The 144179-nt window shown below is 42.8% G+C and overlaps 1 protein-coding gene across 1 annotated transcript; it reads left to right on the forward strand.

Moving 5' to 3' along the window:
- Window positions 1–31095: 31095 nt before the first annotated feature.
- Window positions 31096–86922, forward strand: UBL3 (ubiquitin like 3). The gene is made up of 5 exons (XM_084224482.1): window positions 31096–31993; window positions 76781–76889; window positions 80428–80514; window positions 84694–84771; window positions 85167–86922. The coding sequence occupies exons 1-5, from the start codon at window positions 31967–31969 to the stop codon at window positions 85217–85219; spliced, it is 354 nt and encodes a 117-aa protein (XP_084080608.1). The 5' UTR covers window positions 31096–31966; the 3' UTR covers window positions 85220–86922.
- The last annotated feature ends 57257 nt before the right edge of the window (window positions 86923–144179 follow it).

Consider the following 144179-nt stretch of genomic DNA (forward strand, 5'->3'; position numbering starts at 1 on the left):
CCTGCAGGCATTGTGGTAGCCGGACACAGAGATCAGCTCTGGCTCCTCTCCATGTTTAAATGAACTTCCCCTCATTAGGGGAATTGCCTGTGCTTACACTTCTGACAGATCCTCCCTGGAATTATACTCATAAACTCCTCGCGCACTGCTGCACACCAGCCCGGCGCGGGGTGAGGATTATCCCAAGCCCCTGGACAATCCCGCCTCTGCTGTGGTGGCCACATCACTGCCCAGGCTTCATGCCCTTGTACCCCCTCTCTGCTCACTGTGCTCAGCTCTCACCCCCTCTTTGGCTGGAGAAGTGCAGGTTCTTCTTCCCCCATCTCTCAGTGGTTACCCTAACACCATCAAAGCCATAACCTCACACCTAAATGTTATTATTCACCAACCCCCACTCAAATCCCTACAAGGCCAGCTCATTAAACTTCCCCTACCTCCCTTTGCTAAACATGCACAATTTTTAGGACACCTTATGGAGGGACAGCTTTAGGAGTCTCTGCATGTTCATATTATTTTGCCACATTTTTTGCTCAAACAGACTTTTGGGATACGGCAAAGACAGTGCTGCAAGACAAATTAAGTCTGGGGAAAAAAAGACAGAAAACCAAACAAATTAAGCTTGTTAAGCTTTACAGAAAACTACTGCATGGCTGAAGCAGGACTTAAAAGCTGGGGTTTTCAAAGGGCCCTGAGGGAAGCAGCCCTGGGACTGGCACTGAATTTAATTTGCTCTATGCTGAAGGAGGAAGATTTGGAGAAATGCCCATATGCATACTGATTCCTCCAACAGACACTTTACCAGGTTTAGCAAAAATTAGGAGCTCCAGAGCAGTTGGGGAATCCTCATGATGAATAGAGAACAGAATCCAGAGAAAGGGTCCCTCTGCCTTAGTGAGGTCTTCACAGAGCACCACGACTTTTCTTTTAAGGGACATTACTTTTGCTCAGGAGATGTAATGAGAATTTATCAGTGTACACTGACAAGAGAAAACATTTTCAAGCTAGAAAAAAACCACCCCAAGCCTCCACAAATTGCAGATGAAACCTGTGTAAGAACAGGAAATAAATTTTCTGTTAATAATCCTTAAGGTTAACAAATTCACAAGAGTCAGACAGTGAGAACAGTGCCCAGCTCTGACACCTGCCCTCCAAAGGCCTTTTTATTTTGTGTCATTTTTTAATTGAATGGATTTCTCTTTTTCTGTTCTTTGTATTGCAGGCAATGCTTTGGATGGCATAAAGAGACACTGAGCCAGAACGAGCTGGAATTGAAAGAGATCAGGGGGGAAAGTGGAGCTTGCCTGGCTTGAGGATATTTCTTTTCAATGCGGAAACAGACCAACCAAACAGGCGGAGTTTCCTACGAAGGAAAAGACACCAAAACCTAATTCAAGTCCTGGCTTCAAAGCCTGGTTCCTTATCTAAATGGCAGGACTTCTCATCACAAGCGCAGTCACACAGAGAGAAATAGAATAATAAGAGTGAAAATGTATTTAGTGCTTTTAATACAATGTTGTCAATCTGATTTATTTCATCTTGAATTCCAGTGTCTGGAGCTTTTGTTAAGGACCAAGAGGCTGCAGTTGCGTAGCTTTAGCAGCATTGCAACTTTTTGTTACATCATCATCTTTGTCTCTTCTGCGTGAAAGAAGAAAGCTTGAAACTTCAAATCCTGAAGATCAGGCTTCAAAGAGCTTGTGACAGATGTTTAGTTTCTGTGGTTTTAAAGGGTTTACAAGCAGGATGAAGATTTTGGAGGTAACCAGGTGAGCATCTGGGACCGGTCAGCATGAGGCATGCACCATAACCAAAAATAAAATGAAAGAAATTGCCACCTACATGATTGTTTTTTTCCAAGTAGCAGGATCTAATGCCAACTTCATAGTGGGAAGGAAATGGACAGATACTGACAGCTGGATATCCTGCCTCTACTTAGATGTGCCCCAAAACCAAGATGATGCTGAATGTGTTGGGTGTGACTCTTAAACCTGATAGTAAGGTTTGGCCTCCATGCAGGAAGAGAGGGAGTGTGGCATGTCCAGCCTCAGGCAGATCTTTGTGACTCCCCTGATAGCCAGACGCTGTTTTTATGGTTCTCTCACCCATAGAATCTCTCTGGGTAATGATGTCTCTCTGCAACAGGCAGGGCTCGCGAGCTGCCACACAAGGCCTTTGTTTTCCTCTTGAGTACTTTTGCCCGTGTTTGCTTTGTGATTGGATCTTTGATTGGTGGCAGAACTTACTTTCTTTCTAAATTTGCCTGGGACCTAACCCAGTTCTTCCGAGCTCCAGCTATTTGCAAAGAAATACCGACGTCCTGGGTTGGAGTGACTCTGGGGCCAGCGATGAGATGGGCAGCCCTCCCTCCTGGCTGGCAGGGCAGGGCAGGGCAGGGCAGGGTCCCCAGCGAGCACAGCTTTATAGTGTCAACACACTGGGGACACTTCTCAGAGCCACCGAGCAAACAAGTGCCCAGAGCGTGCCGCAGGTAGGCGGGCTTGCCAAGGGCTGCTGCCTCCTTCCGCAGCAGCGGTGTTTAGCGAGTGCATGGCTTTGTTTAAACAGGAAAACACATTAAGAGGCACTTCATCCTTGAGTGTTCCTGTCTCTGCTGCCTGCATTCCTGGCTGGGGTGTTTAATGCACATTAAGTGCAATGTGCTCGTGGGACCCTCTGATTAAAATACCAGCAGGCCAAGAGCGCTGGAGTAATCAGCATGGCTCCTTAACTGAGAAAAGACCAGTGCCATTCAGTTTTTTCATCAGTGTTTCCTTTTGCTTAGGTTTCATGTCCTCTGTCTGATGGTCTGTATGCTTCCCATAGAGTTCCCAGCGGCCACAGCAATGGGACCTAAGAAAAAATCCACAGTCATAATTTTCAAGCGTGACCTCTGGTCTTGGGGTTGGGTTTCTTTAACGTGCACCATATGAAAGTTTCCTTCAGCCTCAGCTGAACATCTGTGTTTCTTGTGCTGCCAGGATTAGTGCCCAGTCACTGAGCCAATGCTCTCCTGGTGTCTGTTTTCCTGTGCTAACCATGGATAGACACAGGATGGCTTACAGAAGAGGGATGATGCTGCATGAGGTGAATTTCAGCTGAGGTTGCTCTATTTGCAGATGCTCAGGTTGAGGGGGGTCAAGGTGTTTGTCCTCTGTGACAGAGCTCAGCAACAAATCTGGTGCTATTAAAGTGTGAATTGAGCAAAGACACTAATCATCTAGCCAGGCCCTCCTCCTGGTTACATCTGTAGTGTAAAATCTGGTTCTATTCTCTTCTGCTCAGTGTGGTAATACAGATTTACAGCAGTGCAAGTCTTGCCCAAATGTGAAAATTTGCAGATGTAGTTGTTCCAGAAGAATTACATCTAAACTGGTCCTTGATTGTTACTCCAAAACCAAACACAAAACTATATTCCTCCATGATATCATGAGGTGGATACCTTGGCTGAATGCAAGAAGGTGTCACCTTGCTGAATCTGGGTCCCCAAAAAGTGGACCCAGGGTCCCACAAGCATTTTGGTCTGCAGAGATGACAACAGAGCTGCTTTCTGTGACCTGCCAAGCATGTCCTGGGAAGGGGTTCTGTCTACTCCACCTTCATCTCCAGAGGACCCCCTGCCACAAGCCCAGTGATCACTGATGGCCCTGGATTCACTTTGCACTAAGAAAAACTCTTCCAAGAGCTCCCACTGCGACAGGCATGGAGAAGGTCTCAACCAATACCCTCTGAGTTTAGCATTAGGGATGAGACACAGATCTTATCTGTATAAAATTTTAGAAGAAGAAACAAGTAAAGAAAACACAGCCACCGATTCTTTTCAACATCTTTTTCCTCTCTTCCCATGAACTGGGATCATTTTCTCAAACAATAAGGTTTTCCCACCTCCATCTGATAATCTTTCACTCAGACCAAGACACTTCTCACCTGCAATCATGGTTTGGTTTTTTTCTAGCAATCAAACAAATCCCTGCAGTACAGAAGGAAGGTTATTTTACCTCCTTCTCAGTAAATAAGGTTGCTGAAGTGGGTTTCCATTGGATGCACTGCACCAAGCACTGAGGTTAACAACTGCTCCTGTTGGTCCTTCAGCTTCCTCCCAGTTGTCAGAGACCTCCTGCTGAACCGGTCCAAGGCTGATCTGGTTCCTTGTGGGACACCAGGGACACAGCAGTTTAAGAGACTTGCCAGAAACCTAGGCTGTGCCTCAACACTTCTCCCAAATGATCCCAACACACGAGGTATATTGAGCTAAAATTAGGGGGGAAAAGGGCACAGAACTGGAGGTAAGCATGCCAATAGTTACACCAAAATAAATAGCTGGAGTAACTTAACAGAGCTTGTCCTGGAGCAGATGGAGAACAATTTGCTGAGTAAATTCCCAAGAGGACATAAAGCTGGCCAGAAACGCCCATTTTTACATTTATTTGGGAGATGTGTAGGGAAATGCTTTGGGAATAAGGAAGCTCTATTTGCTTGTCCTGGAAAGATAAATATTTTAGTGTTTGTGGTTCTGATTGTCAGCGCCTCACCCGAAAGAGCGCCCAGAGGCCCATTTGCCAATAATAATGATCAGGTTACAGCATTATGAGACCCAACCCATGAGAAAACCAAGCAAGGAAGTCAATATTGTTCGGCACCTCTCTGTGTGTCCCTGCAGCTCTGGCACTGCACAAACACTGCCCTTGGTTACAAGAGCAAAGTGCCCCACAAAGAACCAGCACCTGAAGAACCAGTTGACCAAGGAAATGGAGGCTGCTTTAAGAAGAAACCTGATGTTTGTGGTGTACCCAAAGGAAAGCCAAGAGGAGATGTCACTGCCCGCTGCAAATTCCTGAGAGGGTAGGGAAGGCTATTTAAGGTAAATTCTGGCATCAGAAAGGAAAAAATTATCACCTGTCTCCACGACATCTCAGGTTGGAAGGGAATATCCCTCACCAATGAAGTGATGTCTTGTGAAGTCCCTGAGCTCCCCAGGGCAGTCCTGGAGGCTGGAAACCCTTTGGTAAGCCGCAGCCCAGAATAGTTTGAATGCAGCAGTCACTGGCGGGCAAGGGCTGGAGGGTTTTCCCAGCCGTGCTCCTTCCAACAAGGGAATTGTGGAGCAGAGCAACATCTGCTTCCTGCACTGAACAAGCAGTCATTGGGTTGGCATTCTGCAGGGATCCCCAGGATAAGCTGCTGGGTGAAACCACATCCCGGAGACTGATGATGCCTGCAACGTCCATCAGACAATGGCACCAATTGATCTCCTTTCACAGAGGGTGAGAAACCTAGAAGAACTAGGCCTGGGAATTTCACTCTTTACCCCAAGCAGAAAGGAGTCTCGTGGGTGAAAATAATGTAGCACAGCCAGGGCTGGGCAGTTGGCAACACTGGAAGCCATGCTGGTCTCATTAACAAGGAGGACCAAGTGGGGACAAAGCCCAGAAGATGCAGCTACCAGACACACTGCATCTGGGAAAGCCTAGTGAGCTAGGTAGCCCCTGAAGTTGTCAAGGGTGCGAGCAGAGAAATGGCAGCAGGGATCCAGAGACCTCAAAGACCAGCCTGAAGCACTGGTTTGGGATGGTGGCCACCTCCAGGCCAGCAGACTCCCAGGGAGGGGAGTTTCCTGCCCACCCATTGGATTTTTCCTCCACCTTTCCTCAGTTTAAATCTGGTTTTATATTGACAACTGGTATAATGGTCTGATAGCTTGCTCACTCTCACCCTAGGATTTCTGGTGCCCCAGATACAGCTGTTGGAGGAGACTGCAGTGACCCCATTTATTCCTTGGTTATCAGCAGCAAGAATGGCACGTCCATGTCAATTCAGCTGTATCCATACCTGCTGATAATTTTTGTTTCTGGAGGAATGTAAATATTCATCTGTCCTTCCCCCTAATGAGGGGTTTCTCAGAGCAGGGATAGCCTCACTGAATTCCACAGTGTTATTGCTGGGTTAGAAAGAAAAAGTCCCAAAGAGGTTGGCCGTGCCAGGACTTTCCACACCCTCCAGCTGGTTTGCATGACAGGAGTTGTTTGGGTTTTGACTGCATGTCAGTGCTGGGGTTTGCTCTGACATGTGAGGGCTGCTCCAGCCTCGGGGCATGGCAGCACCTGCAGGGAGATAGGCAGGTCTGCTGGGAAAGAGCCTGCCAGAGCTGTAGGAGCTCATCTGCTGGAGCCCACCAGGCTCTGCCCGGGTGGAAAGAGCCTCCAGGTCTCGGGACAGCCTCCTCCAAGCTCAATGTGCCGCACACCAGGGCCTGAGCTAGGCTGGCTAACACCTTCTACAGTGTGCCAGCAGAATATGATTCATCTGTTCGTGAAGTGGTATAAGACACATTATTTACATCCATTGTGATTGTATACCACCAGATACATTTCTTTATTAACTGATGTATTGTGTTTTCATGGCTACAGAGAAGGGCTACAGGGCCTCTCTGAGGAGATGGCCCATGTCTGACAGAGCCAGAGGGCTCTAAGAGAGACCTGCAGCTGGCCAGAGCCAAGCCTGCCAGGAGGAGTGGTAGTGCCTCTGGGATAACAGGTCAAAGAAGTGGTGGAAAAATGCTGCACATCAGCAACTGCAGCCAGACAGGAGTGAGAAGATGTGAGAGGAACAGCCCTGAAAACACCAAGGTCAATGAAGAAGATGAAGGGCATTGAGGTGCTCTGGGAGCTGGAGCGGAGATTCCCCTGCAGCCCATGGCACTCCCTGGGAGCAGGTATCCATCTGCAGCCCAGAGAGGCCCCCACACCACAGCAGATGGAAGCCCACTGCAGGCTGTGACCCTGTGGAAAGCACCTGCTGGAGCTGGCTCCCAGCAGGACCTGCAGCCCCATGGAGAGAGGAGCTCACAGTGGAGCAGGTTTGTTGGCAGGAGCTGCGACCCCGCTGGAGACCCATGCTGGAGCAGCCTGCTCCTGAAGGATTGCACCCATGCTGGAGCAGTTTGGGAAAAATTGCAGCTTGTGGGAAGGATATTGAAGAGGTTTATAGAGGACTGTCTCCTTTGGGAGAGGCTCCTTGCTGGAACAGGGGAGGAGTGTGAGCACTCCTCCCCCTGAGGAGGAAGGAGTGGCAGAAGCCAGGTATGATGAACTGAGCACAGCCCCTATTCCCTCTGTGTTGCTGGGGGAAACAGGTAGAGAATTTGGGAGTGAAACTGAGCCTGGGAAGCAGCAACGTGTGAGGGTAAGGTGTTTTCAAGATTTGGATTTATTTCTTATTATCCAGTTTTTTGATTTGATTGATAATAAATTTAGCTAATTTCCCAAGTCAAGCCTGTTTTGCCTGTAAAAGTAATTAGTGAGTGATCTCTCCCTGCCCTTACCTCAACCCACAAACCTTTCATTACTTTTTCTCTTCCCTGCCCAGCTGAGGAGGGAAATGACAAAATGGCTTTGGTGGACACCTGGCATCCAGCCAGGGTCAACCCACCACAACTAAATAAAAGACTGTGTTTTCTTCTAATTGAACTCATAACCGTTCAGAAAATGGGTGAGATGAGGGCAGCTAATGAGCACATTAATCAAAAGGGTGCAAGAGTCCTTCCAGGCATTCATTTACACAAACTAAGAGGAGGAAGACAAAGGAGAAAACAACTGATAAAACACTGAGGAATTAAATTAATTGGTACTAAATAATAACTGAGATCTGACTTTTTTTTCAATAATCAACTTATCTTTAGAAAAGAAACTTCCAAGACATGATGAAGTAGATCATTGGGATTTGAGGGATTCAGTTTCTGGAGCTCCTGAATCCGGAGTCAGATTTTTAAGGTCTCTGATGCCACAATGAGGAGTTACTTTACAGAAAGAGCTGTACAAAACAAAACATTTCAAGGCGAGTGTACCAAACAAAACATTTCAAAGAGAGTGAGGTTATAAGGGGCTTGGCTTGCTCAGTCAGGGCTGATGGACATTGTGAAAGACTCACCACCAGTTTATTACCAGAGGGATTGCAGCAGTCCAAGGCACTGTGTCAAATGCGTGGGGAGAGCCTGGAGGTTTTGAAATCTGAGCAGACCTACACAGAGCACAGAGGTGAAGAGACTTGCCCAGGGTCAGAGTGCAGGCTAGAAGGGCAATTAGCTCAGATGCCCTTGGCACTGTGTGTTCTCATTGCATGTACAGTTAGGCAGGACTGCCTTAGGGCTCTTACCTACTGCATGCATTTCTGGCCTGGTGGCTGCAGACTTAAGCTTTGCATTCTATCAGCACCGTGCTTCCCTCTGGTACCCAAGCAGGAGGTTCTTCCTTTCACTTCTTCTTTCCCCAGCTGCACACAGCCTTGGGCAAACGGCCAAGAATGGAAAGTTCTTCTTTGCAGCTTCCTCAGCCCAGTTAGGCAAGAAATAAAACGGTTCGTGCCCCCTCTCCTGTCCCCATTTTCTATTTGACGATTTTATGCAGGGTATCTTTCAATCAGAGTTAATCAGAATTAACAGTCAACGTAGAGGGTTGACTGCTGGCCAAACGCCACACTGATGGTGATCTCTGGAGTGGCTGACCTCCCATCCCAGCTCCAGTGCTGCAGATATGGTGCTGGAGCAGCCTGGCTGTCACCACACTCCAGTCCTCACAGTCCTCAGCACAGCTTTTTGCAGAAGTCACAGCTGAGATGCTGCTGTTTCACAGAAAGCTTAAGTGGTTGTCTTCACTGAGTGCCCAAGCCACTGCCTGCCTGCCCTGGAAGAAGCTGTCACCACCTGACACGCTTCCTCTCACTTTTCTGAGCAGCTATCCCAGCTGCCAGGTGGGAGCCTGTTGTCCTTAATCACAGCCATACCAATGAGAAAGGGCAGTAAGAAATTGAGGGTATTTTAAGACAGAAACTATTTTCTTATGCTTCCTCTTGACATCAGCTGGTCTCTGCCCAGGCATGAAACATCACTTTTCTCTTCCCTTTCCTCTGTGCCACCGTGATCCTGGGAGGGTGCTGGCAAGGGCAGAACCAGGCGTTCCGCTCCCAGGGCTCCAGGAGCTCAGAATGCCCAAACTGTCTCAAAGCCATTGTGAAAAGCAGCAGGCTGGTGGTCAGGGGCACGCACTGCCCTGCTGTGAGGGCACAGCACATGGGAGCCACTCAGTGGGTGCCTGCCCTCTGTCCTGTGCTGGTGCCTCATGCTCCAGATCCCCTGCAGTTCCATTTATGACCCCACAGAAGAGCGTGGTGGCACTGCAGCCACCTGCTCTGGTGGCACTGGCTGCACAGGGCTGCCTGCTCCCCTGGCTCTGCCACCCCACTCTTTCCTACTCTCTCATTCAGCTCTGTGGTGTTCAGTATAAAGCACTCCTTCAAGGTGAAGGTCTCTTCTGAGAAGTCTGGAAGAATGACCCAGGATTGTTTTCAGCTTCCACCAGAGATGACAGCCCTTGGATAACCCTCTCAAGAGTTCCTAGGTTTGCTTTGGGGCTGACAGCTTGGCCACAGAAGATTTTCTGTATGCACTTAACCATCCAATCTTTCTTTCAGAACTATTTACTCCGAAGAAGAAGCTGCAACACTTTTGCTGTGCCAGAACGTGCCTCACCCCACAGCTACAGCTCACGGTGCACTGCACAGGCTTTGGGAAGGCTCTAGGTGCCAAGGCATTGCAAACTGAATGGGATCAAATCTTCCTTAGCTCTTCAATTATTGTATTTCCCTCTCCAAGCTCCATCTTACACTTACCTACAGTTTTTAGCAACACACTCTGGTCAAAACATTTGGGCGAGAGGCACAACCAAGCCCTCCCAGGGCAAGATGAGAGGTGAAGCCTGTGCAGCCCCAGCTCTGACCCTATGTGTGTGTCTGGGCAAATAATGCACAGGCACATGAACTCTGAGGCAGCACAGGCTGCCTCTGGCCAAAATGATCTGGTGGCCAGAGAGTACATTGCATGGTTCCTGCGGTCTTTGGGCGACTGGAGGAGAAGGTGTGCCCACGGGACAGGAAGGGCCCTGGCACAGACATGCTGCTCACCTCCCCTTCCAGCACAGCTGGTGCAGGCGTACAGGAATAACCTTTACAGCTCCTGTGAATTCTCAGAGACATTCCTCTCCTTGTTGCACATGTTTTGTAAGTCCAGGGAAGGGCCCCTGTGGCTGTTGAAATTGCTGCCCTCTGCTAAGACAGCCAGACACAGGAGCAGGGAGGAGCGTGGCTACGCTGCCGAGTGGGCAGCACACCTGTCACGGCACGAGGTTCATAATTTCCACACCCTGCTTCTGGGCTTGTCTCTGAGTTTCTCTTTGTATCCTTCTTTGTGAGCAACTGCATTACCACAGGGGACCTCAGCTGCTACTGATGCAAATCCATATGTTAGGGGCTCACAGAGGGGGAAATTTGGGATACATCAGCACAGCGCTTGTGGAAGTGTCCGAGCAGAAAGAGCATCCTCCTGCCCAGCATCCCCCCTTTCCCACCAAACCCAGACACACAGTATGACAGCACATGTACAGACCTCTGCTTCCCAAGGGATTAGTCATTCCCGTGGGGAGCACCCGTGACACAAAAGGCTGAGCATCCCTCTCTGCAGCCTCGCACCGGGACACCCACCCTGTGTCACGGCTGAGCACCTCATTTTTTAAAATCATCACAGTGACACCAAAGGCTATGCAGTACGAGCTGCGGGGACGCGAGGGGATCCGGCTTTCTGTCGCCAGCAGATGGCATCGCCACTCTCAACGCCCTGGCCAGGGAAACCAAAAAAACCCGTCTGCTTTCCTATTTTTTTTTCTCTGTTTGTTCAATTTTTGATATTTTGGGTTTTTTTCGTTTTGTTTTTGTTTTTTTTTTTTAGGTGCGGATGAGCCCAGGGCCGCAAAGCACTTCATGGGTGAATTTAGAAAATACATCTATAAATACTGATTTTCTCTAAAGATCTGTCCTTGCTAAACCTAATGAAGGAATGCTGCCCTCTTTATTCCCGGGAAATAAACGGCTGCATGTACACTATGCCGAGCATCCTTACATCCTCCTGACCTGAGGAGCTGAGGGTACTCAGTGCCTTGGCTCCAGGATCACACCTCTTAGGCAGCATCTCTGAGGCCGGTGAGGTGACAGAGAAGCGTGCAGAATGCTGATCCCAGCCTGCCTGCCTGCCAGCTCCTACATTTCACCCTGCAAAGCACTGCCCAGGGAAGACAGGCTGTGCCTCCAAAAGCTGAGTCAGTGAGTCAGCAAAATAAGGCTGACTAAGCACTTCCCTGCCTGATGCTGGACATCAACCACAAAGCATGAATGACTTTGCATTTATTAGGCAGAATTACTGAAGTGGCTACAAGCTAGCAGCCTTAAAATAACCAATTGCTCCCTTTCAAAAGCAACATCCTTACTAAGCTCAGGTGATAAAGATTTCAATTCTTTCCTTCCCACAGCGAGGCAGATTTTTCTGGGAGGAGCATAAGCCAATATATCCTGTCATCTCCACTTACATGCTGCTCCTACCACGTCAAAGGGTCAAGCATGTTATGTTTTGCATGTACCATTAATGATTAACTGTTTTCTGTGGAGGAACTAGTTTTTCTCTTGGCTTTTAAAAAAATAGACCTTGAAAGATGAAATGGAAAACTATCCTTGGCTTGGTTCCAGTATTTATGATCATGGCATTGATGGTATGGAAGATTAGAAGGCATTTGGAATCTCAGGTTTTTTTGGTTTTTTTCTCTGATCTGTTCCTGGTAGGTTTGAAAATGGTTAGAAAAGCATGCAAGAAAAAACAGGCTTGTGGCTGGGGCACATAATTTCCTGGTCTGCTTGCCAAATCTGTGACCTTGAATGGGTCACTAAGAGAGCAAAGCACTTCTGTTTTAGGGCTTTAAAAGTTGAAGTCTAGCTCCCAGAGAGAGAAAACCTAAGTCAGGATCATCCCCTGAGCCAGGCCCTACGAATACCACAGCTTCTCCCTACAAGTGATGGAGAGTGAATCATCCCACATATCTTGGGAGGAGATGAAGTGCTTTTTGGGACAACCTACCAAAAAGAACATTTTAAAAAACAGGTTCTCAGCTTGGCTTGGCTGTTTAATTTTGAGATGGCTGAAGGAGATTAGGGTGAGTCCTAGCCTTATCCTCCTCAGGGCCTCGCCTTGCAGCTGCACTGGCTTGTAGGCATGTACCTCATCTGGCTGAGGTCAGAGAGCTCATTGGTGACACTCCCATCTTGGTGGCATGGATTGGGCAGTGGCTCCTGAGCCGGCTGTGCTGGGGTGAGGGGTGCCCTGCAGGAGAGTGGCTGCTGCACACAGCTCTGCCATGGCCATGGAATGCCCCTCCCATGGACAGCAGAAGGACCACAGGAACAGCCACCTTCCTAGAGAATCATAGAATAGTTTGGGCTGGAAGTGACCTTTAAAGGCCATGTAGTCCAAACCCCCCTGCAATGAGCAGGGACATCTTCAACTAGATCAGGTTGCTCAGAGCTCCATCCAACCTGACCTTGAATGTTTCCAGGGATGGGACACGTGTCACCTCTCTGGAAACCCACCTCTCGATCTCAGCTTTCGCATAAGTATCCCCTGATGATAAAGGAAAATAAAAATAGTTATGACTAAGTTATTCTTTTAAAGACACCCTCTGGTCATTGAGGGAGAGATGGAAGCATGAACAGAGAGTCACAGATCAGTCAGTTGCTGTGCACAGAGACTGTATTGATGGACATGTTAAAAATATCTGCACGGCTGTAAGCCAGAAACCATTTTCTAAAATGGGATTTCATTTCCTTTTCCTTTCTTTTGTTTGTTTTTTTTTTTTCTGTTCCAATTTTTCTGAAGAACTCTATCCACTATCACTATGTTGAAGCTTCAAATTTTGTTGTGAGTCAGGGAAGGCTTTCTATCTGCTAAGGAGCTCACAACAACATTTTAAATAGTGTGAGATAGACAGACTTGCAGATAGAATCGTGCTTCACTGCTGCAGAGCTCACTGCACTGGTGAGCAGAAAGATCAGCACATGGCCTCTCCCTCCAGCTCTGCAGGGAGCTGGTCTGTCCTGGGGAAGAACAGAGGGTTAACATATCATACCAGAATAGGACAGGAGCTTCTGGGAATTGCCAGCTGTGACTCTCCCTTGAAAACAGGGTCTTAGATTGGATTTTCCAACTAGTTAAGCACCATCATAGACATCCACTGCATTCTCTGTTATTTTCCAATGTGCCTTTGGAACTGGGAGCAAAATTGCACCAGGCTCATGGACTCCACAGAAGAGTGTAAGAATCCCACTCCTTGCTCAGCCAGCTATGCCCTTGCCAGTCCAGCCCAGGAGATGGGTTGCTTTTGCTGCTGCAGGAGGCTGCTGCTAACTCAGATTTGTGAAGCTGCACTTCTGCTGCTCAGAAATCATTCAGGAGGCTGATTTCAGTGACAGGTACACAGTAACATGCACGGATCTGCTTGGGAGTAAATGTGCTAAATAATTGATACATACTGGGTACAGCACTACAGCATAATCTATGCTGGATGCAACAAGAGTGTCGTGAAACAAGCAGAGGAATGTAGGGACCTTTTGCCCAGGAGCTTCAAATATTTCAAATTATCATCCAGGGAGTTAAACCTTCTCTTCAAAGCTGCCAGATTTATTTCAGCATATAAATAGAATGTATCCCTCAAAATGGATAACAATCAGAAAGCTTTTATCAAAGGTCCCCAATTAGTTTCTCGCAAAATTTCAAGACATTGTGTGCAGAAAGCAGGTAGGTTTTCTCTGGCATAATGGTGGTCCTTTGTGAGACATGACAACGGACTCCCTAATTAATCTCCAAAATGTCAGAGCCTGCTGGAAGTAATTGGGCCTGACAGTTCAAGGGCTAATTAACTTTAAACCTTGAATTTTCTCCTGCTTTCTCCACAATTCAAGGTCACTTATTTTCTTTATTTTTATACAACTTCTATTGTTCTGTAGTGTGTTCTGTTCATATCTGCTTTTCTGGACACGGAGATCAAGACTGAAGGTATTAGGTGGGGTGTGTTGCACTGTATGAATCCTCAAGGAGTTTCCTGACTTTACAAGAGAAAAAAGCTGATGTGAGCAGAGGGCTGGTCCCTGGGGAGCAGCTCACTGTGGGAGATGCTGCCTGCAGCCTCCTGAGACATGAGCAGTCTCCAGCAGCAGGGAGCAGGCAGTGTTCCTCTGGCTGGGCGTCCTGCGGAATGGAGCCAGTGCAATCCATCATCACCGCTGTCCCAGGCAGGCAGCAGGGAGCAGTTTTACAGGCCCAGAGTGCTGCAGTTTCACTGCTCAGCTTTATGTGAGCAGCACTATGTGTGCTACGACCTGCTGGCTCGGCAGCCTCCACTGGCGTCCTGCATCAGGTCTCCTGGGGCTGGTGTCCCATTTGTTTTTCTTGCTCTGCAATCTCACTTGACCCTTGGCTGAAAAAAAGATAAAGGACTTTTGCAGCAGAGGCTCCAAATCCTATCTCCTGCTGCCCGTACCTATGTTGAATGACCTTGTGGCTATTGCTAGAAATGCATGAAAAGCCTTTTCTCTGGTTGACAGGCTCAGTCTCTGGTCACTCATGGATACAGAGCACGTCTTCATGAGAGCAGTGTGTGCATAGACTCCTGAGTTGACCCCTGCATCTCTTTGGTTTCCACATGGCAAATTAACAAGGACAAATGAGGCAAAGAGCTGTTTGAGAGGCAATCCCTACAGGTGTACCTGAGCTGGGAGCTATGTGTCCCTGGCAGTGGGGGCAGGGTCCTGTGCCAGCTCCAGAACCCTGCTGGCACTGAACAGGTCCCCTCCAGGGCACAAGGATGGGCAGTAGCCTCCCTCCACTACCTCCTGCTACTGGCAGTGAAAGTCACAACTGGCAAGCGATTTTTGTCTCTTTCTGCCTCAGACATAGCTGTGCTAATTACATTTGCCTTCGGTGCAAAAGACTGTGAAGAATGGGAAGGAAGCTGATTATACAGCAAACTATTTGGGGGGAAAAGAGGGTTTTCATCTGTCCAGGTCTGATCAAAACAAGGCTGCAATTCTGGGTGACTGAAGTCAAACCTCAGCAGCAACCATCTCCCATCCAGCCATTAACTTCAGACACACACAGCTCATACCTGAGAAGAATCATCTGCTCCAGAGATCAGGGGCTGGAAAAGCTGTATCTGATTTCCTCACTCTTTTTTTTTATCCTCATTTCCTCTCCACTAGGCTTTCTTACAGCTGCTGCACAACCCTCTCTCTTCAGACACTATCTAATCTGTCTGTCACAGGCGTATCAAGATGTCCCTTGAGTGTGGTACCTAGTGATGACTGACAACTGTCATTAAGCACTACTCCTCAAACGACAAGGCTCATTTTGTTAACAGGATTGCATAGATTCAGCCTGCAGTCTCAGAAGGGGAAAAAATGCCATATGTTCACATGGGATTTATATAATGTCTCCTTTTGCAGTCCCTGTAATTTAGTAACCCAACAAAATTAAGAACACATGATGATACTAACCATGTATTTCATATATTTTTTGTTGGTTTGCTTTTAAGTGTTCCATCAAAGAAAAGAATGTTTGATCAGATTCAGTCTGTTTTCTTTCACTAAGTGTTATCCAAGTCACTTCAAGTTGTCTGAGCCAGTGAAATAGAGGCGAAATGTCAATGGAGAATAGGTTTCTGAAAAGTTACTATCTTACGGTAAAGGAGTGATGGTGGTGGTGGAAAGCAAATATAATGATCCAGAGAGCAAATGGCAGAATGAATCTTTTCCATACAGAAATTGCAATTTTTCCTCTAAAGTTATGGCTTCTTTTTGTTCACACTCTTCTAGGAAGGCCATATGAAAGCACTATTAATTTCAGTTTTTCCTGGTCACCTTCCTATCCTGTGTTGAATGATGCTGTGATGACAAGACTTCAACACCACCAACTGAAATCAGCTCCGCTATGAATTAAACTACTTATTCAAGTAAGGGAAGTCAGGGGTTCATCAGACACAGGAATCCAATGTCAGAAGTAGTAAGTCTTTTGTTCAGGCTTGAAAGGATCCAGAAATGTAAGGAAATCACCTCCACCAGCTTCCCTTCCCCGGTGTTGCAAACAAGGCACATGGTGACATGTCAGGAGCTGGTGCTGCTGAAAGAGGGGAAATGACTTTCAGCAAAGAGCTTCTCGCCTCTGTTTGCATGGCTGAAGCTTACATTTATCCTTGCTTTGGTCTGAATACCCTCCATGCCCTTGCCCCCAGCTGTCCTGCCTGGCTCTGGCAGCCAGGACAGCCTGGAACCTCCTTTGTGTGGGTAATGGAGCAAACCCACATTGGATGCTCTCATGCAGCACCTCAGTACATTGATTTTTTTCTGCCTCATGGCCGTGTCCTTTGTTTCTCTGCACAAACTGTGCCACACGCAGAGATAAAAGTCAAGAGAGGAGCATTTCTCTGCAAAGATTTTGGTATTGGGGTGGAATGCTGCTAGAATAAAAAAAAGTAATTTGTTTTCCTGAATGAAATCCAGCTCTGATAATCTGGACTCTCCAAAACATAAAGGTAGTTCCAGCAGCTGAGATTAAGGAATTTTATAGGCCTTTGGGATAATTTTCTTCCTGATTCTGTGTGAAATAGTGCTCACACTGAGCCAGCATTCACCTTTGGGTTTAGCCCTATTATTCTTCTGAAAGAAGTTGTTTCTCCCCTCCCTGTCACAGATGTGTTGGGAGGAATTAGGGGAAAGATGAGGGTATCTGTGTGAAGATAAGTGTGAAGTGTGGCACACTAGTAAGTCCTTCCAGGTACAGATAAGCATGCTTTGAGCTGGCTGCAGTACAAGTTTGTGCGCTCTGGAAATAACCAGGGAAGAGAGCAGCTCTATGATCATGTCTCCAGAAGCATTGTGTCTACAGGGATCTGTGTCTGGGCGCTCCTACATTTTCTTTCTTTGCTCTTAATCAGTTCCATGAGATTTTGCTTCATCCATGAGCAGAAACAGATGATTTTCATTGTGCATGCAGCAATGAGTGCGACTGGTAATATTTCCTCTGCCTGTTGTTTCTTTCTCTGTTTTGTAGAGCATCCCTGAAGGAGTGTAGGAACAGCAAGGGACCTTCTGCTGCTGTCTCCAGAGAGAGGAATGGTTTTGCAAAAACATTTTGGCTGAAGGAAACCCCAGCATCGCCTGTAGTGCTGTGCACTCACTTTCTAGCAAGGGGCTCAGACAATAGTCTTTTCCTGATGCCAACACAGGTTTGTCCTTTCCCTCTCTTCCTGCAGCCCAAGGACAAGTCTGAAGGTAACCAGAGAAGGCTTTCTCCTCTCCATGCCGGAAGGCATTCGGGGACAGTGCTGGGAGCCAAAGCCAGCATGTGGCCTCTCTGGGTGAGATGTGAAGTCCAACATCAGGAAGAAAATCCTCGTGGGTTCCTGTCCCTGGGTCTTATTACGAAATTAAGTCATTACATTTTCTGCTTTCTGTGTGTTTTGATTTTTAAAAGGCACAAGCACTTTCTGGTTTCAAAGTGAGAAGCAGTAAATACTATGCTACAAGAAGTGGCTTTTGAGTGTTACTGTCTTTATTTTCAAGCAGAGTATTTTAGCCTCTGTATAAGGATACCTTGCCAGATTTCACTATACAGGATATAAAAGCTACCTGTGGCTCTGCACCGTTGCCTTCTCTCTTACTTCACTGTGTATAGGTGAATAGGTGAGACCATTATTTTCACTGTGTACAAGTAAAAGCTTATTGGTACAGTGAGAATTTCCAGTGATTAATGCTGGAAAGGTAAGACATGGATCCCTTGATGAGATACCACTGTGCTCTAGCAACAGTAATAACACTCTTTGCTATTGTGTGCAAAGGGGTTTGTTGTTCTAAGAGCAGTAAAGTGTTTTGTTGTTCAAATATTATGAAGGTTGTTTTATTCAGATGTACTGGTCAAAACCACATAAGCACTTTGCTGTTCTCAGTCCCAGTCTCCTCACTGCTCAATGTGCAGCTGGAGGGAGTATTTTTTTTTCATTAGCTGCAAAGCAGGAATGATCTGGCAGCAGAAATACCACAGCACCACACCTCAACTGAAGGGCAACCAGTCTTTCAAATTGATCTGGCGTGACATGAAGCGCTTGAATTTTTGGAAAAGGAACAATAAACTCTGTTGGGGCACCCACAGCCACTCATTTTGTCTTAAGATTAAAAATTTAAGGTTGGGACTTTCACCACTTAAATTTAGCTTTTCAGGAGTCAAGCATCTAATCTTAGCCAGCCATGTTGGCAGCCTGTCTGGTCAGAGAAGAGATGTATTGCCAAAATATTCACCCCTCTAAAGACAGCTGCTGGGTAGATGGGATGGCTTGCCCTCTGCTCCTGCCTTTTTCTGTAGTTCATTTGAATCTTAAGGTAAACACCAACCTTTCAGATGGCTTTGAGGTGAATCCACTCTAAAGTATTCAAAGTTGCTGTAGAAGACTTTTCTCTGAGGTGAGGAACTGATATTTTCTCCATGTGATTATGTTGTTGGGGTGTGTTTTTCTGACCAGCACGCTTGAAACAAATGTGAAACCTGTGAAGAAACTAACAGATGGGGTTTTTTTCTGGCTTGGTTTGTTTTCTTCTAACGTGTGTCAGTATTTTTCAAGGGAGATGGAAATCTGAGACAGGCTCATGTGCCAGAAAAGGTTTGCACTGATTCTGCAGAACACAGAATTCTGGTTCCCCCCCAGGAAAGAGAGGGTGGTCACAGACCTGAGAGCAGGAGGGTCAAAGAATAGAGTCTTGGCATGTCCTCTGACATTTGCTGTCCTCTGCCATGGGATTGACTTAAAAAAGTCTACCCAATACTTAATTTGGTAGATTAAGAAAAGAATCTATCCCTGCAAAACTGGAAACAATCTTCCTTATGCCACTTGCCAACAAGTCTCTACAGGACCTAATTTAACATATTCATTTGCTCACAAAAGTGCTTGAAAAACAACAAACATGTCCTCTACAAGGACAAAGAAACACCCTATTCCCATACTTTGTCAATCAAGATAACTGTATCCTTCCTTGTTTTATTTGCACATGTATATTTTATTCTGTATGAGTGAGAGTACCCATAAAACTAACTAACTCTTAACCAAAATACCCCAAATGTCTATCACAGAAGACCCCACCAAATATGCCAATTAATTCTACAACCACACAAAATGTCCTGTGGGCCAAGCACCAGGTAATAGCACTCCCAGGCAACAGATATGGGGAAAAGAAACAACTGGCTTTACTCATGCACACACACATATATTTCTATAAATATATATTTTGATACATGTATTTTTTTATGCTCACCCTTCTGATCAGTACCTTTCCTTGGCTGCAGAACAGCTGAAGATCTCCTGTTCCCAGCAGGAGGAAGTGGATGCCCAGACTCTCTCAAGAGGATTTAAATAATTCAACGCATGACAAGCGCATCCATCACACATTGCTTTACCTTACACAAATTCCAATAGTGAGCGACGTTCACAAATGGCAAGAGATTATCCCCATGAGACTTCTGACAGATCTGGTCACCTAATGCGTGAGAAAAGGGATAGGGGTGTTTCAGAGTCCCTGTTCTTCACATCTGCAAAGCCAGGACCAGTCTGAAAATGTGAGGGAAAAAACCAGACCTGCACCCAGACCTGCCACACTGCAGATCTTACAAGCAGACACCATGCTGAAACATCTAAGATGGACTTAAACTGATTGCCTGAGCTTGACATGCAGAACAGACCACCTGAACAGTTCACTAATTCCTGAACTTAGCTGTCAGAGCAGGTGCTTAAGCCTGATTTTCAAGGCCACTCTGTGCATGACCTGATGGCTGCCTTACGGCCACAGGGAGAGGTTGTCACCTCCCCACCCTTGGCCAGAAGAAGTCAATCCCACACACAGAGCACACAGCACAGACTTTCCCAGGATAGATGGATTCCTAGGGGATGTGTCCCTGGCTGTCTCAGCACAGGCCAATAAAGTACTGAAAGCTGTCCTTAGTTTCCACACGTGAAGATCCTGGGATTAATGATGTTGTTGGGATTAAGCATGTGCAAAAATATTTTGCCTGAAGAAGGAAAAGAAAGAGTGCGAGAACAGAGGCCAGTAATGAAGAGACAGATGCACACTCTGCTAACTGCTTAAAGAAAACAAAATATTCAAAACAAGATTAGACACATGCTGCCCAAACTATTGCTCATCAAGCTGTAAAACATTGCATCAAATCCTATTAAACCAATTGGAAAGTATTTTTAAAATGGGAAAACTACTCTCACCTTTTAAATTTCTTTTTCTAATAACTTCCAAGTCTATAGAGATCTCACCTCTACTGTCACTTTAAGTGATTATTTATATTTGTTAGCATGCAAAACCATTTTAAGAAATCACCTGTCTTTAGCTTAGAGGGTTGAATAAAAGGCTTAGATGCCAAAGAAAACAGCACATTCATTTATTTGTCAACATTCCCTGATACAGCAAGTCTGAGATGCATCACTTGGATGGTTATTGTGGAGAAGGAATGGCATCACAGACTGTGAAATGAAACTGAATCTAACAATACATACCAGCAGGTTAAAAAAAAAATAGCTTTGCAGAAGAATTCATAATCAAACTCTTTAAATTGTTTCTTCAAACTAGTACAGGTGTCAGCCACCTTCTTGTTACTCTTGACACAAGCTGCTACAGGCTGTTATTTATTTAAGGGTTCAACTGCAGAAAAGAAAAAAAAAACAAATGTGAAAAGAAAAAGAATCTCACCACTTCACACACAAAAGTTCAAATTCTACAAAATATTGCCAGTGGCTTAGAAAATATAGTTGACACAATGGTGGCTCATGGATTCTCATGTACTTTCAGGAGGCATATGTTGCTGCTGCTGTGGCTCACCTGGCAGGGGAGGGACAGTCCAGTGCTGCTGAGACCCCTGCAAACACATAATGCTCAAGTCTGCACTGATCATCTTTCACCTCTGCACCTGTCTCAGTACCTGGGTGGCACATAAGGACTAAGCCAAAACCAAACGTTAGAATGGGCAGGGTAGTGTTGGTAAATGGCTGCATTTTATTGAGAAAGTATTGCCTTAGTCCCTGAGCTTATGAATTGCTCTGCTACATGTTCCTCTTTATTGCTCTTCTCCATCCTACAGCCTGCAAGCTACTCTTAGTTAATACTCTTGCACTTCCCTGCTCACACTGTTATTCCTCATGTCTTTTCTGGCCTGACTCATATTTTCAAAATTCTACCCTCAAATGTGATTAAGAGTCACCAGATGGTATTAGTGGAGATGGCTTTGCTGATCTTATTTAAACTGGCTTATTTGAGACCAGTTCCTTCCTGAAAAAATGTTTATGGCTAAGTGTGACACATTGCCAGTTTCAGTTGTGAAGATGTTGAAGAGTAAAATATATTCTGTGCAAATTAGGTTGTTTTTTTCAAGACTGATATGCGGAGTTTTGCCTCTTGGTTATGTCTCTGCAAGCAAACAGCCAGGAGACTTGTAAATCCAAAATCAATCTTTGGAGAAGTTTGCCTATATTATTAAATTTGCTAGGATCCTAGAAAGAATTGTAAAGGTCTGATACTCTTGGGAGGAGGAAAAGTCAAAGCAGCGTGAGAGCTCTGCTGGATCACTGACAGCCTACAGGAATGTGCTGCTTTGAAAATCAGTTCTTTATCAAAAGGTTTGCAGGCATATATTGCCTGCAAAAGCGAAAATGGAAATGCATTTTTTGTTTCATCATGCTACACACAGTAATCAGGAGTGGAACAATTCAGTCTGATGAGAGTTTTCATTCTTTTTCTTTTAGGGAAAAAAAGAAAATCTGAATGGCTTTTTGTTTTTCAGTGCTTGCCTTGTTCCACCACTCTAATGTACAGCTTTCACCCGCTCTCTCAACTGCCACTTATACACTTTCTAAAGCACAGGAATATTAGTTTTTTGTACAAAAGGGAAGAGGTGTTTCATAAATAAGGAAAAGCAGGAGTTCACTTTTACTGCAGTCATTTGTCACAGAAAGGGCAGGGTGAGTGAACATGATCTTTGTTTAGTGGCATTTTTAATACCCTTGAAATACCCTAATATTCTGCGTAACCCGTCTCTGCTTAAGAAATCTGCAGCAGTGAACTAGGAAGCATACATTACATGCCATATTAAAGCTATGAAAAAAAAGAGATCTAGGCATATTTTCTCCAAGCTTTCATGTCCTCTTCTTATTCTTTTTCAACAAACCTGTAACAATCAGCTCTCTCACTGTGTCCTTGGTGTCCTACATAAGGATTTTTCTGGAAAAATGAAAGGTTTTCAGACCTGATGCAACTCTCACCCGGGTAATGGGACTGCCCATACAGTTTAATAGCAGCCAGGCTGCACCCCAAGGACTTGATGTGGCAGAATCCAGAGCACATGCTGTGATCACTGAGTAGCCTCATTTAGCAGAAGGGGCGGCCCATAACCTTCTCACCTCTCTCGGGAGAGCACTGAGGCGTTTCAAGTGATGCCATGATTGTAACGCTTCCAAAGTTACTCCATCATTCATCAGTTTGCAAACCGAGTTAATTAAGTGACAATAGAAAGTGTTGTGCTGCAAAGGAAACAAAAGAAGAACATTTTCTTGCCTTGAGGTAATTGTTATTTAAGCCTTGATCCTGCCAAAGTTTCTGCACCTGCTTAAGTATGTAACCAGTTCTGCTTCTGTTAGGTAATTTCTTCAGCCTGTGCCCACTGACTCCAGCCATGGTGGTACTACTTTCATGCTGAAGGTCTGGCATAAATGACTGCAGCCTTCCTGGAATTGGATCTCAGCACTCTGGAGCATGAACAATGCCAGGGTCTGGGTGGGTTACTGAGGAACAGCCCTGAGCATCAAATCATGGCTAACTTTCCAGCTGAGCAGAGTGGGGAGCAGAAAACACCATGCTGGTGGAGAGAAGTGAGAGAGATTGGAGACAATTCACAAAGGTTATCTTCAGCTGTATAAAAATTAAGCATCTAGACTTTTAAAAGCTTTCAAAATGGTCAATAGAAGGACATCAAGAATCTTATCTAAAAGGTCAAAGGGATGGATGTACCTTGCTCCACTCATGACAGAGGCTGCAAAAGTAGTTTAGATATGATATTCAGTATTTCTAGAGGACTAGATTTAGATGAGTTGAGCCCCACCCTTTGAGTTATGCTAATCTGAAAATGTGGCCCAAGTTTTTGTGCATGGAAAAGAATTGACACTATTGCTCCTCGTTTATCTGTTGTGCCTGCAGCTGGCACCCAAGGCACCAGCCCACTGCCAATGACACACACAACATAAGCAAGCAGTGACACTGCTGTCTGACAAAGCCTCCTTTTATTGAACTTTTCATTAAAATAATTTCAATAAATTAATAAAGCTACAATTAATAAAAACAAATAAAGCTCTTTCAAAGAAACTACATGTACATAAAACAAACTCAAACATGGTAAAACCTGTCCACTCAGTCTTTCAGATTCTGTTGCTCTTTTGCTGATAGTAAACCAATTAGAAGACTTCTAGTGCTGGCTATTTTGGGAGCAGTTGTCTCTGCAACACAAATACCTATTACTGTCCACAGAAGCCTTGGAACTGGAATGACAAAGGGAGACAAGAATGAAATCAGGCTGTCTTGGGTCTCATGCTCATGATGTACAAAAGTGAAAACAGAGAAACAAAAAATCAGTCCCAACACTGGCAACATTCAGGACCCAAGTGACTGTAAGCTTGGAAGTAACATGGAATTCAGCTTCCTATTAATTTGCCCAGTCCCTAATATTATATTGTAAGTCTGGAATCATTTAGATTATATCAATGGAGTCAAAGTCATATAAAATTATTGTAAGAACTTAATGCAGCCCAAAGCCTGTAAAAAAAAAAATAAAAATCCTATCCTCAAGACTCTACTCCCCAGAGCTACTACTTTTTTTTCTGTACTTTCCCCTTTAAATCTGAAAGAAAGGGGGCCATTCATCAAAACAAAAAGCAGTTATTCAGTGTTTCATATACTGACAACATTCATCCTCAGGAAGTCTTTGTCGATTGTGCCTCACATGTATAGTAATAAAGTAAAAGGAACACAAAACTGTGGTGTCTCCATATCCTATGGATGACATGAGACTGTTGTCCCATTATGTTTAAACAATGCGCCACCACTCATGGAGAGTCTCCCCAACAACAGTGACCAGTTACCAGAGGTCAACCAATCTCTTTAGCCAATTAAAAATAGCATTTCTAGACACTGCTTCATTCAGATATTGTTTCTGATCTAAAGGCTAATGAATGATAGAAAATAAGGCAAATAAAATATTATATTACATTGACATAACTTATGTAAACAACAATTAACTCAGTGCAGATTCTGGGTTGGGTTTTTGTTTCAGTTCAAGTAGTATACAATTAGATTTGCATGTAATCTATCTGAGTGCTTCAGGTAATTTAAAAAGTGTTCAGAGTATTAATATGTATGTGTGCATACAGATTGAGAGCTTTGTAAGCATATGTTTAAGTATATATACACATGCATATAAGTAATAGCCTGTAAGTACAAGCATATGAAGGTGCTAAAATTAAAAAAACCTCAATAGTTCTAATGTAGTACAGATAACAGACATGAAATTCAAGGAAGCAAAAATTATTTCTTACTTCAATTTAGTATTTTTAGTACTAATTTTATAAATAGGAAATCTGAGCTATAATGGGAGCTCACCAATGTTTAGCTGCCCACTAGAGACCCTTACTGTAAAAAATAAATAAAAAAAAAAAGAACTTAGCTGCCTATTAGAGTAAAAAAATAACCTGCTGCAGTCAGCAGGACAGAGGGATGATAAAACACAGTTGGTACCCCAGGGTCCCTGCTGATTCTGGCTCAGCACAACTAATAGGCTGCACTCAGCCTTGGGCTGCTGCGGCTCATGTAAGGCACAAACAATAGCTGGGGTCCTGGCAGCACCAACAAACAATCTGAGCTTTGGCCTTCGTGTTTAACAGTTTTACATCAGTTTTACAAAGCCATTCTCCTTTTACATCCTTGATTGGTCTGAGACTGATACCTGGTGCTCTTCTACTGTTTCTTACTGTTCTTACAGTTTTCTCTTTCTACTGCTTTTTCTTATGGTTTAGTGTCACACTACCCATACATTTTTCTCCATTTTTTTTCTAGACAACTTCTTTTGCAGCATTGAGTTTTGAAACCGTCATTCCCCAAAGCTGCAAATTCTTGTTCCTTTTTCTGCAGAGCTGTCATTTAATTTGATATGGCACTTTTTATGATCTTTGACCTCCCTCTTCTCTGGAAAATTTTATTAATTTTTGCCACCATAACTCTTGCAATTAGTTGTGTAGGACTTCTTAATTTCCACATATTTATTTCATGATATTAAAGAGCATTTTACTGTTATGTTTTGTTAAATTCAAGTTTTAAGTTCAGAGCTGTAGTGTAACCTCAATGCTCCTCCTAGTTCCCCCTCGTTGTCAAGAAGCTGATCCAGGATGGAAGCTTTTCTGCTAAAATTTCTCCTTCCTGTTTCTTATATATTGTAAAATAAGGGATCTGTCCCAACTGTTTTCGGGGTTATTTTTCTGTATGAACTGGACAGATGAATCCATTTATTCCTAGGTATACGGATAATTAAACCACCTCCAGAACTCTGGTGATTTGAATACTCTCTAAAACAGGCTTGGGGACTTCTTGCTCTTATTCCACCTTTGTAACCTCTTATTTCAGTCCTCACCTCTGCCCTTAGGAGTTACCTGACATAATTTGTGACACCAGTAAGTGTAACACCACTATGCCATATCTCAGAAACACCCACTAGAGTGGCAGAGTATGGGTCCTGCCTGGTTCAGCTGCATCAGGAAGGTAAGCAATAACCTCGGGCACTCAGTGTCACTGAGTTGTTTCCTATCATCTTCTGTTTGTACATGAGTACTGCAGATGTGAGGGGAGAAAATAAACCCTTAAATTGGGGCATTCAGAGGAACAATGTGAGTTGGTTTAAACTGGTTCTGTGTTTTTATTTTCCGGCAAGATCAATCTGATGAGTAACTTAAAAAATAGATAAATAAACCATGATTCTGCCTGGCAGTGTGTATTCCAAATGCTACAAAATCTCAGAGGTCCTTCTGTTGCCTTCCTGCTGGCTCAGAGAAAGGTGAGGACCTGAGGAATGCTGTTCCCAGAAGCCTGCTGGCATTGACGGAGAGGCTGATAGGACCCACATGCTGGTTTGGCTCCACACAGGAGCTGCAAACAGGCAAAAATCAATGTTCTTCCAAGGGGAAAGGAGTCAGTTTAGTTTAAAAAAAAAAATCTGAACACAGAAAATAGGAGTTTTTTGCGGCAGCCAGAATGAGAAACCAGCAGAGCATGGGGGCAGACAGCGGGTGGCAAGCATTCTGTGGGATCCAGCCCTCATTTCCAGTGCAGCTTTTTGCCTGAATACTTTGTTGTAAGGTGCCTGAATTCAGTGTGTCGGAGTCATACTGAGTTGAATGCAAACTTGGCTCTGTAAGAGTTAAAAAAAAAAAAAGGCCACATGTCTCTACAAAGGTATTAAAAGTATCCTGTTGAGTAACCCGGTGTGCTCCTTGCTGCCCTGGATATCTTGCCGCTGTGGCTGCCAGAGAAGGAAAGAATCCTGATCTGTCTCACAGCCAAACCCCAAAGAATTAAACCTTTTGTCTTGGGGGCCTTTCACCTTCTCAGGGTGCTCTGAAAATCTGGAGGCAAATCAGAAATCGCCTTAAGAGAAATTTCCTGATGGTGTGTTACCTCTCCTGAAGATGCTCCTGTCCACAGTCTGCCTCAAAGGGATAACACTGGAGGACAGTACTGGGCTGAAAGCTTCTAGTGTCAGTCATGGGATGTAGGCTTGACGTGATCTCCAACCCCAGCAATTACAACACTCGGGAGAGAGTGCTGCTCTTCTGAAAAATGGCAATCAGTCTCACATGTCAGCAGTGGGTTATGCTGCCATTAAGGCTATAAATGACATGAAGTTTTGTGCTCCAGGGCATAAACTAGCCCCTCTGGCAGCCTTAGCAGCAGTGGAAACTTAGCAAATAAGATAACTGTAACGTGATTGTCCACTGTGGGGGTCTGTGTGTCCTTCTCTGAAGCATTTGATGCTGGCCACTGCTGGAGACAGGATATCACATTGGCTGTACTACTAATCTGATTTAGTATAACAGACCTTTTATTCCTATTAAGCACGTCTCAGTACAGAGTCAGCTTTCAACTAGTACTGATGGCCATGACTTAATCCGCAGCTCAGTCTACTTGTAAATACCTGGCACAATTCTTCTCTAAGGGAATACAGAATGGCCAAATTCTACTTGTGTCAGGTCATGTTTTTCAAATAAGGAATGAAATATTAGTTGTATAATTCATCAATTTCCCCCATAAATTGCCAAATAGTGATGATGAATGATTTTGTTCCTGGATGCCCAAATTCAAATGACAGTTCTGCAAAGGAAACTTAATGGAAATAAGATTAGTGCATCTGAGTACAGGATTAGGCCCCCAAAACCGAATAGCCTTTTAAGCTCCCTATGTTGCTAGCATTCCTTTTGAACAGCATTTCCCCTTTTTTTCCTTGATCTTTGTAAGTGGAAAAGATTTGTTTTCAGATGTGTATGCCTGTAGCACTTGCTTGGGATTTATCTGCAAGCTGATCACAGACTCAGCCTGTGGTTATACTTTTGCAGTGTCCCTTGTTCCAGACAACTACTGCTGACCACAACTCTCATTTCCTCTCTCTGCAAATGTGAAATAAATACTATCATAACAGCACTTCATAATACATGCCAAAGAGAAAAGATCGTTTTTCTGTTTTATATTTGACCACCCTGCATTTCAAGTATATGTGACCTCACCTCTACAAAACTGGTAAGTTTTACCCCTGTCATCATATGTAGTGCAACTTCTACCAGGATCATCATTCAGCAACTCTTCTTATTTATTTGCCCATCACACAATCACCATGAAATGATCTCCAGCATGTAACAGTTGTACTAGACCCTCCATTCATTTGTGCTTGGTCATCACAAATAAGAGCCAGGGGAAAAAACAATCATTTGAATGCGACATAAGTATCAGCTGTTGGGCAAACCCAGATTCATGAAACTTTCAGGACAGGACATGGTATTTACTTGTACTGTGCTGTGCCTAATACTAGAGCATTCTGGCCAGCAATCATAACTGTAGATTCAAATAGATGGTAATCAAAATAATCATTAAAAAGGTAATTGACATCTCTTGGTCAGTACAGGTGTGCATCAAAGAGAGGAGATGATCTTCATTAATGCAACACTTGGCAGAAAAGTTGACCAAGTCAACTGCATACACAAAGCAGAAGAGACTCATAGTCAGGACTCCTGACTCCTCCTGTACCCCACTGCTTCACCAACACATGATCCTTCCTCTTATTGGACTGCTAAAATAGAGCCAAAAAAGCCAAACTCATAGAATCAGTTTCTTTCCTGAGTTTATCTCCTTTGGATGTGTTTATCATTACGCACCACCGAAGAGTTCCTCCATCTGAACATTAGAAAGAGCCATCTCCAGTGCAGCAGATGTGCCCTGCTGCTGCCTGTTTGCCTTGCTGACCCTGCATCCAGTTTGCCTGTGCTTGCTGCTGTCCTTACTCGCCTGACTTGCTTGGGCACATGGATTTCTTGATGTTCAGTGGAAGGGTATTTCCACCTAGTCTTTGGTAATCCACCCTTTGAGCTGCAAAGGATTACAAAGCCCCACTGTCTTCGTTGTCTGCTTGTAGCAGGGGAGGTAGGAAGGGCCACACACCTCAGCAGTCACAGAGTGACACCATTGCGCTGTCACCAATTCTGGTTTACATCAGGAGACAGCTGTGATGTGCAGTGCCTATAAAGCAGTTGTGGTGCCTGTTCTCTTGCCCTTACTCTAAGAGAGCTAGTGGGAAAAGTATGGGCAGGGCACTTCCTAAATTACCTGGATCACCTCAAGGCACTGGTACAGGGCTGCTGTATGAGAGGAGTGAAGGACTGGTCTGCAGGATGGCCTTGGAAGAGATCTTACAATCCTGAATAAATTTAAGCTGTTGTCTGTAACTTTCTTGGGGTTTTTTTGTTTGTTTGATTGTTTTTCAGGGAAAAGCCCACATTAGTACGGTTCTAGGGATAAACTCTACGAAGCAAGCTCTTTTATAAGTCCTTAGTCTGTCACTGATTCAATCAGAAAGTCACAGATACCAGGAATGCACAATGTTTGATATAGAGAGCCATCTATCAAGTCTCATCTCTTTGACTCCCCTTCTTGTACTTTCTCTGTCCCTCAAGGATACCCAGCTGGAGAGAGAGTTAGTGGTGCTTCAACAGCTTGCTATTCCCACAAACACAAGACCTTTTATCCTGTTGGTGCCTAGAAGGCCTGACTGAGATTGGGGCTGTCACTGACTCCCAAAAATGTACTATATAAGCAAATTTGGCTGAGAAGAGAGGGAGTGACATGCCTAAAGTCACACAATGTGGCAGCACAGAATACTCACAAAGATCACACACGTAGGGCCACTTCTGTTGGCCCCCCAACTCTTTTCCCAGGCATCAAACAGGGCTGCTTGCTATCAGATCTATCTTCTGAAGTCAGAAGTTTTGAACTATTTTGGGGCAGGATACAAAGTAAAGAATCATAACCCCTGCAAGGGACAGTGGGTTGCCTTTGCAGCATGAAGTCCTACAGAGGAAAGGCAGACTCGAAATTTTAGAATTAAAGGGAACAACTCCGTCTTAATTTCCTGTGGTTTTACATGAGATTTGTCCACAAAGGAACCATCTGTCACCATCTGCTTCATTTTCTTGATTTATTTTTTTTTTCTTGGACAGTTTCACAGTCTTGGTATGTGAATGTGCCTATCCACACCCCTCTCAAAAGGCCAGCTCATTTCTTAAGTAGATATGTGCCTTGCGTGGATTTTTTTTTTTTGGTATGTATTCGAGCTGCAGTGCACTTTTCATCAGGCACTGCCTTTCTTTGTTGAATGCTGGTCTCCAGGAGCTGCCTGGAATAATGGATAAAACACCAGTTGCTCACACAGTTTCTGATAACTTGGGTCCATAAAAAAAATGCAGAGCTCTTCAAGAAGCAAGGTGGCTTTTGAAGGGGAATTTGACATGATGAGGGAGTTTCCTTTCTCAGAGTGCTTCCAAGGTGGCAGTCATTGTTTGAACTGTGAATCTTACAGGTGCTTTTTTTCATTATTAAAACTAGAGAGTTTGGGAAAAAAAAACCACACCAACATTTCAAATAATTTAAATAATTTAAAAAAACCAAACTCAAGAAAAACCAAAAGAATGAGAAATAAAGGTGATTTACAGGCCCAGACTTGAAGATCTGGGGTGCAAAACAATTAAAGCAATAACATGAAAATGTAGCATATCTACAGCAATCTGTAGAGGGAGTTTTGTCAGGAACTGCAATGATAGGACAATGGGTAATATGACAAGGAGTAATGAGTATATACATAATGAAGGAAAACACAGATATTAGGAAGAAATTCTTTACTCAGAGGGCAGTGAAGCACTGGAAAATGTTGCTCCGGCAGGTTGTGGATGCCTCAATCCTGGCAGCGCTCAAGGCCAGGCTGGATAAGGCCTTGAGCAATCTGGTCTAGGGGCAGGATGGGTTAGGACTAGACGATCTTTAAGCTCCATTCCAAACCCTTATCATTCTAATTAGTTGGGGGTTTTTTTAGGTTTTTTTTCCGTCCAAGAGGACAGCGCGGGCCCACCCGCCAGGGACAGCACTCGCTAGGGGAGTCAGGGGCTGCCAGGGGAGCGCCAGAACGCCCCTGAGGGAGCTGCAGCGCCCGTGGGAGGAAAGCGCCGATTCACGCGGAGCTCGGGGCGTCTCTGCTGCCCGGGCAGGCAGCGGCGCCGCCGGTGCCGCGGACCCCCTCGGAGCCGCCCCGACCGGCGCTGCGGGAGCCCGGCGGGGCCGACGGGCTCTCGGGACGGGGCGGGCCGGGCCCGCGGAGGGCGTGTGGCCCCGCCCCGGCGGCGGAGGGCCCCGGCCGCCTACAAGCCCCATGGTGCCGCGCGGGGCGGCGGCGTGTGACGCGGCGGGAGCGGGGGTGGCGGAGGCGGCGGCGGAGGGTCCGTGTCTCCCCTGCCGCGTCCCCTCGCTCGGCTCGGCGGGCGCCATGTTGGCTTGAGCCGAAGATGACAGGGGGCGGCTGCGGGCGAGGATCGCGCTGAAGGAGCGGCACCTCCGGCTCGCAGCGCGGCTCTCGGGGGCGGCCGGAGCCGCCGGCGGACGAGGCGGGGGAGGGAGGGAGGGCGGGCTGAGGAGGCGGCGGCGATGCGAGCGGAGAGCTGAGGCTGCGGGAGGCGGCCGCCGTCGAACGCCCCCCGGCCCCCTCCGAGCGCCGCGGGGGAGGGCTCTCCCCTCCGAGCGCCCTCCCTCCCTTCCCTCCCCGGCCCGCGTCCCCGCCGGGCGCTGTTGGATGCCGCACACCGCCTAGGGGGGCCGCAGCCCGGCGTCCTCCCCAGCGGCCCCGGGCCCACCCCGGCCCTCCCGCCTCCCTGCCCGCCGCCCAGGGCAGGAGCCAGGTCCTGCCTGCGCGGCCGGGTCGCCTGCGCCGACTGAGGAGGTGACTTGGACGCACTATTATCCCGCGTGAATCATCCCGTCGTCATTTGTCGAGGCTGGGAGAGAAGGCAGAGGGCGAGAAGGGGGGAAAAAGCCCGCACGCAGCTCATGTGGCGGTGTAGTCCTGCTGCCTGGTCTACCTGGCACCGCTGGTGCCGCTGCCGCTGACAGGGATCTGCTGCCATCTCTGGTCTCCCGCTGGCTCCTCCTGTCCAGCCCGGCACCGCTGCCCCTGGATATTCCTGCTCCTCTGCCGGCCGCCTTCTCCACTGCTTATCGGGCACCTCTTTCGCGTAGGGGACGTGGAAGCTGCTGCCTCCGATACTGACACCGGTTTTGCATCTTGAAGATCTCCAGCGGGCTGCTCTTGGTGCTGCTGCTTTTTTCTTTTTGCCTTTTTTTTTTTTAAAGTTGATTTTAAGCCATTTAGGGTAACATCAAAATGTCCAGCAGCGTTCCAGCTGATATGGTGAGTGTTGTACTGCTTATTTAATAGTTATATTATAGAATAACGTTTATTTCAGCCTGGTTTTGACAGAGATCATGGAAACAAGAGGGGCGTGGGAAGAAAGAAAAGGTCTTGGTTACATATTTAAGGAACATAAAGTTCCCAGTTAATTACCTTCCCCCTCCCGCTCCAGATGCTGGTTCTGCTTCGCTTTTTGGTGATGGAGTGGGAGATCTGCAGCGTCGCCTCCCGTGTAGCGAGGGAAGGGGGATGCCAGGCTCCCTTACCTATGGCAGTCAGTACCTGAGTGATCCCGCTTGGGTCGTGTAGCACTGCTCTTCAGCTCCGTCGAGCGTTTTTGGGGGGGAGATAAATACGAAGCAGAGTATTCGAGATTAATTGCTCGACCCATTTCTTTCTTTCTTTCTTTTTTTTTTTTTCCTTTTGTTTCTTTCTAAACCTGTTAAACTTGGCTTGTGTCTTGACAACGCTTTGTCTTCCGATGTTGATGGGAAGTTAATCTCTTCACTTGCTGCCGGCTCAAGAGCAAGAGAGAAATTTTCATGCGCTTAATTTTCATGGCGAGGTCCTTTGTGCACTAGCTGCAATCTGGACATTTTTCAAGGGCACTCCTAGTACTTCTTATGGCGGACTGTACTTCAGCTTGTATTGGATACTCGGCTCGGTACATTTAAATCAGGAAGGTATAGCAGATCTTGAGGAGGTAGGGTGAGTCAGGTCTGCTAGGTAATCTTCCGTTCAGCACGACTTTCTCCATTTGTATGTATTTCCATAAATCAAGATATATTTTCATAAGTCACTTAATTGGAAAAAACACCCACGAACTTGTAGCTGCAGTTTGGTATGTTAATTCTTTATTCTTACAGCAGAATATTTTCACGTATCTCCACATGGCTGTTCACATTTAAAGGTACTTTTTTTTACCTCCCCAAAAGCAGAGGACTTGGCTGTGCTTTTGGGTTTTTTTTAAATTTCAGGATGAAGTTCTGTTTTGTGGGTACAGCCTGCCCCGGCAGTGAGAACAATAAAACTGACTAGCCCTTGCTTAAGTCATTGATGTACAGTTAATTGGGATATGTATGGCAACTGGGTTGTTGAAATAATGGTATCTGTTTAGTTGCTTGTTTTCTGTATTTCCTTCATAGCTTTTGTACAGCAGTCACAAGGAGTGAATTTTGACCAAAAAAAAAGCAGAAACAGTAGGGTACAGAGGATGATCAAACAGCTAGTTACAAGCTTACAGGTTTTTTCTTTTCTTCCCCCTGCCTTTCTCAAATACTATAAATAAATTTTGCCTCCCCTGGATAAAAAGAGTGATGAAAGGATTTAAACTCAGAGGCAATAAGCTCCCCAGCTATCAGTTTTCACGTATTTCTTTTTAGTCTCTCTCTCTCTGACTGGTAGAGCCTTTTGAACCTCCTTCTTTCCTGCACGTGGCTGTCTAGCGTTATATCACAGAAATCCTCGCCTGGGCCGTGGAGGATTAGGTGCAAATCTCTTAGTGCTGCTTTTTAAGTTGCCTGGAGGAGTCCCTTGACTGTGACATGAAACTCACTCCTCCTCCCTGTCACCCTGGGCTGAGCTGCCACCTCTGTGCTCCTCCTAGGGCCTGCCTGCCTGGGAGTCCCGCTGCTGCCACTAGTCTTGTAATGCTTGACATTTGCTACAAAGTACACAGATTTTAAGATAGGCAAAATACAATTTTTTCTACGAAAACTATTTCCTTGTGTTGTTATAGTGTAATGAGAATACCACTGCTGGGGGTAGCTGGGCCTAATGCTGCTCTGTTTATTCAAATCAGGAAGAAGCTTGTTATACATAGTGGTGTTTAAATACTGAGTCATTACAAAAGCATTTGAATGAAGATGTTTCCAATGTCGGTAGAATTTAACTAAATAAATAGATATTTTCTGGCCTGTCATGGGATCATTTTTCTTTTAGTGTCTGTGTTATTAGATGCAGTTTCTCTCTGAAAGTTTGAAGTGTGCTGTAGAAATTCCAGTTATCAATTACAACTAATAAATATTACTTTATGAAAAGATTGCTTGAAAACTCATTTTTTGTCTCCTTTTATTGGCATCCTCCATATTTGAAAGGAGTTTGTTCAAGAAGGAAAATGGGATTGCCATTCCTTAGCTATTTGAAGACGAGCCCTTACCAGGCTGTCACCATGTTTATATATGTTTTTATTTAGTGTAGGATTTTGCAGTTTGCATTTCTCTTACCCACCCACTGTGTAATTTGCATTTGCAAAAAATTGATTTCCCATTTCTGTAGGAGCTGGCAGCAGTGTGATGGAGTGTCATTTTATGAAGACTCCATTATACTTAGTAAATCTGCTCTGAATTACATAAGTATTGTAATAATAATATTTGAAACTGTTTATGTCAGATTCACAAACTAACCTGCTCATAATAATAATAATAATAATAGTATTATTATAATTGCTGCTTCTTAAAAATGTGTTAATTTGTCTTCCTGTCACACCTTTGAGAATGATCTGCTATACATAAATTAATAGGAAATTACCTGATTTCCAGTAAGCTTTAGATTTTTGAGTAGACATAATTTGACCCAGTCTCCTGCTCTCTGAGATTGAGTTGACTTGTTTTCAGAACTACTGCAGTTTTTACCAGCTAACCATTTCAACATCACTTCCTAAATAATTAAGACAGTACTTTATCATTTGCATTCCACTAATAAATTGGATAGTGACACACCACATTCCCGGTGTTGTAAGTTTGTGGTGTATTATTCCTTAACAATGTTTCCTTATTGCTTAGCATTATTCCTTAAGCAACGGCTTAAAACTCCACTCCTGGAATGAAACCTGCTAATACTGACCTCTCTACCTGAGTAGTTTCATTAACTTTATAAAGACTAGATGTGTCTGGGGCAGTTCTTGAAGACTAAACTGCATATCTAGAGCCTAATTTTGCCAATTTTTCACATATGCACTGATGACTGTAGTGGCAGCAGGGCATCTCTGATTATGTTCAGTAATTTAATCAGGTAATTTATCAGTTTTACCATTTGGTAGCAGTTAGAGTTTGACTGTGAATAACAGCGGGGCTATTTGCAAGTTGTGTTTCTTTTGTAATGATAAATAGACATGCAGTGGTTTATGGACTTGTGAAATTAATCACACTGGCTTTTTGAGTGGATGAAATGAAAATGGGTTGATATTTATTTAAACACTCTAGCTGACAATTTTAAAGCGAGCTATGAAAAACTTATGCTCAGTCAAGAAGTTCTTACTCAATTGAATAATCCCCTTTATTTTAGTGGAGTTATCAGAATCTGGAAAGCTTCCCCTCTGTATTCTGTGCGCCTGTGATACTTCTTCTGACAGTTAGAATTCCTCAGGGATTTTAGGAGTCCGCAGAAATCTGCCTGCCTAAACGACTAAAAAGTTTTAACAGTGTCCACCGTTTCCGTAGTCCGTGTGTTTTATGTCGGTATGAAAAGGCTCTGCCAACACTTTCTTTCTGGGCAGTTCTTTGCATGCCCTCTAGGAGATCCAATTCCTTTTCTGCCTGAGCAGTAACAGAGGGTGATGCTTTTGGCTCGTGGCGGGGTTTTTATTGTTGGTTTGTTTTCTTGCTGGTTTGTTGGGTTTTTCTGCATTTGGTAAACAGCAAAATGTTGGAATCTACCAAACAATTAAAGGTTTTAATTTTAATGTGCACAGCTCTTCAATCTATGTGCTATACTTAAGAGATGTAGGTGGTATGGGAGCGATTATTTTTAAGAAAACTGAATGTTTGGTGCGAGACATTTGCAAGCGTAGAAGAGCATGGAGTGTATGGTTATATGTGGTCAATGTTAAAAGGGGGCAGTAGGTGGAAGAAGAATAACAAAAAGAAACCCTGCTCAGTTCACTCCTTGTTAGAGTTAACATCTTTAGTGGAAATCTGTATGTGCATCTTCTTCTTTAGGAAAATTTAATATAGAATGTTGATGAATAGTTGAACATATATAAGGACTTTGTTTCTAATACATATTAATGGAGGGTAACAGTGGAGAAGGATGGACAGAAACTGATGCTACATGAGTAAGAGAATTTTGGCATCCAAGAATAAGGTTCAGATATGGGAGACTTAAAGGAGTAGTTGGTTGTATGACATCTGAGTTTAGTTGTCCATCACTCAGTTTGAAAACTTATTTCATTTAAGAATAATAGGTGTAGTAGCATTATAATACACTTGGAACATAGAAAATAATTTGTTCACTATAGCACTTTAATGTATCAGAACAAAATGTGAGAAGTCCTGCATCTCTGTTGTTCTGTTTTAACTGCTTTTTCCTTTTGCCTTCAGTGGATCCTTTTTCTGGTTTTGAAAGTTATTGTAGTCCTAGTAGCCTTTGTGCATAACAGGCTTATGTCAGTCCCTTATGTTTCTGTAGCAATAGAAATATGATTACTTCTCTGCATTTTTGTACCCCCCCCACATGTTGAAAGTTCTAATTCATTACATTCTGTAATAAAAATAGCTAATTGAGTTTTTCTGTACAGGTATTTTTTCCTTCCTTTTTAAAATTTTTTTTTCCACAGTTGTTTCCTGATTATAACAGAAATTAGTAGCCTATCTTTTGTCATTCTCAATGTTTGTTTTGGGTTTGGAGAAGGAATTGGAGGTGGGATCTGTGTTAGAATGAAGAGCTTGGAGAAGCTTCTTTCTGACTCCTTATGTACTGAGCCAGTATATAAGGCAGTTGAGCCTTTGTAGCATATTGCAGTGCTTCTTGTAATGAAATGAAGAATCTTTCTCTATTATTTGAAGCAGTGGCCAGGGATAAACTTACTAAAGCTCATCCTCGGTGTGTATATATTTGGGTATACTCCGAAATTATTTGTATTTATTGTTTCTCTTACCCACCTTTTTGTTTTGTTTCACAGATTTAAAATGTATCTAATGACCAAAAAGAAACATCGTAGCAACCACTGACATTTTTTTAGAAATGCCATTGTAGGAGAAACTTTGTAACATATTAATACAGCTGACATATTCTGAAACAATGACCGTCATCTCATTTTCTTTGGGGATGAGCAGCTGTAAACTGTGGTTGGATTGATCCTTACTCTAGGCTGTGGTGCAGCTCTATACTACAGATAGAAGTGTAGGCTGATGATATAAACTGTTCCTTCCTTCCTGCCATCCAGCCTTGTTGTTGCCATTACCTGAACTGGTTTCTTTCTGCTTTGTTGTCTAACTTCATGAAATACTGGAGGGAATGTATACTGAAGGAGATTTAACTCCTCCCACGTTGGGAATGCTGGAAAGTAGCTGCTGGCAGGTTCCAGCAGGACTGAGAGGCAAAAGACAAATGTTGAGTATATGTGAGTGTAGGAAAGCAGTCATATCTACAGCAGGAATGCTCAATTCTGCTTGTTAAAAAATAGCAGACATCATCTGGTAACTGGACAGGTCAGTCAGGGCCTGAATGGGAACAAGTTACGCCTCTCAGATGTGGAATTAGGGATAATGTCAGGTATCTGTAGTCAGTGTTTCACCGTGGGGCTTGTGACTGCTTTGTGCATATCTTAATCTAAACTTTCGATCATTCAAAGCCCATCTCTCACTTCCTTGGTTTGGCTTAAGGCTGCAGTGGGAACTTGGGCTTTTCTGAACGTGGTCCTTGCTGCGGTCTTGGGAAGAAATACTTTCATGATACTTTGAGCAAAATGACTAAAGGCATGCTTACTACTTTTTTTAGTTGAGAGTTCCTCCTAGGTATAACTTTTGTGAATGTTGAAAGCCGTGGCCACGGTATTTGTAATCAGTGGGATTTACTTGTTTTATCCTTCTGGTCCGTCAGCTTTGTTGCTCAGTAAAACTCAGAATGTAAACTTTTGGCGATGTCTCTATATCTGCTTATGCAATAGTGAGCAGAATGGAGACCTCGGTTCTGACTCAGCCTGAGAGTGCTACACTAGCTTGCAGGAATCCAGAAATAACTGGAATGTGACTAATCATTCTTGTGGTTTTATGTAAAAGAGAGAATTCAGCTTATTTTCAGTCTCTTCCAAGTACAGTACTGGATCCACTAGGTTGGTTATTTCTTATTCTGAATATGGTGAAAGACATTGCTGCTGATCAGTAATTTTTTTCACATTGAGTCTGTTTTTGCAGCCATTAATTGAGCCTACTAAAGTAGCAAGCCTTTCCTGACACGATTTTGCATGGGTAAACTTAATCTCATTGTAATTATTAAAGGAATATGACTGTGTTGTTTTCATTTTAAAAACATTGGAAAATGAACAGCATGTCAATGCACTTCAATATCTGACAAGAAATTTGAAGTAGGAGAAAAGTTGCTCTAAAAGCTTTTTAACAATGTAGATAAATTATTTAGGAAGTCTGTTTGGTTTTGAGAGCAATACTTAAAGAAAAAGTTAAGACTTTCTTATTTGTACATTTGCTGAGCCTGAGAAGTATAGTTCTGCAGAAATACTTAAATGTTGCAGCTGACAGCTCTGATATATTTGTGGAAATTTGGTGTATTTTGTGGTCACTAACTGGGATTGTGTTTAGCTCCTTGACAGAGGATAAATTTATAGCTGCTTGTGTACCATCCTCAGTGAAGGCCTGCTCTCAATTTGTAGTAAGACTCTGCACGTATGGTAAAATGTGATTAAAAAAATAATGTGCATTTTCCACAGATAGAAACTTTGTGTAAAATGAAGATTTGGCAGATTGCGCAACCGACACTGCCATCAGCGTCTTGGAGTTTTTTTCCTTACTTTCTGTAAAGAAATTTGAAAATAGCTTGCCAGTGACAGGATTACATTTGTGGGTTTGTTTTGGTTTGGCTGCTTTCTTTAAAATTAGTTGAGAGATTCAGTTTAAAATCAAATGGAAGGCTTGTGGCGGAGTTTAGCTGAGACTTTATTCCATGACACTGTCGTTATGGAGACAGAAGCAAGCAAGAAACTCCTTGAGTTTTATGTATCCCATAGAAATTGGCCAAGTAAAACCAGAGATTCTGTCTGGGAGTTTGGTAGGTTTGTTTTACTACTGCCTAACAAGAAATCTGTGCCTTAGTGGGATGGAGGTGCCAAAATGATACTTGTTGTTCACTAAGGAGTACAGACTGGAATTGTTTGTGTTGGTGTCTACCTGCTGTGATGGTTTCAGTCTCTTTCAGGGCTGGTATGGTTCATGTCAAGGGCTTGGACCACTGCTGAGGAACAAAGGTGGTCTTATCCTGGGATGCTCTTTAGCTGCAGCTGCAGTATTTTAGTCGGTGACTCCTTTTCTTCTTTTCTTTTCTTTTCTTTTTTTTTTTTTTTTAATTAGTCCTGAGTTTTTCTCTAAGCTCTTCTGTGGTCTTCATTATGCAATATTAAGTGTTTTAGGTTGCATAAGAAATTATCTCCAGCACTTGATAAAAATGGGATACCAATTTCAAAATAAACAGAAGGAAGCTATGTGTGTTCTTCTTTGAGACTGAAAAGAACAGTGTATTTCATCTCAAAAAGAACAGTACTTCGCAGCCATTGTTGGTGTCTCCTCAGCAAAATTGTGATGTTGTAATGCTCTGTGGTTTGGCAGAGATCCACATCACCATAATCTGTTTCTGATACTTAATATATGCTCTAGATGGTACTACCTAATCTGTCCCCAGAATCTGACATATGTTTTTAATATAGAGAAATAATGGAATAGTGATGGAATAGTGATAAAGTAGTGAAGTGCACAGCTAGTCAAAAATCTGTTGTAGCTGAGGTTATAAATTCAGGATTCTCTTCTTGAAAGTAGATTAGTGCCAATCTATATGTAAATATTTGTGGCATATACTAGTAGGTCTCAGAAAACTTACTATAAATTACATTACTATAAAATACTTCTTCTAAATTAACATTTCTTTTCTGTATTTCTTTGGAGATTAAATATTGTGCTAGAGTTTTAATGCATGCTTACTTTTTATATGCTATAAGAAAGTAACTAGAAGCCTTTGTGTGCTTTTAAAGTCCGGAATGCCTGGTTGCAGTATTTTCTTTTATTTATAGGATTCTTATTTTTATAGGCAGTAACATCAAAATAATGTAAATTTTTGCAATAGTGCTTGGTGGCTGTATTTGATACACAACACATTACTTAGGGCATATGTGAATATTTATGTCATTTTGCCTGTGAATTTACTTTTAATCTGTGCATCATAACAGTTGTGTGGTGTGACAGTGAAAGCTTAGCTCTCACTTCTGAATCCAGGGGTAGATCTGGATAATGCAAGCAAACTCTATTGGACTTGCAAGTTTCAGTGATTTATACTCTTTGCATACTTATATAGGTATTTTTTTGGCAATCAACCCCAAACTTGCAAAAAGATTTGTTAAAGTATTTTACATGGGGGGAATAAATCCACATTTGCTAAGTCCATATGATTCAGTGGTAATGATGTTAACATGAGGTCCCAACACCACAAAATTAGTATCTTTCACTACCCATATCACAGCACATAAGCGGAGTAATGTGTGACATGAATATTCAAAGATTTTGTACCAAAATGTGCTGTAATGTGTATGCTTCATGCTGTGGATTTCCAAGAAAAGGTGTTTTAGAGACCACCTGTATAATTTAAAGTCATGTCAAGTATTTTTTGTAAGGTCAGCTCTATGCAAGTTCATTTCAATCTCAAGAATGTAGGAAGGGAAGCTCTTATCTCAAAAAAAAAAGATTATGCTAATGGGTATTTCTAGTGTTCTAGACATAAGACTGAGCTTTTGAGTGCAATAGCTTAGGTCTGGCACCAAGACAACAGTTTGTTACTGACATATTTGACTCTGTTTTGAGGATCTCATTTTCATAACTAATGACAAGATAGCTAGGAGCTCTTAATAAAGAGAAACTGCAACTGGGTTTGATTTCTGTCTGCTTACTGCATCTGACCAGTATATTTCTGGATAAATCAGGATTTCATGTAAGTCTGCAAATGGATACGTTTTTTTTTTTTTCAAATTACATATGTTTGAAATTATTTGGAGGTTTTAAAGTAGTCATCTTAGTGGGTGGAATGATTGGTAAACTGTGAGCAAGGTTGTAGTGAGGGCTCTGGTGAAAGTGGCAGCAGGTATTTGCAAAATTGTTTTAATTTGGAGAGGGAAATTTTTGACTTGCTTCTTCTCACTTGGAGGGGAGAAGGTGGTTCAAGGGATAGCCAGGGAAGTCCCTACAGAGGGCTGCAGTGCAGTTGCTCAATACTTCTTGTTCCTGCATTCTCATGCAGGCACTTGATGATCCCAGCATATGTGCTCCTTGCACTTAACTGCAGGAATAAGGAGTGGAAAGTTTTTAAGGGCAAACTTTTGGTGGGGGTGGACACCAGAAGTGCAGCTGTAACTGTCCCTGAATTAACTTTGAGGACTGAAATATCTCTCTGCAAAGAGCCTGGCATTTTTAAGCTTAGATTGTCTTTCAGTACAGATTTTGTGGCCTTCAGTTTTATCTAGTGTGTTCGGCTGCTGTGAGTGTGGTGTGCGTACCATAGTGCTGTGTCATACATGGAAACCCCATATTGGGGAAACTCCCTCGACTTGCTAAATGAAGTACAACCGGTCCTAAATATCTGACTGTTCAACAATATTTATCCATCCTGTGGTGTAAATGCTTAATTGTCTCTCTTCTTCCAGAATCATGTGCTTTTGCCCCTCCCTGTATTCAGCACCTCCTCATTGTTCAGAGACTAGATCAGTGTCTTATCTCCCTGCACCGTTCAAACTTTTCTTGGAAGATAAATCCTAATCTTCAGCCTTCCTGTGATTCTCGTCTTCTTAACAAGTACTTAATAAAAATCCATCTATTTTTTGGGAATAAGGTTATTACTTATAAAAAATGGTGGATGTTGTGGAAATGTAGTTTCACTCAAATGTACTTTTATGCTAGGTAACTGTAGCAGAGCTGCAGGGAATAAAATCTTAACCGTTTGAATTGGAGTGAGTCAAAATTCAAAGTCTTGATTGAACAAGATCAAGACTTTCTTGTGGTTTTTTGTGGTTTATTTTTTTAAATGACATTTTTATTTTAGTCAAATTCTGTTGAAATTTCTCAAGCCAGCTTTGCTCTGGTGCATCTTCTGTGCCTGTCAATCTCGGTTGTGCAGAGCATGACTTTACCAGCATTTCAGTTAAGCCAGCATGCTCTGTGCTGATGTGAAGGGTTTATTTCAAAAGACTTGTGGAGAGCGAGTTAATTAAAATCAGGCAAAAGACAATGAAATATTTATACATTGAGAAATGCTCCCAAGAACATTTGGAGAAAGGTTGTAACTGTATTTGTTAATGAGTTGTGAAAAGCAAGTTTTGAGGCTAATGAATATGGGGAAGCTGGTTTTTAGGGTAATGTTAGTATTTCTTTCCACTCTTGCTATTTGAGAATCACGTGATTTGTTGATGTGTTTTTGTTGATTTTTCAATAAAGTAGTAATTCTGAGCTCTTGATTGTCAACTATTGATTAATATATCTGCCAATTTTCATGTTCCTACTTTTTAAATAGCATTCCCTCAGTTTAAATCTGGAACAATCTCAGGAGAAGAAAAAAAATCCAGAGTAGTTCCCAGTGTTCAAGGACACAGGGATTTAGTTTTATTCTTAAATTATCTCCTTTAAATTCTGTATTAATTTTTTTTTCAGGAAATGAATGTAGGAAAGACAGCTTGCCCTAAGCATAGAGCACAGAATTATTATATGATTATCAGTCATTGCGTTTATCTCCAAATGTGCTGCTTGGTAAGTTTCAAAGTCAGCTTTTAAAAAGCCCACAACCAACAGACAAGCACCAAAGTGAATAATTCAGTGTGCTGAGTAGTGCCAGATAAGGCAGAGTGTAGGTAAATAGTTTGCTGCCTTTCATACTTGATTCTGCTCCTGCATGTCTGTCCTGACTTTGATGCTTAAATAAGTGTCCCAGGTTATGAATTTTATTTATAATGAACTTGTGGTTTGGAGGTGATTTTGTTCCCCTTTATTGTTCTCTTCAGGAAAGGGAAAAAAAAAAAAGAAACTTCTTGTTTTATCTTGCAATTCTTAACATATAGAAATGAATTCCATTTGAAGAACAGTTTTGAAGTTGTTTTTTGTTTTCTTTGATTAGGTGTTGATTTGCAGGAAATGGAACGTAGAGAATTATACTTGAATGAGCACAGCATTTTCTGCTGTGTTTTGTATCACATCGTAGTTTTTCTTGTAAAATTGGATTGTAGCATGTTCCAAAAAATAGGATCCAGTTTTTAGGAAGACCCATAGCTCTTTGTTGTAGCAGTTTAAAATTTTCTATACAGAAATCACTTAAAATCTGAAAATAGAGTAGTCTTGTCCTTTTGTCCTGTGTTTAACTTTTGGATAAAGCCAGCAGTTATTCTGTGGGACTCTGTTGGAAGCTGTATTGGCTAACCCCCCAGAGTGTCTTTGGAGCCATTGGGATAGGGAAGAGAAGTCTTTTGAATTGCTTCAAAGTAGTTCTTGCTGGGTGGCTGGATAAGATGGCATTCACTTGTCAGTGGAGGCATTTTGGAGTAGTGTAGCAGTTGGTAGGATGGGTGGTGGTAGCAGCTGAAAGGACTTAAAGGGAAAGACAAATCGAGATTACACAATCATGTAGTGATAAAGGTACAGACACTGAACATATCAGTGTCAAAGCCATCAGGCTTATTTATGGACAGTGATTTGCTGTACAAGCACAATGGGCTGCAAGAAACAGCCAAGGAATTATAATGAATTTCTCTTACCATGCATAGGTTGTACTTGGAGCGATTAAATTCCATTTAATTAAGCTATTAGTGTGTCAAATGATAACAGGTTTCTGATGAAGAACACCCTTGCTCTTCCTCTGCCTTCCAGACACAAACATATCCACATCCATCACTTAATATTTGTATTTTCAGTATTGCTGCTGAGTGGAGATAGAAAAGCATCGTGTGTTACTTTGCTGGGTGGAAAAACTGTTGAGAAGTGTCCATGTAAACATTATCTCACCTTTTGGCAAAAGTAAATCTTACCTTACCAAATACAGGCTTTACAGCAATAAAGCTTCAAGCACATGATTCAGTTGCCTGAACATGGCATCCAGTGGCAGTGTGCGCACGCCAGCATTCTCAGGATGGCCAAAAAGGGCAGGCAGCAATGACACATGAGCTGCAGGAGACCCATGCCCTGCAGGAGATGCAGCTGCTCTGGACAAAGGGAATATTTCATGACACCTGGAAATAGCACTAGATGTATATTTTTAGGTATTTCTTTTGAGCTGTTGGAGCTTTGTAAAGCCTCTTTTCCCATCCTTTTATACTGCTTTTTGGTAGGTTGGCTTTTCCTAGCTTAAATTCATTAAGTAGTGTTTCAAAATCGTTAAATGGTTCAATTTGCAGGTAATCACAGCTCTACCAACTTTGTTATTTCCTACAGAAAACTCTCACATCTACGGATGCAAACACTCCAAAAGAAAGAAACTTTTCTGGGTTTCAAAATACCTTGCCACCATTTGAGTGTAGCAGATCTTCTCCTAACTACAACAGTATGGAAATATTGTACAGCTGCTTGTGGTGGTGAAGTAGGTACAGTGTGCCTGCAGATCTTTGCTAAGCATGATCCCACCTAAGCTGTTGCATACAGCCTGTTAAAAAGGAGAAAAAGGAATTTTATACATGTTATCACAGTAAATTTAAAAGTAATCTAAGTTATCGAACAAATAAAAAACGGGTTAATTTAATTTGGGGTAATTCTGAAAAAATTTAAAGAGCATTATCCATTCTCATCATTATCTATTGTATAAAGTTGGACTTGAATGGTGTGTTCTTAAAATCACAGCAGAAATGTGGTGTGCTTTTGCTTAGGTGTGTAATCACACCTGTGGAGTAGGAGAGAAAGATCACTGCCTATACCATTGCTATGTTGCTTTAATAACTGAACCTTTTATAATGGAATCTTGCAAAGAAAGATACGGATTGGTTTGGGGGTTTTTGTATTAGATTAAAAGAAAGAGGCTTACTGCTTGAAGCTTGACAGGTCTCTCTTGACATTTGGCCTGAAATGTTTGCAAGATATTTCATATCCTCAGAGCAGAAATGAATATGAGTGGGTTGAAAAATTATGCTTACATAATTAAATAATGAGGATTCTTTGGCATTATGTAAGATATAAATGCAGGGAGATTTGTTATCATTGCCCTAGGAATTCAATGCAATTTCTCCAGTTGGATACTGGAATAATTTTACACTTACATTTTGATGAATATATTTTCCATTTAAATTTTGGAGGATAGCTTTTGATATCTGTGTATTGCTAAAGATTAACTTACAGATTGAGTGAAGCCTTTCTGGTGTGTTTCATATTAGCACTTCTGTCTGAATTGAAGTTTTGAAACATTAGTTATGTGTATGTGGTGTTTTTTGTTGTGTTTTTGTTGTTGCTGGTTATGCTTTGCTTTTTTAAGTTGAGGTAGAAATCTAATGGTCATAAATGAGACCTTTCCAGTATAAATTGCCATGAAAGTTACTTTGCTTATACACTTCTTCATGTTGTGAGGAACTTCATGTAGAGGAATCCTTACATGGTAACTGTATAAATAGTTATATATCCAAATATAGTCTTCATTCCTTTGACAAAAGTAAACTTTGTAGTTTTCTTTCTAGCAGACTTCTTTTGCATGACCAGATTCCATTACTAAAAGGTCAATGAAAAATTGACAAAGAATGTGTGGATCGAGAACCCTGGAAATAATACTTGACCTGAAGAGTCAAATTTTTTTTTTTTAATAATTTTAAATTACAAAGGAGCAAAGAACTATCAGCTCACAAATATATTTGTTCAATTCCATCCCTTTTCTCTTGTGGATACATGGGCTGTTACTCATTTAGCTTCTGTTTGAGGATGAGTGTATCATAATTGTTGAATGAAGGCAGATTTGTTTAAATGACTTTTTTATTGTTCAAACAAAGCTGAAAATGATCTGTAAGGTAAAGCTGTGACATAGTTCTGGACTTCCATCCTTTGGAAAGCATTAAGCTGCCAAATCTCTGCACGTGTATGTCTATGTTTAATTTTACTTCCTTGTCTTTGAAGATTGATGATGAATAAATTATTTTATGTTTGGGAGTTACATGTCTATTAATAGAATGTGCACAGTGTTTTATTAAATGTTAAATTTTAGGGTTAAATTTTAATGTGAGGAGAATGTTTCATCCAATGTAATATATTGGAGAGGTCAGCCTACATAATTGATGTGGGCTCCGGAGTAAGTAGCCTGCACATTTGTGGCATCAGCATGGTACATATTTGGGGAGAATTGACTGCCCAACCTGTAGTGATAGGTATTTGAATTTTGGAAGTCTGATAATTACAGAATCATGGACTATATTAAGTTGAAGAAGACCTGTAAGGTCAAGTCCAGCTGTTAACCCAGCGCTGCCAAAGCCGCCACTAAACCCTGTCCCTCAGTGCCGCATCTACACGGCTTTTAAATACCACCAGGGATGGTGGATGACTCCACCACTTCTCTGGGCAGCCTGTTCCAGTGCTTGACAACACTTTCAGTGAAGAATTTTTTCCTGAAATCCAATCTAAACGTCCCCTAGTATGTATTCACTTTTCTTTTTCAAGGATGGTCAAGTCACTGTAAATCAGCACATTTTTTACTTAGACATGTGAAAATAGAGGTTTTAAACATTAGAATAAAAATTGCAGTTAAGTAGTTATGTTCTGTGTTTTGCTTTCCTTTCAAATGGATGAAATGTGGGGCTGTGCTACTAAAGCTTGTTTTTTGTGGCATTAAATTTGGTGATTAAGTTCACAGGATTGAAGATGTTTATTTGCAAGTTTAAGAATAAACCCTAATTTAAACCAATATTTTTTTGAGAGGATACATTCATTTTTTCCTACAGCATGTGAAAAAGTTAAGACTTTGATTTATGAAGGAATAGAACGGAATGAGCTTTGTTATTTATAAAAAACAAATCTCTTTTTCTCCTGAAATCCTGTGATATAAAGCAAAGATAACAGCTCTATTCTTTTCTCTGTGAAAATTGCATGTTGTTTCATGGCATTGCATTCCAGAACACCTATGTAGAAAACAACTTGGTAGCTATATGAATGAGGGGAAAATTTTAATTGTTTGTAATTTTTTTTTAAAATAGTATAATATTTAGATATAAGAAAGTCACCCTTAAGTACTCACATTCGTGAGCACAGATTTTTTTTTCTCAGAAAACAGAAATGTGGACTAGGATATAATCTATACACACATGCACTTCAGTAAGGGCTTCGTTTTCTTTCATCTGAGAATTATTCTAAGAGTGTTTAAATATTATATCTCAATTATGTTAAAAATAATATTTGTAGACTGAAGCAAAGACCAATTTCATAACCTGTGTCACCATCTGTTAAATACACCAGAAGCTTATTTTTTTTTCTGGATGGGTTTAGCCAGCTGTCCATTTTATAATGTTGCCTGGATGGAGGCGTGCATTTAAGAATAGCACAGTAGGCTTTCTATGAGTTGACAAAAAGCTTTTTTATTTTCATCTGAAACTCCCCTAGCTTGTCTGACACTTCCTTATATTTAGTCTCTGGCTGAGGAATGTGTTTGAAACCTTTCCCCTGCTGCACTCCTCTGGTTTGTGCTTTCATCTTCTCCCACTGCTGTCTGGAGCTGCCCCACAGGAGGAGACTTGCCTTCGCAGCGACCCCTCTGCCAGGCTTGTGGACGTCTTTGCTCGCGGCAAGCAAAGTCCACTCTAATCCTATTGACATGCAGCCCACGTGGCGGTCACTTAATCTGTCCAGGGCTCCCCTTGCTTTATCTGACCCTGTGAGATGATACAGCTTTTTGTAACTTTATTTTCCTTTACATGAGTGACTTGGGATGGTCATTCAGGCCACTAGAGTTTGCTGAAATCATTCTCTGAAATCATTCTCATTTTGAGTGTTGTCTTCATGATAAAAAGGATCTATTCTGTAATGGTGTCAGGGTGACCTGGCAGATTTTAGTGTTATGTTGTTTGTGTACTCGATTATAATTTATATAAGGGATGATCAGACAAGGAAAGAAGTCAGTATTTACAAAAGCCTGGGAAGACGGTTATTGCAGGTCAGGTAATCATTCTGTTCTGCTGCTCAATTTGCAGCAAAACAACCTCGATTCAGGAAAAAAAAATGAATTGCCGAAAATGGTTTAGAATTAAAAACTTTTTGCTGACTGCAATTTAGACCTGGCTTTAAAACTTAGTTTTAGAAGTTAATTTTCTGATTCCACAGGACTTTTGCCTTTTTTAAATTGCAGAATAATGCCTTAGTAAAATTGAGCAGAAGTCAGTTGAAGAAGCTACCTGAGGCAATGCACTGTACTTGCTGATTTGGATTTCTCTGAAATAAATTGTGTGCTCTGTCTGATCACTCAGAGTGGCAAAGCTCCTTTCACGTTGGCTCACTCTGTTCAGTCAGGATGAGACTGCTGTGCTGGGAAAGATGGAGGTCCTCGTTTGTTTATTCTTCATCACTGTGTTAGCTAGACGTGTTTGTACCCCTTAAAAGCATGGAACCTCTCAAGTCAATTTTGTGTATGAGTACCCCAGTGTATTCTTGTCCTGTCCAGCTTCATTTTTGATCTTTTCAGAAGAGCAGCACTGTTTATGTTCAGCTTGATGGAGTAGCATTTTGCTGTTTCTCCAAAGTGTAGATATGCAAGAGAAATGAAAACAAGAATTTGTTGCTATTATATGGAGTACATCTGGACTACTAATCAAGCTATGGTATCAAAATACTTGAAATGCTTGGGGCTTTTTTATGCGTATGTGAGTTGGATAAACTGAACTTGAGAATTAATTGCATCCAGTCTCTGCCGTTTGTACATGGTTTGCTTTGGCTTAACTTTATTGGCCCAGCTCATCAGAGGCTTATTCTAGGAAGATCAAGGACCTCAAATCTATGCTTTTAAAATCTCCTTTGCCCCAGCCCTTGTCTTCAAAATCTCACTGGAAGCTTTGTAGCTAAAACCAGAGTATATAAGATGATTGTAAGATGGTCCATTTATATGTGTTCCTGGCAAGTGGACAGCCAAACCAAGCACCTCTGGAGATCATCTAGTCCACCCCCCCGGCCAAAGCAGGGTCACCTAGTGCAGGTTATGCAGGAACACATTTGGGTGGATTTTCAATGTCTCCACATGAACCCGTAGACAAAACTGCTGTAAGCTCTGGTTCTCCCTCTGCCTTCCCATCTATTCATTATGTCTGTACACAATTAACCATTTAACACTTGCCCTCCACATGTCTCCACCTCATTATAGTAGGACTGCTCCAAGAGCAATTAGCCAGCGAGTGATTTGAGGGAGCAGTAATCTACTAGAAATTCCCCCAAAACTTTTCCATAGGTCCAGCTTAAACCCACTCATCTGGTGATAGTAGGTCATTAGATCTGACCCCAGCAAAGGGGAGAGAGTGGGAGCATCCCTTTTTTTGATAGCCTGAGTTACCTCATGAGAGGTAACAGGAAATGCACACTTGTCATGAAAAGACCAGCAAGCTGAATGTTAGAGATCCAAGCCTGCTTACATTTATGTAACCACCTCTGTTCTGAGACAATGCCAGTCTCCAAGTCGGATCATAGCAGTGAACATAGCTTAAAGGATTAGTTGCTTGTCAGGCAAAACAGAAGCACTCTTCTGATTTTTTTTAATCTCATGAACTGAATGTAATAATAGTGAAAGGCAGATGAATACCTAAATAGTCTTTGTTTTAGGTAGTTATTGCTATTGTAGACTTCTGATGGAATTGAATAACCCAAGAAGAGAATTTAGCAAATAAACTTCTTTCATTTTAATTCCTTTTTGATAGAATATTTACTCACTCTCTTCTCATATTCCTGGTGCCATATTCATCAGACGTTAATCTCCCAACAGGTTCTGGTTTGGGAGAGGGGGGAGGAAGTAAGTCAGAGGAGCAGTGAGGAGTCTGTAGCAATAAAAGTCCGTTGGTCTGAGAGAGGACTTTTAATACATTACAGTTTTAATAAAACTGCCATGTGCATCTATGTGAGAGGCATTGGGAATGTTCACCTATTCCTGTAAATTTTTTTTGTTTGTTTAGCCCTTCAGCTATCAGTTGTAGTGAGGCAATAGTATAAAATGTTAGGGCAGAATAAAAGATTTTTTTTTTTCATTTTAGTTCTTAGAGTCTCAGAGAAAAGTTTTAAGTCAGAGTTTGTTATGCAGAGATATAGTTCTAGACTCATAATAAATAATTTTTCCAGAACTTACTAGCTGGGCTTAGTGAGTTTATTAGCTTGGCAGCTGAGGCTGCCAGACATGAACTTTAAAGCTCTATTCAGTTTACCAGTGCTTTGATATATGCATTGTGTTTAATACAAATGCTAAATAAAAGTAATAAAATCTGTATTTTTAGATGATTGAGTCTTAAGATTAGAAGAGACCTCTGCAGTTTGTAGCCCAAAGCATAGCTAGCTGTGATGGTGGTTCAGAGCAGGGCTAACCTCAGACTTAGATCATGCTGCTTGAGCCTTTTGCATTTGAGTTCTGGCTGTGTCCAAATATGCTGATTCTGCTGCCTTGTAGGGCCAGAGCTCAACCTGCCTTTACTGGGAAGGTTGTATCTGCATGGGCAGTGGGAATTTCCCTTGCTGCAGCTTGCCACCATCGAGATGGTAAAAATGCTCTTAGATACTTTGCTCTTGGAAATCAACCTACATCAGAATTCCTTTTATTTTGAAGTCCATGTGTGATTGATCTGGCATCTGTAGCAGATAAAGATTATGCCTGTACATAGGAGTTTGAAGATATATCTCTGAAGTTTTACCAAAATAGCCTGTCATTCTGCATTCCTCACTTCATTTAAATGTTTGCCCCCATCTAAAGATGGAATAGTTGTGATTGTGTAGATTTGTCTTGAAAATCAAGCTTACCTAAAATACCAACTAAAAAGGCCATCTCACTTACTTGGGTGGAAGTAGGAAAAAGAAAGTAAATTTATTTTTTTGGATTAAGAGCGACTTAAAAATAGCAAGATACTTCAATTGAAACTAGATAGATAAGAGGAACAAAGAAAAGAATTCTTCCCAAATGTTAAACAGGCTATTGTGTGTGTGAAGCTTTGGAGAGGAGCAGTTGATCAGATTTTTGTACGGCAAAAAAACAATAAACAAGGAAAAGTTTCTTCTCTTTTTGGTGTTTGTTAACAGGGAAAAGTGCTTTAAAAGTGTATGCAAAATGTTATGTTCTCCCATCCAATCTTCTGGGTCAGAAGTTAACCTTTTGTTCCTTGCATGTATAGTAACCTGTATTTTGTTCACTTATATACTTCATTTAATGTGTTGGAGGCATTTTTTGGTTGCTTGCTTGCTTAGTTTTGGTTTTGTTTTAAACTTTATTTTAAGCATTTAGGCTACTGAAATAAACAGAAAAAGGGGGATAAGAAACCAGCAAATACCTTATTTAATCTAAGTGGTGTCATTGATACTGAAAGATGTAGAAATTGTGTTTTAAGTTGTTCTCTGAAATGCTTTATAGCATGTGTTTCATAAATTTTTGAAAACAGATATTACAAGAGTTGTCATCTCTGAAATATGTATCCTAGTGGAATTTGGTACGAATTACTGGAAAAGAGGGAGATCTGGAGCAGAATATTGCTCCTAGCTTTTGTTATCAGCTAAGAAAGGGGCCTCAGTTAGTGATGATGTCTCTGTCTGGTCAAACATGTGATGTGTGTTTCACTGTCCTGTGCTTCACTTGAATGTCCACGCTGTCACTGTACCTTGCTATTTGTAGATAACAAACTTTTTCCTTTGAGTGTATGCTCCCCTGGCTTTATTTCTGAAAAGCCCCTCCATTTTCTGAAGTGATAAAATACAGCAGTTTAATCCCGCAGGGCCACTGGGAGCTGTGCCCCTCAGGATAGTGTCACATTAGATGTACAGTACCTTCAACTGAGTGCTATCAAGCAGTGTCATCCTTGCAGCAGGTTGTGTTGTATTTTAGGTGGCGTGACCGTATACTGAGTAGTGTTTTTCACTCTGTCACTGGTGTGTGTTGCTCTCTCATTCCGGTTCCAGGTGTGAACAGGCAGTGGCTCAGTGAAGAAAAGCGTGTTTGTAGCGTTTGAATATCAAGGGAGCGTGGGTGACTGCTTATACCTGGTGACTCTTTTGATCCTTTCAGATATAAGAAAAAAAAATATGTGCCTGTCACTCTAAGAATTGCAATACTGGAAATAAAATTATGACCTAAGGAATTGTCAAACCACCCATAAAGCTCTATAAAGGGTTTGGGTAATATTCTAAGAAAGCGATGCTTCTGAATATCTTAATTTTAATGAAAATGACACTATGGGGTTTTTTTTCCCCTCCCTTCAAATATGGGCCATGAAGGGAGAAGTTCATGCTGTTTTAATTAATTAAAAATGACCTTTTTGTAGTCATAGTAGTGAGAGGAAGAAATAATAAAAAAGCACAAAAAATACCTTCAAATACCAAATTACTTTCTGAACAGATATTTATTCTCTTCAATATGTTTGTCTTTCTAAAGAGATCCAAGGATTGGTATATTAAATGTACATTTAATTCTCAGTGCCAAGGGAGGATTATGAATAAAATGAGAATAATTTATAAGTAGGTTTATATACCAACAATTGAAAATATTCTGATAAGACATGCCTTTTTTCCCTGGACTTTTGCCTGGCCTGAAAGTCCTAGCATTTGTGGTATGGTTGTGGGGAAAAACTGTGTTAATTCAGGTATTCTGTCGACAGACATATGGTAGGAGAAGAAACAGAAGGTTTTTTTTTTTTTTTAATTAGATAATGGTGGAGATCCTGTAGACTGCAGCATCCTACAGTGCCAGCTGGAAACTGTGCCATGCCCCTTGCCAAACTGCTGAAGCTTCCCTTGTCTGAGCTTGCTTTTTGCAGATTCCACTTGCTCTAAGCGCAGAGATAGTCTATCCCAGGAATGGGGAGAATGAAGAGAGGAGCCTGTAGGCTGGTTGGTTAAACATGGTTGTATCTTTAAACTTTAGAGGTTGTGCCTAATGTTTGGTTTCCATCCTGCAGTTTGGGTACAAGCAGACCTGCAGGGCTCTTGTTGTTGGACCAGATTATTTAATATCTTTTATCAGTGACCTGGAGGAGGAGACACTCCTGCCTTGTGAACTCTTGTGAACACCAAACTGCGGGTGCAGTGACCTGCTGGAGTTGCATGGCTGCCATGCAGAGACCCAGCCAGCCCAGGGAATGGACCAGCAGGAACTTCAGGCAATTCAGCAAGAACAGATGTCTTGCACCCGGGGCGGACTAAGCTCTAGAATGATGCATGCTGGGGACTGATTGACTGGGAGCCAGCCATGAGCTGCCAGGGCATCTTGGCAGGAGTGAAGGCTGACAGCACCCAGGTGATTCCAGCAGGAGCATAAACTAGGGAATTAGGGGAAGTGAATGTTCACCTTTACATGGCGCTCAGTAGACTGCATCAGGAATACAGTGGCCAGCTTTGAACATTGTTTCCTGTACTGCACTGAAAGAGGAAATGTGTCCATCAGCTGCAGCATGTTCAGCAGAGAGCAGTGAGGTGGAGTGCTTCTGTGAGGGAGGCTGGGGGAACAGGGCTTCTTCAGCCTGGAGAAAAGCTGGGTTTGGAGAGACCTTACACCAGCCTCCTTGTAGCTACAAGGAGCTTGTCTAAAAGCTGAAGCCAATCTTTTTACTAAATTAAAAGGGTGAGAGAATGAATGATAGTGGTCGTAAATGGGAACAAGAAAGGTTTTGAATTAGGGGATGGGATGGGGGAATACTGGTGGCAAAGGGGGTTTTTTTTTGTTTGTTTGGTTTTTGGTTTTTTTTTGTTGTTGTTTGTTTGTTTTGTTACTTTTGCATTCATCTATATGAAATTTTTTTTGACTCATTCATAAGCTTGTTTCATGTCCTTAGTGTTCAGGTTTACTTTGAAATTATTTTTGCTTAAATCTAGGTTTAGATAAAATTTAATCTGTCCTACTGTATTTATAATATTTCAAATAGAAAACATAAATGATGTCAAGAACATGACTGCAGAAATGGAAGGGAAGGTCACAGTTAACTCATTTACATTAAGATTGAATCTGGAATACCTCCCTCTTGTATCCAGATGGTTTACCATATTTTATTTCTTGAAACCCACCTTGACAGGCATGCTGTCTTTTTGTGTTGTGTTCCATATGTAGTTGCTTCTCCTGGAGCCTGTTGAATTTTTTTTATCTGGCTTTTAAGTCCTGAAAGGTTGTGAACTTGTTTAATCACTTCCTTGAAGTATCTTAATATATACTTCTGTCAATATCTTCTGTTGTGTTAATACAAGTACTGTATTACTTTCCTGAAGATGGAATTGCAATTTTATGTGGTATAATTTGCAGTTGTTTTTGTCCTAGTAGGAACAACTCAAAAAGACTCAAAACTTCTTGTTCCAACTTCTATGCCCACTCTAGTGCCTGTAAATCCTTGAGGGAAATGTCATCTTCAACTACATCTTATGCCAATGTGTCCAGTGTTCATTAAATAATACACTTGTTACTAACCTCTAAATGAAATGTGTGCACATATCTCACTATTGGCACTAAATTACAGCCTTGGGGTTAGAATGGTTTTGAGGAAGTCCGTCCCTCAGGAATACTGTAACATTATTTTCTCTTTTCTTTTTTTTTTTTTTTCAGTATCTTTATTGCTTTAGATGGCTCAAACTCTTTCACTCCAGTCTTTCTTGAGAAGGTTTCAAAACACACTGTCCTTGGTACTTTGCTCAGTTGTGTTTGTGTACCCATCTTTGCTCTGCCTCACCTTGCTATGACTTTCCCAAGCACTTCCTTGTTCACAAAGAACCATCTGCTGCCAGGTTTGTGTGTGAAAGCCTCTAGTCCAGGCTTGTCTTTTGGTCCCACTAACATCTCTGCCCCTCTGATAATCTTCTATTAGCTTGAGCAGAACTGGGCCTAAAGCTGTTCTCTTTACCTCTGTTCTGGTTACATGAGCAGCATCAGCTTTCTGATCATCCCTTGGGCCTGTAATCTGGGTGACATTTTTGAATGGGTGTGATTGAAAGGCCTTAATAAGATCTTCATCTAAAGCTTTCAGATTCTTCTTTCATAGCACATGTAAGTAACTTACATTTTCTTAACCCTACAGCTCGTACTGTCCAGGTTCTCCTTTTTTTTTTGAGTTTGTGCCGTATTCTTTTCTCTGAAAAAGCTCATTTTATAAGCGTTCAGAATGATCTGCAAAGATAATACATGTAATGTTTGCATTCTTAATATGTCCATTCACTGTCTCTTTCTTCCCTAGTTCATGGAAAAATATATTGCATATCTTTCTTTGTATTATGATAGTCTATTTGCTGCAGGATTGTTTGTCTCTCACTGGCAGCTGCACGTGCACTTAATGATTCAGTGAGTACATCTTGACCTTTATCCCATAGTGCTCTTTCTGTTCAGAAAGAGTATTGTGTATGTCTGTTGCAAAACTAATATTTTCCTTTTTTTTTACCCCTTGAATATCTTTTGCAAATTTCCACAAGGATTTTGACAACTCATAGGTGTTATTCTAAGACCACTGAGCATAATAATAGTCAGCAGTGCTCTCTTTGTGGTTTGTCTGTAGGGGTTTTGTTGAGTTATAAGGAACAGCTTGTTTATTCTGGTAACAGTTAAGTGTGCTAGACTTGGATTTCTAGGCAGTATTTTGATTAAGATAAGTAAGGAGAAGGTGGACAGTGTCTGTCTGTGTTTGTGAGGAGCAAATGAAAATTTTAAGGTGCTCCTGAGTGAGTGCTGGCCAGCAACTACTCACATCAGCCAGAAAAATGGGAAAATAGTAGTAAGTACAAGTAAGAATAGGTACAAGTAGGAAAGAGTTTGAAAGCAAAACACAAGCTTACTTTGGATGGTGCTGAGACTAAGTTACCTGCAGAAAAAATGGATTGTCACATATGTAAGTGACTAAATTAAGGGAAAGTGCTTCAATGTGTAGTGTCAAATAAATGTGTGAACGCAAATTAGTCACCTTTTATTGGGTGCAGATAATGAGAAAACAGTGCTGAAGGGGGGAAAAGTTAGGAAAATAAGTAAGGAAATTGATAGGAAGCTGAAGTATTGTAAGAGGTGGAGAGAGCAAAGAGCATCCAGGATCACAGCAGATGACTAAGGATTAAACAGTCATCGGAGTGGTTTCTTGCTAGTTTTGTTCACCTTCTGGGAGTAAATTGGTTTTTGGCTTCTTGACAAGTTCCAGTCAAACAGGAAAGGTGAGGTAATCTATGTTTTCCAGTGATTTGTACTGTTTTTCCCAAGGAACTAGAACTCACCCACCTAGAAAAAGTAAAGTTAGTTGTATAGGATGATTCCTGAGGGAAGCTGAATATGATATGGAATGCTTATAGAAAGATTTCCTCAGTGTTACCCACTTATCTGTATTGTTGTGGATGCTTGGTCTCTTGGATAGTATTTACTTCTTCATCTAGGTGCGTTTAGTTCACTGTGAGCTAGGAAATAAACCTAAGCTACAGACAGCAATGTGGGCCAATTAATTAATTACCAGAAAGCTGTCAGCTAAAATGACATCTGCAAAGATGACTTGTTGCAAAGCTTCCCTTTAAAATGTAACTCTTCAGGAAAGACTAAATGTTGTTGTGTTCTGATACAGTTTTCAAGATAACTGTAAACAGCTTAATTTTCTTTTCTTGAGTTAGAAGGTAGCTGCATTAGATAATAAACATTAAGGGGTTGGAATGGGCTTTAAAGATGATGCAGTCCCAGCTCCTTGCCATGGGCAGGGACACCTCCCACCAGACCAGGTTGCTCAAGGCCTTATCCAACCTGGCCTTGAACACTGCCAGGGGTCGGGACATTCACAGCTTCTCTGGGCAACCTGTTTCAGTGTCTCACCACCCCCACAGTGAAAATTTTTTTCCTAATCTCTAACTTAAGTTCCCCTTCTTTCAGTTTTCATCCATAACTTCTTGTCCTGTCAGTTCCTGAAGAAGAGTCCCTCTCCAGCTTCCCTGTCGGCCCCCTTCAGGTACTGGAAGGTTGCTTTGAGGTCTCTCTACACAACCTCCTCTTCTCCAGGAAGAACAGCCCCAAGTTTCCCAGCCTGTCTTCATAAAGGAGTTGCTCCAGGCCTCTTATCAGCTTTGTGGCTTTCCTCTGGATGTGCTCCAACAGCTCCATGTCCTTCTGTTGGGGACACCAGAACTGTAGGCAGTTCTCCATATGAGGTCTCACGAGAGCACAGTAGAGCACATGGTGCACATCACTCGAACGTTACCACTGGGCATTTAGGTTCCTTTCCATTTGTATTAAGACAGTTGTTTCAAACTTTAATTTAAATTTTAAAAGTTGCCTTTTAAAAAGTGGAAGCACTTCTCCTTTTTCCTTGTTTCTTCACTTTTTTCAGAAGCAATTACTTCATTCCAGCCCTCCTTTTGGACATAGAGAGCAAGCTCTATCTTAAATGAGAACTAGTGTAGAAAATCTCAGTGTCACAGATGTAGGTCTGAGAATATTGAGTGTGATCAGTGCAGAAGGTTTCAATGGAAAACCTCAGTAAGTGTTAACTATCCCTTTGCTGCTAACATTGTATGTGTTAGTAATGCAGTGAATGTGGGCCTGTTTGTCTCTAAAAATGTTTTTCTGGAAAGATTGGAGTCATATGTACAACCTGCAGTTTTATACAACAAAAATGTAATTGTGCTGTTTCTGAAGCAATTAAAATAATTGTGGCCATTTAAAAGCCCTAGCAACTCTAACCCTTTATTTTACATAGAAGTATCTAATCTCTTAAAAGATATGTATTCACAAGCACTTAATGCTTTTCTGGAAAGGGAAGCAATCAGTGTTATTTCAAGAAATTAAATATTTGTTCTGTGTTTTGTACTGCTTTCATACTTGAACCATGTGCAAAGGAGAAAACATTTTGGTTAGTAATAGAGTTTCTATGCTAGGGCGCACTTTTTAAGTGTCACAAAAAAAAAAAAAGAAAGAAAAGAAAAAAGAAAAAGAAGCTACCACATAAATATACTTAAGTTCTTGAAGTACTGTTGGAAAAAATATTAATTGTTGTCCTTTCTGAGCACTCTGGATCAGAAGTCATAAGGTCTTTAAAATTGTTAATTTTGGAAGCCAATGGTTCAGTTCCCTCCTCTGCACATTGAACTGCTGCCTGTGGAAGACTGGTAAAAAAAAAATGTTGTTCTTTCTCTTAATCTCAAACTAAGAGCATGTACTGAGGATGGTACTTTTACACCCCTTTCCAGGGACATTATGTCTAACTAAAACTATTTCAAGTGTGCACAGATACGGCACAGTTTTCAAAATGGGAATGGAAACCTTTCTCAATTTGAGGCTTATGCCTTTGGCCTGTTGTCATGAACTTATGCTTCCAACTGTTAATCTTGCTGGTTTGCCTATAGGATAATTTTTCCCCATATGTATTTCCTAGTGTTTCTGTCTGCACTCGTTTATGTGCAGGAGACAAATCATATGACAGGCTGTGTGTGGTTTTGGAGAGACAGAAGGGAATGGAAGGGGGTCCATTTAGCAGCTTGTCATCTTTAATATTTCTCTTTGGTTTTCTTCTTAATGCTTTTCTACAGAGCTGTAACAGCTCTGTAGGAGAATCTGTTTGGCTTCAGCCTGTTGTTAGGAGGCAGCAGAAGCAGCAGCCTGGGGAGCTGCAAGTCAAACTTCAGGTCATCCCCACCTACAATCACATGAAAATGCTCTAGAGGCCACACTTGTAACTTCTCCTGTTGAATCAGTGTCAGTTGGACACTCAGTGTCCATTCAGAGCTTAGTTTGTTGAGAGAGGGGAAAAAATAATAATTAAGAGTCCTAATGACTTTGTCTCTTGTGGTTTTAACGTCAGTTACGCCTCCTGCCTTGATGAAACAAACAATATAATAACAAGGAAGTATTATTTACTGTTGTATGTTCCTTTGGAAAGTTTGGAAGTACTTAAATGAGTGTCTGTGAATGTAGCTTGTGAAGCAGAGGAGGATGAAATACTATTTTGATTTATGTCCCTGTAGTAATTTAGCTTATTGCAAGTACCTTCCCTCTGTGCAAGTTCCCTCTGTTACCGAACCACAAAAGAATTTATTAGTAGGCAAGAAACATTTGAGTTTATGCTGCAATTTGCAGACTTGTTAGGAAATGTGTTTTCTCTGTATGTATGTGCATGTGGTTTTTTGGTAATGATTATCACTATTTAAAGAAGGATCAAAGTTAATGTTTTTTCAAACCTCCCAGTGTGCACCTTAGTGCACTTGTATTTGACTTGAACTTTATCTATATGTGGAAATATCATATTATGAATTATGTTAACTATTAAACATTAACTGAGAAAGTAATGGAGTCTGAGTAGCTATGAATTGTTATTAACCCTTAAATTTGAAGAGAAGTGAGAAGTTCATGTTTATTAAAGGATAAAAATGCTGGTTTGGGAGTGAAAGTTACTTTTTCTTGATTAAATACAATGCTTCAAAATAGACCAAAATTGGGTATGCTACCTGCTGAATTTACTTCCTTTTTGGACATGAAAAACATTCTGAATCCCCCTTCTGAGGTAAAAAAAGATGGGAAGTGCTGTAAGAATTAATCACCATATAAATTGTCTTTGGACAGTGAGGGAGATTAATGTTCAGATTCCAAGAAAACAGAGGATGTGCGGGATAAGTATTGAGTGGAATTTACTAGTTTGTTTTAATGAGACAAAAGATGTAATTTAGTAAGAATCATTGTGAAAATGATTGTCTTGATTTGCGTCAAACAGGGCTGTTAATTTTCAAGGCCCAAAACCAGTCGTTGAATGCAGGAAAACATTCTTCAGTTATGGCACAGTGGAAATGAGGCTCTCCATAAAAATTTTGCTCCTTTCTCTGAGATATCCAGAATAGGTTTGTGATAAAATTAAGCTCCATCTGCAAGTTCATATTCTCCATAGGTAGAATTAGTACTGAGAAGTAATACTATAATTAATAATTATGGAACTGCTTGCTAGTATATGGAATTTACTGTTGTTTATTTGGCAGAGTTTTTAATGGGGAAATATAGAGGTACCTTTTGGAAAAACACTAATATTTGAGTTGCAAAGAAATAGCTCAGAAGTTTAAGAGAAGTTTAAACTTGTGACCTGACAAGCATTCTAGAATGTAGGATTGAAATACTGCCTCAATTTTCTTTGTGAAAGCACAAATTATTAATATTGTATGTATTATTAATATTCTCACTATTAGTGAAACTAAATTCTATGGGTAGTTTATCTTAATTTTTCACAGTGACATTGCATGGGAGTTATTGTTCTTATAATGAAACCAGATTGACTCAGGGTGTGTGTAATGCTTAGAAAACTGGTGGGTTTTAGCAACACTAGTCACATTTTTATTACTTAATCTATTCTCTTATGTGCATTCCTGTTTCTTCAGTGTTTTGAAGTTTCAGATTACATCCTGATGGAGACTTATCTTTTGTAAAGACTTACTCTTGTTTCCATACTTAATATGGAAGATCGGTTGAAGATCGGTTCTGTTTTGCTAATCTATTATACTTCTATTATAACAACCTATAATTAATCTATTACATTGCTATTATATTTTTATTAATATGTTATATCTATTATATTACATTTATATAATGCATATAAATGTGTAATGTAAGTAATATGACATTTATTAATGTAAGGATGTTATTTTATTATGGAGGAAGTCCATTTTCTTCACATTTAAAGAATGGAAGATGGATCATGGAGCACAGGTGTGTTCTCAGTTCCAGAGTGTGGATGGGTACAAGAGTGCAAGGTCTGTGTTGTATAACAGCAATCACCGACCTTTCCTATGTTGTTTTGAGATGGCACCAAGGCTTTTGAGATTTGGCTGTTAGCAGGTAATCATGATAATGGTCTCTTCTTCAGAGAGCAAATAGCACCCTGATGACTTTACTGACGCACTTGGGGAGGAAGGTGAATATGATCAGCTGGTTCAGTACTTGCATAAAAAGCTAATTAAACTTCTGAATCCTACCTTTGAGGCTTGTATTGGAAAGGTCCAAAATACCACGGGTTTTGAACAGGGGAGATTTGCTTATGGTCAGTTACAATTCTCTGTGCTGCAGTTATTAAAATGGGAAACATGTTTTTGCCGGGATAGAATATAAACTCTGATACTTTATTAGAAGTCTCTAAACATTTGACTCAGAGGAACTTTGGCAAAGCTTTTGTGTGGGAGATACCACGTTAGATGTATTCAGCTGCTCTTTCTTGGAGAGGTGTGCAACTCAGGAGACTCAATTGATTATTGCCTTGGTTTTACTTATTTTTAATTGCTTGGCCATGAATATTTGTGACCAGTTACTTTTCATGGCTTAGAGCCTCATAGGCTTTAGGTAGCTTACAAAGTTTGTAGCTGGTGGCCATCAGTTTTGTTCCATGTTGTGTTCATCATCACTGTTCTTGATTTTTGTCCTTTTGCTGCTGTTCTGTTTCCCTTGCTGATGTTATTCCTGTGTTCTTTGCAGTCTGGAATTGAGTTGGGTTTGGGGTTTTGTGGGTTTTTTGTTTGTAGTTATTTTCTGTTTGTGTTTTGCTTTGGATTTGCTTGTTTGGTTTTTTTCCAGGGAGACAGTTTCCACGTTCTACAAGTTTTTGTAGCTGTCATCTTGTTCCACTTCTACATTTGTTCTTCCCCTCTGTGCTGCCTTGTGTAGTTGCTTTATAGTGGTTTCAAGCTTTATTAAAAAAATCTTGAATTAAAAAAAAAAAAAAGGTTTTTGAGCATCACTTACAGTACAGATTAAAACAGAACTGAATTGTCCCACATGGTACTCACCTGTCAGATAGCTGACACAATAACAAATGTTCCCGAGATGACAAGATTGAATGTTTGTGTAATGTAGTGATGTTTAGATCCTAAACAGTATCCAGCAGTGTATGCTTATTCTGCTTCTCAGATCCTTAATTTGTTGTGTGAATACTGCACAGTGTTCCTATAACGCTTACTTGGTATGATCTGATGCGCTGTTTCTTGCAAGCCTTGCTTGTTGAAGTAATAAATGGAATAGTTATATGCACAGCAGAATTCATTATATTTGCTGAAAAGTAATTTCTGAATGAGGATGGGAGTGTGGAAAGCAGATGATGCCATAGCTGTGTCTGGCACAGTAAGGGACAGTATTACTTGTCGCAGGTTGATGCTGATTGACTCTTTGCTGAATACTCGCCCAAGCTTTGCGTGACTTAAGACAATAGTTTTCTTGATAGCTGTTTTGTATGACAAATACACTTCTCTTTCTAAATGCCAGATCTTCCTTTCAGCTTTGTATAATTATTTGTTTCCCATACTGATAGGGAAGAATGGAATAGATCTGACTATGTGGACCCTCATTCTCTTCCTATAGAGAGCAGCTGTATTTTTCTAATCTGTCTTGTGTCTGTGTGCTAGACCCCTTGTAAGAAGTAGTTACATCTACAATTCTACTACTGTGCTGTCATTTTGACTTGGTAATTAGCTAGAAAATCATTTGTCTGATAAGTGGAAACTTTTGAACCATAATACTGTTAGCATCAGGTTGTATGTAGAGAATTGACATTCAGCAAATATACATATGTATTTCCCAAAAAAGATATTTATAATAATGGATGTTGTGTCTCCTGACAGAGAGGGCTTCTAAATTCTATTCTTATCCAATTCTCTTCAAAAGCATGGTTCCATTAACTTTATTATGTCATGACAGGAAGTGCAAAACTATAGCATTTTTCTTCTCTCTAATGAAAAGATGCCTTGATATATTTTTATACATATATATATATGTAAAAATGTATTTTTGTTAAAGATTGGTCATTGTTGCTGACATGACGTCTGTCCACAACTCTTGAGCTGAACACCAATAAGAAAGATAATCTTCTGGCTTGTTAGTTTTTGGGAGAGGTTATTCTGTTTCTTGTAACATCAAAGAAATGCTTCAATGGAAATAAATACAAAAGTTTAATAACTGTGTAGGGAATTATTCTTCTCTAAGTATAGCTGGTTATAACCAGTGGTGCCAGTGGGATTTTTCATAACATGGTCAGTTGATGCTATCACTCTAGACTGTCAGGCCTTTTCCTTAATGAAAATAGAGGGTTAGAGGGTCTTTGAAACCCATTATGGCATTTGTGGAACTATTAATATAACACTCTTAATTTTAAATCAGCATCTATCCTGTAGCCTGGAAGTAATATTATATGTCAGGCATAACAAATAGCTATCCTAAAAAACTTAGCTGTCTGAGTACACAAGAAACAGAAATGAGGAGAGAGGGTCAGGTTGTCTCTGATTGGATCATCTCCAGGTCTCGGAGGACTTGGGCATGCAGAGGTGGCGAGTACTGTGTACTAGCTGTATTGATCACATGCAAAAACATGAGGACAGGCAAACTGAGAGTTTTGGAATATGACTTAGGGGTAAAATTATTTTATTCTAGCAAAAGTCACAATGTATGAGAAGAAAAGCATGTTAAATTATGTATTCTGCTGTTGCCTGTGTATATAGTTTCAAACAAATTAGTTCAGGGAGGTAATACTAATTCCTTTTTATTTTAAAGGTAAGAATCATAGATACTTGGGGAGCTGTCAGTGACATACTTCTGTGGTTGTCCATACCTAGTGTTTTGTAAACCATAATTAAGATGCAAGCTAGAACACATGTTGCCCCAGATTCACAGAAGCCAACCTTACTCACTGCTTTGACACAGAGCAGATGGCTTGTTATAATGTAGTTGTTGATGCAGTAAGAACTGAGAACTGTGACTGGTGTTGCTTATAATCACTACTGATTAAAAGATTGTATTGCCTTCAAGAAGGCATCACTGTTCTCTCTTTGCGGTAAGGATTTAGTGAGATCCTAGACCAAGAGGATATTTATGCTTAGAAGATGCCAGAATATCAATTGGGTCTTAAATGTGTGCTATTTGTATGAAGACAGATTTTTCTGAAGGGCTGGAACAAAGCATTTTTATGTAATTTGATGCTTTTAGTGTAGACTCCAGGCATATAAGACAAATGAAGATAGAAGAAAGCTCTGAAAAGCTTTTCTTATAAATCTTTTTTTTTTTCCATCTTCACTAAAATCTGTTTTTCTTTGGAGAAAACTCTTGTGCGGATGAAAAAAGTTAAGGTACCTTCCCATGCAGACACACTGTGGTGGCAAGTACTTCACAAAGCCACACAGTAGTCATAAAGGGATACTGCATCAGAAACTAGATCATCCAAGGAAGTTGAGTGGTAAGTTAACAGCTGGTAAATTGTATGTTTCTGACTCTACAGAAGTCTTTACAATTCTGTAAAAGGAGGAGACCAAAATGAAAGGGCAGCTTTAACTCTTTTAGTCATTAATAGGCAGTCTGGATGCGCTGGTGCTCTTCATGATGGAAACAGGATAAGAATTACTCTTAGAATGAGAGCTGGTTGGAACAACAGAAGCACTTGACTGGCTTCAGAGGGGAATAAGCTGTGCCTTTTAGTGTTCAACAGTGAATGCAGAGCACAGTAAATAACTGCATCAGACCTTATTTGTGATGTCATTCCATTAATTCAGTCAGTTGACTTCAGCAAACTTAGCTTGGGGGTGCATTAGTGCCATAATGTTTAAATAGAAGAAAAACATGTAAGCTTGCTATAAACATGGCTTAAATTTTTGTTGAACATTAAGGGTAACTCATTGAGGAAGGAAAAAAAGGAAGGAAAGTGTGTTCATTATTCTATTCTGAGAAGTGCAGCAGAGGTCAAAGTCAAGCTGTTTGCTCTTGAAGAGTTGTATTCTGAATAAATTGGCAACAGCATCAAAATCCTTGATTTTTATCATGTAATTTAGTGTTTTCTTTGGGCTATTTTAAAAAGGAAAACAATTAGAAAAGGTGGTGTTCTCATTCATATCTGAGTTGCTTGGTTTTGCTAGAATAGAAGAGCTCTTTGGTCATTGAAACATCCATTTTGATTAAAATATGAACTATATTTTGCATCAGAGACAAAAATATATAATGTCCTGTCTCTTGCCTTTAATTATCACAGCTCAGTGATTTATGTAGTGCTTTGGAATGGCAAAACTTTGGCTGACTGCCATGATACACAGTAAGCCCAGAGAACCTAGGAATTGGTAGTTATTAATAAAAATTTAATTTTATGGTATGCCCACCCAAGTGATCTGAAATATATCTCTAAGTCAAGGTGCAACTCTTTGCCTCTTTCATGTTTTAAAAGATTTTAAAGATTTTTTTTCTATTTTGTTTTTGATACACTCTCTCAAGGCCTGAAAAATTTCATACTTTGGTGCTGACCAAGTTAAAGGACCTGTCAGCAGTGTCCCAATATGACTGTGAAATGAGAAGCCACAAATTTGACCTCCTGTTGCTGGTATTTCCATTGGGATCTAGGTCCTGAAAAATCCTAGGGAAGTTTTTTGGGTTTTTTATTCATGCAATTTACTTATTGATAGCTCAGAGTTTATATGAGGGGACTTCCACAGAACTGTGTCACTATTTATCCTTATGGAGTGACTTTTTTTTCTTAGGAGTTTTTCAAGCTGTGTTTGGTTGAAATGGAAAATAGTATTTTTTTAGCTGTAATCTCCTACTTAGTCACAGTGTGATGTTTTCTGTATTGCACAGTGAACTGTATTAAATAACATATAATGCAACACTTATTGCAAGAGAAAAGAGAAGATAAAATTGGATTCAGAAGGTTGGGTTGTTTCCTTGCTCTTGTATTATTTTTCTTCTGCTCTAAATCAGACTGTTTTTGTCCGTTTTGGGGGGCCTGAAGAGTAGCACATTTTAAATACAAGCTTTGTGTTGGAGATCAATTTGTTTCTGAGGAAAAATATAATCTCATGCTGTAATCTTCATGAGTAAGATTTTATGAATCTTTATGCTCTCATATGTAAGGAGTAGACCATTCATTTCCAGGACAGTGGGGTGATTTTTTTTGTGGATTTGTATGTGGTTTTTTATGTGTGTGTTTTATGTTTGGGGGTCTTTTCTTTTTAAAGAAATGCTTTTTTTTTTTCTTATTGAAATATTTCCCAAGATTTTTTCTGAATTGGCTAGTTACTTGTGTCTTTTTATGTATATGTTCATGTACCTGAATATACACACTGAAGTGATCCTTAGTGTTCCTGCCTCACATGGTAGAAAGAGGAAGCAAAGGGAGGAGCAGTTGGACTTCTGCAATAAAGTCTAGCTCAAGAATGCAGAGAGCCCAGTGCATCTTTATTATGTTTAGGTAACTTAGTATGAAAAATCATGTTTTAAAACTTAATTTAAAAACAAACAAATAACATTTTAAAAAACCCAAACTTTTCTTCTGAAAATTAGGATGTAGAACTAGAGGATATCCACAAATATGTGCTGCTTGCAATTATAATTATTTTGATTGCTCCAGTAATTAGCAGGTCCCTTGAATTGTCCATTTTTTCAATGTGTTTTTAATGTTTTCATTGTGTTCACTTTTTTCCTCCCCAAAGAGCTTTAGTTTTGGTCAAATTGAAGCTGAGGTTATTGTCATCCAGGCTGTAAGTGGAAGAACTACTTTGACTTTTGTCTATGGTATGACCTGTGTGGGTTATAAAATTGTAGTATCTCCCAGTCTAGGTAATCTTCTAGGTACATGGTTAAATCAAATTGAACCCTGCAAAGTTGGTTTAAAGAAAGAAAAAAATAATTGATTGGGGATTATGAAGGGATAGAGAGTATCTGTCTGCCACTTCAACTTGGAAAAAGTAGCTATGTATGGAACTGGTTCCATGGAATTGTATGTTCTCCTTTGTTAGCAGCAGTGGTACTATTCACTTCAAACTGGAGGTGTTAGGCATTGAACAACATCAGTGTTCACAGACTTGGTGGTCTTGCATCGGTCTTCTAAAAGGTGCCACTGAACTGTCCTAAATAATATTTTAAAATAATACACAAATATTCTCCCTACAGAACACAGTAGAACAATTATTGAGTTATATCAGAATTAAGTCCAAATTTAAGTGACTACAATTATCATTAATAATATTTGTGGGATTGACTCCTAAGCTTCAAATATCAGCTTAATAGGAGAGGATGAAAACAAGGTGTTGGGCTCATCCAGGGGCAGCTCTTGAGTAGAGATGGCAGAATGGTAACACAAATGGTACACGCTGATTTCACTTATGCATTCTGGAGTCAAACACTGGGATGTGTGTCATTAAAAGATATTTTTAGGGAGACAGAGATTGAAAATATAGAAACAGACACCTTCTTCTCTCTCTCTCTCTCTCCTACTCACACTCTTTCCCACTTCAGAAAGAAACCCTGGAATGCTCTTCTATGCTATTATTATATCTAAGTTCTGAAGAAGGCATACAAATGCCTGTGTTGGAGCTTCAGCACTAACTCCATGCACTACAGGCCAGGGACCCTGGGATATGTTGCAGCAGGATGGCCTGGTTCCTGTTTTACAGGTCTCTCCTGAGAACAGGAGCTGTAAACCACCATAGTTACCAAACCACCTCCCTGTGGCCCTGCTGACCAGAGCTAACTGGTTCAGCCTGCAAGCAAGGACTTCCCTTGTGGCCACTGATGTTGGATGCAATTTTACTGCTGTTTCCACTCTTGTGTTTGGAATTGACTGGCTCAATGTGGTATACCGATGGCTAAAATGGTCTCTGCCCAAATTTCATGTTAATCTGAGTATATCAGTTTCAGTGTTTAGTGTTTTAGTCACTTTATTCCTCAGTAAAAGTACACTTATTCCAACACTGAGTTGAAAGGATGAACTCTGAAAATAGCAAACTTGAATGCTACTTTCTGTATTTTTTACTACCTATTTATACTAAATCTCCTGGTCTTCTGACTTGTGTTAAAGACAAGTTAAAGGTCTTCTGTCTTGTAATTTGCACATTAGGATCATGATGGACTAAGACAATTATAACATGTGAAGGGTGAAACTGCCCTGACTATGGCTAATGAGTAATTAGAGTAGGTCTTTGAGTCTTCTCTGTCAGAGTGAATTCTTCTGGGAGGCAGCAGGAGACAGTTTATGACTAAAGTATGTACTTGGGATACAGTGGCCAAAATTCCACTTGACGTGAGAAGACCAGGTACTTGATCCAGGTAAAGTAGTGCCTCAGCTCTCTTTTATTGCTGTGAGACAAATTATTCTGTGTTAGAGTCTTACTTAATTAAATAATGAAAAAAGCTTTTGCCAATAGAACCAGTATGTTGTAAGAAAAAGTTATTCTGATTTTCAAGTTTTGTTAAAGTTGATTTTTGATGAAAATTCTTAGTTCTTAATTAGCTCCAGCAGACACGTTTGTGTGTTGTGTTTACTTCATCCCTCTCCACAAAACCCCAAAAAACCAAGCCAACCCAGAATTGTTTCAGGAATGCAAATAGTCAGGATAGTACAGGAAACAGTATGTAAATTTGACTGAAATCCATTGTATTTTGCTGGCTGTTTATTACAGTGACTGTATTAATTTATTTTGAAGAACAGTGTTTCCTAGATATTTCTTCTGAGAACATAACCCTGGAACTCATTGGAGGATATTGCCATTGTTCCTGTGTTACTTGAACTGAAGTGAGGAAATGGATGAAGTGTAACCAAGCACTAGGATTTTAAGTTCAAGAGTGTCATGGTTTCCATAGAAACAGCTAGTTCTATCATAGCTACTGAGTTAAATGCCTATAGGATTTTGCTTTTTTTTCCCCCTTTAAGTAAAATTTGTTTATGCTCTTTTTTGGTTTTCTCTTTTCACTTCAAATTTCTGAAATTTGCTAACTAAATTTTTTTGCAGTGCAAAGCACATAAACCCATATTTGTTTCACTTTGTAGTAATGTAAAGGTGAGTGTGTCATTGGAACTGGTGTGAAGTTCACCTTAGCCCTGAATAGAGTGACGCAGGGTGCTGTCACATTTACCTGGTGTTGTGCTGGGATTGCCCTACTTTCACAAGTGCTGTGCCTTTGAACAAGTGATGCAGCTGGCAATGGATCTTCAGAGCTTTGTTCATTCACATGGACAATTTGTTTCTTTTCATTTTCCATGTCAATCTTTTTTTCATAACACAAAATAAATTTATTACAGGTACTGCAAGGTGCTGTAGAGGTAGAGCAAAGCTAAATACAGGGGTTCTGAGGGTTGCCAAATGTAAATTTTAGGTGTTCAATTGAGGAAGTGTGTAGTTACCTGTATTTCCTATAAAGTATCTGGTGAAAATAGGTGTCTAGAAGTGTGATTCATGAGAACTATAGTTTAACTTGTTTTACCAAGTGACTCTTGAAGAAGAGTTCAGAATGAAGGATCTCTTCTCTCTCATTGAGAATGCTTGCATGGTTGGGTTACAAATTTATCCTTTTGCTCTCTTTCTTACCTTGGGCACCTCAGTCCCTCTACCAGCTAGTTTCTTGGCTGAGAAGGAGTTAATACTATTATTCTATATGTGTCTCAAATTCCCAGAAAGTTCTGGAAGTCTTCAGAAGGCTGCTTGGGTAGATGATTTCATTTCAATACCATGAGCTGATACAGTTAAAATCAAATGGAAGAATAAACAAAGCAGGAGTATATGTAAAGCTTTGGATTTCAAGGAGGCAGATGTTGATTAAACTAAATGTAGTGGGTTAGTATTTAGGAGTGTGCCTGAGGAATTTGCATGCTTGGTGTTTCTTCAGGTTGAAGAAATTAAGTTATAAAATATCTGCATGCTAGTTGAGTGAAAAGATGTGAAGAGAGACTTTGAATTTGATGAGTAACCATCTCGGGAAGGATGCTGAGAAGGAGCAGAGAAAAAATAATGGAATAATATTCATTATTTCTATTTATCCAAATTAGATCATGACAGATTCATCAGCCAATTTTCTGTGGAAGGAGAGTGTTTTCCACATAGGGGAAATGCAGAAGAGGTGTAATCTGCCTGGACTTCAGTGAGTAGTTGATGTTGCATAGCAAGGGATCACTTGGGGAAGGCAGGGTTTGATTGAGTGTGTGACTTAGGTGGAGAAGATGGTAAAGTACAGTGTTCAGGATGTGTCAGGCTGTCAGTTATGCTTAGTGGAATTCCTTAAAGATAATTTTGGGACCAGCTGTCTTTGTATTGTTTTCATTTATGCCTCTAGAACAAGGAAAATCAGTATGCTGATGAAATTTGTTGATGATGCATAGTATAGAAGATGATTGTGGTGTTGTCTGGAGATGGGATTATATCAAAGACAATTAATAGGAACAGAATTAGTCAAATTACAATAAAAATATCCTGTACATTATGGATGGTTAAAAGCTGTATTTTGAAATGCAAGCTTGAAAGTTTATGTCATAGAAACAACTGGGCTGGAGAAGAGCATTGTGAGTTTACTGCATTACAAATGTAAGACAGTTGTGATGTTTGTAATTGAAAATGGAGAGGTTTTTGCAGTCAGTTTAAGGAGGTTCTAGTATTATTTTATAAATTTCTGAAATACTATGTATCATTCTAATTATGCATACTTAAGAAGGTTTAAACAAAACTAAAAATATGGATAGGCATTGAAGTGGATTGTGGAATTGTTCACTTTGGAAAGGACCTTAAGGAATTTTCTAGCCCAAACTCCTGCTGGAAGCAGACTCACCACTGAATTCAGACCAGATTGCTTGGGGCTTTGTTGGTTGGACCTTGAAAATCTACAATGCCAGAGCTTCCAGAGCATCTCTGAGTGACCACTGTTTTGAGATTCTCAGGGTGAAAACCTATTACCTGATCACAGTAAAGAGTCTCTTGTTTCCATTTATGACCATTGTCTGTTGATCTTCTGTCTTCGACCTCAGTAAAGGGGTCCTTTGGTAATTTAGTCATGGGAAGGCTGCTAATAGGTCCCCTTCAGCCCTATGAATCCCAGTTACCTTAATCTCTACTGATGTGCTTCAGCATTCTGAAGACAGTGCTTCCACCAAGGGCCAGGCTTTTAATGAGGAGAACCTTTGCCTTTTAATTTTGGCTAAGTGTCTCCTTGTCTGCAGATGCAGAAGAAAGCCATCAAAACCCTGGGGTTTTTTTGGCTAAAGCATGATGTGCATGTGACATCAATGAGTGCAACTTATTCAAGAATAAATTTAAGCTGGGAATGAGAAGAAAGCACTCAGTGAAACACCTCAGCTTCTACAACAGACTTGCAGGATATGTAAAAACTGAAGTTCTTCATTAGATTCAGGTGGATGCATTCCAGGAGTGACCTGGTGTCCAGAACCTGCAGGTCCCTGCTGACTTGGCTTGTGTGATGCTTAGATTGTCATTTGGGCTTTGTTCAACCTTGTATGTAAATCTGGTGGAATTCAGTCACTGTAGTGGGGCAGGGAGGTTTTTCTCTGGCCTACAGCCATTAGGAAACCGTAATGTCTTTAGAGAGCCAACTTACTTCATACATTAGTGAACTTGAACAAGAAAATAAGTGTATTGGATGTTGAGGAAAAAATTGTTTTGTGTATGTATTTCAGTCTTAAAACAGCTAAAGAAAAGCAGTTAGTTTAAACTTGGGGCTGCATATGATGTAGTGATATGACACTTCTCTGCATTTGAATTGTAAGTTGGGGAGCAATCTTAAGCTGCTACTGGAGCATAAAATTGATAACCAACTAGCTTGTTTAACTGAATAGCTGAGGAGTCAAACATTAAGAAATGAAATTTCAACCTACACAATGCTTATTGATCTTAAAGTGACTTCCCATTTATTTAACATTAGCTGTGAAATTAGAAGCACTGTGGCACTAAGATATTTTGTAGGTATGCCTTAAAGAATGAACAAACTTTGCAGATGCCTAGAACAAAGAAAACACAATTTACTCTACATCAGCATATATGTGACCCAAATTTCTCTTCCAAAAATTGTGGTCACAGTTGTTACTATAATCTTTTCATAAATACAGTTTTATTTTTGGGTGGTTTTCTGTTTGGTGGGGGGGTTTGTTGTTGTTGTTTGGATAATATAATCTATGCTGAAAATTTTTATTGTGTATGCAGTGCAACTGATGGGGTAGTTACTGGAGCTGTGATTATGAGATTGGGGTGGGGGGGAAGAGGGTAAGATTTGCATGCTTGAGATCACAAACAGAATGTGCTATTACATAAGTGTGCAGAGGGGATGTAGACTGCAAATTATATTTAATCCTTCTTCTGATACTCTGGCTGCCCTTGACTGCTTTCAACAGTAACGTTGCAGTTGATGCTACCATGCAGAAGTGTGAGGATATGATCTCTGTCGCTTTGTTGCAGCAAAAGGCTGGAACTCTCTTTGGTATCCTGAAAAAAAGAAAAAAAAAACATAATCAGGATAATTGTTGTAACATTCCCAGTTGAAGAGCAAAGTTGTCAGGGCTATGAGGATTGCAAAAGTTTTTTGTGACCAAGACACTTGACAAGAATAGGTGGAGGGGCTTTAAGCATACAAGGAATACAGACACAACCTCCTTGGCAGTTTTTAATGTAGGAAATAGGATAGCTCAAATTGCTAAGAATCCTTTCTTAACTTGGAAAATAAAAACTTGATGCTTTTGTGTCAAAATTCCTCTACCTAACCAAGAATTTTTTCTTCACTTTGAATAATTGTGTATGCACATATGGGTTTATCTTTTTCTTTCTTCTTTTAGTTCTGAGGTTTCTGGAATTTTGCCAGAAATATTTTTTTCAGATCCCCTATAGTTTGTTTTCAAGATTAGGTGGTACAGCAGTTGCAAGTTGTTACATTTACCAATATTCTTGAGGGAAATGAGATTGGATTCTAAATTTAGAGGCAAGTTTTAGGATTATTTGCTTCAAACCCTTTGGGGTAGTGTGATAAGCAACTCAAGACTAAGATTCATTCAAGCCAAGATTAAGAAACATATATATATAGAGTGAGAGAGAAACATGCAAACTAAATGTGTCAGTGGCATGCTGTACTATAAATAAGAAAATACTCAAACCTTTCATTAGGACAGCTCTATCTTTGCACTTCATGTAACATCTGCTTGACCGATTTAATAATTCATTTTGGGCTTCTGCTGATATGTGATTTATTATTTTTTTAAATGAAAATATTTATCCTGTGTTTTACACATACTTTGTAATATACCCTGTAAAATTATTATCTTATCTCAATGTGCCTTTTATATTTCAAAGTAAGACTATAAGAAAGACCCTTCAAAGTAAGACTATAAGAAAGGCCTTTCAATATCAAGAACCTTACCCATCTTGGGGAGGTAGAGGGAAAGAAGGATCTAACATTTTTCACTCTTCCCCACCACCCCCCCACTCCCACTGTCACCCCCTCCCATATTGCTTTTATTGATTTTATGGTGTATATTAACTGCAGAGTTATGACTTAATGAATTTTTACAGGAAGCCAAGTTAGTTTTGGTTATTTTTTAGTGATATTAATCTCCTTTCTGTATTCATTTTAGTGTGCCTGGTGATCTCAAAACTCAGTAGTGAGAATAAATAGAAATGTATCTTCCTAATGTTGTGGCAGAAGAAGAGTAACTTCACTTCCATGTTAATGTAGTGCCATAACCATACAGGGCTAATCTTTTGGGGTTTATTTTAGTCATCTTCTTGGAGGACCCACTCTAGGGAATGGATGGTTTGGTGTTATATCTACTGCTTAGGAAAGTGCTGTGGTCTTAAAACCAGGTAACCCCCACCACAGCTAAATTACACGCAGATGAAGCAAAATAATTCCTTAGATAAATGATATAAATTCAGAGTTTGGGAACTGCTTAGCCAGAAGGAGGGTTTCTCATAAGCCATTTAGAGTATAGGAAATAGATATGGAAATTGGAGAGGCAAAAGGGCTGCTGGTGAAGAAGCTAAGGTAGGCACTGGTGCTGAAAATTTGGGGTTGGTTTGTTTGTTCTTTTAAATGGGCAGCCCATTCCAAGCACAAGTAACAGTTTGTGATGTGGTCTGAACTTCCTAAATTTTTGGCAGTATGCCAGTATTTTAAAAAGGTGCATTAATGCTTTAAAAATAATTAAAAATAATGAGGTATAGAGAGAGTGGAATCAAATACAGTACACCCCACGTTCAAAAGCTGAAGTGTGGCAAACTGATGAAAAGAACTTATTTTCTATATGCATACTTTTATATTGTCATCTGAATATGTACTTAATAACTGATGTGGTGGTGTTTTGCAAACTGTTGGTTCAACACAAGAGAAATTAAAAAGTATTAGAGAAACTGTGTGTCTGTGAGCCTCATATAAAGGACCTGGCTGAGGGGGGGAGGGCAGCTCAGAGAGCTTTTGTTATTAAATTCATTATGAAACAACTGTCAGATGAATTTTGATGTTTCCTAATTCATTTAATGACAAAGGTAAGGGTAAAAGATGCCTGGCTGCTAGAATTCATTGATGACATGAAGTTTGAAAATTACTTGTAAGGTAGAGAGGAAGAAGAACTTTGGGGGATTTCTTAGGTCCAATGCCCAGACATGGGGTAAATCTGAAGCATCTTTGTGATGCAGAATACTTCTTTACACCTAGCCTCCTTTCTCTCTGAGGGATGGAGTAATAGGAGTGGGATGAAATTTGTAGCCATGTGCTTTAGGGTGATACAGCGAAAAGAAAATCTTGGAGGCTGAATAATTGAAAGGATCAAAGTAGAAAAGGGTGCAAAGTAACCGAGCAAACAGCGTGGTGCAGTTATGAAGAAGGCATATGTGTTCTTGGGACACAGTCACAGATGTTACCAGTAGACAGAGGAAATTACTGGTGGTGTTCTACAAGCATCTGGTTAGACATCATGTAGTATGCTTCAGAAATTGTCATTTGCTTGAGGAGGAAATAGAAAAAAATGTGCAGAGACAGGCTCCGAGGATGAAAGGAGAAATAACTGTCTCACTAGAGAAAGCTTGAAGAGCTTAACTGGGGTAGTCCAGCTAAAGAAACTGTGTATGTGAGTGTTGTTTGTACATACACAGGTGGAGACAGTAAAGGGGGGTGAAATATTGAAACTGGAAGACAATATAAGCAAAACAACACCTGAATATAGTCCAACTTTTTGAAACTGTGGTTTCATCACAGTAGTCACGTTTTTGGAGTAAACATAAACAGTAAAACTTGATCTGCTTTTTCTGCTAAATGTTGGTGAAATTTGAAAATAATTCTTTAATCATTGTGGAAATTCCAAAGAAAACAATATTGTGTATAACCAGATATATTCTGAATTTTATGAAGAATTGTCTTTGACTAAACAGCATTCCCTCTGTTTCTCTCTTTCAAGTTTTTTTGTCATTTCATCATATGCAATGATGCACTTGGAGTGGCTGTGGTGCTTTCTCAGAGACAGCTACCATTTCCTTTCCTGGGCTAATGGGAGAACTTGTATTTTCCAAAGGGTGTTAGTGGGAGGACAGGGAGGAGAACTTAGCATTTTATGCTCACTCTTTTTATACTTGCTACACTTTGAAATAGACACTGAATTGCTTTTAGGAGGGGTCATTTACCTTCATTGACCTCGCAGTGTGTTGGATGGTAGAGATTGTAATTTGGATACCTCCATTAGGTGCTTAAAGATAGGTGGGATGAATCCAAGCCAAAGCATTCAGGAGGGAATAGATGATCTGTCTAAAGAGCTTCTGAAATAAGTGGAGAGTAGGTAGCTGAGGCAGAGCTCTTATGTTCAGAAGATGTGCTGCACTAAGATCTTTTTCAAGAAGTGTAGAAAACTTGGACTTCGCTGTAAATTTTGCACTTGATATTTGATGTAGAAAACAGTATGCTGAATTCCAACAAAGAAAGCTTTGTTGCAACTTACCTAAAGTGAGAGCCACAGCTTGAGAATGTGACTTGGAAAAAAGTATCCAAGCAGTTAGTCTGCTAAAGTCTCACTGAAACTTGATGAAATGTGGGCTTGTAGGTCAAAGTACAACAGCAGCCAGACTCCTGCTTGCCATGGGCATTGCTAAGCGCTACCAAATGTATTTTGTGACCTTGCTAACAGTCGCTTGAGGAGCCAAAATTTAATCTCTTTTGCATTGTAAATAATGTCATAGTGAGCTCTTTATATGTGTTATTTTAATGCTATATGGAAAAGAAATTATATTCAGTAGTTTGCAAATAGAAGAGAGGAAAATTATGGCTGAAGGTGCTGGTGGTTATATGGAGGAAATTAATGAAAGAAAAATTATGGTGTGATGTTATTGCTGTGTTGCATTTGGACCTCACTTTGCTTGTGGTGAAAGACAGTTGTGGGACAAAGTTTTGGATTCAGAAGACTGGCAGATGGATTCAGGAAGGCAGATTTGTGGCAGCTGGGAGCAAGGAAGGATGCTGTCTAACTCTGGCATTTTGCAGGAGATGCACTGGCTGAGATCAGGAGGGAGCATTCTATGGCTTTTATTTAGGTTCATAGGGTATTCAGGTGCAGATTTTGATATTTTAATTCTCTCTAAGTTAATTTTTCAGGTTTATACTTTTCCTCTTCATTCAGGAGCTATGTTGCTTATGTGTCATTGCTAGAGTATGTTTCTATCGTATTGAAAGCTATTTTTTACTGGCAGAGTTGATTCAATCACTAACAGAATCTTCTGGTGTTTATAATCAAAAATACCAGCTGTTAGAATTTAATCTTCCTAGATTATGGATATGTGAACAACATTTTATTGACCTCTTTGACCCTCTTTTTAACATATGTTAACATGTTAAACTGTTTTCTCAAATCATTTGGATCAGTCTTCCAAAACCAATGACAGTTTTTAGTAACTGTAAAAAATAAATTATTTAAGTTGTCTCTGTAAACTTTCCTAATACTGATATTTTGGGTTTTTTTACCAGATAAATTTGCGCCTCATCTTGGTAAGCGGGAAAACAAAAGAGTTCCTGTTTTCACCGAATGACTCTGCTGCAGATATTGCAAAACATGTGTATGACAACTGGCCAATGGGTGAGTAGCAGTGTGGCTTTGGCTTTTTAACTGGTGAGCAAGGAGAATCACTGTATATTCAGACTGAAGTGTCCGTAAACTGATCTCTTGCTCAACGTTCAAATTAAGTATGTTTATTCACTATCTGGATAAAGATTTATGTAGAAATACAGGTGTCCTGCCTTCTTTTTCACAGTTCCTTCAGTTGGGCAGATTTTTGATGTCAGGACTGTTTCTTACTTTATTTCTAAAATTTGCTTCCCCAAATTGAAGTACTTCTTTCTCCCTATCTTAAGACACTTTATCAATCGATTTGGAGGATCTAGTAAGTGTGAGGAAATGTCGGAGGTATAAAACCTCTTACGTGAGAACAGCTAAAATAAAACATGGGAAGTCACAGGAATGCATTAGTGAAATTGAGTCTGAAGTACTTTTTCCTTACTGCCTTATCTGGGAAAGGATCTGTAATACTGATATTTCTCCAGGAAGAAAACAAACATAGAAGCTCATTTTAAGAGACATTAGAAGACTGGGTGTTGTTTGTGTAAATATACTTGGTGTCATACAGGAATACTGGCTTTGGAAAATGGACTTGAGAACTTAAGATGTGTACTCACATATGTGAATAGCTCCCCAAAACAAAGTGCTTCTGTTCTCCCTGACTATGATTTCATGGGAAAATAGCCAAAACCCAGACATAGCATTACATACGATGAAAGAAAATGCTTCTTTTGGTACAGGACTTCATTTGGGTTACTGTTTTGATGTTAAAAAGACTACTATTTAGACAAACTAAAACATTGCACTATCTGTTTCTGTGGTGCCTTTGTCAAAGACATATGGTGGATAATAGTTTATGCCAAAAAGTTAAAGGTGATAATCAGTATTTTAGGCCTTAAACTGGTCTTTGAGGTCAGGAAAAAAGTTTGCTGTTTGATTTGCTGGGATGCAGTATTATGTATTTTGTAAAATATGTAATGAAGGAGGAGGTTTTAAATCCTCTGAAGTATGAGTTACAGATGTAAAATGCTTAAAAAAAATAGGTTAACATAGCTTCTGTGCTGTACATATTCTAATGTACATAATGCACTACATAGTTGTCATAACCAAATGTTCTTTGTGTACACTTATCTGAATTGGTAGAGGCAGAACTGGATTTTTTTTCCTTACTCAAGTCTGTGCCTGTGAACACGTGTTGTCGTGTTCACAGTCTTGTGAAGAGCTTGAAAGTTGCAGATTCTGAGTTTAGAGTTGGGAAGAAACCCAGACCATAAAGTCTCTTCTTCAAAAAAAAAGTAGAACCAGACATGGAAATCTCAGTTCAAATATCTGCTGTCCTGAGGGAGTACTCTAAATTTTGATGAATGTTTAATTGCTTTTGCAAAGAAGAATAGTCTCAATTAAAAAAAAAATATCTCACTTCAGAATAACATATAGATTTTCACAAACATTAGCCCATTAGCTGTTTTCAGACTGAGAGTGCTCCTCTTTGCCACAGGACTGAGAAATCTTGATGAGGACTAAAGTTGCCTTGAAACAGAGATGTTACAATTGTTTTTACCACCATTTAGACTTGTCATGATCTTGTAGGGAAAAAAGGAATGAAATAACCTCCGTCACATGCTGACAGAATTAAGGCAAACCTTGCCCCACCTCTTTTGGCAATACAGTTGTTAATTAAGGATGTCTCGACTTGCAGTAGAAAATGCCAAATTTATTTTAATGTGTATCATCTAGGTAGGCTACCTGTTGTTTTCTTCCCCTCCCCATTTTCTGCTAAATAATATTAACTTCTTTCTTGTACAGCAATTATCTGAACTTAAAATAAAAAAGGTAGATTCAGTGAGTCCTTGGCTCATTTAGTCATCGGTGGAAATTAAAATTTGAATTCATGTCAGAAAGAAATGTTTCAGACTTCCAGCCAAGAAGCAGAAATTAAAAGGATGGGTAACTTGGCAGCTTAACAGTGAGAAAATACCTGTGCCAAAATATAGTCTGTCTTCTTTTGGTTGTGGTTTTACATCACTGTGGCACTGTCAACTGGCTGAATTTCTCTATACAGCCACAGTATAGTGGAGTTCAGACTGCATAAAGTAAAAAAATCCAAAACAAAACTATTATGGTAGCCGTGTGATAATTCAGCCTTGATGTTGCCCACTTCACAGCACAGCAGAACGGGCATGTGCTTGAATTGCAAGACAATTGAATCAGACCCTAAGTGGAAATACTTGAAATTCAAATAGCTTTGGTTGCCTAATTTGATCTAATCTTATAAACCAGGCACATGGGAGCACCTGGGAGTGTTGCACATTCTTCTGTTGGTACCAGCCTTGCTTCCACTGTGGTCTGGGGCTGAGATGGCTCCTGCTGCCCAGTCTCTGCCTGCTTGCTTTTTGCACCAGATGCCTCTCTGTACACTCTGCAGCTGTGGCTTTTGTTTTAAATGCTTCCCCTTCTACCCTTTTCAGTTCTTCTCCTTTTGTGATGCCAGTTGCTATTGCCTGTATGTTAATTGAGTGTTCCCAGTGAACAGGTTGGTTTCTGTGGCTCATCCTGATCCCTTGCTGAATATTGATTTTGCTATATAAACACTACAAAAACAGAAAGAATGTTTGTGAACAACTGTAGCCAGATATCTGGTCATCTAAGAAACAGAAGACACTGTATTCCCAGAGAGACCATTTAAATTCAACATTTCAAGGTTTTATGATACTTGTTCTGAAAGCAGAGTGCATATTTATTTGTTCTTCACATTGTGACAGGGAATGGGAATAGAGTAGGAAAAGACCATTTAAGCTTATCATTTATTTATGATAGCTGAAGCATTATAGGAAAACGCAAGCTTGCTTTTTTTCAACCGCTGTTTGCCACATAAAAACATTGAAACACATAAAAACACACATAAAAATGGATGGCTTTGGAGAAGCTCCTTAAAATGTATTGGTGGGTGTGTGCTCTGAGAGAGCCTGTGTCCGGGCTCTGTGGTGGTGGCTGGGGGCTGCTCAGGTCACTGCCCCCTCCAGACATGGAACTGGTTGGATCTGGCTGTCATCGACCGGCGCTGAGCTGCCTCCGGAGCTTTTTTTCAGTGCTGTGATCTCAGAGTCCTGTTTCAAGTGACCCATCACATGCGCGCTCGCTCTGTGTGCAGCAGCTTCCCGGTGCTGGAGAACGGCTCCAGTTAGTCAATTAGCTGGGGATGAGGAGTGTGGCTTGGGAAGCTTCAGCATGGCCTGGATATCAAGATTCAGGAAGCAATTCGCATGTATGAAATATTTTCTTTAGGACTTGTGTATGTGCTAAATATATCCTGCAGTCTGTGACATCAGTAATATTTATACTTGCTGACATAAAATTACGTGTTTCAATGCCCAGGGTCAAATAATAGATTCAAGAATAGACTTCAGGAGTGCTGGCCTTGAATTATCTTCCCATACCTTCAGCCTGTGTTCTCTCTTCAGTGTTTTATACAAAAGAGTCCTTTCCCAATTTTCTTCCTAAAATTCCTAAAAAAAGATGTTTTTGTTACAATGTAACTGGAAATTCTCTCTCTCTTCAGATTGGGAAGAAGAACAAGTCAGCAGTCCAAATATCTTGCGGCTTATTTATCAAGGGAGGTTTCTTCATGGCAACGTGACATTAGGAGGTATGAAAATAATTTTCATTATATGTGTTACAGTTAGGCAAAAGGGGGTATTTATTTACAGTTCAGTGAATACTACTTTACTGTTCAAGATCACAGGATGGCTTGCTTTATATTGCTGTTCTCATGCATAGAGTGGCATTGTACTTTATTGCATATTTTCCCATCTTGTTACCACGAGCTGTTAAACTTTGCGAGGTCCCACCTGCTAAGTCAAGTCTCCTCTCACACAAAGAAATGGTAGTGCTGCTTTTATTTGTTGTCTTTCTAAATGGAATATTTTGTTCCACCTCTCTTACGCTGCATGTGCAGTACAAGCTACTTAATAAATATCTGAAGTATTTTAAAATGCTTGATAAACTTTATGATAATTGGTCAAGCAATACTTTAAATCTTAGTGCAACGCAGGGAAACACCCTGTGAATGAGAATGAGGGGAAGCATTCTTGCTGTCCAGTGCTCTCCCAGGGATACAATTGCATAGTTATGTGAAAACAACAGTAAATGGCTTCACTTCGTTTGCTACGGAAATGCAATTCAACTCTGCCCCCTCGTGGCAAGTGTTTTCCCGCAATTACACATTTTGGTGGGAACCCTTCGTGGAGGTGTGACACACATTTGTTAAGTCATCCCTCCTTTTGTAGGTAGCATTTGCTAGTGGGAATATCAGCTGTATCAATGACTAAACAATATGAGACTCTCCATTCTATGCCAGTTTAAAAACAAATTAATGCTCCTACTTTGTATGTTCAAATTATTTATGGCTTGGTACCTGAGTGCAGTACAGAAAGGAGAATATAATAATAATACAAAATTACCAATTAATTGTTTTTGAAGTTAAGAGGAATCTGAAAATATTATTTCTGGACTGCTTATGGTGATTTTCATGAAGAATTGACTGGGATGATATAGCTATTGATTCACTTTCTACCATTCCCAGTGTTGCCTAGTGATGTACTTATAGATTTACTCTCCACATATATAAATTTTTAATGCTTCTATATATACAAGATCATTGTCAGCTCAGCTGGAAGAACTCTAAAATTTTTACTCACTCTTTAATTTGTATTTTTACCAGGTGACAGTGAGTGCAGCTAGTAGCAGTTGGAATAGAGTTGAAAGACAAATGTTAAGTCTTGGATCATCTCTGCAATTAAAGATGCTAGTCTTACCCTACATTTCCAGGCAAGGATAGCTAACTGGGATTTACTTTGCCATTTATTTACTTTACACTTTACTGAATGCTGCTCTTTACCACCAGTATTTTTTCCCTTTAGTGACATTTGTCTAAATCTGAGAAAATGTTGACTATTTGTTCAATATATTTAATATATTATTTAATGAGTTAAGCTGAAAAATAATAGCTGCATGCTGCTGACTTTTGCATTAACTTAGGTCTATAAATTTTGAACACTTGGGTTCAGGGCATTTTAGTTCATTTTTAATCATTCAGTGTTGAGATTTAATCATCATGTTTTTGCCCCAAGGATATTACATGTATATTAGTGTTTTTCAAAAATATTTTCATTGCTGTATTGTTTTAAGAAAAAGAATCCCTAAAACATTGGCTTAACTTCAGCACTAATGAAGTTATCAGGAGTAAGATTACACAGCTGAAAGTGGAGCAGGAATTCATGAAACAGCCTGAAAAGACTCTTACTTCAGTTTGTGTTGTCCATTAGAGGTAACCTTAAGTGAACTAGTTACCTTTAAAAGGGAGGTGAAGGGGGAGTTTATTAAACAACATTTATATTATGTTTCTTTACTTGGCTTAACTTTCATTAAGCTTTTCTAGCTGCAGTTCTCTTTGACTGAGTTATAGCACTTAGTGTTATATTTGCTTTAGGTGATTAGGAAATATTGACTGGAATTTGGACCTCCTGAAAATCATTTTATCATCCAGTGAAACAAAAGTTTCCAAGGAAACAGTTTGGTGTTTTCCTTTTTAACTGGAGTCCATTTTTGTTCACTTTTACCTTACACATCTGCGTAATGTTATGAATTTAAGACTCCTATGAACTTAGATGCCTCAAAAAAGAGAAATTGGTAGGAAAAAGTGCTTTTGAGTGAAAAACTTTATTTTCAATGAATCATCCCTTGTGATACCTCCTCTGAATGGCCTGTCACTACAGGAACAGCAGAACTAATGGCACTGGGAGCACTGTGGAACAGACACCTCTGTAAAGCTGCACTGCTCCTGCCTGCAGTTTGAGCCACACTGCTTTGTTTTGTCCTGCCTGTGCAGGGGGCTGGGGAGTTGGCTAGCAAGGCAGAGTCTGTTGTTCAGCTTCCAACAGGAAATTTAATCCTTTAGCTAAATATTTGTTCTGCAGTTTGCATTTCAAATAATATTAATTAGGGAAGTAATACATAATCAACAGTTCTCCATTTCTTGGTAGATAATGGTAATCAGCAGCATTTGCTTCCTTATTTACTGGTGAAGGGAAGTTTAACCCACCATGTGCCATCCACATTCCAAAAGGGGGTGTGAAAAGTAAGTTCTGACGATAGAAAATACAAAGCAACAATGGAATTGAACAGTTGGGAAAGGAATTAAATACAAATTGGCTAAACTGAGAGAAAGGGGTAAGAGCACAAAGAGAAGAGCAAGAAAGGATTACTGAGCATAGGTTAGGCTGCTCAGATGCTGTCGTGGCACTCCAAGCAAGAAGCTGGAAATTTCTAGGAAGAACTTGTGTAAACTGTGCAAACTACTAGCTGAAATTAGTTAATATAAATATTAGCATAGTACTACTTGATTACTGTGAATAGTTTATCTCCACAACTCACTAATCAAGTCTCCTGAATTGTGTTCATATTATGAAAGATGTTCCTAATGTGATTATTTTGTAATTCAAGAATTTATGTTATGAAGACAATCCTTTTCCATGGAGTTTGAAAGAGCATATTAACAGTCAGAGTTTTCAGTTGTATCATGGTATCAAGTACCCAAAATACATCATCTTTGTCAGATTTTAAGTTATCAATAGCTTCTAGTTGCAGGCACAGGCGGTGCTTCAAGTAAACTAAGCAACTTTCAGATTTGCCTGTTCATAGAGATGGCTTTTCCCAAAGTACAGCTGCTTCAAAGAATCTTGTGGAGTTCTGTACCACTTTGTGTGCTTACACCTGTGTTTGAACCTGTGTTTTAATCATCATTTGCACTTATTTAAATAAATGTGTAGGCAACGAACGTGATTTAATAGTGGTGATGTAGTGAGGCTTTTTATTGGTGAATCTTTAATCTGTGCTGTAGGGATTAAAACAGAGGGGCGTTTTTTGCTTCATTTGCCTTCAGGTTTATTGCCCATTCCTTATTCATTTATTCACTTAAAATGCCATTTCACTGTATGTGAAAATAAAAGCTGTAACTTGAGTTTGATAGGACAAAGTCTACTCAAGTCAGAATTATTTGTGTATTAAGGAATAAATTCTTGTTAAATTTATCACTGACTTTTTTTTCCACTATAAAGTGGGAAGGGCAGAACTTTGCCAGAAGACCTTTTATTTCTCAGAAAAACAATCAAGGAAACTACTCTTAAGTATGCAGTGTATTTGTATACTTAAATTGGAATGTAGAAATTATCATTTTAGTTTCAGACACAAGCAGAATGAATTGTGGAAAGCATAATTTTAAATTTTTTTTGTTGCTGAAGCTCACAAAGGCAGCATTGTGAGACCTCTACTTTAAATTTGATATTTTTCACGTGCAGCTGATGTTACAGATTAGTATTAAAAGGCAAGATGCAGACATTTTGTATTTCAAGAAATCTGTGTCATGGATCAAAACATGTGTTAGGAAAATCTGTTTTGCCGAAGAGGCTCAGTGTTTTGATATCGCAGGAATAACAATTTGGTGGCTGCATTAGCAATTTTTTTGCATCCTTATCATTAAAGAGTGCTTAACCACCTGAGTCTTGGCATGAATGCCCACTTCACTTTTTTACTCAAAAGAGGAAAGCTGAGCTTCCTAACAGGAGTATCATGTCTTTAAGAATGCAGTGTTCTAAGTGACTGTTGTCATGCCCTGAGTCCCTGATTTACCAAACTTCAACCAGTAAGCAGTTCAAACCTAACAGTTTTGAATAGGTGCTAATCCAACTACAGTTGGTTTCAACTGGGTATTTTGGAGAAGAAAAGGCTGATATAATGTGTTAATAACTCTCCCTCTTTCCTTTTGCAGCATTAAAACTTCCTTTTGGCAAAACAACAGTGATGCATTTGGTGGCTAGAGAGACACTGCCAGAACCAAACTCTCAAGGTAGGCTGGGCACTAGAGGAGTTTCTTATTCGAGTACATGGCAGAGTCGTCAGGTCTCTTAAGGGCTCTTTGAGTATTTCATAGTAAAGTCAAGTCCTTGTGCTCTTTTGGGAAGAAGTTAATGGAATGCTTTTCTACATGTTTGTAGAAAACTAAGAATTTTCTGGTTTAGCATTTTTATATAGTGCAGAAACTTCTTCAGATCTTAAAAGGTCTTGTTTTTATTGTGAAAAACTAGTCCTGATTTATTTTTCAGTTATGTATGCATGTGTAGGACAAGAAATAATTTTTTTACTGGAAATAATTAAGAACAGACTTGTATTAAGCATACTCACACAGAACAGCCTCATTGCTTTAGAAATGGAATGTAAGTAAAACTTCCCTCTTCTTTGCAGGTCAAAGGAACCGTGAAAAAACTGGAGAAAGCAATTGCTGTGTAATCCTGTAAACCCTGTTAGCTTTACCTGCTAAGTGTGATGTAATATAGTCTTTGTCTTTCATGCTGCTGGAATAGAAGAGGCCCTACCTTGCTTCAACCACCTGTAGGAAGAGCCTGTCTGTAAATCCATGGAACTGAAATAATACACGAACACTGTCTCATTAGTCTTTTTAAAAAAAAAAAGTGAAAGATCTATGAACACTTTAGTTGTTTATTTTTTTCAATTCCTCCTTTTTGTTTGTTGAATAATCTTAAAGTACATCACTTTTTGAAAGAATTCAGTCTCCAGAAAAGTTTGTGTTTTTTTCCATAGCAGGAATCTTTTTGCTACCACAAAAATCTGCATTAACTGAATCTAACCAGTCAAGCTTTCTAGATGCAATTTGCACTAAATATGGTTGACAGTATATTTCTCCTCAACAATCTCTAACAATATTTGAGACATCTAGTAATAACCCACAATGTATAATGCAACACTGGAAAATAGTATATTAATAAGTAAAACAAATCTCACTTATGGCCAAATCAAAGGAAAAACTGTTAAGTCAATTCTACCTAAGTCAACCTCGGTGGCCAAACTGGCACAGATATTAACTAAACCAAGTCTAACTATATATCTTTTCACTGCAACAAAGAAAAAATACTATGTGCCTGTAATTTAAAAGCACTCTGTAGAGGGCTGATGAAACTGATTTTTTTGTTACTGTGTGCACTCCGATCGTGTGTTAGTTGAGTGCTTATTCAGACAGCACAAACAAGTGCAGAGAGTGCATTTCCTAGCCTTAATATGGGAGGGGTAGTTTCCTGTAGTTCATAGGCTTTTATTATTGTGCATAAATGTTAGAAAACATCATTTACTAATCAGTTTTATGTATTTGAATATTGGCAATTGGTGTTTTTCAGTCATTTTTCTCATCTGTACCTTAGACTTCAGTGTCATGCTTACTCATTAGAGATTTCAAAAGAATTATTAAAATTTAAAAAGCAAAAAGAAAAACTTCTGCCATAGTACTAGTTTTGTTTCTTTATGTAATCTGCATTTGGTATTAGTGCTTGCAATGGTATTAAAATCAGAAGCTGATTTTTGAAGGCATACATAATTGAAAAGGATGCCATTCTTTTATTTCATATCAATAATTTAAATGTTGATATGCTAAAGAAATTTGCACAGCACTAAAGCATGAGCTAGTTTCATCTAAACCTGTAAAAAATAAAAATAAATAAAAATTAAAAAATATAAAAGATTTTATATTTTTTCACTGGGGAGGAATTCTTCCTGGGTGAAATTACAAATATGTGTAGAATATATTTAATAAAAATCTTATAAAATACATAACTATAGAAGTTAAATATAGATTGGCGTGTAGTATAATAGAACAATATTCCATATAAATAGCTTTAGCCTTTAAAAAACTGAGTCACAGGTTGACATTGTGTTCTGTACTTAAGTGTCCACAACTCTTACAGATGTTCTGTGTAATCGTTTTTCCGAATGATTGGCATCATTCAAATGTAAACAGGTTATTTTATTCATTGTTACTGCTTTGATGAAATGCTTTATATGCAGTAGATTTACAAAAATATTGTTCATACTGATCAGAATTAAATTTGTATAGAGCAGAGTTTTAAAACAAATTGTAAATAGCACTAAACATTTTCTTTCTGCAACCTGTACTGATAGACTCTTCTGTAAACTAAATAAAAGAATATTGTAGTGCATTTCAGTGGTGTTTCAAGGGCTGTATTGGGCCTGAACTGCTTTTAATAGTACTTCTTAATCTGGAAATTAACTAAGGAACTCAATTTTATTTATTTTTTAAAAAGGGAGAAGCACAGAGCTTGCTGGAAAATGCTAATGGGATTTATCACTTCAATATTTGTTTTCCTTTCACTCCATAAGTGGCCTAGAAGTCTTTCTTCTGTTGAAGAGGAATGTGAGCATGAGCAGTTGCAAAAGTACAGCTGTGTCACACCCTTGTGTGCCTCCCAGGAGCCGTGTGCTCGGACTGTGAGTTTTTGCAGTCTTCCTTTACTGATCGCAGAGGGTACGGACATTCCTCTTGAGGTGCTGGGAACTGAGATGACACCATTGTGTGCTCATTACCAAAATGAATCTTGGGAGGGGGCTTTTCCTTCTGCTCTGCAGTGTGGTTGCTAAATAAGAAACTGTAGAGACACAAACCTTCTTCTTTAAAAAGACAAAAGTGTGATAGACTTCCCTTGTCCAAAATGCTGGTCACCCAAGTAAAACTGAATTAGATGGGAAATGGCTATGACAGCGCAAGAAAAAGAAATGGTCTGAGACAGGACGCGCTCAGTTAGTTAAACAAGTCTTTGAAATGCATTGATTTTGAAAAACAAATGCATGAGATGTAATCCTAGTTTGAAAAAGTAGCCAGGTACTTAATACAGAATAAATACATGAAAATCCAGAAGCTTCCATGGAAAGTATTTGGTGAGGTTCTGTAGCAAAGTATGTGGAGTTCCCTTTTGTTAAGGTGAATAAGATGCATATATGCACATGTCCAAGCAAATCTTTAAATACTGCCTGACATTTAAAGCATGCCAAAATGACTCCTGCAGAAAGTGGATAGAAGAGTTTGCCTGAATTTTCCCACCAATTGTCAGAGTTCTGCCCTTGGAAGAGCATTTCTGTTGTGGTGTGAGAAGGGTGGAAAACTGGGGTGGGGGGATTGCTAAAAGATGTGTGCTTTTTTCCTTGTGTGCTTTGTATTGTGGTTTGTGCATTTGCCAAAACAAAAGCAGTAGCTCTTAGTCCCACATTTCCCAGGCTTGCTAAAGCTCATGCATATGCTTCTCTTCTTCTTTGATGGGAGTGAGTGGATACTAGCAGCCCAAAAAGATTAAAGCTAAGTCTTCTCAGGGTCAGGCTGTTGGATGATCTGATAATACTGGATGGAAATGATCTTTTCCCTATGCATTAGTTAATAGATGTCATGAAGGAAGGGAAGGACAGGATGATCTGGAGCCCTTCTTATTCTGAAATACCATGAAGGGACTACATCTGTCTCCTCTACCATTGTGTGTGTGTGATAAACCATCACACATGAGACGAGTGATATTGTGGCCAATAGCCCAGAGTTCTGGGCAGCCCTTCAGAAGGACCTCGATGTGGGGAGGGAGAGATGGGCAGAGAGGAACTGTCTGAAATTCAGCAAAGGCCAATGCAGGGTTCTTCCCCTTGCACCAGCACAGGCTGATGGAAGCAGCTCTGCGGAGAAGGACCTGGGGGTGGATCCTGGTGGACAACAAGTTGCCCCTGAGCCAGCAGTGCCCTTGTGGCCAAGAAGGGCTTTGGTGTCCTGGGGTGGATTAGGATGGAAGAGCAGTGCCAGCAGGTTGGGGGAGCTGATCCTGCCCCTCTACTCCGCCCTGGCGAGGCACATCTGGAGTGCTGTGTCCAGTTCTGGTCTCCTCAGGACAAGAGAGACACAGAGCTCCTGGAGAGGGTACAGTGGAGAAGAGCAAGGATGAGCGAGGGACTGGAGCGTCTCTCTTACAAGGAAAGGCTGAGGGAGCTGGGCCTGTTCAGCCACAAGAAGAGATGACTGAGATGGGACCTCATCAGTGTCTTTATCTAAAGAAGGGTGCCAAAAGAATGGATCCAGGGTCTGCTCAGCAGTGCTGAGCTACAGGACAAGAGGCAATAGGCAGAAACTGATGCACAGGAAGCTCCACCTGAACATGAGGAAGGACTTGCTTACTGTGCTGTGATTGCACACTGGAGCAGATTGCCCAGAGGGGTTGTGGAGTGTGCCTCACTGGAGACATTCCACAACTGTCTGGACACAACCCTGTGCCATTTGCTCTAGGATGGCTCTGCTTGAGCAGGGAGATTGGACTGACTGGGGTGCCTCCCAACCTGGCCCATTCTGTGATTCTCTAGTATCTGGTAGCAATGAAAGTGCTCTACAACTCAAAATTATGGCTCTGGAAACAGTTCTGTAGATTAGTTCAGCTGCTGGAGGAAGAAAGCATGGCCACTGTAATATTAGAGGCTTTGCTAAGGTGATGCATCAAGATTAATTTAATGCTGATCTCTGCAGTTTATGGATACCATTCCTTAGCACATTTGCAACAGAAGGAACAATGATTTCACTTAGAAGAGAAACATAAGGACTTTGTAAAAACTTCCTTCCTCTCTCACAGGTAAGAAGGCAGGCAGGCATTTCTGGGCTAACGAGGAATCAGGAGTGGCTGCTGCTGCTTTCCAGGGGAGTAAAGTGTGTGTATTTTGTAGTTCTGTGTGTGCTCTGATTAGATTTCTTACACAAATCTTGCTTCAAGAAGCAAATAGACGGATGGATATACTTCTCCATTTAAAACTCTCTTGCCGACTTTATGTAAAGTGGTTAAGCTTAAGCGGATTTTGAGCTATATGTCCTGTGTAAATTGGCATTTAGACAATTAACAGCAGATACACTATTGAAACCGGGAGGAATTCTGTGCCTAAATCAGAAGAAATGCCAAGATCTGTTAAGACTCTTAAAAGAGAGTTCCTTCCCCCTTTATTTCTGCTGCAGTACTGAGGTTCTTCCTAGACACCCTGTCTTGGCTGTAGCTTTGAGTTTCAAGCTTATTTTCGGAGCACAATAAAAGGTTTGTTGTTACTCAAGAGGCTGATGGTGATATATGGTTCATGATAATAAGCTGTTAACAATCCTCATAAAGTAGGATAATAAAGGCATATTTGTCCTTCTGTGCCACATGTACATACCTGTGAAGAGATTTAAAATGTGCAAGCTAATTTGCTTACCAATTTATTACACTAGACTGTATAATTACAAAACCCTTGTTAGGCTCTGGGTTTTTCCAGTAGTTTATTGTTGACTTCTGCTTGGCTTTTTTTTTTGTTGTTGTTGTTGTTGATAAGGATTTGGTTTGGGATTTTTTAATTAATCTGGAAAAGGACTAGTGAGATAGAAAATAAGGAAGGTTATGAAAGTCAAGCTCACATAAAAAAAAAAGAGACTGTAATGATCGGTTATCAAGCTCAGGGAGTGGATCACAGTGGCAAAGGAAGTTGTAGTTTGGAATGTGAAGGACAGCATAGGCAGAGAAAGCAAAGTATTCTAACTCTTATTTTTGAAATTACCTGGATCAGTCGAAATCTGAGTTCTGGCCATCATGGGCAGATGCTTTGTATTTCAATTTCCTTAGGATTTTGAAAAAGCTAACAAAAATAGTGAGAAATATTACAGAGAGACTGAAGAGAATGAGAGGTTAAAATAGCTACAGTGATGATTAACACAGACAAAATGGATGGAGAACTTCTATTTTTATCTTGTAGCTTTATAGGCCCAGTTTTTACATTTGTAAAGCAGAGGTGGCAAATTCAGATTTGATAGGAACATTTTTTCATTAAATGAATGGCACTCACTGCCACCAGAAGTAATTTGAGGAGAACAGCTGAACTAGATATGAAAGTAAAATGGATTCTTGTATCAATGAAAATGGATAGAATTTCCAGAATTAGCAACATTAGTGATGCCAAACTCCCAACACGGTAGTATTTTTACCCTTCAGACATTATTTTACCTTTCAGTGAAGAGCCCAGCTTTGAGGGGAAAAATATTTCTGGCATGTTACCACCTCCATTATGTACAAGCAAGCCCCAGGGCCACCATATGGAGTACTCCAGCAGGAGTTTATCTCCACAAATCCTCTGCTTCCTAAGAAATTTTGGTCAGAGTCAAGATGTTTGTGCTGGAGCAGGCTTGAGGGAATAATTTACTGTGTTTTAGCTGGTAGAGAGTGTGAACTACAGTTCCTTAGGGCAGAAGCTGCTGCCTCCTGAGTGGTGCCACATGTAAAGCACCCTGCTTTTATCAATTCCAAGGATGCCGAATTTATAGGTAGTAAATGTTCTGACACTTCTAACAGAAAATACTCTTCAACTACTATTTTGTTTGGATAAAGACAAAGTAGTGGGATGAACAACAATTTTGCTTTTAATTTTCTTGAACTAAAAGTCAGGAAGAAACAATGGGAGAAGTTTTAGGTGCCTACCATAGGATCAGCCATTAAATGTCTGGTGAAAATAAACTGACCAGCAGCTATTCATGCAAGAAAGAACAGCTGTAGGAAAGAAGTGATCACTGCCCACAGTCAGCAAGTGATTGCAAGGGTTAAATAGCTCAGGTTGAGAATGAGAGGCAAAAGGGGGTGACAAGTTGTCACTTTGGGACTTTCAGCTGTTGCCTGGCAAAAAAAAGGGGAATAGGATCTTGCACCAGTCATTAGGGAGCAGAATAATGGAGTGGAACTCCCTGTAGAGGTTAGATTGGAAAATTAATCTTTTAGAAAATCCTTTATGCTGGAAGCCAATTCTGTATTGGATGGATGACATTGGGAAATACCTACTGGTGTATATCTTACCTTGATTTGTCTGTTACCTGTGCTGGCTAAATTAAAGAAAGATTGGGTTTCAGTTCTTTAATTTGTGCAGCTCATGTGTCCCTAAATAAGGCTCATTAATTCCCAGTGGTCCCAAGGTTACAGCTCTGCTGGAGCTGGCAGGGGGCTCTGGGGTGCCCTGCAGGTGAAAAGTCACTGCAACTGTGCCCACTGTGACAGGAGAAGCACAAAGGTCTTGAGTGGGATAAAATGCCAGAGTGGCGACTCAGCAGGTGTCCAGGCCGGGGCACCACCAAATCCATGGAACTGTCCGGCTGAGCTGTCTTTCAGTGAGTGTGATGGGTGCTCTGCAAAGCAAAGAGCCAAGAGTCTTCTCTTGCACTCTTGCATTACGAAGTGATGCCAGCCAAACCTTTTGGTTCCGGTCACCATGACTGACAGCATCCCAAAGAAGGGTCTGCTCTCAACAAACAGATATGAAGGCTGCCTCAGGCTCTCTCTTTCTTGTGCCCTGAGCAATGACTGCCTCTGGCTTCATCACCAAGGTCTCCGAGCATCACATCATTCTCCTGCCTGCAGACAGGGCTCCTCCATGGCTCTGGTTGTTGATGGGAAGTCTGAACTGCCCAGAGGAGAGGAACATGCTTTGAGTTTCCAAGCAAAGTGCAGCCCCACCATTCATGACACTGGCCAGCCCCCAGCTCCAGCTGCATTTGCCTCTTTCCTTTGGGTAAGACTGTGTTGCATCAGAGAACCTCGCTGGTGACCAAACCAGTGAGAGCTACTTGCCCTCCTGCAGCAGGGAGACTGTAACTCTGGGCTGCTTCTCCAGGTCTGATCAGGAGAGTCAGATGTGGGTCAAGAGCACCCTCGGCTCTGCCCCTGCTGCAGAGGTGAGTGCTGTGCTGGCTACCATGGGGAACAGGCAGGGGAAGAGTGCCTGGGGGGATGGTTTGGGACCTGGCCCTGTTCTTCTCTGCTGCTGGAGCTCCCTGTCACAGTGGACCAGAGCTGGGATCACAGGCCCTGGCTGCAGCACCCTGAGCTGCCCTGGGAGGAGCTCGCCTGGGGGCTGCTCAGCTGCCAGTGCGTTTTACCATCTCAAGGTCTGTGATGATCAGAGTCATCCTGAGCTCCCGGCTGGGAGGCTGGGATGTAACTGCAGGGCCGGGACAGCCCAAGGCAGCCCTGTCCTTGGAGACCCTCTGGGGAGGCGCAGTCAGTGCAGATCACTTCTGCCAGCTCCCTGTGGCTGCACAACTCATCTGTGCCCCAGCCCCTTTCGAGAAGTGACCTTGATTACCACGTTGACCTTGCATGGCTCAACCTGACTAGCAGGGAGCAGCCTCACTGCCCCCCTCCTTCCCAGATCCAGCACCCACACCTGAGCTGGTGACTCCTCAGGAATCAAATGCTCCCATGAGCTCCCTGGAGGTGTGCTGCCAGCAGTGGGATGGGGGCACCTGAGCTTCCAGGAGGTCTTGCAGGGTACCAGGCCTAAGCCTGCTGCTCTCCTTTTGCCTCATTGGCCTGGCAGCTTCCCTGGGGCTTCAGGGCTGTGGGGGTTTCTTCTTCAAAGACACATTTTCTTCTGCCTGCTGGTTAAAAGCCTGAGGAGGCTTTTGTTCCTGTTAGATCATTTGCGTGGCTGGCTGTCCTTTCTCACCTGAAAGTTAATAGTTAAGCCCTGGAGACTGCAGCCAGGCACTTAGAAGCCTCTCCTTACCTCTGGAAATGAGGGCAGCTTGAAGGTGTGGTGGCTTGCTGCCTGTGTAGGTGCCAAACGCCCACCCTGCCTTTGAGGAGGGCTGGGCCAGCGGCGGTGTAGGGCTGTGCATGGGTGGGAGGATCCCTCTGTGGCAAGGCTTGCATGCACAAGTTCACAGGCTGCTTGGGGGAGCCTGTGGGTCTTCAAGATGCTGGGTTGGTGTTGTGGTATCTAGATCTCCAACTCAGCTTCCCTTTGATTCAGTAAAGAACTTTTGTCCTGTTTCCTGGAAAGGGGAACCAGTGTGCAGAAGCCAGTCAGCTCTGGTAAGAGTTCTGCTGGAAATAGCTGCCTGGAGGGCAGGTGTAGGTATTCCCCTGTGCTCCAAGAGGGAGGAGTTGGCCACGGACAGCAAACACGGACATTCCTCACATGCTCCTTAGAGTGAAATATCACTGCTGCCGGGAAAAACCCGACTGGTTCCTCTGGTCCCTGTAAGCTGATTCCAAAACCTGGAGAGACAGCTCTCCTTTCTCAGGTGAAAGAATGAAAAATGGAGATGAGACATTGCTGTGTTGGTGGATTAGGGCAAACAGGAGAGGCTGGAGATAATGAAGCTTCTGAGAGCGTGGCATAATTGGCGTTCAACAACTCACCTTTTCAGACACGGAGAGCAATTAAAATGTCAGTGGTTCAGTTCCTACCCCCTGGGATGAACACTCCCTGACTCGCCAGATGTTTCTTTGAAGACAGCCAGTGGGATTTGCAAAATCCCAGACTGAAGCTTATTATCTGCTGAGTGAGAAGACGAGGGAACTTGATAGCCCTCCAGAGCTCCTGGCCTCGTGTGTGGGGCCAGGGAGTCTCGGGCAGCCCCAGCCACCCTGGCACCGTGCGGGAGGAGAGAGAAGGGCCCAGCAGCTGCGGGGTGGAGCTGCCTCAGCCCTGCTCACCCACATGAGGAGGTTTAAATTAGGAATGTGGGCATCCCTAATTGCACCGTCAGGGCAAATAAGTCAAAAGGGTTGTGAGCCAAAGCTGAAACAAAGTATTTGTGGAACGGGAAAGAGATCATAGGTTCAACTCCCCTGCAGCAGCATTGCTGTCAGAGATGCCAGTTTCCAAGGTGAAAGGCAGCACGTAATGGAAGAGGAGGAAAAAGGCTGAGTGCCATTCAGCTGGGGAAGCAAGCAGGCTACTGCAGTGTCTGGCATCAGCACCGAAAGGCTGCTTGTAAATAATGCTGCTTCCAGCACTTTGGGGTTTTGCAGACAGTCATATTGAGGCTATTATCGATCCCTGGATACAGGTGCTGAGTTCTGACATCTGATAGCTCATTACAGCTGCATTCTCCAGCGTGTTTCTTTATAGAGGGACAGTCTCTACTGCTGAAAAGAGCTTTGTGTTAAGAAATGCTCCAAGGGAGATGAGCTGGTTTTGTCAGGAAGCACAGAAGTGACTGGTGAGGGGAGCTGAGGCCGTGGCTTTTCATCTGACATTTGTGTCAGGTCCTGACAAGGGACTCCCAGCACCTGCAGGTCAGGACTTTCCCTCCTGTACCTGCTGCCATTCCTGCATCAGGGGATTTGTGCTTACTGATATTTTCTTAAGGGTGAAAATAAGGTCTCGCCAAAGGATGATTTCCAGAGCAGGCCCTTTTTGTCACCTTTACAGTACTGTAAAAGTAGCTTGACTCTTGGTCCTAGTTTTGTAATGAAAGCAGTATTTTTCTACTGAAAACTTGAAAAAAAGGATTGTAAAAGATAAAGATGCAGAAGCTTTTAATAGATGCTATTATTCATGTCTAGACTGAAATTCCAGCCAGGATGTTAGCATCTGATGCTACAAAAATTTCTTCTTTTCCTGTCCCTTCTTTACACCTTTTTGAGCACTGAATTCACTTGATCAACATGAAAAATCACCTTTCTGGGTGACGTGACATCTTGGCAATGCTGGACCATCAGTCCTGCTATGGTGAGAAGAAGTATTTCCTCCTTATGGCTACTCCATCACTGCTCCCTCTTGGGACTGCTGGCACGAGCATGGACAGAGGCAGAGGTCACCACCTCCAGCTCTCAATCACACCTTGGATGAGGCTGCCAGGTTTTCTGGTGCTATCAAGAAACTATGAATGAGCAAGCCTCTGAACTTCTTTAGAAAAACCCTATAATAATTCCCTAGTTTGAGTCTCTGCACAGATCCTGTACCAGTGGTCTGTGTATTTATATACTTTTTTTTTTTTTAATGTGCCAGCTACAGGATTTGGTTGGCCAAGCTGCTGCAGCAGCAGGAATCAATCTCCTTTCCTCCTGTGAGGTAGGCATCTTTATGGTGCAGTTGTGTGCAGAGCAATAGCTGCTCTGCTAGTGCAGTCATTACTAAGCAATCGCAGGGAAGGCTTGGCACAAACAGCTGAGAGCTGCATCCCACACATCACACAGGGAAGGAGGAAATAAGGCTGCTGTGCACCAAGACCAAACAGAAAAGGCTTTAGTCAATGGATGGGAAGGTGGGCTGGTGTGCAGGTGCATCACGTGATGCCTGACTTTGGGCTGGTGTAAATGAACATATGGGACACCAAACCAGAGGGCTGTCTGCTCTCACCAGCAGCTCTTTCTCAGCCACACTCTCAAATTCCTCTTCCAGCACATCCTCTCTTTTGGGCTTTTTGCATTTGTCTTATGCCAAGCTGCAGGATTGCATTCACCATGTGTTTAGAAGGAGGGAAGAGAGATTTTTCTCTGATCAAGTTAATGCAACTCTAAGCTGACATAATATGAACAGGGGTTCGGGAAAGGGCAGACCATAAAGGAGCTCGCACTGACTTTGCCCTGTTTCACTTCACTGCTGTGTTGGTCCCTCAGTGCTTTTTTGCACCTGTCTGAAAACCTGAGGGTCCACCTTTTCTGGGTACTTGAAGCTAGTGTGTTACATGATGGTGCTGTGCAAACTGCTCTGTTAAATCTGTCAAGCCTAACGGGACTGTTGGAGAGCTATGGCTGTCAGATAGATCTTGTTCAGTCTTCCTCTGCCCAGACTACCCTGGGATTTATCAGCAAACTGAAAATTGCTGCACAGTTTCCTTTCCTTCCCTTCAAAGGCTCCTTGGTCAGCTCTTGGGAGCCGTATGGTTTGGCAGTGGTGTGTTGTTCTCTCAGCAGGTACCTGTTCTGCTGAAAACATTCTGGAAATCAGAAAGGCTGATGCTCATTCACATGAAGGACTTTGTGTGCCATGAGGGAGTTTTCAGCATTAACAGATGGGAAATTTGCATGTGGATGGAGCCTTCTCTGCCTTTGTGTCAACATCGATGCAAAGGGCTCACAGCCCATTGAACCTGGATTACACTTGCATCCTTAAAATCAAAGCAACTCCTAATGGATAGGGGACAGAGTCCTACCTGAGCACCACACAGGAGCAACAACTGCAAAAGGACCCATGAAGGAGCTAAGATCTTTCAGAATCTCCTCCAGAAGAAATCGTTTGAAATGGCTTACAGAGTGCTGGAGACCCAGTTGTCAACACAACTGTTTTACAGTCTTTAATTAGCTGAGACTTCATTTTGTCAAGCTATCCTTGTTGCAGGAAATGATAATGCACTAACAGAAGCAGCCAGTGCAAGGCTATTGATTTTTAGGTGTGTGCTGAAAAATGAGGAGCACAGGAAGCAGACTTGGCTGGTCTCCAAGGACTGCCAATAGAGAGGAGTAGCAAAAAGCGAAAGGTACTGAGACATGTGGCCTCGTCTTGTTCCTATAGGAGCTCATGGAAAGTTTTCTGTTGACTCCAGTCCTTACTTTGTTTGCATTTGGCCTGTGTACCAAACATGGTGAGAGCTCTGATGGAAGTTTCCCAGTGAAAGACTTTGTCCCTTTTCTGCATGCAGAATATCTCTGTCCTGTTCAAGATCAGAGTCAAGTGCCTCTGGAAGAAAGTTTCTCCTGGATACGTGAGTAAGTCAGCAGGCTGGATCGATCTTCCTCTCCCACAGTTTTCATTTGATGATGGCAGATGCAGCCATAGATGTGACCTGAGGACACTTCTATCTGCCCAGATTATTATAGTACCACTTCACAGGTTCTGTTTTACTCCTGCTAATCTTTGTCATGTCTGCTCATTGCGAAAGCAAGCTACTGATCTCGCAAAGACTGGTGTTAGCACACTTCCAAATAATTACTGAGAAGAAGATAAAATTTGTGAAGAGAGGAGAAATTAGTAGTGCCACCAGAGACCAGCTTTTCAAGTTTACCATCCTCTTCCCACTCTGCTGTGTTGAAGAGTAGGAGCAAAAGCCTGTCTAGATGATCAGAGGGTAATGGGTTGTGCTCCACCCACAGCCCATAAGTGGGGTGCTGGGGCCATCGTGGGCACCTCTCCTCTTTAGCATTGTTAGCCAATTTCCTGGAGGAGGGAACAGAGGGCACCTGTCAAGCCTCAAACTGACCTTGGTCTGGGCAGCACGTTGGACTAAAGACCTCCTGAGGCCTCTGCCAGAAGAGTCCAAGGGTCCAAAGATGAACAAAGTGCTGAACCATTGCTGGAGCTACAAACTACAGCCTGGTGCACTGCTTACCCTCTCACACACGCGGCAGCTCCAGCCCTGTTCGGTGTGTATCTATTTCCAGATGGTTTCCTGACAATTACCAAAAAACCCAGAGATACTTCCATTAAACATGGCTCCAATGTGAGCACTCATACCAAATGATGTGGCTAACTGCTCCAAAAACTATTTACTCACAACTTTTTCCAGAAACCTTCTTGCTTATAAACCAGGGAGAAGTACAAAACTGGTTGTCACTATGGAAAAGGCAGTCCTGCTCTTTGAAGTGGCCCTGGGGAGGATGGGAGGAGCAGGAATAGCTGCAGCATCCTCTGAGGAGGCTCAGTGGGGAGAAAAGGAAAACAGTGATGTGTATGCAGGGGGCAAGAGGAAGAGAAAGCCTCTCTCTGGCCCTGCCTGGAATGATGGCAGGTGATGAGGACCCCTGCATACTTAAAAGCTTTTGCCTTCCGAATTGGAGTGAGGCAGGCAATCCATATCAAGGTAAATGTAAGAAAGGTCAGTCTGAAAAGGGTAATTTATTTTCTCTCTTACATTTAAGTGTCTCCAATTTAGGTGATTCTGCCAAAAAAAATACATGGGTAATGAGACAAGAGTAGGAGGCAGTTCGTTTCCTGTCCGGGCCATTTTTTCCTCTGGCAGATATCTCAGAGATTCAAAAAAAAAAAAAAAAAAAAAGGCACAGGTTCTGCTAAACTGCCCTGGCTTTCCTGTGCATCCTCTGCATGAAAGTGGTCTCCAAGCCCCTAAATCAATACATTCCTTCCTGTCCTTCTGAGATCATTTATCTGCCATGACTTCACTGCTCCTGCTGCAGACTGCTGAGTTTGTTGCTTTGCCAGTTGAGCTGGGTGCACTGAAAAAAACCTTCGAATTCCCATGCCCCAGCTCAGTTTCTGCTTCAAAGGCATTTTCCTCCTTTGTCACAGCAAAGTCCACTCCCTGGAAGCTGCAATTCATGCTGCCACGCCAGCCCCTGCCATATCACCATTTGCCACTGGTGGCACACCAAGAATGCAATTCCTGATGAATGAAAAAAACCTTCTTTACAACTGACCCAAAGTGCTCCTAGCCTTCACTAGGAGCCCATGCAGTGGAAATCCAGTGTTTATTTTGGAAGGTACAGGTGGGGGCAGTGCTGGATGCCCCTCCTGTCCCTGGCTGTGCTGTATTCCCAGTTACTCCTGCACCATCCTGCAGCGGGCAGTACAGGTGACTAAAGACACTTTTACTCCCTTTAAGGTGTTTTGGCTGCAAATTTAGTTGGATTTTGAATTTTTGGACTTTAGATTATACCTTCATATTATTTTTGGACTTTAGATTATACCTTCATATAATGTTCATGGAATGCCTGGGGAAACCCCTCCTGAGCTCCACTCAGCTGCCCCTGGGGATGTGCCCAGTGCCAGGGGCTGCTGCCTCCCCCTCAGCTCCCTGCCCTTGCCAGGACCTGCCGTGCTGCTCCCGGGATCCACAGCAGAGACAGGGACTGGGGCAGGTGGCACACACCACACTTTCACAGGATCAAATGGTTTGTTTGTCTGCTTGTAAGGGAAAGGCAGAAAAGAAATGCATCTATTTCACAGCAGTTTCTGCAGCAGAGCCACTCATGGGGGAGCCTCAGGGACAGAGGGAGCAGCTTCCCACTGCTGCAGCCCTGAGCCTCAGCGTGCTCAGACAGCCCCAGAGGCGCCTCCAAAGCAGGCAGCAGGGGAGGAGGGGGGAGAGCTGTCCTAGGGTGGCTTTATGGCCCTAAACCAGGACAACAGCTCAGCCCTGGCCCTTCCCCAACCACGGACCATGTGTGCACACTCAGGTTTGTTCTGGCATGTCTCTCCTAGGGGCGAATTTCATCCTTGATGCAGAAGGCTTCCCGAGCCACAGGCGTTGGCTGTGTGGTGAGAGGTTGTCTCCAAAAGGCTGCACTGGCACCTACAAGCTTAAAAATTTTCCTCACCTTCATAATGGACATAATTCTCCAATTACAGGAGTGAGATGTTGACTGAGATTCATGTCAAAGGGGGAGCCAGGAGGATGGCTGCAGTCAAGTGAAAATCTGGCTGAAAAGCAAAATCCCTCAGCTGAGGCTTCGGCTTGAACACCAGGAAATTTCCCCTTGTCCCTGCCATTTAACAGAGCCACTTCCATTTTCTGGTGTCCCTGGTTTTCCACAGGAGCCAACTAGGGCTCCTGGCAGAGGGTATGTGTTCTTTTGTGGTTTCAGGAACACAGAAAGCCTGTCAGTGTGCCCTTGTCTGGCCCTGACAGATGGGCTATTCCTGCCATGGGAGAGCATCCTGAAGGCAGCACACGAGTGTCGGGTACAGCATGTGCTTCAACTCCTCTAAACAACAAAGAAGAGGGAGAAAATGGGAGGTGTATTTTGCTTACATGCAAAACTTTGTTTTGTTGGCTGTTTCACGGTGGCAGAGACTGCTCCCGATCAGAAGGGCAGCTTGGCTGCTGACACAGAGAAGGGCATGGCTGGCTGTGGTGGCTGCAGGAAACTGCTCCCTGTCTCTCTGCACAGTGCTGCTGCCTCCTCAGCACCAGCAGACTGCAGTGAGACAAAAAGGGGAGGCTGCACAAATCCCCAGCAGCTCTCAGCATGCTGGCTGCAGGAAAGCAAAGGAGGGAGGAACAGTGGCCCCTTCCCTGCCTGAGGAACCACCCCTGGGTTTTGCCCGTCTATTTTTAAAGTACATTTTGTTGAGACTGCTCTCTGTGCAGTGGTGCAGAGCCACAGCTGAGCTCTGAAGAAAAGAAGGCTCCTGAACAGGCTTCACTGAACTGAGGTTGCCAGAAGCGAGTTTCAGAGGGGGTTCTGGCCCCTTCCCTGCCTGCTGCTGCCAGCACGCCCCCAGCATCCCTCTTCCTGCACTGGCCTATTGACCCTGTGGTGGATGCAGGAGAAGCTGGTCTTGTTCAGGTATTTTGTAATTTGCTTTTCGATCTCTTTTAGTGCCATAGACCTAAAAGGCTGTGGTCACCTTGTAGGGCAAAGCCCCCTGTGAAGGAGGAAAAGGAGGGTAGGCATGAGTTATCCTTGGGGTAGAGGTGATGGGCTGTTTCCCCTGGGCCCTGCTCATCTTTGCTGTGTGTGCACTGGTGGGCTCTTCAGGAAGCACCTTGAGTGTCCCTCCCTGTCCTGCAAGGGGGAGGAGAGGAGAAAAGCAGAAACTACAGCTGCAGGGAGCTCGGGGGTCCCAGGGCTGGGCACACCTGCACGTTGCTGGTGTTGTTTTGGTGTGCCCTGCCAGACAGAGCAGAAGGAAACACGGCAAGAGAACAATCACCCTGCTCTTCTCCTGAGGTCAGGAACATTCCACAGATGACACCTGGCATGAGCCTGGCAGGCAGCAGAGCTGTCCCTTAGAAAGGAACGGATGAGCCTTGCACCCCAGCCTGACCGCTTTGGGCCACTTGTGCCTCCTCTCCCAAATAAGATGGATGAAAGTGGCAAAACAGGCTTTGTCCTGGACTCAGATGGAGCACAGCTTTTTCTGCAAGGCAGGCTCAGCTGAATAAGGCTTAACTGACTGTTTTCAAGGAAGCTGAGCAAGCATGGGCAGTAGGTGAGCTGGAGCCCAGGGCTGTCTGAGTGAAGGGCCTGCTGGCCATGAGGATCTCTCTGGAAGTTTTCCCAAGCCACCAGAAGTGTGGATGCAGAGTCAGTGGGCAGCAGTCAGACACACCCACTCTGGGGCTGGGTAGGGGCTGTGGGTGCCAGCTGAGGAGCAGGAGGCTGAATTCCTATTTAAGGGCTTTCCCATCCTTATTTTCTGTGACTCTGCTTCTGTGCTTGGGGATGGATTTCTTTGTCAGCCATAGAAATAAGAAAGTCTTTGTTGACAGGAGATCTTTATTGCTGGATTTATGTATTTGACCTTTTGCTCTCAGTTGCCCAGGACATGCAGTGAGCCCATTGCTACCTCTTCACATCTTCATAGAAACCACTGCTGTCATGGCACAAACACCTAATTTTAGCTTAGCTTTCTGAGGAAATGAAGTCCATAAACTCACACAAGGCATCTGTCTCACCAGCCAGGCACCCAAGCTGGCTCTGCTGGCTCTCAGCAGCTTCTGATACCCCTGATCAACTCAATCTCAACCTGCCAGGCAGGTGTCACTCCCAGCAGTGGGAAGATCTTCCAGGTGGCGTTAGGAGTGATGGATGGCTGTGTGGGTGACAGGTCTGGAGAGCCAGAGGGGGAAGGCAGGAGTGTGAGCTGAGCTGTTCATGGCTAGTGTGATCCACTGACGGCCACACAAGGAGCTGGGGGCAGGATGCCAGCACGTGGAGATGGCCTGCATCCCACTGGAGCTGCCAGGTAGATGGATGCCAGCTGGGGACAGAGGTGGGAAGTAGGACATGACTTCTGCTGCGATAAGATTTTGGACCCAGTGCTTGAGGAGATCTGTCTTTTCTCCCTCTGCCATCCCAGGAAAACCACTGTCTGCAAAGTGGAGCTGGAAAGCCGGGAGAGGCAGAGGTGGGGGAGAAGCTGCTGGGGGCTGGCTGGGGGGGCACAGTTATTTCCCCCTGTTTCCCTGAGGTCAAATCAAGTGGTTGCATTTTGTGAGAGGTGAGAGGAGCCAGCCCCTTCAGCTGCCTGGCTGCCTGGCCCTGCCTGGGGCTCTGCCTGCCTCCAGGCAGCCACGCTCCGTGTTTCTGCTCCTATTGCAGGCTGGAGCGCAGCTTGGGAAATCCTGATTTATATTGCCAGGGAGTGCAAAGCGGGGCAGGCAGAGGCCGGGGCACCACTTGGCACAGAACAAGGAGACAAATGCTCCTTTCTTCTCCTCTGGATGTGCTCTCTGAACTCAGGGCACCCTGTGTTCACGGACTCCGTGCTGCAGGAGGATAGAGTGCCATAAGGAAGGGTTTCTCCATTTTGAATTCAGTATTTTGAATAACTAAGAGTAAATCCTGCCTCATTTATCCCCTTTTCTGTTTTTCTGACCCTTTAAACATGTAGGCTTCTTTAAAAAAAAAAAAAACCTTTGTGAGATTTTACCCTGAAATAACTCCCAATCTCATAAATTCAAACACACTGCTATTCAGCTGCCAAGCATCATAATCCTCACAGTGAGACTGCAGGGGGAAGCACATTTAGATATTACCAGGGCTTGCTTTGCCACATCACTGGTTTTATGGGAATAAAACTGTCTTGCAGACTGAGCTCCAAGAGCCGGTGGCTTAATAACCTTAACTTTCTCTAGAGTGTTATAATAACATTTTTAACAGATCCCAGGTGAAAAGCAACCTGCTCTGCCTTATAGATGCCATTTTGCTGTATCCTAACATCGAGCCAACATTTAGAGACTTGAAAGCTATTTTCATCTGGAGAGAAAACAGCCCCAGGATGGCATCCAGCGTTTTTCAAGTATTTTTTTCTGCTGTTGCTTAGCATTTGTGTTTGTTCCCATTGGTCTTTTTACTTCCCTTTCTAACATTATGCCTGTTCCAATTTGTGAATATCCAGGCAAGCTGTTTGTTGTCTGCAATGATGTAGAAACTGCATACATCTAATATTTGTCTGGAGTGGTAGCTTTTGTGCCAGCTGACATGGATGGGAACTCCAGGCTCCCACGTGACAACGAAACTTTTCCATGGAACAGTGAAGCTTTTCAAGAGCAAAAAGATGACCATGTTCTGACTGGTGACCTCCTGTGAACCACAATAGGGTATGCCAGAAAACACAGGTTTGAAACCCTGGCAGTCCTTTTGACCCCAGCTGATGGAGTCAGCTGTGCATACATCTGTTTGCGTGATGTGCCTGTGCTCCCCTCAGAGCCCGCAGAGGAGCAGCCTTCCTCTGCCAGGACTTCTCTTTCAGGAGCCTTTTCCCCTTCCTGAGCCTTTCCAAATCAGTGAGCTGTGAAGCTGAGCCCTGGGGAAAAGCCTACCACACCCAGGGGGTTTATATCCCAGCTTTGCCCCCATCCCAGGGCCTGCACAGCCTCTCCCACGAGTGCACATCGCTGTGATGACTTTGGTGATGTGCAGTGACTGCAGTGCCCACGGTGTCAGAGCAAACAATGCCACGGTACGCTGGGGCCAAAGCATGGGGCAGGGGGATGCAAAGAGCCATCCTTCACTTCCCACCTTCCCAACCCAAGTAGTTTCCAAGAGGCAGCAAGCAGTGTTGCAGACCAGCTCTAGGGATGTCCTCTCTCTCTGGACCACGGGAGGAAGGATGCAGAAAAATCAATGGGCAGCATCCATTTACTGTAATGGGCTTTTGTTTGGGTCAATGGGCCTCTTCCTCCTATTAATCACCACTGCAGTCCACTGTGCAAAGGCAGCGCTTGAAGCTAAAAGGGAATAAAATCCCATCTCTTCAGGGAATGAAGGCAACCCATTAGCTATCCTCTCTCACTTGCTGTCTGTCTGTCAGTCTGTTGTGACTGAGGTTACAAGGGGAGGAAGGGCTGGGTTCAGGCACCATTATCATTGCAAGGACTACTCAGGAAGAAGTGGCCAGCACACAGGTTTCCCTGAATAATCCTTGACATTTCTGAGAGTCAGACATTTCCCCGTGCTATTCAGCTTCCTGACAACCTTTTCTTCTGACATAACTGGTCATGAAATTAGATTTTAAAATTACCTGGTAGCCTTTGCAACTCCTTATGGAGAAGAGTCTATCAGGAGTTTGTCCTGGGGAGCTGGGGAGTTTGTCCTGGGGAGCTCCTAGCTGTGTGCCACAAACGGCCCCTTGGCCCCATGTTCTCCCAAAATCCCTCTGGGAGCCAGCTGCCACACATGCTCGCCCAGACCAGCCACTTTGCTGTTCATGCTCAGTGATGAGGAGTGGCCATGCTGCCTCCACAGGTGTGTGGGAAAGAGATTTTCCATCCCTAGGGGAGTCTCTGAAAGGCCTCTTCCAGGGGAAGGCAGCAGCAGTGAGGCGCCTGTAGAGGGAAAATTGCTCGGCCACCAGTGCTGGACCTGGGTGCAAGACCCAGGTGCTGGTGGGACTTGGTGAGAGCCAGGGCTTGGCTTCCCCAGGCTGATGAGCCTGTGAGTGAGTAATGAAACTCTTGGTGATTAACAGGCTTCTGAACGGGGCTAGGACTTGGAAGCAGTCCAGGGAAACACAAGCTGCTCAGGGCTGTGCCATGGCACACAAAGGAGCTACACCCGTCAGATAAATTAAATTATTCATTGCCACTTTCCCAGCTCAGCTCCCTTGATGACCTGGTACCACTGCTGAAAAAAGGCCTGCAGGGAAAAACCGACAAGGTGGGACTGAAAGATCAGAAAGCTTGGACAGAGGCTCAGCATGCAGGAGAAAATCATGTCAGATGGAAACCAAGAGGAAGAGGCAAAGATTGAATTGGGAGGTGGAAAGGGAGGACAAGCTGGAAAACCTAGTGGAGAACTAGTGGAAGTGATTAGAGCTGTGAAACTGGCACAGTTTCTGGAACAGTTCTGCGAACTGCAAGGACTGGAGTGCACTCCCAACATTTTGCCAAAGTCAGGAGTGAGTGTGTTTAAGATGGCTTCACTGAATGGGTCAGGATGTGGAGCACACAAGAGAACGACAGCAACTCAGGGATGGGGACCACAGAGAGAAGCCAGCTGGGCTAGAGCTGCAAAAAATAAAAGATGATGTGATGAGGGAAACAGCTAAGAGGAGAAGCCTTGTTACTGAAGTTTTGGAAAAGACAGCTGAGATGACTTGATGCATGTCAGGAATGTTGCCTAAAAGATACCTTACATGGCAATGCACATGGGAGTGCTAGGAATAGAGGAATGCTGAGCACAGGGCAAGCAGTGCAGAGCAAAACTGAGCTAAGTGGTTTGAAGGCAAGGGAGGCTTCTCCAAGACCAACAGGGTAGAAGGAAACCTCTACTGAGCTGATGGACTAGGAAAACAAAACAGAAAGCCGTAGTAATTTTCTTGGTTCAACTAATTAATGGAAGGGTTTAAAACTCAACCCATCCAAAGAGCACCTCTCACCCAGGGGTTGGAAGAGCTGCTGGTCCCTGGGAGGGCGGGTAGGGAATGGGAAAGAGCTGTCACATCCTGGGAAGAGGATTAGGATCCAGCTCTACTCACAGCCAAGATACTGGAGTGCACATACAGTCCCCTGTGTGTTTGGTGGACACTGCTCATGGACAGGCTTGAATATTTTATTGAAACCTGTAAAATAAGAGTCTTCAGGCTATCTAGGCACCTACATCCCACTGTAATCCTTGGAGTGGGGCTGGTACTGGAAGAGCACCATTCTTCCAAAGTTTTTTTGCTACCAGGGAGGAACCGTGGGGCATCACAGCTGCAGGCTGTGAGTGGGGATAGGTAAGGAAGATTCTCCATGCAGCTCTTTTATGGCTTTCTGAGATTCATCTTTGCTTTGATTTATGCTGAAATTTATATGCACCTAGCTCAGGTTTTGGAGCTTTGAAGTGTACTTCAGGTAGCAGCAAAGGGGCAGTGGATATTAAATGAATAATTAAAATGAAGAAAAGCAGTTAGTACAAACACAAAGGCACCTATACAGAGAAAAATGATCCCTTTGCTTTTCTCATAAAGATTAAAAAGTGCCTTATGTAGGTCAGGATATTTGGCTTTCAGGAATTCAGATGGGAATGACTTAGTGGAAGTAACAAACAAGGATAAGAAACAAAGCATCAATTTTGATCTCCATTGAAGAGGTGCTCCTTCTCCAACAGGATGGCTTGCACTGCAGTGGTTCTCATGCCCACCAAAACCAGAGGAGGGCTGTGCATTTGGGCACAGCTACCAGGGAAAACTGGGATGGGGAGCAGTGCATCAAGTGATAACATGGTTATTTAAAATTCATTACATGAAAGCAGCACCTCACAAGCCAATGCAGGCTGTCCATCTCATTCTACCAATTGCCTTGGGGGGGTACCCCAAAGCCAGGAACCTCCTTCCTTCCCACCATTAGTGAGGCACACTCTGTGGTGTGAGCACCTGGGTTTGCAGCACCTCCTCGCTGCAGGAGGATCATGATTTATGGAAAACCAAGGACATGGATAAAGTGTCTGTATATTTTTCTTACTGAAAACATGAAGCCTAAATGCATATGCAGAGCTGGCCTGGCTGATAGATCCATCAGGGCTTGCTTTTCTCCAAGATCAAGCTGTCAGCTTGTCAAAGGCAGCTGCTCAGAGCCTGAATTTTGTTTCTGCTCCCACATTCATCAAATTTTAAGTCAGTCCCAGCTTGAATAGTTGTTGTAGTCCTTCAAGAAATTGTCTGTACATCCCTCTTTCTCTTTGGTGAGGACCCTGGGATGGGAGGGAAGCTTGGGCAGGGGCTGGTCCCCTTCCCAAGTGCCACCAGGGCATACCTCCAGCCCCTCCAAGGACAGGTGGCACTCAAGAAAACCTAAGAGAAAGGAAAAAGCATCTGTTTTATTTCCATAGGGCTGTTTTTCAAGATTCAGGAAGTGCCAGAGACACAATTATGGCTGCAATTGCTTAGCTTTGTTAGTAGTAGTAAAGCAAGAAAGTATCATTCCTTTTTCCAGGAGAAAGTATTTTAAGGGAAATTTTTAAGGGAACTTCTAGAGAAAAAGACTGAATAAAATCCTGGTCGCAAGGAAGGAAGCACTGTGCTAAAGTAATAAAATTACTTTGCTTCAACCCTTGCATGGTGAATTACTTGGCTTAATCTTTTGTGAGGCAACACGTTCTGAAATTCATTTAATACAAAAAAAAGCCCTGTCAGTTGTTGAAATGGCAACAAACACTTGACAGGCTTCAAAGGATCTACTTGTGTTTCCCAAGTTTAGTTTTATAGGAAATTCCAAAACTTTCTGGTTTTGATCCAGCAAAGAATAATAGCCTGTTGAAAAACTGGGGAATTCCCCACTAACATGGAAATTCCAGCTCCTGCACAGTGCTAGTTACTCTCACTAGCTTTAGTTTCTGGCTTGAACACTCCCTGTTTTCCCTCTGCTCCCTGGGACACTGCGATGCAAACATGAGAGAGAGCCAGTGCTGCCCAGCCATGTCTGCCCCCTCCCCTGCCCTCTGCAGCCACAGCCTGGGAAAAGCACCAGCTCAGCAGAGTGAGGAGGGACAGGGATCTCATCCAGCATGGGAAGAGGTGCCCATGTTTCTTTGTGTTTCACCCACAAAAGCAGTCCAAGAAGAAAGAAGAACGGGGCTGGCAGCCGGGCTGAATGCGGTCATGAAGGCTGGGAGTGCGCTCGTGTCACTGGAGGGGACACCTCGCTGAGGGGGAAAGCCTTCCTCCAAACCTGCAGGCAAAAATGAACTCAGGTTTGGGCAAATGGTTTGCAAAAATGGAAAAGCAAAGTCCTGCTGGAGCTGCAGCATGAGATAAGCCTGGTCCCATCTGGGCTTGTCCCTGGCAGGAGAATGCCCAGGTGGCTCCTGTGCCCAGGCAGGAGTGGAATCCTCTTCTCTACCTGGACATCTAAATCTCCCAAATGAATGGGATACCTCCTCCTGCAGCTGAGCTCCACTCTGCATAAGGTGAATTGCTGGGGGATGCAAAGGTGGATGTTGAAGCACTTGTGAGAAGGCTGTTTTTTCTCCCTCCTGAGCGTGATTGTGTCAGTTCATCTTGAAAACTTGGCCAGAAGAGGGCTGAATATAAATTGATTTAGCACTGGATAAAAAAAATAATGAGAAAGTTTTTCCCATCTGTGCTGGGTTTTTTTTTTTTCCTATCTGGTTTCTGCACTTCAGCATCACACAGAGAGTTGCTTTCCATGGAAAAACTATACTTACCACCAAGAAAATCAACTTTCTCTTCTCACAAACAACAGAGCTGCTTGCCCTGGCCAGGAGTTTGCTGTCCCAGACAGGTGGGCTGGCTCACCCAGGCATGTAGCCACAAGGACACATGTCCTTCATGGCTCCCAGATCTCCAGCACAGGCAGTCCTTGTGCACCTCAGTTTGATGGTGCACTCATATTTTACTCCTTGTCTTGCTTTAGGCTCTTTGCAGCAACATATTCCAGCATGAAGCTTCCCTTTAGGATGAGAAGGAGGTTGCACAAGAGTCCCAGCTGGGATTCCACACTGCAGTTCTTAAAACCATACTTGTATCATGCATTGTTGTATCAATGCATGCAAGTTTTACATAGTCCTGGCAAACATTCCTGGGCATTGCTGCAGCATTCAGGAGAACCAAGAGTATCCCAGCCTCTGAGAGCATTCCCACTGGTCCCACATGTGCTCCTGAGGCCAGTGACAAGGGGAATGCACCAGCATGGAGACCTGTGGTAGGATGTGCCTCCAGCCAGAGACAAATAAGCAACTCTTATGTAAGAGCCGAAATGAGGAATGTGGGACTCCAGGGGACTCTCCAAAATGCAGTTTATTCCATCCAAGATGTTGCAGCAGTCCAGGGTGGTGGGTGGCAGAGCCTGTGCCTACAGCTGTCAGCTCCAGCTGCAGGCAGGCCTGGAGACCCTTTGGTTTTGATTACATTGCATTATACACTTTTCTTTGCTGAGCATCTTAATACAGTAGAACCAATCTATGCCTTAACTACTGTCTATAGCCTATCATAACTACTATCATTACCATATTCATGTTACTGTTCTCCAATCACTAAAAGTCAGTACATTACAGTTTAAGCTAGAAGTTGTTATTCAGTTTTCTTCCAGTGGAAAATTCTGAGACCTTTTTTCTATTTGCCACATTGGCAGGCTTGTTTGCCTGTGCTATCTTTCTGCTTGGTAAAAACATCTTCTTGTTTGAGGTGGGTTTATCCTTTGTTCTAAGTCATAAAAACCCCTTCTAACTAACATACCCTTTGCCTCCTTGGTTATCCAGTAAGACTGGCTCAGCAATTCTTTTCTTCTGTATCAAAACTTGCTTCCATCTCCATTCCTTCATCAGACTCTACATTCAAAAATCTTTCTGCTAAACACACATATCTTTCTTGTCAAACTTTCATCCTTCCCAACACTCTTACAAGGAAAAAAAGGAATTAATTGGGAGACAGAAGGGAAAAAGTAACAAACTGAAGGAATAGAGTCATTTGCTATGACAGAAAAGAATTCTTTAACAATACAGAACAGAACATGTTCTAGTTGGGTTTTTAGGTGTATCTCCTGTGATTCAGACTGACTCATATCCGAGCACCAGCAGTTATATAATAAAGGGATATGTTTTTGGAGGAATGTTGTGGCCTGAAATTTTCATAATGGATGAAATTTAGATACGGGCCTCTATCATTACATGGCTGGATCATTCTGGCAGTGACATACTGCAGAAAGAAGCAAGAACAGGGCAAAGTCTCAGAAACATGTGCTTTAAAATTAGGAACTCATCAAGTTTGCCCCAGAGTGGGGCTCCCCTGCAAGATGCACTCCATGTATGTGGTCACTGGCAGCAAGGCAATCAGGGCTCAGATAAGGCAAGGGCTAATAAGCCCTATTTGTGCTTCCTAGTGGAAATTCCCAGGGAGACTGAGAGCTGTGGTACTGATGGGACTCCTGGCTGATCAAAACAAACCTCCTTTTGCTTCCTGTGCCTCATCAATCACCTAGCCCTGCTCATGAAGCTGCCATCCCCTGTACCCAGGTGGAGCCGGGCTCTGTATGCCGGGTCAGGGCTGCCCTGAGCCCGCTGGGACCCTCGGGGAGTGCCCTTGGCAAGCTGCTATCAGCCTGCTCATGCCAGCCCTGGTTTACAGGGCAGAAAAGCCTCTTCAGCCTTCCTGTGCTTGCCCCTGGGGCATGAGGAGAGTGCTCACAGCACTCCTCACCAGGCTCGAAATGCCCACCCCATCAGGGTATGCTGATTCCAGGAAGTTTTGTTTGTTCTGGGCATGGCTGAGCAGAGCAGGCAAAGGGCTCATCAGCTCTTCAAAGGAGGCTTTCCACCCCCCATGCCAATGTAGGGCATGCAGGGCTACCCCAGCCAGCACCACAGCGCACACATGGAGCTCTTTGCTCTGCCAGCTTCTCCCCCCATCACCACAGGCTGCTGCAGACACTGCTACTGCCCTGCCAGGGCACAACCCCGCTGCAGTGAGATCTGTTTCTTCTGCTGTGGTCCCCAAGGTGAAACAGAATCACAGAATTATTTAGGTTAGAAAAGACCTTTAAGATCATCAAGTCCAGCCATTAAACCCAGCACTGTCAAGTCTACCACTAAACCATGTCCCTCACGCATCTACACATCTTCTAAATACTTCCTGGGATGGTGACTCTAACACTTCCTTGAGCAGTCTCTTCCAGGGCTTGGCAACCCTTTCTGCAAATAAATTTTTCTAAAATCCCACCTAAATCTCCCATGGAACAACTTGAGGCCATTTTCTTTTGTCCTGCTACTTGTTACCAGGGAAAAGAGATCCCACCTGGCTACAATCTCCTTCCAGGTAGCTGTAGAGAGCTATAAGATTGCTCCCACGAGCCTCAGTTTCTCCAGGCTGAACATTCCCAGGTCATGATCAAGATTTTGGCAGAAAATAACCATTTGAAAGAGCTGCATCACCAAATGTGGCACATTGTTAGTGTTTCACTCAGAGGATTGGATATTCTCTGCTGGATGTGGATAGCTCCTGGTACTATCCACCAGCTTCAGATGCTATGAAGGTGGCACACAGAACCTGAAAGACCTCATTTTGAGACATGAACTTTCTCAGGGGGAATCAGGGCACAAACAGGACCAAAAGCCTTGTGAAACTGATGAAACTTTCAGTACTAAAGAAATACTTCTAACTTGTGGTGTTTGTTGTTGATGCTATAGCCACATTCTTCATGCTGTCTTACTGTGATGTGGATTTAATGTTTAGATTTTTTCTTCATAAGGCCAGTTGCTTCATCTATTTTTTTTCATATTTCATGTTTTCATTTATAAGACACAACTACTGTCAACCTGGAATACTTTTAGTGAGCAATAAGGATAATTATTTTTATTTAGGTAACACTAGAAAGCCTTCAGTGAGGGCGAGGTCACTATGATTTCATGCATTGTTCAAAGAAAGGGCAGAGATTGTTTTTGTTCCACCTTGTTGTCTCTGTCTTGCTCTTTATTTGTGAAGGTAAACATGCCCAGAAGAGGGACTGAGCAAGAGCTGAGGATTTGGCCCAGTGGTGTTGCTGCACAGTTCGAACCAATGCCGTGGAGAGCTGTCCCCAGGAAGACAGCTCCCTCACAAATGAAAAGCCTGGGGATGCTTTCAGGCTCAGAAATTGCTGGGGCACATGAATCACTGCTTTGCTGGCCGTGGAAATATTGTGTTCAGCACCACTGCAGCAGGAAGTGCAAATCATGTGGACTGTGCTGCACCACATGCAGGATGCTGTGGACTCACAACCTCATGCCAATGCAGAGCTACTTTGGAGGCCAACAGAGTGGGTTTTCACTCTCTGGAGAGGGTTGTGGCACTGGAATCCTGCTCTACATAGGCAGTAAAGATGAAACAATCTGCAATAAAACCAACCTGGATGGTTATTTGTGAACAAACTTGTCCGGTGAACAGCACTACAAAGGGCTAAGCATTAACAGAAGAGGTGGCTGAACCCTGAAGTGTCCTGCTCAGATGCTTCCTATGACACTGATGCCCAAAAATGTGGTTTAGATGTCAGACTTGCAGCGTTGGCTCTGTATAGACTGTGAGGAGCAGGGTTTGTGTTCAAACCAAAGTCTACTGGCACCTCCCCAGGGTGTTTTGATGGCTTCTCTTTATGGACCACGTGAGCAGGCAGGGTCTGGGCATGCTGGAAAATAGGGCTTTGAATTGCTCATTGCTCTCTCAAACAGAGACTCCACAGGAGGCACCAGTGACAATTGCTGGTATCATAGAAAATTACCTCAGTATCATCTTAGTCACTTTTTGAGGTGTTTGTCTACCCCAAGACAACCGTTGATCTGGACATAGGTTCGTTCTGAAATAATGGTTTTCCACAAATAGAACTCTAAAAGATATTCATGATTAAAAACTTAATTATCGCATAAACAACTTTAGCTTAATTGCAAGCTCCAGCTGAACAGACCCACTGGGACATTAGGGAATTATAGCTAATGCAAACAGAACCCTGATGTGTTTCTTCACAATATTGTGTTAAGTAAAATCCTTGAATTCCTCCAGTGTTATTTGAAAGAACTGTGTGTGATAAGTCAACTTGGTTATGTGTGCTTGTGTGACAAATTGCCAAACATCCCGCAGGGAAAATATGAAAAAACAACAGAGAAGTCATTCTGAAGAAATGAGACTTTATTGACTTTTTTTGTGACACTTTCAAAGGCCATCAATGATATATTGTTGAAGACCATGATTTCTCAATTTCATTGCAATTCCAGAGAGTGAGGAGCAAAGTGAATCTCACATTGGCATATCATTGATTGTGTGATTTTTCTTTTTCAAACCAAAAAAGAAACAAAGCAATTGAGAGAAGAGTGATGGAGAGTGAGGAAACAATGACAGTCCTTGATTCACTCCTTTCTGATATCCATGACAGCTGGAGCTGGTCTGTTACAAGGACAGGATTCACACAGAAGAGGATATGATGGGAAAGCAATCCATCATCAGGGAAATTACTTTTGAGCAGATCAAGAAAATGCAGATCCCATACTTGGGCTGGTTTGTTTTGGTTTTTTTTAAGCAGAGAAATAATAACTAGAAACACAGGTATCTCGTTAGTCAACAGTGGCATTTTTTTGTTCTTTTCTTCTTTGCCATTGCCAAAAACTGATCCGTTCCAGCAGATCAAAACTGAATAAGGCTTTTACTCTGTGCCATATCATGTTTCTGTTTTGCAAATGGTACTCCTTGAAAAGAGAAAGCAGGGAAGACAAGCCCATTTGTTCATGCAGGACCACCCGCTGCCCCAGCCGGGGCTCAGCAGCAACGCCCCGGTGCTGAGCAGGTACAGAGGAGCACAGCTGTCCCCAGGGGCCTCCACTCATGCACAGCTGCACCAACCTTCTCCATCCATGTGACCACGAGGATTTAGGGCCTGCTCCACCATCTGGTTTCCACCATCTTCTCCACACCTTTCAAAGTCCCACATCACACACTCCATTACCAGAGGTCACATTAGATTATTCCCTTTGCCGTATGTCTCATAGTTCAAGGGCTGGTTCTCTTTTTCCTCCTTGCTGTTTAGACTCCATGTTGATGCTATCACCATCTTTTATCCATTGATACCTATTTTTACCTATTGACAGTGTAGTCCCTATCTCCAAGAACATTGTGGGCTTGACAACAGCGATCCGTATCCTCCAACACCTCCAACGGCCTCGAGCTGTTGATTGTCAAGGACTACTGTGAACGACATCAGGGGAGGATCTGGTGCTGATAATTTACAAAAGCAATAATTTTGGAATGCAATCTTTCAAGTGAGCTTGTGATATGAACAATAATGGAAGAAGAGGAACTGGGGAGAGCTGCACGCTGAGGAAGCAAGAAGGGATGCCAGGAATGAGCATAATTGCAGGTGGAAGGGTAAAACTACAGACAAGGCAGGCAAAAAATAATGAGATAGCTTGTGCTAAATTACAGCACCAAGCTGTGAGTGAATTGTTGTCATCAAGTTGTGTCACAGGCAAATCCAAACTGTGTCTAGGCCCTCAGAAGTTTTTCTGATATTCCTGCTTCCAGATGCTGCTTCTCAGGATTTGGGTCCTGCTGGAGATGGGACAACATTAATTCAAATGCTGACAGTCACTGATGCTGCTACTTGGAAGGCTGTGAAGTGCTGTTTTTCTTAACATTTCAAATGAGAAGTCCTTGAAATGTCAATAAGTGTGACAGTGTGATGAAAAGGATTTACAGCAGACCTGCCAGGAATGTGTATGAGGGGACAATGACAAGCGAGGAAAGAAGAAAAGAAAGCAGGCAGAGCTGCAAATGAGTGAAAATATAGGGTTTATTTATTAAAAGGGAATTTAGTATTGCAGTAACAATCAAGTTGTTCTCCATTACACCAGAATATGTGTTATATATCAGCATCTCCTGCAAGCATCAGAAACATCATCCTGTTTCTCTTAGCAGTGGGAGCCTTTCTTTCCAGCTAGATTTTGAATCTGATTTCCAGTTTATCTTAATTACTTTCCAACTGAGTCAAGATACTGGAATGTTTATTTTGGAATTGTCCAAAATGAGCTTTTTCTTCTTTTCTTGGAGATTTACTTCTGTTTCTGTATGGAGTTCATGAAGTCCTGAGTATTAAAATTTTCTGCAGTTGACCAGTGTTGATGACAGCTCTGCACACAAAAAGCTTTGTAAAAACAGATCCTTGGCACTGCAGATGAAATGCATTAAATGACGAATGTGAAACTGCCCAAATCAACAAGCACTTTCCAGTAAACTTGGAGGAAGGAGAATAACCTGGACAACTCTGACCAATTTTGCAGCTATTCCTGAGGTGACAGTGGCTGATGAGAAAGGAAGTGAAGGATGGGAAGATGCATTGAGACACTTATCTCTGTCATGTCTTGATTAATACAACTGAAAGGCAGAAACTGTAATTGAACACAAGGTCCTGTGCCAAAGTCTCTGACAGACACATGCTTTGAGGAAAGCTGATAAGCCAAGCTGGTTTTGGTACATGAATATTGCTATGTATTATGTTTACCTAAGCATTAAGGAGAAAAAAAAAAATGAGGAGAAAAATGAGCTCTTCTCTGAGTTTAAAATATTAAACAGAGGCTGAACAATTGTTTCTGAGCCCTAAAAAGCCTCCTTACATGAATCATTGACAAAGTGAAGACATGAACCTTATTTAATATATCAGTTCCTAGAATGGGACTCTGGGCTTTTTACTATGGAAGAATGTTCCCTGAAAGTAATGGCTTTATCAGTTTGATTAGCACCATGCAGAGTTTTGGAAATCAGTGGTCCCTTGTGAGAGGTCCAGGACAGTACTTGGCTCTGGTTGTCCTTCCTCACGCACAGGTGATTAAAACAGGGAGAATGTAGCTGGGTGACACAGCTATAGCTGGACTGGATTTATCTGTATGCTGGGGAATGAGCTGATTGCTCTACTTTTTCATGAGCTGATTTATTTTGTGTTCTGGTTATGAATGTAATTCCTTCAGGGGAAAGACTTCCTGACTGCAGTTACATTTGTTCTTGCTACGGAGACACTCCCCATGTCAAAGTGCTTAATTTACTTTCCTAATATTGTCAAATTGCTCTCAAATTTAGAATTCAAGCTTTGATGTACCAAAAATACCAGGCAGGACTCTCCAAAGTACAAGCAGTCTGAAGTCTGTGTAGAATCGCTGCCCTGGAGACTGGTGAATTAGCTGAGAATTTTTTTTAGAAAAAGATATGGAATAATAGAGCTATATTTGGATGTTCTTTTAAAATCAGTGGCTGTCTAAGAATGGTAGCTCCTAGCACAGGCTTCTTCACTGTAACTGGAAAATGGATCCATCCAGAGAGTTCAATCACACATATATCACACAGGCTGACAGCTCACATTCTATTACCTTTCTTTAATGCTTCATTTCTAAGTTATAATTATTTTAATGGGTGATTATTCTTTTTTTGAGGAGTTTAAGGAATTTCTGATATGGGTAATCAGGTGTAACTTTTAAAAACCTTTACTACATATAAATTTGCTCTATAATTGATCATATAATCTCAGTGATACAATCCCCAAAAAATTATCAGACTAAAACCTATCATTTTAACTCCTTTGAGATACGTATATCCATTAGACAAGGTTCTCCATTATCTCTTTAATTATTTGTTCTGGCAATAAAATTTTCGGTGGCTGTTTAAGGAAAAAAACCTGGAGTTCAAAAACTCCCAGTAGAAACTGTGGTGAATATAATTTCATTATACACAGCACAGAAAACATTTTATCTGCTGAACCCTTTGTGGCCTACTGGGAGAGGCCTGGAACAGAGAGAGGAAAATGCCTCCTTCTATGGGTTGCAAATTGGATAATATCTAAGTTTTAATTTTGAGCTGAGACAGCAATGCCAAATGAGTCACTGGCCAGATGAAGAAAAAATACAACAGACTCCAGTTTTCTTTATTGTTTGCCAGCCTTGCCCTGGCCCTTTTTGTTTGTATGTGGGACAAAAATAAGAGGTCTAAGCCTCCTTCATTCTTCAGGAAACCATGCAAAGCAACTGTCTGGGCACAGGAGCTCCTAATTTGGGGGTCAATGAATGAGAAAGAAAGGCATAGACATGAAAGTTTTCACACCAAGTCTGCCAGGAGAGAGATTCAGGATAAGGTACTGTCCCTGCCAAGCAAACTGCAATGAACAGATTCCCAGGGAAGAATACCTGCTTTTCAAGGACCACCACTGCAAGGAAAGGCTCTGGAGTTACTGGTGCATCTGCTTCTCAGGCTGAAGACTGGTGTGGGGGTGGATACATCTGTGCTGGAGGTTTTCCCACATACTGCAATTATGAAGAGGGGATTACCCAAGGATTTTCCCTATTCTGAATGGTGACAGACAGATGTGCCAGTCTGTGATGAGCACGTTGGGAAAAAGGAGCTGCTGCAAAACACTGTGTTCCTTCTTTATGGTTATGGGCTAGGAGGGCAGATAGGTCAGGATCTGGTCTGGTCCTGTTTCTTATGACCCCAAGAGGGTGGCTAGAAGGAGGCAAGGCAAGGCAAGCTGTGGTAAGGAGAAGTGTATATATTTTTCAGATACAAAATAAAACAAATGGGATCCTAAAATTTTCTTTGACTAGTGCATGAATGTGCATACCATCACCAAAGAATGAATTCTCTCAAGAGGCCTGTGGTGTCCAAAATATCCACAATATTTTCCCATTCTGTCTATTCTCATATTCCTTATGAATACATATATATATATATATATATATATATAAAACAAATTTGTGATAAACTGGAATAAATGTGCTGGTAAGAAAGGACACAGTCACAGTAGGACACAGTAAGTCAATAATACCCTGTGTGTGTGACCAGCTCCTTCTAGACAGATCCTCATAGTCTTCATCACTGATGCAAAACGCTGTGAACAGCAAGGTCTCCAAGTGAGGTGGCTAAAGCTGCAGCCTTTGGGGAAAGTCATCTCTCTTCTGCCAGTCCAAAGATGGGCTTTTAGGGATTAAAACCAGTATTAGGATAAACCCCATGAAGTGTGACTGGCCCAGAACTGTGTGATACTCGTTAAACATGAAAAAGTATTATTTGCTGGTCAGGTGAAACAAGTCAGCTCTTCTTCTTTGACAAGGACATGGGAATGTTTCAGCCTGCACAGTTCTTGGATAAGCAGAAAGTATGTCTTTGTCAGCTCTCCAGGAAGATGGGTGAACTTTTGTCTGCATTCCTAGCTGAGACTCATTCAGTATCCTGAAGGGCAAAGCTCCTTTGATCATGTTTCATCAGCCTGCTTTGCTGAGCAGGCTTCAGCCAACTTTTGGTCTGTGGCTGGTAATGCACTCCTAATAAGCCAGCAGTCAGTTCTGCAATCAGCCAGCCTCTGGCTTCAGGCAATGGGCTTCTTGAGAAGGCACCTGCTGTGGCAAGAGTCTTCCCCTGGGCTGCCAGGACCACAAGCTAATTGCCTCATCCCTCACATCTGGATTCACTGCTCTCCCTGTGAGAGCAAGCTGGGATAACCTGACAGGAAGAACTGCTCATGGTCAGCTGTGAGAGCTACACAGAAGCCTGTGGTGATGTTTTTTTCTCTCTGTGGAACAGAATTCCTGAGTGTCCTGGTTTGGAAAGACAGGTGCCTGCTAAAGGAGACAGGAGCCTCCCCTGAAATGGAGAATGCAAACCCTCTCACCCCCTCCGAATTGCTATGAATTTTAAATAAGGGGCTCTCAGGCAAAAATATGGGAGCAGGAAATAACAGTTCTTTAATAGGGAAGGGAAAAAATATAAAATGATAAAATACAACAATGCAATACACCAGAACAACACTGTCAGAGTCAGAACTCAACCTGACACCCTGTTGGTCAGGGTGTTGGTAGCAGTCCGGTTGGAAAAGGGGCTGCAGTCCTCCTGGAGTGTCAGGCGTGGTTCTGTTGGAGCAGGGGAGCCCTGTAGGAAAGGGGGTGTATTCTTCCTCCACAGTCACGTGGAAGTAGAAGCAGCTGCTGTTCCTCTGGGGAGTCCAGTGGAGCAAAAGCTGGCTGGCATGTCAGAATCTTCCAGGTTATATTTGGGTAGGAATGCTTGGCTCCTCCCTCTGGGCAGAGCCAGAGGGATGTTAGAGTTCTTATCAGTCATGGGGTGACATTCAATAGCCCCTTATCAGCAGATGTCCCCCTATTGATTATGATCACTCAGGAAGAGAGATAAGGAGCATTGCCCACTTGACACCAGACAACTGCCATACAGATGGCAATAGAATACATCTTACCTTGCAATCTGGAACACTGAGGCATATCCCATCAGCCCAGCCCCACCATATCCTTCTTTCTCAGTGGAAGATCTCTTCTTTCAATGTCATGGCATTGGCACATTTTGCTGTCAGAAAAAAAGTGAGCTTTAAACAGGGCTAACAATAGTCTTGTAGCGTAATTCCTCCTATGCCCACCATCACTTCCTTTTCTGCACTTCAGTCAAAGTACCACAGCTCAAAGATTCCCAGGTGCCAATCATTTTGGGATATATTGTTTTTTTCCAATAAGTTGGTCACACCCAGATAAGAGTTCAGCTCCATGGTGATGTTCTGTAGATGTCCTCAGCTGGCTCTTCCAGGGGAGTACTGGACATGGGGAAATGAAGCTTTCTCTTGTGAATCCACATCTGCTTGCATTCAGATGAGTTCTGGCTTTTTGAAACAGTCACAGCATTTTGGTCAGATGATCACAAAGCATCCAGACAATAAAGCCATGCACTACAATGTGGTGAAGGTCATGCTTATTAATATTACAGTGGGTGGCTAATTGTCTTTCCAAATGTCTTAGCTGCAAAAGAAATTTCAAAGAATAAATATCTGAGCTTGCACCTTCAAATGCAGCTGGTGGGTGTCTGGAGAGCAGCTTAGACATGAGGGAGTGATACCCACAAAATACCATTCATTTTAGCATGTTCTTGGCACCAAGTTTACCTGGCCAAGTGCATGCCTGGCTGCTAGCTTAGCTAAAGACTGTGTTCCAGCTTTTCCTGATCTTTAAGTTGGGACCGTGCTATGGCCCATCACATTTCCTGAGCTTTATTTTGCAGAGTTAATTTTGAGGAATATCAGATAGACCTCCACAGGAAATAACCTACAAAGAAAGGATAGTTCCCCTAATTTTTACCAAGTCATCTGTGTAAGATCTGGAGGCAGGAGCAGAGAGCAGGATCTGAGTGTCGCTGAAACTGCTGGGCATGTGTGTGATTTAGGTCTTGTGACACCAAAACAGCACGTTGCAGCTCTGGATGGGGCTGTGTGCTGTAAGGCAAGTCTTCTGCAGGAACTGGAGCTGTATGAGGCCTGCTGGCCAGCCATGGCTTGTCTTTAGCTTCTCAGCTTGAGTGGGGATTCTCATTAAGCCTCTGTCACAGCTAGTTCTTCACTTAAATTACAGCTCAGCAGCACTATTTAAAAGGTTTTAACTCAACAGATGTCTTTCTGTGTGGACACCATCTCAAACCATGCTGGTGTCCTGGATACTGATTCTGGCTGTGTGGACCTCTTTGGTACATAAATTGCCTGCCAACAGGGCAGGGCGTGTGCTGAGCCAGAAGAGATTTGTGCATCTTCACAGGAGTATCTGTTCCTATCATAGTCCTGAAACAGACTGTACTCTCTCAGTGTGAAATCTCTCTACTCCAGTGACATACTCCCTCTCCTCCCAAGAGTCAGATGTGTGTCTAATGGCCCTTGTGTCCTTTATTACCTCAGCCATTGGAATAAGCAGCTACTGCTGCACCAGATGCATACAAAACTGTTTGATTTTGCCTTACTTCATACAGACTGCTTTTAGCTTGTTTGGAAAAGCTGCTGCAGTGCAGGTTATTGCTGATATTTCTTTAACTGTTGGCATCAAGTAATAACATGGTTGATGTTTCCTAGGGGACTACTGGACCTGCAATGTCGCCTGCTGCTTCTTGGAGTTCTTGGTTTGTGTATTTGCTGTAATTGCTTTCTCAGGCACCAAATCAATGTCAAGCTACAGCCTCTCTGACATCCAGCAATCTCTCTCACAAAAAATAAAAATAATTCCTGTAACATTTAATCATGAAACCTGTGGGTGAATTCTCTGTGCTGTGCTGGGATGTGCAGGGCTATAAAAGCTTTGCCAATAAAATCAATCTTGTACAAAAAAAAAAAAAAAAAAAATCCAGTATCTTATGAAATATTAATTCAAGTTGCCAGCTTCAGCATTCTAGACTTTTGCATTTTCAAAGTCATCAGCTTGAAGGAAAACATATTTTCAGCTCTTGGCCCACCAAATACAGAGCAGAGCTGTTCTGAGAGTTTGTCAGCCTGATCCTTGGCTAGACTGCTTGAATCTTATTTTCCATTTGGTCTAATCATCCCCAGCCTTGAAATAAATTCAGCATCTGGCAGTGGGAGGACCCAGACCTCAGAGCCATTGTTAGAGCTGGTTTCCTGCAGAGAACATTCAGAGAGCTCTCTCATTCTCTTCCCAAGTTTTTTCCCCCTCCTGTCACCATAGACATTTTCTGGTTTAAATAAAAGCTGCCCATCTGCTCTGGTCTCCACAGCGTGCTTCTACTCAGCTTTTAGCAAACTGGCCTGGGGAAGTGCCGTGCTTTCTGGGAAAAATCCCAGCAAACCCCCTTCTCCACTAGCCAATAAATCCAAGCCCACACTCCAGCACCCTGCGGCAGGAGGGAGCAAAGATGGTATTACTGCAAAGGGGGGAGGAATCCCAGGAACACACAGAGAATAATAACAAGAGAAGGCTTGTGATTGGGTGTTCCTCAGCAATAACAGTGTTTTGGAGGCTTTTGCCAGAGCTGCTTAGGGCATGCTGTGGAGCTGCAGTGAGGTTCTTGCTACACAGCGCTCAAAAGCCAGTGGTGCTGAAGGGAGCAGCCTCTGTCAGCTGCCTTAGCCCTGAGTGCTTACACAGTACTTGGTGCCACACGTGAAATCAAATGGAAAATACCCCCAGTGAAAAAGGGAAGCCGTTCAGGAAAAAGACACAGCACAAGGACCTGCAGGCTCTGTGGCAGACACCACAGAGATGATGTTTGTCATTTGGAAGGAGATGCAAAACCTGCAGCGGTTCCAACATTTTGCAGCATTGACAGAGGTTGCCAGTAGGTGCAGAGCACACAGGGGTGATCAGCCCCAAACCAAACTGTATATTTGTTTATTTAAAATTGGATGCAGATGCCCAAAGTGGTGTGCAGCTGAAACCAGTTTTATCAACACTGAAAGCAACACCATAGATAAGACAAGACATGCAGTAAACCCTAGAGACTACACAAACTGATCTTTAACAGGAAGGGTGTGAAATGCAAACTCAGGTAAGTACCAAAGTGAGTGTAAAGTTGTTCCATTGAGAATGTGTATGTGCAGGAAACAGTCTCTTTGTTATCTGGGAAATCCTACATGCTGAATTTCAACAGAAGGGATGGGCACCAAAGAAAGAGGAGACTGAAAGAAGGGAGAGATCAGAACTCTCTGATGGAGAGATTTTAAAGGATTCATGTAAATGTGTTGGAAGGGAGTGATTTCACTACATGCAAAGGGAATGTTTTCTTTAGGATATACTTGATGCCAGGTATTTTTCTACACTTCATCATCAGCAGGTCTCTGGTGAGGCTGTAAAAAGACATCACGTGTTTTTTTGCATTCTGTTTGAGAGATATTCTTGTCTCCAGCCACTGCTTAATTTACATTCAGCAGCTCAGAGGTTTCAACAGGCCAACCAATCATCGTTTCTTACTGTGGGGAAGGATGGAGACTGCCCTCACAGATCTTTCAAAGAGCATCTCAAGCAAACAGCTATCTGGCATAGTGCTGGTAAAGATGACACTGCATTTGGGCTAAGAACTGGAAACAAGACCCCTTCATTTTGCATCAAATATACTAAGACCTGGGAAAACACGGTAGCAGTGATTGTGCCAGCACACCAAACTGGTCAGACACCACCTGGAGCACTTGGGCTAAAGCAAAGTGACAATAATAGAAGACAGCTGCAATATGCTTGTCCTGACAGAGAGAAAGGTCTACAGAAAAAACATGTGTCTCATCTTCCTCAACCAACACCTGGAAGCTGCATAATACAGAGACTGAAAAAATGGGAAGCAAATCTCATTCAGGGGGGAAAACTGAAGGAATGATGGAAGTCCTGCTCTAAGGGCAACACTTGGTTGGCTGAGGTAGCTCTGGGCAGAGCCAGAGGATAGATTTGCCCAGGGTGCAGATATTTTTATGTCACTTCTACAAGTGCCAACACATACACCTCAAAAATCAATAGGACATTTTAAATCAGTGAGGTTGTTTATTTATGCTGGAAGCTATGTGTTATGACCATTTCAATTCTTACTTGCTATTACCTTTGGCTTGCGGAAGAAAAAGGCGTGAGGAACTGCTCTCTTTAAGGGAGCCTGGTAAGAGCCAGGCAGAAAGAGCTGTGCTTGCAGAGCACTGTCAGGCAGCCCAGAGTGGCTGGATGTTTCAGTCAGTGTCCTTTGCTAGGACTGATTACAGAACATATTTAGCTTTCTACTATTTAAATGTACAAATGAGTGCTCTGTGACTCAATTAATAACTCCAGTGCTCCTGGGTCAGCTCTCTCCCTTGAAGGGCAAAAGGCAGTTCTCTGTGACTATTAATGCTCCTTTAATGATGCAGACTTGTTTTGATTTTCATGATGTGGCACTCCAGAGCCAGAGCACTCTCCCAGACTTGCTTTCCCACAGTGCTCCCTCTTCCAGGGCAGTTTGTCATATATCTCAGTCCTCAGGGACAAAGAATCAAACTGTTCCTTTTGTTTTCAAGGAAAAGCGCTACCATTTCTGATAACACTAAATTTACCAGGAATCGACTGATTACCTCTGAGGAAAGGGTGTCACAGTGAACACCCATCTCCTCCCCAGGCAGTGGGACCCACTCTTGATTTCTACCAGCAATTCTCCACACCCCTCACCGAGTGACTGGGAAGGGTGGGAGCCTGCTGCCCGTCCTGTCTGTGCTGCACATGGTGGCTGCTGGGCAATGACCCGAGCTCTGCTGAGCTCCAGCAGCCCCAGGACGTCGGCAGCCGTGGTGTCACTGCGCAGGAAGGCAGTGGCTCCACCGTGAGCGAGGGCCACAGAGCGACGGACACGGTCACGGTCTTGTCAGGCTCACTGAACCCTGCTCAAGGTCACGGCCCTGGGCCAAGCACTGGGCCTGGGCTTTCCCAGTGATGGAGACAAGTTTTCACATAACACTTCCCTGGCTTCCAAATACCAGGAGAACCAGGGTTGTTTGGGGTAAAAACATTGCATAAGGTGATTAGGTATTTTCTGTCTGAATTTAACTCTGCCAGAACCTGAGAAACAAAACACAGCGGGGGAAGTTGGAGACAGCAAACACCAAGCTGCTACATTTCAGAGACAGCAAGGGTCTGAGAGGACAGGGCAAAGATCAGAGGTGACTCCGGTTTTGCTACTCAGATGTTTTGCCTCAAACACATGTGTTTTTTTACTGAGAGACTGGAGGATGATATGTTGTTCTGGAGAAAAGTATTAAAGGCTACCAGTGGGAGGGAAAGTCTGGGGAATTTCTAGATGGCACCACAACTGGGGTGGAACATAATTACTCCTCTGGAAAAAAAGCATAAACAGCAACCAAAACCCATGAGGTCTTAGAGAATTGCACGCAAGGTATGTGCATTAAAATAAAGCCATATTACAAACTCAGGAGAGGGTAGTAAACTACTACAAATGCCCAAAGAAGAATGGGCCACATTAGGCAAGCTTAAACAGGAATCACCACATGCACATAATTCCCTGCTGCATTTTCAATGACATCTTCAAGTGTCCTGCAAGAGCAGCCCTTTCTCCTTGAAGACTGCATAAAACGTTCTTTCATGAATTCCTGGTTGTAGGCAACCATCTCGGAGCAAGAGAGGAAAACAAAGGACAGGGGCTGGGCAACGCCCATGAGCAAGCACAAGGCACAGATTTTGCTGTAAGGTTATTGAGGAGAGATACTGGAAATGCATTCCTGTCTGGGAAAGATGTCCACATCTGCTTCTCATTGCCTTGGTATGGTGCAGCTTGAGGGAAGGAACAGAAAAGAAGGAAGCATTCTCAAAGATGCTAGCTTGGGAGATGCTGGTTTCAGGCTGTGCCCAGGCTTCATCAGGCTACCCTGCACCAGAGGGGCTGTGAGACTCTACAGCAGAAAAGATACAGGCCTGAACTGTCTCACTGTGGCAGGGTTATTGAATACAGGAGAAGAAATAATGTGTTTGAAGGAATGGAAAAGCCTAAACAAAGCACCTGAAGGAGAGGATCTGATCTGAAGTTCTTTGTGAGAGCTAGGCCAGACCATGGACCTGGAAGGATCTACTTTTGAAGGAAATTGAGAGAGTTTTCTGATGGACAGCAGCATCCAGATAGGGGAATACTGGCAAAAAGAAAAAAAAAGAAAAAGAGCCACTAGCTCAAAGGAACAAAGATCTGGTAGCCAGGAACAGACGACAAATTGGTAAACCCAAGTAATATACGGCTTGTTGTGGTTTAGGAATGGTATTTCTCATTTTAGTAGTCCCACTAAAAAAAACCAAAAAACACATCATCCCTCCCCCTCCAGCTGGAAGCACAAAAAGCAAAGAACGTGGATTGAGATAAGAACAATTTACTGGAAAGAGTAATGAAATAAGAAAACAAACAGTAACAGCAACCACATTAATAACAAAGTTATAAGACAAAGAAACTATTTTTGCAGAAAGCCCCAACAAATACAGACCAGCTCTTCCCTACCACAGCACATTTTCTCCTAACTGGAAAAGAAAGCCCTTCTCCTCAGAAGCCAGAAAGTCCCTTACCCCTGGTGTCTGTGAGGTGGTACAGAATAACTTCCAAGCCATGTCCACATCACTCCAGGCTTCCCCTCCTCACAGCTACTGCAAAAATTAACTCTGTCCTGGATGGAAACAGGACACTTATGTGTCAGCAAGAACACGAGCTGTGGATGGTAATGACCCCTCTCTTCATGAAGCAATGGGGAGACCAAAAGAATATTTCTAGAGGTTGTGCAATTTTTGTGGGGGAGATGATGGACATGTCAAATGGACGAGGGTCAAAGTGCAGGCACATTCTGGTATAATTCAGCAGGTTGAAGTAAAAGCTGCAGTAATGGCTTCTTTTGCAGACAATATGGGAACATTTAAATGAGGAGGAGGGATGCTTTTCCCTCAGGACCATTTCTCCCAGGCCACATCCAGGAAGGCTGCTCTCATGGCAGTAAGAGCCAGTGTCAGGATAATTTGATTTGAGCCAGTGCCCCACTATGTTGCCCACTCGAGGTGTGAGGAGGGCTCAGCAGTCACCCTGCTCAACATCTGACCTGGCCAAGACTGCGTTAGCTCCAGCAGCACTTTGCAAACTGCATCCATCTTATTTAAGCCAGCCAAACCGCACAGCCGCACTACAGCACAGCCTTTGGGTGGGAATGGTTTTCCCCCTACATGTTTTCCCTTTTGTGTCATGGGTACAACGTAATTTCTAGTGAAGAAACACAACCACCACCTCTATGGAACACAGGTGCTCCATGGCTACACGGCTGGGGTTTTGCTTTATTTTTATGTCAATAAAGGAGAGTCTGTAGGGGGTTTCTTGGGGAGTTTCTCCATTAGCTCAGTGGGAAATTCCACACTGCCTGGAGAATATGAAAGAAATTAAGACCTACACATGTATTTAGGCACCAACATCCGACTGAAACCAGAGGTTTAAGGAGCCCAAATGTCTTTGCGGGTTGGTTCCTTCTTGGAGAGGAAAGTTAGGTGGTGGGAGGTCAAGCCGGGGAAGGGAGGCTCTGTCCCTAAAGGCGGCAGTAGCTGCTGTGACAGGAGCCACCCTGGGGACCTCAGGGGTGCGGACACCTGCGGTGTGGCCCGGCGGGTGACAGGGTGAAGTCCCAGCAACACCCACCGTGAGCTGAGGCCTGAGCCCCGCGGAACAGCCCCCGTTCCCGGGGCTGGAGGCGGCTCCGCGATCCCGCAGCGGGAAGGGAACGGGAACGGGAGCGGCAGCGGCAGCGCGGGAGGCGGACGGCAACACCGCCGCCGCCCGCACGGGGGCGCCGCAGGACGGCGCCTGGGCTCGGGGCCGCCACGGCCGCCGGCTCTGCCGCGGGCCCGGGATGGGGCCGGGATGGGGCCGGGATGGAGCCGGGATGGGCCCGGGCGGGAGGCTGCTCCTCCCTCTCCGATTCCTGGGAATTCAAGGTGTGAACACGCGCTCGGATCCCTGCATGGTCCAGGCTAATCGTTCACACTGTGCTTGGCGGTGGAGGTCACAGGCACAGCCTGCTTGCTTGCGGCGTGGCTTGCCTGGTTTTTACCCCGGACCTTGCTCACGTGCCCAGAAACCATCGCCAAGACGAGTGGCAGAGAGAGGGTTGAGATTTTGGCTATCACGGCTTGCCTGGGTTATCAAGAGAGACTGGAAATTATGCAGGGCCGCTAGTTCCTCTCATACAGAGGATGCACATGGAGCCCTACCGTCACAGTTTGGTCCTGCTAAAGAAGAGACTGTGTCTAATTCAGGTAGGAAGGCAGAAATAACAAACCCTCTCTATTACTGCAAGGACTCAGCTGGGAAAAATAAAGAGAAGCAGCAGAAAAAATATTCTCACGGGAGAATATTCAAGCACTGTTTGGTTGCAATCCTGTTGCTTTGGTTGCCATGTGCTTTAGGATGACCCGGCTTGAGCAGAGAGGTTGGACCTGATGCTCCACTGTGGTCCCTTCCAGCCTGGCCCATTCTGTGAAGAGGGTGCAAAGGGTGTGCGTGAGCAATGTATGAGGAGCACAGAAACAAGATTTGAGTATGGAAGAACGTGGCACGTAAAACCCATCATGGTGCGCTGGGTGAAGGACTGGCTGAAGGGCAGAGCTCAAAGGGTTGTAAAGCGAAGGGGGCTACATCCAGCTGGGGACCGGACCCCAGCAGTGCTCCTCAGGGGTCAGTTCCAGGGCCAGCCCTGTTCCTCTACTTCCCAATGAACTCTGGATGCAGGAGTGCAGGGCACTATTACTGAGTTTGCTGGTGATACCAAACTGGGAGGTGCTTTTGGCTTTCCTGAGGAACTGGGAGCTTTGATTGGAACACTGGGCTATGATTTATAGCATGAAATTTAACAAGTCCAAATGCCAGACTGTGCACCTGGAACAAAGTAATGCCAGACAAAAGTATAAACTGGGAGAGGAGTGACTGGAAAGCAGCCCTGCAGAAGGAGATCTGGGGTTCATGGTGGGCAAGAGCTCAATGTGAGTCAGAGTTGCAAACCCAAGAATAAAGGGATGTGGTAGTACACTTGTGTATCTCCACAAGCAAAAGGGCATGTATTTGGGATGCAGTTTTGGTAGTGAACATATTATAGAAGAACTAGTTACAATAAAAAAAGAATTGGAGGAGGGTGTTGATAGCATTTCAGTAGAATGGGGAAGAGGTTAAAAAATATCTTTCTGGGTTTTGTTTGTTTGTTTTTCCACAGGGAAAAGATAAAGAAATTTAAGAAAAGTAGTGAAGTAGAAGAAAAGTAGTGAAAAGGAGTTATTAAATTTGACAACATCTGAGTCTGCATGAGGATGTATGAGATTTTACATCAGAGGTAGAAAATTCTTCTGGAATTTGTATGCTAAACAAAGGGAAAACTAACAAGGACATTTTCCAGAGTTACCTGGATAATTGACTGTTCAAGGAAGGATGCTAGGTGTAAACACTCTGTGGGAACAGATAAAGAGGTCAGTCAGTCTATGCAGCTATGTTTTGAAGGTCAAAAACTGTAGGAATATAGCATCAAATGCCAAAAGTCAAGCTGAGTTAGACCTTGCAAAGATCTGTGAAGATGAATGCGGAAAGGTTTGTTAACTGTATAAATAGAAACAAAATTTAAAAAGGAGGAAGTGGGGCTGCTGTGTACAGAGTAGGAGGCTGAGATCAAACACAGTATTTGGATTACACTTTGGATCATCAAGGGCCAGACCTAGGGGGGTACACAGGCTTGTAATGCCAGGAAGTTAATTTAGCTCTGGGAACAAAATGTACAATGCTAAGGAAGATGTCTTATTCTTCTGGCTAGTAAATGAGAGAAAGTCCCGTTCTGGGGGCTAAAACCTACAACAACTGGTGTGGTGTCTGAGCTACTCATGAGGAAAAGCCAAAGCCACATGTCCAAAACCATCTTGTTTGGTTCTAGGTTCACAGCAAAGCTCCAGCCGCCCTGGCTACACCTGCATCAGCAAATCAAGGATGGTGAGGCCTCAGGATGGTGTTCCAGTCCTCAACTGCCCCTGGTGTTAAACAGTTCCTGCTACAAGTCTAAGCAAGACAGCCCTCTCCCAGGAAATACCTGTGTACATTTCATGGGATACCATCAGATTGTTCTTCCCAGTGAGCAGTTTGGAGGTGGTCACCCTGCTATGGAGCTGTTTTGGAGAACAAGAGGGTTTTGCTGAATGGATGTAAGCTGTGCTGTGCACTCAAAGACAGAGAACAAGCCCACCTTCTTTAGTAACACAAGTCTAGCTTCTGAGACTGGGATGATACAAATGACACAGATGTTTGTTGGGACATCTTGGATGACCTCAGTCATGTCCTGTTAGAGGTCATTAACAACTGGATAAGTGGTTTTGTTGTTTTTTTTTTTTGTTAAACTGGTAGACAACTGCTGCATTACTCCATTTACACCTTTTGTTGCATCTTCACGTTTGGATTGATAAATTTTGCAGAAAACGTTGAAGTGCTTAGTTAAAGTGGCTCTGCCCTTCTCACTGCCTTCTCACCTGTCATGGTCTTGTGGTAGACAAGGCAGTATTCATCTCACACTTGGTTTCACACATCCAGCCCACATCTGTGCTTGGTAGTGAAACATAGGGCATGTCCCTAAGCACTCTTCTACAAACAGCTGTATGGACAGCTTTTTTATTACTCTACTAAGTTTGCTGAAGACAGAAAATGCTTATGGAACAGAATGGTTAATGTCCACACTATTCCATCCTCTTACCCTCCAAAATAGGGTGCTTGTATGTAAACAGGGAATGGCCACAGGCTTGTGCTAACAGCTCTTGTGTCTAAGGATTATTTGAGATACTGTTAGTTGGTTTGGATGGGTTCCGCAGATTAAAATGAACTAGGACAGGTAGACCAGCTGATTGATTTTTAATTAGTAAGGAAGAATTAAGGTGCAAGAAATGATTTTTGAATACAGAGTGCAATTCTAGCAGAAAGAAGAGAAATTTCTGAACTGTTCTTTGGTTGGGTTCTTTTACCGATGAACTGGTACTTGGTGTCTTGGGTACTTCAGCTTGGCATAAAAGAGAGGGTTTCTTTCCCAGAACAATTTTAGGAGCCATTATCTCAGACCACCACTCCCCTTATTTATGCAATCACATCTATAATAACAGAGGACCAGGGTTCTATGGAAGTAATAGGCAGAAGCAGACGGCAACGTGACAGGTAGAGTTATTGATCTCACATGGAGCAGCTGATGAAGAAACACAGCAGTAAAACATTGTTTTAGGGTTTTTTTTGAATGCTTACCCCAAAATATCCTCCAGCCTCTCCAGTGGGCAATTGTTAATGAGCATGGTGCAAATGCAATTGACATTAAACAATTCCTTTCTTCCTTTGGTGTTTATGCCTTTGCCTCTTAATCATGGAAGGATTGTTCTACTGCTCTACCTTTGTCCTGGAAAAGAAAAACAATTCCTTGCACTTTTCTTTAATGAATGTGGTTCCTACCAGCTTTTTTCAGGATTCCACCGAGTAGATGTATTTCTTTATGGTTAAATGCCAAAATAAGCACTGTACTAAAGTTTTGGCACTATTGATTACAGCTTCATAATGACTTTCTATGTACTACATGTGTTTCAATTAAGGTGCTCCACTAGAAAGATCCAGTTCTTTTGAGTAATATTTTTCATTAGCACCATAAGTCCCATGCAGCAGTCTCACATGGCTTTTGGGATCCACTTTAATCTCTTGATCTCTTTCTAGACAGAGTCATTTAGTTGCAAAAGACCTCTAAGATCATCAAGTCCAACCATTAACCCAGCGCTGCCAAGTCCAGCACTAAGCCCTCAGTGTCCCTACACATATTTTAAATACCTTCAGGAATGGTGACTTCACCACTTCCCCGGGCTGCCTGTTCCCTTGCTTGACAACCTTTTTGTTGTTTTTTCTTAAAACTTAAAGAAGTTTTACCTAATATCTGAGCTAAATCTCCTCTGATGCAATTTTAATTGGTTGCTCAGCCAGATGTTCTTCACTGCTTATTTGGTTTTCTTTCCTTAACTATCACTTTCCTCCTTTCTAGAATTCCACTTTATTTTGTACAGTTTGAATCTTGGTGCTTCTTCAAGATTCACATTCAGATGCTATCTCATCCTGCAGCACACTGGAGAGTTTTCCCATAGTGGTCTCTTATGAATGGTAATAGAAATGAGATCTTGTCAAGCATGGCACAGACACCATGCTGTTCTTCCAACATCTACAGCTCTTTTGGGCTGTTTGCCATAGTTTTGGGGTCAGACATGGAAGCTTCATCAACAGTGCATTTTCCAGACTGGCAGCATTGTGCTTCATGGGAGGTAATGTCAAAAGCCTAATCCAAGTCCACCAGTGTATCCCATTATTGAATCATGGGCTGCACCAAAAGCAGCATGGCCAGCAGGCTGAGGGTGATTCTCTCCCTCTACTCTGCTCTTGTCAGACCCCACCTGGAGTGCTGTGCACAGTTCTGGTGTCTCCAACATAAAAAGGCCATGGAACGGTTGGAGCAAGTCCAAAGGGTGGTCACATAGTTAGTAAGAAGACTGGGACACTGTTGTGGGGTCAGGTTTTGGTTTTTTCTTTTCTTTCCTGTGGAAACCTGTAGAATTTCTTCTCAATGAGTTGCTAATTGGAAGTGATGGCTTGAGACAGGCGGGCAAGGAGAACTCTTAGTTTTTGGGAGTTTTTTTTGGAGGGGGTGGGGGGTGAGTGGCAGAGATACTGAGAGATTCAGGCTGAGAGAAGGGGCTAAGGACAGTTCCTGGCTGGCTCTAGCTCTCTCGGCACGGAGGGGAGACAGGCATTGTGGAGAGGATTCGCCACCACTGCGAGGCTCCATCCCTGCTGCCTTCTCCTACCTCCTACCGTGATCCAGTGGGGAAATCTGCCCTGCCAGGACACCCCGCAGGTTCCATCTATTTGCCATGGAATTTCGGAACATTCTCCTTCGCTGCCCCAGGATTTCTGCTCATTCCTGCCATTTCCAGCCTGCTGCTTCCAGCAGGCCTGTCAGGGTGCTGAGATTGGCCGCCAGGGCGGGTTTGGGAAGCAAAGCCTCCCCTCCATCCCTTCCTGCCTGGGCCGAGCCGCCATCGCCACAGCGCCCCCTGCAGGCCCGGAGGAGTCGCCGCACCTGCCCTGCCCCCTGGGAGCCAGCAGCGCCCCCGCCGGCTGTGAGCGGAACTGCACCGATGGGTCCGGGCTCCTTCGGCGTTAGCGCCGTCTGTGTTGCTGTTTGTTGGCTTTATTGTACATACCAGTAAAGAACTGTTATTCCTATTCCCATGTCTTTGCCTGAGAGCCCCTTAATCTCAAGATTATAATTAATTGGCGGGAGGGGGTTTGTAGCCTCTATTCCAAGGGAAGCTTTTCTGCCTTCCCTAGCAGACATCTGTCTTGTAAACCAAGACAGACACCTCTCCTGTGAGAGAGACGTGGTACTGCAATTAGCTGGATAGAAACTTTCTAGCACAGTTCTGAGTACTAGATAACAGGCATTCTTTATCACAGCATGCTGGGCATTTGGAGGATATTTCCTGTAATCGATGCCCTGAGTGTCAGGTGTACAGTTTTTATCATAAACACTGATTACATATTCATTAGCTATCCCCACGTCCTTGACTTTATTTTACACAATTGCAGTCCTTATCAAAGTCCTTCTATTGGTTTTTTGGGGTCCATCATCAAAGTCCAGCATCCTTTTCAGGGGGCTATTCTTTGACCCCTGCTTTTGATTAAGGACATCAAGATTGTTTTGCTTAACTTCTAATATTTCAGCCTTGCAGAGCTGAGCTGGCATCCGGCTTGCATTTTGCACGACTTCTGTTTGCCTAAGTTACATCCTTCATTTATTTCTACAAGGCTGTGCTGTTCTGTTCTACTGTCCTTGGTAAGAAGCGTTGTTCCTTATCAAGTGAGTGAAACTGTTCTACTGTCCTTATCAGGGGCTGTTCAGCCTGGAGAAAAGTTTGTGTGGAGACCTCAGAGCAGCCTTCAAGTATCTTGGGGGGCCTACCGGGAAGCTGGTGAGGGACTTTTTGTCAGGAACTATAGTCATAGGACAAGAAGTAATGGGTAAAAATTGAAAAGGGAGGAATTTAAACATTAGAAAGAAATTAGAAAGAAATTTTTTACTCTGAGGATGGTGACACACTGGAATAGTTTGCCTGGGGAAGACTGTGGATACCCCAGCCCTGGCCGTCTTCAAGGACACATTGGATAATGCTTTGAGCAACCTGATCGAGTGGGAGGTGTCCCTGCCCACAGCCGGAGCGTTTAGGACTGGATGACCTTTAAGGTCCATTCCCAACCCTTAACACTCTGTGATACCCACTGCATCCATTTCACGCTGGCATCTCTTGCTCAACCATATTCTGCAGAATCCATCAGCTCTTAGAGCAGGATGTGTGTTACAGCTGAATGGATGATTTAGTCCAACCCAGCCCCTCAGTTCTCACTCCCAGGGAGCATCAGGAGAAAAAGAAAAAACCGAGTGGCTTTTCTGCGCACGCCAAACGCGCGGCATAAGCTGTTTGCAGGGAGCTGGCCTGTGAAGCCCCTTCCTGCCCCGGGGAGGCGATCTCCGCGGCCGTGCCCAACCACGCGGTTCTCCCGGCCCGCCGCTCCAGGGCTCCACACGCCGGCCTCCCCCTCCATCCCGCCGTAGGCTACCCCCGGCCCACCCCCTACAGCACGTACGGCTCTTCCCACGTGGAGCGGCGCCTGCCATTCATTGGGAGGTGCGGCGGGCGGGCGGGCCCGCGCAGGAGATCTAAAGCGGCAGCGGGGAGCGGGGGGTCGCGGCTGCGCTGCCTCGCCGCTTGCCCGAGCCCCCCGGCTGGGTGAGTGTGGGACGGAGCGGGCGGGGGCCCCACGCGGCGCGTCCATTTTGCGGTGCGGCGGGCGCGGCGCGCTCCCGGGCCGCTCCCGGCCCGCCGCCGGCCCCGCGGCGCGTCCCTGCCGGAGCGACCCCCTCCCTTCGCCTCGCCTGACCCCCACCCCCGTCCCTTTTTCTGCCCGTCTTCTCTGCGGTGCGAGCAGGGAACGTGCTGTGCGGGAGGCGAAGGCCCAGGTGCCAAAGAGAGACCCTGGGCCGTGTCCCTGACGCCCTTTCTGCGTCCAGGATGGCTCCCGAGGGGGCTGCTGTGCTGTGCTTTGCTTCCTTCGTCAAATTGCAAAAGAGACTGAGAATTGACCGAGAATGCGGGTATCGCCCGCATCCCAGGCCCATATCCCAGGAGTTCTTGCAGCCTGCTGCTCCCGAACCTGCTCCTGTGAGCAGGACGGGGAATTATCTCCATTTGGACTGTCAGCGCTTTGCAGGCAGCTGCTCTGGCTAACAGATGGGTCTCATCGTTTTCTGCATATGTATGTGTGAATGTGGGTGGCAGATGGGGTGAAGCAAGGGGAACCCACTAAAAATCCTTAAGAGGAAATTTGTATGCAGCTAAGGCTGGAGAGGAAGATTGGGACTGCATAGGGAATTGCTAGTTAGTTCTGTTGTCAGCTGCTAGAAACCTTAGTTTTGGAGCAAGGCGGTGTTTTTGTAGGTGCTATAGAGAGTTGTGATGGAAAGGCAGCTGCAGCTCCACAGAGGCTGAGATCTGGGCCGAAGGGCTGATGATAGTGGTGCTGAAGGTTCGTGAGTTAGCTGGCTCACTTGCCTGTGGTCATTTGCAAACGTCACCTTGTGCTTGAGCAGCAACTGCATGGTGAAGTCTGACATCAGCTGAACTAGTGGATACCCTGCCCTGCCTCCCTTTACCCACCTCTGTGGATGCTGTTAAGCCACGGGGACAAGTGTTGAAGATGTGGTCACACATGGCAATGCAGGTGTCAGGTGGGACCCTCTGCAGTGGCACAGCAATGCCTCTTGAAGCTGGTCGATCACTCGCTGATGCTTCACTGTCTGCCATCTCCAAGTTAGAGGCAAATGCAATGAAAACTTGGAAAGAACAGGCAGAAATTTATCTCTCTGGTCAGGTGCTCTATGGACTTCTATCGCCTTCAGTGGCCATCTGGACATGTTTTTTGGACAAGCTTTCCATATAATGCAAAAGACTGTGTAAGGGCACAGGCTCCTTAGCTGCAAGTGCTGAACCTGGCACAAAGCAGGAGCAAGCTTGTGCATTGCTACAAGCTTTGAGAGTTACTTTGCGTTCAAGTACTTGAAGTATCTTGCATTTTGAGTGATCTGACAGGGAGCACAGACCTTGACTGTGCTCCATCACTTGCATGCTTTAGGTGGTCACATTGGCTTTGAAATAAAGCCTTTTCTTGGGCAGGGGAGCTAATTGGTGTTTAGTCCCTGACTTATGCCACTTTGGTGGCATTTGTAAAATTTTGAGTCTTGCTGCTTGTAGGACTGTGCTTAACAGTGAGGAGGTGTGTTCAGAAGGCACTTCTTGTTTCGAGTGGGCTGTAACAGAAACCTGAGGCCTGCTAGGCTTCTAATTCAGGCACTTCAGTTGTGCGTGTGGTTGAGAGGCAATATGCTCTTTAGTTCTCGTGGAGTATATTCTTGCAATATATTTTCTAAACAGAAGGCATTATTTCAGAGGAGAGAAAGCTAGTAATTCTTTAACTAGTTACTGGAGAAACCAGTTCCAAGGTTATTGTTCGAAGATTTGTCACTCCCTCTTTTTTTTTCCTTCTCTTTTCCCTTCTTTTTTTTTTTTCTTCCTTGTTTCTTCTTGTGTAATCTGTTGCCATGTGGCAGGTAGTGTTCATTCTTATGGTGGTGTACCTGTGTTCTGTGTCTCTGCTTTCAGCCGTGTGACATGGTAAATGGTTGGATTTGGTCATCTTGGAGTCCTTTTCCAACCTTAACAATAGCAGGATTCTGAGATGAGCGGAGCGAATTCCAATCTAGCTGGTGTTGAGCACGGTTGCTGGCCTGGTGTGTGCAAGGGGGAAAAAAGGAGTAGTGGGAAAAGAAGAAAAAGCAGATGGGAAAGAAGAGAGGGAGAAATATGGTTTGAGTGCAGGAGGGCAGGGGTCTTATTGCAATTACTGCCTCTGCTACCTTTAGTTCACTCTTGATCTAGCAAGTTCCTCAACCTTGAGGACTGGTTAACTAGACTTTGGTAGCCTTTCAGAAATGTCACTTCCAATTGTATCCCAGCTTTAAGTGAATAGAAAACAAAGGGGTAAGTTTAATTTCCTTCTCTTGACCCATATCTGTGATGCTAAAAGCATCGGTGTAGAGTGGAGCAGGAGGAAAAAGAGAGTGAGTTACTTTGTCTGCAGATATGCTGAGTAGATGCTGGCTTGATGCTGATGGGATTTATTGGCTCTGTCTTCCAACGGTGACAAAGGCAGATGGGGATGTGACACAGCCCCTTTGCCGCTCCTGAAGGATGAGCTAGGAAATCCTGCTGACTTAACTCTGTATGTGGAGAAGCTAGTGCTACTGACCATCAGCACCATGAGGCTGTGTGGTGTGGAGAGCTGCTTCAGTGCTTCAGGCAGAATTGGTTGGGGTCAGCTGCAGTCAGTGCTGACCCAGAGTTAGTGATGCTAGTCATAGTTTCATTTGGGAGCGCTGATGTAGGAGGTTTATTTGGATGTGTATGCAGCAGGAGTAAATGCACTGTTCAAGAAATGACTGTGATAAATGAACTGTTTCTTTAAGCTGAAGAATAGCTTACTTTTGTCAGGTGACAAATTCTTAAAATAAACTAGTTGGAAAATGCATTGTTGAGTTTGTAGAACAAGATTGTTTTGTTGAAGTGACTCTTTTATAAAGCAGTTTCAGCTAACAAAGTAAATAATGTGTTGTATCTTTAGAAAATATTCCACAGGGAATTAGTTATCTGAGGTAATCAGAGTGTAGTCTTCTATCATTAGGTTGCCGATTGAACTTTACTGGGGGTTGCACACTGCCTGATAGCTGGTTGGTGACCCGTGTGATACAATCCCCAAGCAATGGGTGCTGCTGCATGCCACTTCATTTGTTTTTCTCCCTCCAAAAAGTTCACAAAACAGGGTGACCTGTAACATACGTGATGTGAAGATTCTTACTGTTTGTCTCACATTGCAGGGACAGGCTGGTTTCTGTGCTTATAGCTTCCCAAAGCCCTTGAGGAGGCCGTTGAAAAGAATACAGCACTTGGCTGTTCTGGGTTGAAGTGCAGAAGTGCTGTACCGTTGTGTGTCTGTCCTTGCTGACCCCAGGTGCATTAGGCATGACTGTTCTGACTGTGCAGTTGGCTGGGAGAAAGGAGCAAAATGTTCTGGCAGCACAAGCAAAACGAAGGCACAACAGCCAGAAGTCATCAGCTGGATGATGGATTAGGGTGGAGGTGCTACATCTTGGAGGAGAAAAACAATAGGTGTTTGTTGGGGATTTGGAAGTGAGAACTTCTGTGAGATGGGAGCAGAAATTTGGCTTCTAGCAGATTTATAGTTCAGGAAAGGTACCAACACAAGCAATACAGTGAAAAGTGTAACAGCTAAGTAACTGGAAAAGATCTGAAGCAAAATGTGTATGCTTTTCTCTGGAAGTGCTAGGATGAGGGCTTGGACAGTCCTGAAATCAAAGTTTTCTCCAGAAAGCACTATTGTTTTTGAGGAAAGCAAGAATAAGGAGGAGTTGTTGCTCTTGTGAGAGTGTGTGTCTGAGCTGTTAAAAACCCTAAGACTATTCAAAGACTTTCACCATCCCTTTATAAGCGCCCACAGAAAGACCGCTCTGAATCCATCAAGGTGTTTCTGCTTCAGCTGGGTCTAGATGCAGTCCTGTCTTCTGTCTCGTGCATCTGTCTGGTGGAGTTTTTGTAGATGTTTGCTACAGTAGTGTAGTAAGTACTACACTAATAGTAGTTACTGGGGAAAGCAGGTACCTCTGGAGGGCCATAGCTCCCATCTTTCCTCCAAAGGGAAAAAGTTCATGCCTGGAAGTGCCTGTCTTAGCCTGTTGGTTACAGAGGGGGGTGAGATGATTCTCTGTGTCTGCTTTGGAGTGGGCTGAAACTAGTCTAGAGGAATCCTACCCCTCATAACCTGGTTGGCATGTGAAGATACACAAGAATGATCCCCAAAAAAACTTGGACAAGCGATCAAGCGATGAAGCCTCACTGTTGTGCTTTGTCTGCCCCAGATAAGCCATCACAGATGTTAGAGCACTTTTGAACTTGTTTATTCCTTTGAAGGAAATACCTGGAGAGCAGAACAGCATGGTATAGGGCACCATCAAAAACACAATAACAGTGCTTTACTTTTCATGCTCCTGTTCAGACCCTTTGGGGGGAAATGGTAATTATCATTTGTTTCACTTACTTTGCTTTAAAACCACCTATTTTCTTCTGCAAGACCCAGCACAGGGGAGCTAAGCAGAATATTTACAGCCAGTTGTTTGTTTCCTTCTTGCTGTCACTTAAAGCACCTTGCAGCAGCAGAACTTCTTATACTTCAAAGTTTCCTGTTCTAGGTAAGTGACATGGGGAGAGAGGGCACTGTACATGTTCAGAGAGGTGTTGCATTATACATTTCAGCACACTTCTCAAAGACTGTCATATCTAGGTCTCTGTCTATTCCCTCAGTCCCATAAACATAATTAGGAATGATTTCCTTTGATGCCAGAATGATGATGTGAAAAAATATAACATTGTTTTAAAAAGTTGAGCAGACTGGATGATATTAGTCATTTTTCTCCCAATGAAAAGTGTATACTTACTCCAAACACTGTGTTTTGCTGATAGGGACACAATTATTTTTAAGGATAGCAGTATAACTTCCCTTGACAGGACTGTGTGCTGGGTGTCTTCACTTACCTCTGTTACTGGGTTGCAGGAGCATTTTTTGGGGCAGACCAGGCTTCTGCATGAAGGGCAGGAAGGTGCAGGTGGCAATTCCTATACATTCAGAAAACTAGTAAGATTTTAGCCTACAGATTGGATAAGTACTACACTGGTGGGGTTGAATAAAAAGCAGATGAGAAATCTGTTTTTTTACTCACAGGATTTAATTACTTGTCTAAGTTGACTTGTGCTTCCAAGGGAGCCTGAACAAGCTTTCTTCATGGAGAGATGTGGGTTGCAAGACCTGCCACACAGACGGCAGAATAAACTGTAAGGGTGTCTACAAGATAATGCTTGTCGTCGTGCAAATCAGGGAGCTGAGTCTGCATGGTATTTTGCAGTGGCCTCATGTCGAGGTTCAGGCCAAGTCTGCCAAGTCTTTGCATTTCTTACCTCCTGGTATCACTGTGACCTGCTGTCACGTCTTCTTCAACTATCACATCCAGCAGCTGTCTGCCCAAACCCTCTTGGGGCTGGCCAGCGTGCAGGATCCTTCTGTGTGATATTGGCAGCAGTGAGATGTGAAATTCGTGGGTCGTGGTCTGGCTCACAGTTTGGTTGGTCAGTGTCATCTTTGCTTTTTGAGGAAAAAAAAAAACCCCTTAAAATCCCACAAACTTTAGCAAGTCTTGCTTTGATCCAGAAAAGGAGCGGGAAGTCTTTTGTTGTGCTTTTCATAGAAGTTCTGACATAAATATGAAATATGCTGTATTTGGATGCCTCTTTTCCCCAGTCTTTCCCTATCAGCAGCCTTGCAGCCATGATTGTTTGGGTTAGGTGGATGCAAAACTGTACTTAAACAACAGCTTTCCTGTTTTGGAGCAGGAGAAAGCTGAATCATGAACATGTGCCTAAGAAAAGAGTATTTACCCAAAGCAAAAAATCCTCCACACCTATCTCACTGTGAAATTAAATTCCACATCAGTGTTCTAGCACTTTTCTGATGAGATTTATTTAAGTAGAATATATGAAAACTAGGTTGTCATACCTGTGTGTGAAAACAGGAATAGTTGGTTACCCCAGTGACATACTAATCAAACATGATGCTTTTATGATTTGCCATGCTCTGTGCTTAATTTAGACTTAAATGCCTAAAACAGATGCAGTTTTCCAAGGCATTTTCTTGTAAATCCATCAGTTTAGGAGCTGGGAAGTCTTTGCAATGATGGCTTGTGGGATAGTATGTGAAACACCTTTGTGACTGATTTTTTTTCCACATAGCCCCATACTTTATCTCCTCTACTCCACCTCCTTGCACCATCCTCAGCTCCTGTTTTCTGTTTTTCTGTGTGTGTGTGTCTAGGCTACACTGATGTAGGCATTTCCTGTAGACCTGGCAGCCAGGTTTTGTGACTGACCTGCCCAACCAAGTCCCATCCCGAAAGGACAATCCCTGGTGAGGCACGTGTCATGGGCTGGCCAGGAATGGGAGTCATTTACTGGCCCAACAAATTGGAACGTTGCCTTATCCCAGTTACACTGGTAGTGTGGCCACACCATTGGTGCTCAGCATGCCCCTCTGCCTTCAGTTGGGCTACCCAGGCTGCCTCATGTTGGGCTTCCTCATGTGGGAGCTCCTCATGCTGTTCCAAGGTAGCCAAGGCATTGGTGGTCCATCCAAGTCATGCACTGTTATCTCCTTCAGCACTGAGTGACCCTGGTCACTGGAGTAGGTCTGGTCAATGGGCAGTTGGATCAGATGGTAGCATTCAGTCATTGCTTTCATTCCAGTGTGCATCAGGGCACTGCGTGTTAGGGGGAGGCCTTTCTGAAGAACTTGACAGTAGGAATTACTTGGAAGAGGCATGTGGGGAGCTGCAGACATGCAGCAGCCTCTCTGCTGCAGGAGAGGATGTGTCTGCTGCACACACCAGCCAAGCAAGGGGTGTGAAGTGCTTGTCTGTGCTTGCAGTGATGAGCACGTGATGTTTGGAAGGAGCTGATCCCTTCCCAGCCCTTGAATTATGGCTGGAATGTGGGAATACTGAATCTAAAAGCAAACATTTAAACTCCTTTCACAGTCACCATCTCTTTTGTATGATGTGAATCATAGTCGCAAAAAGCTTTAGTATTAGGTCTGTAGTCATGCAAGTGCCCTCAGAAGGCTGTAATATATTTTTAAATTCAGCTGGTGTGTTCAATGAGAAATTAACTTCAGTTTCTTCAAAAAGAAAGGGAAGTTTTTTCTGAATTATTCCATTGTGTTGAGTCACCCTCCAACAGCCACACCAGGGTGCAGAGTTGGCAGGTCTCACTTGGAATTCTGCATGGGGCAAGCCCTTGAATGCCTGCAAATCAGTGGAAAAACTCCTAAATTAACAAAAATGTATTCTAATTACTTTGCTAATGACTTAGTTTTGGTTGCAGAAGCCTAAAGGAGTGGTGTAGCATATTTTGAGTTTTCATAGAATCCTAGAATGGTTTGGATTTAAGGAACCTTTGAAGTTCCATGCAGTACAATACCCCTGCCATGGGGTTATTCAATGCCTCATCCATCCTGACTCTAAATGCTTGATTTGCATACACAGTTACCCAGGGATAGCAAAACCTTTCGCAGAAGCCTGCAATAACCTTGGCATAAGGCAAGGAGCCCCATGACTTGACCACATATAATTTCGGTTCCCCTTCCTCCCTGAATGAGTGTGTCCAGCACAGGCTGAGTACTCCCTTGTGTGAGCCAGTCCTCTGAAGTTTGTTACAGTGTGTTTTCTCTGAAAAAGCTATTCAAACTCTTCTATCTCATTCACAGAAACAGTACTCCTGCTTTCCCAGCAAGGGAAAGGGATCTTTTGCTTCAAATCCGTGCCCTTTATGGTAATGGAAGTTTTTAATTGGGACAGCATATTTTAAATTGGGACAGTTTTTTAATTGGTTCAGCAGTGTCTGAGCATGCCTGTTTGAGAAGCATCTGTTCTGCAGACATGCTGATCCCCAGGGGTGGCCACAGGTCCATGGTCCAGTGTGTCACTCAGGCAGGATGCTCATGGGTCGCTTGGCAAGGGTGACCAGGGTCTGCAACTGCCTCATGGTCCTGCCTCCAGCTGGAGCTGCCACTGCTCTCCTTGACCTACCTGCTGGCTTCTGCCTGTTCCCTGCTGCTCAGGGACGTGGCTAAGTCCAGTTGTTTATACCCACTTTGATCTGCCCCTTGTCTGCCCCTGAAAGTCCCAACTTGGCTGTGCCCTGCATCCTGGTAGAAATAATGGTGTTTGGGAAAGTCTTCTCCTTCCTTTCTTCTATCAGTCTGATTGGATGTGTCCCATGTCTGTACAGGATGCTTTTTGTTCTGCATGAAGGTTGGGGCTCTTAATGTTTTGTTTGTTTCCCCACTATTGTTTTAATAACAAACCAACTTCTGTTGCTGTCTAACTTACTTCCTTATCCCCTAAGGGACATTTCCCACCTTCTTCCAAGCACTGTGCTCCAAGGGCCCCAACTGGTTTATACTGAATGACATGGCCAGGGCTTTTGGCTAAGCAAAGTTCTGTCTTCCTTTTATCTGGGTTTAAGGTGACAGAAGCTCACTTATTTAATATTGTTTCCCAGAGCATTATTTTTTTTCTGTTCAATACCAAGGCTAAGTCCCTGGCAGATTATGGACGATGGGTTGTTTCAAGTGAATCACTGCCAGTCTGTCTCAGGCTTTCATTTAGGAAGTTTAATTATCAGTGGAGATCCCCTTTGGTGTTATGACAAATTGAGGGAGTTAAATCAAGCAATTTTCTCGCAAGGTGTAATTTGAAGTCATGCTGAGGAACTGTTTGAGGAGACTGTACTAGAGCTGGTGGGAGACTTTTCCATTAGATGCTTTTTCTTCAGAAAATAGTGATTCGTGTAATTAGAGAGGTGTGATGCCCTTTAATGGCTAGGCAGGAAGACATTTCCTTAACTTTTTTATCTCTGAGGAGCTGTGGATGGCAAATGTGCTGCTGTCCTCAAAACATCTGGGTGCTGTTTTGAGCTGACAGGATCATTACCAGCTGAAATTTGAGGTGAGGGCTAAAAGGGCTGAGGGCACTGCTGGCACCTTTCACTGGATGGTGCTTCTCAGATGGGCATCTATCCTGGGAAGCGTCACCTCCCTCTCTTCTGCCCTGGGTGCTGTTTGTGGTGGCCTGCCATTCGGTCAGCTGTAGTCACAGTGTTGAGTTTGTTGCAGTGGTGGTGGTTTTCAGCATGATTCCCCAGGTGGTTATTCTGGTATAGCTATGGATGATAGGCAGCAGGCTGGGGAGAGGAAGATCTGGTTTCATGATTTAACCCTGCCAAAACAAACATGTTGTCTGGCCGCTCCTGTTTTCCCTGTTTTGAGGCAGGGTGCACTATACCCAGTTAGTCTAAAAGGTATTTCTCTAACCTTGGGTGGTGGAGATCTGATATCGTACCCTGTCCCAGCCTTCCATTGTGCCCGCAGTTGGAAAGTGATTGGAACATCAAATTCCCCACTGCAAATTAAGCATGATATGGTGTGTGTTTCTGCAGTAGGGGAATTAGTGCTCATCCAACCTTTTCCCTGTTGAATGGCTTACTGTGTGCCACGTTTGATAATCACAGCTGGAGCTTTGCGCAGAAGAAAGGGCATCACAAGTTCTATTTTGGAGATTTTGAAGCTTGAATTCTGAGTGTTTGAAGTGCTCTTCTCATGACTTCCACAGCAGAAACCTCCCTCCTTTTGTCAAAAATAACTGCTCATTTCAAAATTGATTTTGTGTATCATCACAAATAACCCAGATTGACTTTTCTGCAGGTATTGAGACAAAACACTGAAGTTCGCCTGCTTTGAAATTTTGGGGAAGTTGAGAGTTCCTATCTGAACTTTTGCAAAAGGATGGTCTTTGCCATCCTGGAAGTTGTCCTGGGATGAAAGGATTTTCTGACTTTGGTACAGCCAGTAGCCATGACAGTTTGGAAAGCAACTGGGTGAGCTGCAGCACCCTGGTGTTTGCCCATGGTGGTAATTGAGCACTGTCCTCATGTCCAGTGGGACTTGGTGGTCACCTTTCAGTAAACCTTTCAGATTTTTGGTCAGTGGGTGGTATAGGGATTATAAAGAGCACCTCACTGCACCTTTTCCAGTGGAAGAAAACCTCCAGGTCTATGAGACACCTGGAGAGGAGTGGGTGATGCTGCTTTGAAAATGTTCCTAATACTCAGGAGACTGAGGAACAGAAACCTGCAGCATGCCCAGCTGACTATGACAATGGGCTGG

The sequence above is a fragment of the Fringilla coelebs genome, assembly GCF_963513975.1.
Source record: "Fringilla coelebs genome assembly, chromosome: 2".
NCBI lineage: Eukaryota > Metazoa > Chordata > Aves > Passeriformes > Fringillidae > Fringilla > Fringilla coelebs.

Coding starts and splice junctions, on each gene's coding strand:
- UBL3 (XM_084224482.1), top strand. CDS start 31,967: ATGTCCAGCAGCGTTCCAGCTGATATG. Junction 31,994..76,780: donor GCAGCGTTCCAGCTGATATG/GTGAGTGTTGTA, acceptor TTTTTTTACCAG/ATAAATTTGCGCCTCATCTT. Junction 84,772..85,166: donor GCCAGAACCAAACTCTCAAG/GTAGGCTGGGCA, acceptor TCTTCTTTGCAG/GTCAAAGGAACCGTGAAAAA.